The 120,187-nt window shown below is 40.1% G+C and overlaps 7 protein-coding genes and 1 pseudogene across 7 annotated transcripts; 6 read left to right on the top strand and 2 right to left on the bottom strand.

Moving 5' to 3' along the window:
• The first annotated feature begins 24,513 nt into the window (after nucleotides 1-24,513).
• On the top strand, nucleotides 24,514-26,516 carry LOC149283497 (parvalbumin beta-like). The gene is made up of 5 exons (XM_089497487.1): nucleotides 24,514-24,551; nucleotides 25,025-25,092; nucleotides 25,472-25,598; nucleotides 25,840-25,949; nucleotides 26,351-26,516. Exons 2-5 carry the CDS (start codon nucleotides 25,032-25,034, stop codon nucleotides 26,374-26,376), a joined length of 324 nt encoding a protein of 107 aa, XP_089353613.1. The 5' UTR covers nucleotides 24,514-24,551; nucleotides 25,025-25,031; the 3' UTR covers nucleotides 26,377-26,516.
• A 10,021-nt stretch (nucleotides 26,517-36,537) lies between these two features.
• On the top strand, nucleotides 36,538-38,936 carry LOC149283496 (parvalbumin, thymic CPV3-like). The gene is made up of 4 exons (XM_089497511.1): nucleotides 36,538-36,598; nucleotides 37,242-37,374; nucleotides 37,897-38,006; nucleotides 38,911-38,936. Exons 1-4 carry the CDS (start codon nucleotides 36,538-36,540, stop codon nucleotides 38,934-38,936), a joined length of 330 nt encoding a protein of 109 aa, XP_089353637.1.
• Nucleotides 38,937-43,940: 5,004 nt separating this feature from the next.
• Nucleotides 43,941-54,657, top strand: LOC149283495 (vacuolar fusion protein CCZ1 homolog). The gene is made up of 15 exons (XM_089497453.1): nucleotides 43,941-44,030; nucleotides 44,950-45,047; nucleotides 45,151-45,244; nucleotides 46,010-46,084; nucleotides 46,639-46,686; nucleotides 47,137-47,220; nucleotides 47,433-47,608; nucleotides 49,686-49,767; nucleotides 49,996-50,057; nucleotides 50,639-50,750; nucleotides 51,242-51,275; nucleotides 52,826-52,943; nucleotides 53,040-53,198; nucleotides 53,696-53,823; nucleotides 54,602-54,657. The coding sequence occupies exons 1-15, from the start codon at nucleotides 43,941-43,943 to the stop codon at nucleotides 54,655-54,657; spliced, it is 1,416 nt and encodes a 471-aa protein (XP_089353579.1).
• A 1,302-nt stretch (nucleotides 54,658-55,959) lies between these two features.
• Nucleotides 55,960-66,726, bottom strand: LOC149283494 (radial spoke head 10 homolog B-like). Its single transcript, XM_089497452.1, has 18 exons — nucleotides 66,488-66,726; nucleotides 66,321-66,396; nucleotides 65,517-65,585; nucleotides 64,541-64,714; nucleotides 64,072-64,157; nucleotides 63,309-63,429; nucleotides 62,785-62,961; nucleotides 62,330-62,471; nucleotides 61,235-61,359; nucleotides 60,546-60,735; nucleotides 59,936-60,044; nucleotides 59,048-59,127; nucleotides 58,816-58,964; nucleotides 58,267-58,374; nucleotides 57,937-58,086; nucleotides 57,269-57,365; nucleotides 56,303-56,483; nucleotides 55,960-56,176 (listed from the first exon to the last, which is right to left on the bottom strand). Exons 1-18 carry the CDS (start codon nucleotides 66,724-66,726, stop codon nucleotides 55,960-55,962), a joined length of 2,490 nt encoding a protein of 829 aa, XP_089353578.1.
• Nucleotides 66,727-67,683: 957 nt separating this feature from the next.
• Nucleotides 67,684-76,550, top strand: LOC149283493 (eukaryotic translation initiation factor 2-alpha kinase 1-like). The gene is made up of 15 exons (XM_089497451.1): nucleotides 67,684-67,786; nucleotides 70,040-70,195; nucleotides 70,493-70,629; nucleotides 71,172-71,209; nucleotides 71,326-71,425; nucleotides 71,764-71,844; nucleotides 72,116-72,215; nucleotides 72,708-72,765; nucleotides 73,435-73,810; nucleotides 74,286-74,394; nucleotides 74,661-74,767; nucleotides 74,937-75,057; nucleotides 75,366-75,445; nucleotides 76,050-76,283; nucleotides 76,380-76,550. Exons 1-15 carry the CDS (start codon nucleotides 67,684-67,686, stop codon nucleotides 76,548-76,550), a joined length of 1,971 nt encoding a protein of 656 aa, XP_089353577.1.
• Nucleotides 76,551-77,503: 953 nt separating this feature from the next.
• LOC149283492 (aminoacyl tRNA synthase complex-interacting multifunctional protein 2-like) lies at nucleotides 77,504-81,460 on the bottom strand. Its single transcript, XM_089497450.1, has 4 exons — nucleotides 81,344-81,460; nucleotides 79,477-79,680; nucleotides 78,795-79,026; nucleotides 77,504-77,892 (listed from the first exon to the last, which is right to left on the bottom strand). Exons 1-4 carry the CDS (start codon nucleotides 81,458-81,460, stop codon nucleotides 77,504-77,506), a joined length of 942 nt encoding a protein of 313 aa, XP_089353576.1.
• LOC149283491 (mismatch repair endonuclease PMS2-like) lies at nucleotides 81,459-92,765 on the top strand (annotated as a pseudogene).
• Nucleotides 92,766-95,990: 3,225 nt separating this feature from the next.
• LOC149283490 (ubiquitin carboxyl-terminal hydrolase 42-like) lies at nucleotides 95,991-105,692 on the top strand. The gene is made up of 14 exons (XM_089497449.1): nucleotides 95,991-96,210; nucleotides 97,238-97,447; nucleotides 99,206-99,316; nucleotides 100,559-100,661; nucleotides 100,805-100,872; nucleotides 101,002-101,072; nucleotides 101,554-101,636; nucleotides 101,901-102,012; nucleotides 102,296-102,436; nucleotides 102,676-102,776; nucleotides 102,863-102,992; nucleotides 103,553-104,197; nucleotides 104,493-104,578; nucleotides 104,669-105,692. Exons 1-14 carry the CDS (start codon nucleotides 95,991-95,993, stop codon nucleotides 105,690-105,692), a joined length of 3,105 nt encoding a protein of 1,034 aa, XP_089353575.1.
• Nucleotides 105,693-120,187: the final 14,495 nt, after the last annotated feature.

Here is a 120,187-nt window from a genome sequence, read left to right as displayed (position 1 = left end):
ACACATTATAGTTTTCTCTGTTGTGTAAGGCTCGTTGTGACTAAGTGGAGCAGCCTCCCAGCAACAGTGGTAGAGGTGTATGCAGTGAGGGAATTGAAACGTACATGGGAGAGGCATATGGCTATCCTGGATTTAAGGCCAAGGTCTATCCAGGAAGTAAAACTGTGACTCAGACTTAAATCAAATTAAAAAAAAAGTTGTATTGTAGTTTTAATTAGGGAATTTATTTATGATAAACGGTGACGGATGCCGATAGGTTGTGGACGTTTTATTCCGAGGGTCTAGCGGAGTTTTGCCACCTTTCGCCGCTGGCCTCGGCTTCCTTTGCGGTAAAATAGTCCCTTCGTTTTAATACATTTAGTTAAACCGCAACTTTTGTGAACTATAAAACTGTGCAAATCTATCAGCCACACTTTAACATATAAAACACCCGGCCCAACCAAGCCAACCTTTGTTCCTATATACACAGTAACAGTGTTATGTCAATACGGAATGTACTTATTGTGTACGCTTTACTAGAGTTTATTTGAACCCATTGCGTGAAAAATCATTTCAAGGTGAAGGGAGTTGGACAAAGAAAACAACGATCTGAGGACTAGCACACCCCGTGGCTTTTTTACTTAAACAACTAAAATCAAAGAAAATAACCTTAAAGGGCACGCTAACTAATCCATGTTCCCTAGAGATCGGTGGCACAAAACTAGAATGTGCATTCTGTACATTGTGAATGTTAAATATACGGATAGAATGGTGTCTTAACGCTGCCCGGGACAAAAGGACACCCTGTACCAGGCACTGAAGCAAATAAACATTGTTCAACTGGAAGTATTTAGGCCCAAAATGATCTATAAGCAGGGCAGGGATTGGTTATTTTCGTGGCTGGACTGGGGATGCCCAGGCAGCTCTGGCACTTTAAGGCCAGCAGGCACCACATGACGTATTTGTGGCTTGTGTTATCTAACCACGTGAATCGATCTGCCGATGGAGTGGTGGTATCTGTAGGTATGTGGTCCTGCCGGCCCAGTGTGCCAGATGACCGTGCCTGGCTGGTTTTTTGGGGGTTTTTTACCAAAAGTGGCACAACATATTGTTGAAAACTGCATTTTTTAACAAACATTCTGGAAATGATTGTTATACCCAAGAACATTGTACTCCTCATCCCTGAAGACACCTCCATTCCAATACCTTGCAGAGCAGGAAAGTGCAGGGTTAGGCACCAACATTGCTCACGGTGGACATTTACTGGGGTCTGTGGTGAACAATTTAATGTTCGAAGGACCTTCACAAACCTTGCCACAGACAGTGGTGTCTTCGAACGGACACTTTGCCTACCCCGGGGAAAGTGTGTGGATGAGTGGTGGTGAAGGAAGGCCAACACTGGCAACCAATGGAAATGAAGCAAATGCCAGCTCTTATTTAAAAATTAGGGGCCATTAGAAGGAGGAATTGTGTGTTTTGCTTGGAATTTCATATTTAGCAACTGAGCTCCCTAGACTAACATGTCCTTAGGTGGCATTGACACCCTGCCTGGATCCTTCTGTGTTCCTTTAATGGAGAACACTCACAACTGTAGACATATGTGAATGGTTATAGGATTCTGTTACCAATGTTAGCTTGCACTTGTCTGATATGATTGACGTTCTATAGATATACTCTGTAATTTTCCATCCAAGTAGGGTGACCTCACCAGTAACTTTTTTCGTTTTCAATGAATGTGTGTTCACAGAACTGGCTGGATACGCAGTGTGTCCCCCTGAAACTCTTTAAGAGGACCATTGTCTATACCATGAGAATAGCAATTTTAACCTCCCTTTCTCAAGATCTGTGTCATTACTCGCCTCTTAGTTTGTTACCCGTGTCCAGAAGAACACAAGTCAATACCAATACCTTGTATAAACCATTTAATTATGGATACTTTTTATGCATTGTAAAAAAAAAAATATGAATCATTTGACTAATCATTCAATTACTTGGGGTGTGAACACTGATTGTTTATCAAGCGCACTATCCTTATCACTGGATACTTTTTACGTCTCACCTTTTGCAGAAACATTCAGTTAGTTGGTGAAACTTGGAAGGTTGGACGGGAGAAGGTGAGATTGTATTTGGTACAAAGAGGAGGGCAATTGCTCTTGTCAGAGCAGGGCAGTTGGGGGAACTAACCCCGTTATCCTCTTGGGGTGCGGGTGAACACCTCTAACAGGCTGAAACATTGGCTAAAGCCACTGCAAAAAAAGCTCAACCTACTTCCTAATTTAAGATTGTTAAAAGGAATCTATCACCCGAACAGTAATTCAGAATATCTGGGAAAAGCACATAGATCACAAAACAGTCGATACATTGTGTTGCCAGATTTACGAGCAAATATCTAGATTTACAAGAAAAGGGATTTTAAATGCATTTGCTTTATCTGTGTTGAAAGAAGGGGCAACATATTAAACATCCTTTTTTCTCTTGATCTACCAATCCGCCTGTATTTCTGCTATAACAATAAGTACTTTTTTTCAGTGCTTTCAGTGTCCCGGGCATGGCCCAGGAAATCGTCAGTAACGGGAGTTGGCATGGCCACGCTAAGGCTGGTGCAAGGGATGCACTGCACCCAGGTGCCACGAGGGCCAGTCTTAGTATCAGGTGGGCCAGGCATCTGCATGGGGCGCCCTAACCAGAGGGGATACTTACTGAGGAGCAGGGCAGGTTGGATAGAGGGAAGAACCCAAAAATTAAGGGAGTATGAGGTCTGTCCCTTCAGACGTCTGCTTCAGCTCTCCCAGCATGTGTGCCAGCGATTGATTTTGAGTGCCAGGATATGACATAATATGACAACACTCACCCCTGGAGCCGCATGCACCGCAAGGGAGCACTAAAGCAGAGCTTTGAAGACACATACTTTGTGCTCCCACCACAGAAGGAAGGAAAAAGGAGAGGGAGAAAGGATTGAGATGGGGAGCAAAGGGGGTAGGTGATAGTAAGAAAGGGGAGCGTTGAAAAAATAAGGAAAAAGACAGCAAGAAAGGGGAGAGATAATGAAAAAGAAGAGAGATGGAGTGAAAGTGGGAGATAATAAGAGAGATAAAGAAAATAGGAGAGAAAAGGAGAAAGAAGAGAGATAAAGAAATAAGAGAGGGGTACTGAGAAAAGGGAGAGAGTGTGTATTTTGTAAACTGTGTGTGTATTGGGGCAAGTGTGTCTAAGGGCTAGTAAGCATTTGGCTGCTAGGGCAATTGTGAGCTAGTATGAACGTGTATGTGTATAGGAAGGCATTTGTAAGAGCAGTGTAAGTGTATACGTGTGTATTTTAATAGTCTATCCATGTTATCACTGCTTTGGGCCTAAAGGAACTAGAATGATTCAGTCTAAACGTTTAACCCGGGGACACTATCTAGTCTGGGTGTTTATGGAGCGGTTGGGCAGCGACCCACCGGGCATTTCTCCAGTGCCAGTCTGAGCCTCTTCCTAAGTATTACATATATTTATCTATTGAGAGCTATGTATAAAGTTCATACTCTACTACCACATTGTGTTTATGCCAGTCTGCGTTCCTTATTCCCCAGAACTGGAATATTTTGCATTAGGCGCTGCCCTATGAGTGTCCCTTTGTCCTGAAAGGATATAATGAGCTCTTCGTTGTAAAAATGCAAACTCTACACGTTGGTATTAAACTCCATGATGTCTTCATCAAAAGCTGCTCTCAATAAACTAAAAAAAAAACCACGGTGCTGCTTCTAAGTATAGCTTCCTTAAAACCCGTGAAAAGCTGGGTGTGAAATCACTCACGTTGTACTTTTTTATAAGTTGTGTTAACCTCTTAGTTACTGACCTAATTTTTTTGCCAATGTCATCTTGAAACTCATTGTTTTTGAAGGTGCTGTGCCACTTAGTTAAAACACCTGGCGTATTATTATTTCCTCTAATGGTTTAATCAAATATTCTTCTTATGGTTGGCTGCCTGAAGCCCCCCATCTCCTAGGGTTGTGAATACAGACATGGGCACAGTTGGCCCCAGTTAGATTTTTAAAGTGGATGGAGAGAATACAGGAGCGGTTGGAACTTGGGCGTAAATTGAGCTTGACCAAATGCTGCTCTCCTGTCAGGAGACTGCAGATCACAGATCTCCAGGGAATCAGGACTTCACCTGGAGACTATGGGTGAAACCTGGCAAGTTCGCAGGGATGGCTATTAGTATGGTGCTATTTTGGTAAATGGCCTGTAGGTACTTTTTAGAACTAGGTGCTGACGCCTCGCCACAGAAGAAAGTCCCTGTACATATAGAGGTTGTAATCTCAAACACCTTAGCATTCCAATAATGTGTTAAAGTTCCTCCACAGGCCATGCCAATGACTCTAGACTTCACATTTCATGTCTTTATTCACACTGAAATACAGCCATTAATATAGTTTTACCATAAAGCGTCATTTTCCACATTGTGCCATCTGATTTGATGAAAAAAGGAACACCATGTATCAATAATTCATTCAAGCTCTGTCGAGGCCAATTACAGCTTTATGACTCTGGACTTTATCGGCCATCCTAGTGAGAGCCAACATAAATTCAAGGTAAATATTTTGCTGTGGAGCACGACTGTTACATGGATGCAAAGGCTAAACAAAGTGCCGCTAATAAGACAGAGTCGATAGAAAGTCACATTTGGAGTTTGGAAGAGCACGGCTGATCTTTTGCTTGGCACACAGGCATTGAACAGGTGTCTGGAGGGAAGCCCAACAAGCTGACAGCTTCTAAATCAAACCTGCAAAGATCAGGATATCTTCTCGCTTTAGCAACAAGCTGGATGCACATCCGTATATCGATGTTTACACAAAATCCCAACAACTGAACAAGTGAGGACTGAGGGGAGGTCAGAGAACTCTCAGCCAAACATCCCTGTAATACAGTAGCCCAAAACACATTTGACACCCTACTCATGCAGTGACAGTAAGACTGCTCATAAGTGGGATAGCAAATATAACCCAGGCAAATACACCTCCAAATCCGAGGAACCAAGGAGCATCTGCCCTCTATGTAACCACATAAGGGCTTACCCCAGTTAGACGTTGGTGGGACAGGAGTGGGATTGGGAATGGACAGGGATTCAGTACCAGGGAGGTCTCTTCTTCACATGGAAAAAAAAACTTCCCATCAGAGCCTTGTTGCGCATCTGACCCTTCCTCTTGATCACCCCTTGATAGCTTGCATAGTGAACTGTTATTACAGCTACAGACCTTGCTTACCCTTCTAACATTGCACCGGCTTGGTGGATTATTGCCATGGCTGCTGACCATGGCTGGTACCTCTTAGTCTCTCCTGATATAGTTCTATGCTCACTTTTGATGGTGTCTGTAGATGAGTGTTTAATAATGCTTCTACTACCCACTTAATGTTAAGTGGAAGGGTTTTCCATCACCTTTACCCACCATACCTTTTGTAATGGTATTTCACTTTTTTTTAAACTCTTTTTATTAATTTTTTAACAAAGAACAAGAACATCGTAACAAAACGATACAGCTACTGTCTCAGAGACATCAAGGAACAGTACACAGTCCCAGATAAGGGAGACAAGTGATACAATAACATGAAAAGAAAAACAAAAACGAAAACAAGTCCCCCTACCCCACCCACCCCCCCAACAACCATTAAAACCCATGGCCATGGAAAAAAAAAACAAAAAAAACCATAAATATATGTATATACATGTTGTTCGTCAGTTGTCTAGTCAAACATAGTAACAACTTAGGCGCAAGGGGTAGCACCTCGAAGTAAGAGGGCAGAGAACCACGAGGTATCCTGAAAAGTATGTATAATTCGTGTCTTAAGGGGTTCGTTCAACGTTTTAATAAAGGTTTCCTATTTCGTAAAGAGGTATTTCACTTTTGATACGACAGTTAACAGGGGAACAGTTAAGGACTGGAGGGAGTTTATGGTTGGAGATGATAGGAATAAAATTGGTTAGGTTGCCCATGTTGGTTAAGTTTGGTGGTTGCAAGTGATAGGAATAGGGAGGAATATGTGAGGGGACCGAAGTAGAAGAGCAATCTCTTAAATTCTGGGATTTCTCTGTTTTCTTACACTTTCGATACACACAAAAGTAGGGTGTGGATGCTCTTAAATCTGTTCAAGTTATTGGTAACTTTAAAGTTATTCGACTTGATTTATTTTTCCCTGATTGTGGTAGAGCTTTTAAAACTGACAACGTTCTATAAATAAAATATTATAATTTCACAATACTAATATTTGAATTGTATTGGTATTTACCGTAAATTATAGCTCTACAGGCCACAAGATGGCAGCATATGTCTAAAGGACAAGAGCCGTATGACTCGCAGGCCCTGGGATTTCTCTGTTTTCTTACACTTTTGATACACACAAAAGTAGGGTGTGGTTTTGCCTAGAAGAGCGATGATACATTTTACAACAAAACCTTAAAACCAATAAAAAAAAATAGATAGCACATCTACCATTAAATATCTTACTGATAACTTGATCAGTGGCATTTAGGACCATTGATTGCCATGTTCCTCAAACCTTTTTCAAGTGAATACGCAAGATCAAGCAAGTTTCTTTAGGAGGTGGAAAGCTTGACTCTGGGAAGCCCAAGGTGTGTCTATGGAGCCCACAGATTAGGTCCTCCTGGGCGGTCACTGCATGTGTCATTAAGGGTATGGGGTACGCTTTAAAACACACCATGGTAGGGATGGTATCCACTACATGGACATGCAGACCTGTCTTCTACAATAGGAATGGAAGGGGCCACATATCCATTTTGGGAATGTAACCCCAGAAGAAGGTTGTGGACCTGGTGTCCTCTGGGGCCTTAAAGAGGCACAGTACACCATCATTTTTCTCCAAGTTAAAGTGGTATATTAATGGAACAGCCTCCCATCAGGAGTGGTAGATGTGTCTACAGTAAGGGAATTTAAATATACATGGGATAGACATAAAGCTATCCTGAATCTAAGACAAAGTCAAGGACCGATTAAAGACTCTACGTCAGGAAAAGGTGTCAGACTAGATGGAACCAACTGTTCTAATCTGCTGTCAAATTCTATGCTGCTGTGTTTCCATGATTCAGTTGTCTTTTCGAAGTCCCCGAGAGGCAATAGTACATTTAGGTATGCTCAGTGAAAAGTCATTTTTTTCTTCTTTTCACATTTTTAACGTAAAGTATAATCCCTGCACACACACATGGTGCATCAGACAATAATTCAACCAATGACTGCTCCATCTCCCCCCAAAACTTCCACTGTTTAAATGGGATTAAACAAAATAAAATACACTTTTGCCAATATGGACATGTCTTATGAAAAAGAAATACAGTTCTGCAAAATGGCCACGAGATGGCTTTAAAGCTAGAAGAAAGTAGAGCAGGATATGTAAGAATATACAGTTATTAAACGGCAATGACTTTTAATCAGAGGAGGATGTGCTAAAATTTGGTAGTGCTTAGTTGAGTGATTTGTGTGGATAAGGTCGTACATCTGTCAAAACATCACATAAACCCAAGCGTGTTTATTAAGGATTGCAACGCACTTGTACATAGAAAGGCTTTGAGAATTTGATTCATGGATTTGAAGTTAGAAGATGCAATGAGTGCTTTACTACCTGATAAAGATGGTGGCTCAAGCCTGACAAATTGCTAATACTGACTATAAACACTTACCACCCGTTTGCATCAAAGCAAATAAAGCCTGGCCATGTTTGCATGTAAGGTGCTGCATAAATATTAATATGGTTGTAGATCCAGAGGTTGTTATGACTTTTTAACCTTCTAGTTATAGACGTTTAATAGTAATGTGGTTTGTCTGGATTTATGCAAAACGAGTATCTTGCTAAAGTTGAAATATGCCATGTTCCTTTCTGATAACGGTACGATCACAGATTTTATTTGGGGAGCTATTCACTAAATGCCTAAATTCCTTGACCTGGGTCAGGGCACAAAGCAACTTGGCAAACTCTGTGGCTGCAGAGTTAAAAATAAAAGTATCGGTGCAACTTTGTGCTAATTAAAACGATCTCATATGCTAGAGCCCAGCAAGTAAAAAATACCCAAGTAAGCCAATATGGGCATATCTCAAAATTAAAATTCTTAACGCAATGTTTCAAAGCATCCTAGGAAATCAAGTTGACAAGGATTCTTTTATAGAGAGCCCATTAAATAATAAGTATGTATCTCTAGTTAAAGGGGAATTATGAAAATTTTATCTGAACTGGAAGAGGAGGGGTTAATGCTTAGTGAATAGCCAGTGCATACCCCCAGTACAAAATGGAACGTATTTTGATTCTCTTGATTCTGTCCATTGAAGATGTTCCGTACATAAAACTACATATGAGCAAATATACCAAAACCTGTTGATGAGAACTAGAAAAGTAGGAGAAACAAAGTGAACAAAGAACACTGGATTTTTGGGGCCTACAAACTCTTTATTTTAGGGACTTCTATGTTTGTTCATGAAATATGACCTATCCTGGGAGGATGTGTGGGTGTATATAAAAATGTCTAACAGAGCGAGATTGAATCAGGCGGTTTATTTCTGATGCTGTATTCAGTTTCATGGAAGTTCACTAAGAGTGCGGATTGTGGAATAACTTAAAGAGGCCTAAAGGTAATGAAGGAGTTAATAGAAGAGGTGCATAGTGGGCAAAACCCCCAAATCTCATGGAAAGATTCCTAGCTACATGCAGTGATGATACTTCATTTGGAGGAGGACGAAGAAGGGTCCAGACCTCCCTCTGGTTTTGGCCATGGAGGGACAGAAGGAGCTGCATATCTCCAAGGGAGAAGTTCAGCTCCAGAAAACAAAGGCTGTGTACACGGTGATCCACTGTCGGCTTGCTACGGCACTTTGGCGGCAAGATGACAGCTGTCACATACAGCACTAAAGGGTTTAGGGAAATATAATATACAGTATAATAAAAATTATGAATTTTTCAAAGTGTAAATCCTTTGGCAGTATCAATGAAAGATAAACGTGAGATGAATGGTGGCTCTGCTAAGCTTCAGAGAAAAGCCCCGCTAGGTGAGGAGTGTGCGGAGTTTCTGCATTTGGAGATCAAAAAGAATGTCCCTAAGGAGTTGGAACATCTAGGGCAGGGATGCATGGCCACAACCAGGCCACCACGTTTGACTATCCCAGCCTGGACACCAGCATCTGAAACAAATGGCACCCCAGGCGAGTTCTTTTAGACACGGATACACAACTGGGCAACCTTGATCTATGGCAAACATGGAGAGGTTCCAGGTATGGAACATAGTCGGCAGGGGATCAAGCCTTCGCCATGACTATTTTAAATGGTATGCTGTCCTATAATTGTTCATGGGCTTTTCACACACCTTCCAACATTTGACATGTCATAGAGGGACGTTTCCACCACACCACCGGTTCTGAGTTAATAATAAAGGAGGACATCAGGAGAGGCAAGGGGGAAGGTTGTATCCACCTAGATGGGGACATTTGGGAGATAATTCCTCATCTAGGGCCAGTCATAGGCCAAATGGCACCATAGACAACACCAACATTTTTTTCCATTTTAAATAACACAGTGTAAACACAAAATAATTGCCTTGCTGTTTTAGCTAAGCTTTATTATAACGTTCAGGGCAGTGATACACATATAGACAAAAGATGGACATCAGGGGAGAAAAGAGGGGCATTGGGATTTTCATCCTAAAAGGCTATCTGTCTCCTTAGAACAGGACAGTGCCCTGCACCCTAGGCAGCCCAGGAAGCTAAAACTAAAGCCGGCCTTAATATCATCCCATAATTTGCAGAAAAATAGAAATTAATTTACCTTAGATAATATTTAACCCCCCTCCCATGAGGGTAATATAGCAAAAGAAAGGGTTAAGTCCTCACCCAACAGTGCTGGTTGTCTATCAAGAAATGCAGGGACTCTACAGCCATTTATAACAACTCCCAAAAATAATTAGCACTTTGTTTAGGAGGGATGCATTTAAATATCACCTTCCCATCGACCTGGATCCAATCAAACGTTTTGTTGCCAAGCTTGGGGAAAGCCCTACCTTTGGGAGGCATTTGCCAACTTGGAATATCTTACGAGACAGTGTGTGCGTGTGTGTTGATTGCTGCCTGAGACTTTTAAACCCCTTTGATGTGTCCAGTAGCATTTAAGCCTGCTTGGCATTTGTTATGCAGGTGCCTTGGCTTCAAGAGGAGCTGTCGCCTGAACAGAGCATTATATTAATCAACAAATCACTCAAAACCGTATATATTGTGTAGTTAAGTACTAACTGAATCTGAAGTTAATACCAATAAAAGCTCAAACCAAATACTTCTCTTGTGGCTTGAGTAAAAGGACTTGGCTTCCATGTCTGGACTGTAACCCCCAAAGGCCTTCTGATGGTCGTCTAGTATAGATGTTTCCAAAGTAAATACTATTAGTAACCATACCTGCGAACTCTCCCGGTTTGACCCGGAGATTGCCGGGTGAGCGCTGCTCCTCCGGGTCAAGACCCGAAAATCCTCCGGGTCACAGGAGTGGGGTCTTGACACGCCCTGCTCCCTGCCCATTTTTCCTTAAAATGGGGGTGTTTCCCGCTGCCGTCAGTGGGAACTCCCCCTGCGTCAGCAGGAACACCCTCGGCGTCTGCGGGAACTCCCACTGATAGGGAGAAGAGCACTATTTAGCACAACTCAACAGCACAACTTCTTCTACTTACTTTCAGTCCCTATCATCTACAAACTTGTGGCTAGGCAAAATGTCCAGGTTTGACTTGACATCATCAACATTCCATAGCTAACCTTGGGGAAAATGAAGGGATCCCTCATTACCTAGCCAATGCTGATGAAAATATGATCCTACAAGAGATGAGTTTTTGGATCAGACACAGAAGTGGGCACCAACTCCCCATTGGGTTATATTTGGAATTTCAAACAAAGAGATATAAGAATAACTCAATCACAAACAGATGGCAACTTAATAGCCTGCCCTACGGTGCATCCTCACTCAGAAGCATCTCAGGTTTTAGCTCACCTTGTGCTAATAGAAAAGTGAGGCAAACTTTGCAACAAGGAACTAACAACCCCAGACAGTTTAGCCCCTCTGGGCTGTTTAAACAAAGACAAACCTTCATCCTGAGAGTAAATGGGCATATGCCATGGTAGGTTGATGTGGGAAAGCACCAAACCAAGCACCCCAATAAGACACCAGTCACAACCTCAATACCTGCCTGTCGGTCTCGTCAAACTTGTACTTGCACTTGCACTTTTTTTGTAACCTGTCCCCATAGCCCCCTAGTTAATAAAGTATAAGTTATCTGTGAGTATATACAGAACACACAAACTCTATATACTATATTACCTAAATAGTAGCAGTACAGTTTCTTTATAATTGTCATCAGCCGGTAATCAGTCAGAGTCTGGCCCTCCTATGATTAGGTTACAAGTTCCCATAAAAAGTCTTGGCTGTGCCTGCAACAACAACCTAACTCTAAAAGTGCCCATCTTTGGCTATTGGAGATACGTGGAGGTCTGTAAAGGCAGTAATTGTAATTATTGATGGGGTTGTTTGGACACAAGAGGATGATGGCATTTGATTTGGACCTTAAATTCCTGATTATAAGTAAATTAAAAAAAAACTATTTTATTTTTTTTAGCAGCGGAATTAGACTAGAAATATAGCTGATCTGTGTTCCACAGAGCAATTGCTGTGTTAAGAGTATTTAAGAATGCAAGACGCTGAAAAATAAAGCTTCACACCCATTAACCTTATTCAGCAGTACTGTCTCCACCACACAGCTATTTTTAACTGGTACGGAGGGCCATCTGGGGAAAGGCTAAAAGAGATGTAACTTTCTTTGCAAGGTCTCTTGATTACTCCCAGGGTTGATTTCTGCGACCCAAAGAAAGTTCTGAAACTTGTTTGTCAACCCCATATTTAACCCCTTAAGGACAATGGCCGGTCCCTAAACCCATTGAAAACAATGCATTTTGAGCCCGTACATGTACGGGCTTTGTCACGAAGGGCTTAAATCCATAAGCAAGGAATATAAAAAAAAAAATCTTGTCGTCTGCATCAAAAAAGTGACACAGAAATGGAGGACGGATTTATTTTTTTATTGAGTAAAAATAATACCTAAATCTACCAATTTAGATATGCATTGTACAGCACAGATATTATTAGATAGTCGGTAGCCAGATTTTCTGCTTAGAAGGTCAGTAACATCTTTATATAAAATTGTGCAGTGTGAGAAGTTCAAATAGGTAGCCCAGCATGTGAGCAGGTACCGAGAACGGTGGAGAAGCAGAAAGAAAAACACATGAATGGCAAGTTTGAAATGGAAGCCCATTGGGTTGAGTTGGATTGCCCTTCAATTTCAGAATCCCAGCAGCTTTTGCTTTAATGGCCAGTGATGTTACAATGGTGGCCATATGTGGGCAGAGCATGCCATGATGCCACAAGCCCATATACTAGGCAGACCGTATGCTTGCGTGTCCTGGAGACGGACCCTGGCTGGTTAAGAATTGTGTCTTTTCAAATAACCTGGACTTAAGTGTAAGCTTTACTGCATCTTTAACTGGCAAATGTCTACTGCAAAGAATAGTCATGTCCTTCAGGATTCGTTTTTCCCAGGGATCTTGAGATAAAGGGAAAATCTGGATTAAAGCTTCACCTGCTTAAAACTGTATGTGCAAATTCAATAGTTACATAACAGCTCTGTGAGTATTCTATAATAAGCAAAAAAAGCTGTATACAGACCTGGACTGGTCATCTCTCACACCGGGCACGGGACCAGCTACCAATATTGACTATATTTGAAGTGAGAACCATTTTGATTAGGACAGAAAAGTAGGATAAGCCAAGAGACACGGATTACCTGGTTTTTGAATAAAGGCTGGTAGCAAACATCGTACTGGAAGTAGAACAAACATGGTGCCCTAGAAAACCTGTAATTCCCCACTCGTTCCCTTTATCGATATCTCTTGTATTCAGCATGGTTGAACTAAAAAACAAAAAAGAAACTGGTTCCAAAGCAATCTCCCACCTTTTTGTTTTTATAGGAAATGCAGAGAAAGCGTGATACTAAGGTAGCGTCAGGAAACATTAGCCCTGTTGGGGGATCCTGATAAACCTCTGATGGAATTCATGAGACAATTGATCTCCCTCTTATTTGGCCAAACACGATGTACACAAGGTACATCGAGACATTATTCCTGGCAGTCTACCGCGGACAGCTAGTGATCTTTGTCTTCCACTGGCTATTGGTTCACCGATGATCTGTTCATTAATAAGACTAGAGATCACCCGTTCGGATTTGTAGAAAGGATTTTTCACTTAAAGCAGCGAAATGGTTCTTTACAGTAACAACAATAAAGATGTGGAATCTACTACCCAATGATGTTGTGTTATCATATAATAGATTTGTTTAGCAAAAAAGAATATACATAGGATTGGTTATCGTTTTTTGATCCAGTGAGAAGTCAGATGCCATTTTGTACATTGCTTTGAACATGTTTGTGCTCTCTTTATACGTCTTCTATGTAGTTCCTTTTGAAGAATGCTTGTGGAACGGCACTGAATAGTGCAGCAACCCATCTTCCACATGTTGTTTGGAACACTGCATTACTGGGCACCTTGACTCAACTTGCCCCGTGGACTAAATAGTGCCAGCTCCCCTCTGTTGAGTAACATGGTAGCTTTCAAGAGATGTGGTTATGACCTAAGAGACGCCAATGATATGACTTGACTTGAGGGCTAGCCAATTTCATTCTTTTAACATATGGGTAACAAATGCTTTGGAGAACCCTGCTGGAACTGAAGCAATAACTTACATCCTGCCAAAATCTTAACAGCTGAAAAGTAAAAGAACGGCTAAAATAAAAGTGCATGTTGGACCAGAATAGCTGCAGAGCACACTTGGCACCTGCTTGAAGCTAATGAAGGAAAGAGGCGGGCAGGGGGCTGCTGTGTGCAAATGACCCACCATTTTTAACTTTTTAAGGGTTAACTTTCGACTATTAGAGTTTTAACAGTAGATGGATATGAAAATATGAACAAGGCTGAGAAACATTTTGGGTCATGTTGTCAAACAGGATAAAACTGCGCGCTTCCAACTTATTCATTTATCCTTTTCTTAATTAAGAAAACCAGCAGCATGGATATATTCATCAATGACTTACGATTGGAATCCTACAAACAGTGGAGGTAGGAAGATATAAGGCTACACGCGAGCCTCTAGAACCAAAAATTAACTTGAAGTATGCAGTTCCTCTGAAACTCTAGTATTACTCTTATGGTGCCGTACAGCACGATGACAGCTCACACATAGGGCACATCCAAAAATAACACTTATTATCATTTTTATGTTGTAAGAAACAGGGTTATTATGTTATATACAGGTGTAAGAGTAGGTATCGGATATAATCTGGAATGATACTTTTCCACCTTCTATATAATTTCTCGTAAAATGACAGACCCGGAGTTGCCAGTAATCACGTTCATCCTACGTTAGCCAAATTTGGGTATTAATTTGTACGGAGACCCCCTTTTCCTTCTGTTCTCCTCTTCTCCAAACCATCTGCCCATTTCTGCCCATTTCTGTAATTAAGGCTAGCTCCCCCTAGAGGAAAGTCCACTTAAATCACCCACAGATGTAAAAGAAGCTCGAGCGAGGGGGATTTTCTAGACTCATATGGCTGAGCTACAACAGGGACAGAGGTTTTCAGTCAGCTGAGGTGCAGGATATCTGATCCAGCAAATCCAGACTGGAATTTCCTTAGTGGATGAAACGGTAGAGGACACGCTGAATTGTCAAATTCATTACTCAACTTAAAATAGTCCCAAATTAATCAGTAGAAAGGAATTTTTGTTGATGAGATCCGAAAAACATCAGCAGGAATGAAGACGAATAAGCCATGCAGCTGGCTTTTAGCATGCTAAGTTTTACTTTGTTGGAAAGTGAACAATAAGCTGAACTTGGAACCAATATTTGACGTTTGAGATGCCCTCAGGACCAGCGAACAAATCTTTAACTCTTTTAACACCAGATAGCATCACCACAAAAAGGAAGCACGAGAAACTGGAGTGAGAATAAGAACATTCATGTTTCCATCTTATTGGACTTATTGGACTTTGGTCCAACATGGCAATCTCTACCCTATCTAGTCAAAGCCAAAAATTAATAAAAAAGTATGTATATGTCTAGCACCCCTAAACCCGAGGACACCCACAAATATATATAGAACTTGGTAGACTAAGTTAGAATTTCAACACTGACCTAAAACCGGTCCTGACTTCAGTGGTGAATCGGTGGCATGGTTCAGGAGTTGTAATTGGAGAAAACAGTGTTGCCCCCATTCTAAATTAACAACCCAAAAAAGAAGATGAGGAAGGAAACATATCTCCTTTGCACCTATGTGCATATAAAACACTGCAAAAACGATATGTAGTGAAAGTGGTTATTTGTGGCGCTGCATCAAACCCTGGAGTCCGCAGTCAACACAGTGTAATTTCAGCCTGAAGGAACTCAATGGCCCAATATAAAAATGATATACCCGGAACGATCTTAGGCCTGGGGGTCATACTTAAGAGAAGTGATATCGATGTCACCTCCTTGTCAACATTAACCCATCAATCCGACTGAGAGTGCAGATGATAAAATAATTGTCTGGGAGTGCTTCACAGTAAAACCTTCTACGTGACAGCAAGATCATCTTGGACATAAAGAACAATTCAGAATTAAAATTATATATATATATATATATAATCTATATAAATGTAACTACTCAATATATTTTGTATCGCATTTTAACAAAGGAACTGAAGGAGCTTTGTGTATTGGACCATTATTGTGCTATCAAGCTGTATACACCAGACAATGGAGTCTCCTTTTATCTGTCCTCTTGTATTTCACCACCCACCCCAATTATAAAACTAATGACAGGGGTCATCTTTTACAACAGCCATCAAGCATTCTTGTCCATGATAATCTGGGAGTCATTACAATTTTTTGTCTATGCTAGTCTGGTCACCCTTTTAATTTTAGTCTAGCTGCTACTACTAGATACAGTCCTCTGATCTTTGATACAGTTATATAATATGCATCATTGTAAAAACATGAGTATCCAATAAAGATGAGGAACGAATCAAGAAAGTATTGCAGCTTTAAGAATTCATGTTTACCAAAATAACCTTGGGGAAACCCTCTATGGGGACACCCCAATGGACCATGCCAAGATACATCTCTGCCTTCAGCCTTGGCCTCTCAGTTTGCGAAATGTTTTACATAGACACTTGGATTGTTACCCATCCTAGTAGGTCACAAAGTTGGCATTTCCCGGCTCTCACCCTAAGCTTGAATCTCAGCAGCTTATAAATTAAAAGGCAATCCATTTTTATTATTCCATGATCTTGTATTTGTTGGCTCTCTTACTGGAGTATTACGTTACAAACCCATCTTCATCTGCTGGGCTCTTTTACTGTCGTTTCTCGATTGCGTTAATGTATTCGGACATATTTTTATGGGTGTTCTACCATTAGTAATGTACGTTACAACTTAACTGTTCTACCTACTCTGCTGAATTTAACAGTTTTAGAACTAAATGTAGATCACTCCTAATACTGCTGAATGTACAAACTCCATAGTGCTAGGTTTAGATGTCTTACTCTAAAAAAAGAACACTATTGAACTATCTTTAATGTAACAAAATGACAACGAGCTAAAATATTACTTTATCTGTAGCTACATATCAGTATAAGGAAAGGGGACATTGAGGGGCGGAATTAACATAATCATATGAGAATACATTTATTGAGATGATTTCCTGTATTTTCTTCTTATCACCTTATATAAAAAACTATCAATATATCACATAATAAGTCTTGTAAAACCACACCCCTAACCCCACCCCAAACCCCGCCCGTAACATCAAAGTTGCCCATTTAAAATGTTGGTTAGAATGTTTAAGGGGCCGTTATCTCTTAATAGAATTCTGACTCTTTTTGGGGTCAGGAAGTCATAAAATATTTTGACACGACTCACCGTCAACTCATTTTGATGATCTTCAGTTATGGTTATTTAAATTTAGCGATAAAGTCCAACAAAGGACCAATGGGACTAAAAGGAATGTGTATATTCTGGATAGTTGGGCATGTTAGGAGATGCGGTTTCCAACAGCTGCATTACCAATACAACCTTTTTCCTGATCCAAAAGCATTCAACAAGTTGAATCCGAGCGGCGTCTAATGAAAGGTTAAATTTACACTGACGATGATTTTTACAACTATTATGAAATAAGATAAGCCTTGGGACATGTGTTTCTTTTATGTTTTTGTTGGTAAACCATGGAATCCAGATTGCCAAATGAGCTGTAAATCAGATCCCAAAGTATTGTCACAGTTTGCTCAGTGCAAACAAAATTCTCCCTATGTATAGCTCATGCGAAGCCACTGTACGTATTATGTAGCTGGCGATATGCCAGCTTCTATAATAACATACAGCAATATCAGTCCGTTTTATTCCACCTAATGAGGCTATCAATGGTCAAAGAACCAAAATAGAACATAGAAAATGACGTAATCTCTTTGAAATGTAAACCTAACCTGTCTCTTTTTATTCCACATCCTACATTCTATATATATTGCATATATTAAATACATAATTTAAGGATGTTTATAGATTAGAATAAGGAATATAGTGTAGCGAACCATTGGGAAACGGTATTTCAACTTGTATTCTCCCATATTGCTATGTTACTCATTTTCGTTGATTGGTTCAAGCAGTCTTAGGACAGCAGGACAGCAAATATTAGATATTTGATAGTTAAAGTAAATATCTACAAAGCAGTTACACTGATTAATGAACACAAAACACTTTTAATAAATGTAATTATATCAAAACATTTTCGGGACACCTATCCTTCAAAGTGAACCTGACAATAATCAATAGAAACTAAGAATCTACCTATATGTCATATACCTAGCCCACTATACAACATGTTTATAAGATGAATTTGTTTTATTTTTCCAGACATATCCGCTTGAATGGGGAATTTCATTAATTCGCACTAGAAATATGTTAATTTTTGTAGTTCTCACTCGAGAATTTTTGTTTTTTTCTATCCTGAATGCTTCGTAATTGTTCACTAATGCTGTAAAACCTGAATAATTCACAGGCCTATTCACAGCTCATATACTCAAGGCTTAGACCAGCAGAATCATTTTGCCTCTCTGGGGAATGAACAGCTGTTCCACCGTAAAGTATAATCCTCTGTTTGTTCACGTGGGAAAGCAACAGGACAATTTCTTTTCAGCTCCAAGTTTTTTTTCGTTTTGGTACAAAAAAATAAATGTTACTGTGTTCTTAGGTTTCATGCAATGGAATTCAAAACATTAATCTGATAGAAGTATTGTGTTCTAGGTTGGACTCTGCCAAGTCCATTGTCCATCCGTGAGAAGTATCTGGGTCTGATCCAGAGCCTACTGCTGAAACCCTACTCCCTTACGTTTCTTTTTTCTCCACGAAGGGGCCAATTCCCACCCTTACACAAAGTCGCTCTCCCAGAAGACGGAGAGCTCCAGGTAGCACCCTTGCCTATGCTGAGCTTTGGAGAATCTCTTCCCATCAAATTCTATACCAGATAACCCATCAAAACCTAGCTTCACTGAAACCAATTGCTTCAAACACAAAACAACAATTTATTATATTTTTATTTTTTTTTGCCAAATTCCAATAATAAAAAAATAATAAAAAAATAACTACTCATAAATTCGATAAAGTAACATCGAACAACGTGATTTCATATGCACGTGATAGGTACAAAAAGCCAAAAGTACCTGTAGGGCACGCTGTGGTATTGATAATTGTATGCAGTATTTTCTCCTGGCATCAGTGAAGCAACCTGTAATGTTTATTACACAGCTTTTTCTGTCAGCTATTACCCGATTCCTGGTGGGCAGTCGCAGAATTCGCTGGAAGAAATTTCCCTCGTCCATCACAATGGCATGAGTATGCCATCCAACAATAGGGGTCAGAGCTGAGAATAGCTTCACATAGTATAAGAGCTTAATATAGTTTAATTAAAAAGTATCAGATAAATAAAAAGTGGGGTTTATTCACTAAAGGGAGAGTTGCAGGCACGGCTGGACTGGGGACCACGTGGCGGTATTGGCACTTTAAGGCCATTTTTATTCTCAGCATGCAGCCGGGCATTTCCTACCGGTGGATGCACACTGCGGCACCCAATCTGCCGCTGGAGATCAGATGTGCAAGGAGAGATGGCGGCATTTGCCCAGTGCGCTAAATGGCCAGTTTGAGCCTAATTACAGGAAATTTGGGGGTTTTAGCCCCCTTACATCATTATTCATTATGAAGAGCCAACAGTGGCAGGGTTCTCCATCAAGAAGGACTGAGCTGGTGCTGTATAATACACAATTTAATGCGTAAGAAGACTTTGAAGCGAAAGAAAGAAAGAAATAAAATGAAATAGTTGTAAAATACATACATGTATCAGAAAACAATTTTCCAAATCTGCTCCAATTATGAGTCATATGGAACTAAGCGTGCACACACTCATTTACACGCCACGAAAAAAATGTCTTTAAATCCATCAACTACACATTCTTGTTATGTTATTTATAGGCAAATGGCTGTTAAGTTGTAAGATCGTGTTGCATTTTACAACTTTCAAATCAAACTCTATGCACAGCTGTGCCTCCATTGGAAATTCGTCTTCCTCAGAGGTGGAAGGAAAGCAATTAAGCGGATCATCTAAATTACCAGGATATGTTGAGTGATGGCTTCGGGAATGAGGTGCTATGAGGAGTGATACTATGGTTACACCTAGACATTTAGAAACATATTATTATCTTCTGCTGACCAATGGATACATCGCCATGAGCGGTATTACAGAGAAGACTAAAATCCTTATTGTCTTGTATCGAAGGAGTAGCCCCGACAATGCACAGCACCTATAGCTAGGTGGTGGTGACAGAACTTGTCGGCAACAACCCGCGGTCACTACTATAAAACTGGATAAAGCCGTCGGCAAGATAACCATGTCCCCAAATGATTTACTGGCCTTTTTTCCTTTTTTGGGTATGTCATTTTGATTTCTATGGATTCACGCATTTAAGTTGTCTTCATTCATTCTCTGAACCCCACATTTTCCCCACTTTGGTACTATATAAATAAAATGTAATAAGAAGAAGAATTATAGCACACTTAAACCTGCAACAGTATCACCGTAGAACGTAGAATGCTTCTTTAAGGTCCACTTTGCATGGCCTTATACACCAGTAAAGTTAGCAGGTTGGCACATCACTTAACCATGAAACCCATTAATAAACTTGATGTTTATTTGAAAATTATCTTGACAGCTAAAATCTTTCACACGCTGGAAGTATGTGGTATTTCTGTTAGCACATGTTACCACATGCCGACTGTGTCTTACAATGCAAGAGCGTACACGGCTGACAAACTCCACACAGTTCCTGTTCCGTTAAATGGTCCTGGACTGTTCCTCTTATGATAAGAAGGCAGGAGTGGATGGGACCTGGGTGGGGAGTAGATGGGGCTAAATATGGCTTCCCTGTCTGGAACCCCAGGCAACCGGCACTTTCCCGGAAAGTACGGGTGAAATAGGACAAAGTCAATTTATAGTAACTGTATTAAGTGAGGGGGTCTACGGTGCATTATTACAATCCGGAGGGGTATGTCTCACGGTGCTAATTTTATCATCAGCCATATAAGAGAAGCCATAGATCCATCTTAAACAGCGAGAGACAATATTTACAGCGGTGGCAGTAAACTCTGGAACGCGGTCTCTGGATTTGGAGACATCAGGCTGTGTAGATGCTTTTAAGAGTTGTTCGGAATGCCATTCATCAGTACTTTTTACTTCAATAGGGGTAGAGCCATGGATTGTTCCTACTACCTTTTGGAGTCACAGAAGTGACCAGCGGTTCTCAACCTGTGGGTCGCGACCCCTTTAACAGGGGTCGCCTAAGACCATCGGAAAACACATATTTCACAATATATAATTACATAATTGTATGGTTGGGGGTCACCACAACATGAGGAACTGTATTAAAAGGTCGCGGCATTAGGATGGTTGAGAACCACTGCTTTATACGATACCACTAATGTGATTAGTTAATCTTATAAGGACGGAACTTGGCGGACTATATATTTTTTAAGCCTTCCTGCACATCTTTACATGTGGAATGGATACGCATACAGCGAATGGATGCAATGTATTATGAAAACTGGAAGCCAACTGGATTGTATTATTGATTTCAAAGTCCATGGTTTCCTAGCCTGTGAGTCTTTATCATACACAGCCCAACTCTTACAAAATGTGTACAGATCTACATTAAAAGAACCCTTTCAATGTTCAAAATCCTTTTACATAATGCAGCAAGTATACACAGGGGATATGAAAACTCGTTGCTAAAATGAAATCAGGGAGTGTCTTACAGCCAAGTTATATGATATCACCGCTACACGAGTTATGAATAACTGTGTCAAACTTCATTTCAGAGAAAGCTCTCAAAGTGTAAAAGCAGTGACCTGGAGTTAACAGACCACATGCATAAATTCTAAGTGTTGCGTCATTGCTCTGTTCTAGTTCCAAAAGAAACAACGTTTGCCACTATATTGGCACTTCCACACTCGTTACAATCGAATGGATCAATAGGCTCTGGCCATAAAAAGCCTGAAAATTATACTCAGAGCCGGCCTTAGGCGTTGTGGCGCCCTGTGCGGACTACTCCTCTGGCGCCCCCCCTCACTGCCCCTTCAAACTACCCGTCCTCTCTGCCCCTTCAAACTACCCCCCCATGCCCCTTCAAACTACCGCCCCTCAAACTACCCCTCCCCTCTGCCCCTTCAAACTGCACCCCCCCGTCCCTTCAAACTACACCCCCCCTGTCCCTTCAAACTACACCCCCCCTGTCCCTTCAAACTACACCCCCCCTCTGCCCCTTCAAACTACACCCCCCCTCTGCCCCTTCAAACTACACCCCCCCTGCCCCTTCAAACTACACCCCCCCCTCTGCCCCTTCAAACTACACCCCCCCTCTGCCCCTTCAAACTACCCCCCCTCTGCCCCTTCAAACTACACCCCCCCCACTTACCTTGTTGCCGGAGTCCTGCGGTGAGAGCGGGAGGCACAGCGACGGAGTCATGGAGAGTAAGGGGGCGCCGAGCGGTTGCCGAGAACTTCACGAGCAACCGCTCGGCGCCCCTGACCGGGACTTAGATTTAAGCATCGTTTTTTTTTTTAAACTTTATTTAACATGAATGATGTTAAATAAAGTTTTAAAAAAAAACACAAAAAAAACCCCCGATGCTTTAATCTAAGTCCCGGTCAGGCGCCCCTGCAACCATGGCGCCCTGTGCGGTCGCACAGGTCGCACACCCCTAAGGCCGGCCCTGATTATACTGAACAGTTGGTTTTGAGGTTTTTGGCCAATTTTTTTTTTCCATATCGTAATCTTGTGAATTTTAGCAATTATGTTTTTCTATTACTACTCCAGAAATACAACAAAAAGATAATCCTGCACTCATCAACTATGAGAGAGGACACTTTGCTGCCTATCATGGATTTAAAAAATATTTTAGGCCCAGTCTATGCAGTAACACTAGATGTGTCTAGAATATAATTTTCGGGAAAGGTCATGGCGTGAAGCGGTAACAAGGAAGACATGCAAATAGGGAATATTGATATTCTCTGTTTACTGCAACCTGTAACTATGTTTACGATGGTATACATCTCATGTTACCAAAGCATTTAGATTTTTCTTGGAAAGTCATAATAAAAAGATCTACTCTAAACCTCCAGGAATTAGATCTCTCTATATTAATGTTAATCTCAGTTCCCATGACATCATAACATCACAGAACTAACGCATGCAACAGACGCAGGAGTAAGAAGAGTTGGAAAACGTAGGAACCATACTGTGATAGAAGCACAAGCAGCTCAATTTTCATCATGTGTTCTGTAGCTGCAGTCCCTAATTTTTGCCGAAGCACCAAATATTGCTATTTTTCCCACAGGTTTTGAGTTGGGACTTTAACGCTGTACCATAAATAGATTAGAACGCTTGCAATAAACCGACATGTGACTCCTTGAAGGAGGATTATAGAGTCTATGCTCTTCCTGGAAGTAAGGCTCTATGACCTTTTTTGGATTTTTATGATTTATTATGGTTTCTTTGGGTTTGACGATGTTCGTTCTTCTACACAAACCACTCAGTTCACTACGATGACCTAAATCTGTTCTGGAAGTCTTTGTACCATGTACATCAAGCCAAGCGGTGTGATGTGACAGATGCAGATCCATCAGCAGAGAATTATTATTATTCCTTTCAACCAACTAATCATTGTGATAATTAACTTTAAAGAACACTAAATACAATCCATAATTATAAAAAAAAATAATGTGATCCAACACGTAGAAATAATTTTCCCCTGAAAGAATATCATGGGGTAAAGAAAACCGAACTGCTTTGGTCTGGATATATCCTGGAACTTGTGAAAGAATACATGAGAACATGTAACACAAGATTTGTAAGTGGGGGCTGAAGACAGCACATTCAGCTGGCTCACAGCTCTGCCTGTCAGAAACCGTTTAACCCTTTAACCAAAGCAGCTGCTCCATGGCTATTTGTTACCAAATGATGGAAAGAGTGCACTTGAAGCAAAACGTCATTAACCCTTCCCACGCCAATCCCAACTCAATGGGTTAGACTCGTCACTCTGTCTATCAAGGGAGTATATATATATATATATATATATATATATAAAGACAAATTGTATTAATTAACATTAGCACATGCATTTTTCTTATTATATAATGCGATGGCTTGGTAGCCCCATTAAAAATTTGAATGCATCGCTCACGTGTCCCGCGTGCAAATAAATTACAAGACAACTTATGAGTATTTTTGATAAAAGCCTACTATTCTACTTATTCAATTAACTGAAAGGTCTTAACATTTTTGACCATGATCGTGAAAATGATTTGTGTTTTAATAAAATAAAACATCCATTTCTTTTTAGCACTGGTCCTTTTGGTGTGGTATGGCAAATATTGCATCCCTAATCTGCCTCTCTAACTTTCATTTAATGGCCTGATCTTTTTGTAACCCACAAATAAGATTTTAAATGATGATGTAATACAGATGCTGCTATTTTGAATTTCATCCATGTACCTGTTTAAATATTCTCATTAAATGTAACATACAATGTTTATATGGATAGAAATAATTTAACAAACACTAATTTGTATCTTTCTGATAGCAGAGGTTCTTGTTTGCTTCTTAAAGTACAAGAAATCATATCCACTTGAGGTTTCTTTTGCACATCTAGTCTTATTGCGTTTGCAAATATCATGAGTATTCTCTTGGGATAAAAATAGTGCTAGATGATTAGTTAGGCAAGTTCATTTGACACCATTCCCTATCTGTGACGCTGGGACCTAAAATCTGTATATGGTATACATCTTAAGGTATATAAGTGGGGCTAGCCCTGAGGGAAGACACACAGCAACTTCTCCACTGCCAAGCAGATTCTCTCCTTGACCAGCCAAGAACACTACAAGGTAAGGAGAACAGACCCAAGGCAACAAGGAGTAGGGGGAACTCAATAAGGGACTGCAAGACAAGAAACCATGGAAGAGAAGGGAGCATCAGGGCAGAAGGATACTAAGAGATCAAAATGAAAGGAACATATAAAGAACATAACTAAAGACTTGTGACTGTTGGATTTAAGAGATGAAGAAGAGTCAACTTCATCAGATTTGAATTAAGACATGAAGTTTTATATATTTTTTTTAAATCACCTCCAGCATATCATTAGCCTCGGTTGCAAATAATTTAGCAGATTTTTAAAAAATTAGACTTAAATTGTTTTTTGGACTTTTTGGGGGATCCAATAGACTAGTTTTTTTAAGCATGTGGTGGAAATGGATGGTAAACTTGGGTAGTTTGCATATCTGCGAAACAAACTTGCAAACACAATATAAGCTGGCACCAAATGTCTAAAAACATGTTGTGTTTTTTTTTTTTTAAACAGCACAACCATGTCTATCACTGACATCCTCTCAGCAAAGGACATTGATGCTGCTCTGACCAGTGTACAGGGTAAGTAAAACTAACTTTTTTCTTGTTTTAATATAAACGCAAAACAAAATATCATACAAATTCAATATTAATATAAAAGCACATAAACCGCTTGTAAAAAAAATGTATCAAAAAAAATATACTGATTTTAACAAAAATCTGTAAAATGTGACATTTTCTTTCAAACTTTAATAAATTGATAGAAATAACTATATAACAAGTAAGCAATCTTTTTATCTAAGATTTCCAAAATATGACTTCAGAAATACTGTATCTTGCTAAATGGCTTGAGAAAATCTTGAGAAAGTATCCAATACGTGTGCTTGATGATTTTTCACTTCAGTTGACTTTTGCCATGGTTTTAAAAATGTAATCTTCTTTTTGTTTTAAATATTTACAGAATCATTTACATACAAGACCTTCTTCCAAAAGGTTGGATTGGCTGGAAAAACCCCCGACCAGGTCAAGAAAGTCTTTGAGATCCTTGACAGGGACAGGAGTGGATACATTGAGGAAGATGAGCTCCAGTAAGCACCTTTGAACTTTAAACATTATATTTAAATGGAAACCCAGGTTTGGACCCTATGGCCATATGTAACATACCTTCACTAGGTATTACTGGCATTAAATTTAAGCCCAGTCAAATTTATAATGGTCCCCTTGGTAATCCAACAATTTAACAGGGACACCACCCTATCACACATTTATGGATACTAGAGTTTCTAAGTTATAATAGAGTGCTTTACTTATATTTATTTTGTTTTCTAGGCTTTTCCTCCAGAACTTCAAGTCTGGTGCCAGAGCTCTGAGTGATGCTGAGACCAAGGCATTCTTGGCAGCTGGTGACTCCGATGGTGATGGCAAAATTGGAGTAGATGGTGAGCGCTCTTTACTTTGTTTATTCGTTATTTCAAGCTAAAAATCCAAATTGTAGTGCATCATTACTTGATATAATTGATACTCAAGAGCATCTAGTAGTAACCCTAGTTGGGATGGCAGGCAAAATATGCAGAGGGTGCTGTTTTTATACTAGGAATCTGCTCTGGCAGCAAGTTTTGCAGTCAGTCCTCGAACTACTTGAAGAGTAAACCATATATAGACCAAGAGCCAAGCCAGGAGAACTAGTACTGACCACAAGATGAACATGGAGGTTAACACTAAATTAAAACAGAAATAGTTAAATAAAACAAATCAATGGGATTTCATAAGCAAGAAGTATTAACAATCAACATTTCTAAACAGTAGTATTTAACATCACGTTCTCCATTTCTTTCTGCAGAGTTCCAGGCTCTGGTAAAGGCATAAACAGCCTAAGACCAAAGACAAGGATTGAACCCTCACCCAACCGACACCTCATCCACAGCTGGCACTTATTTGTGCATTTTTATACTGTCTCATGGCATTGGTAAAATTAATGTTAACGCTTTTTTGGGACTATTGAAAGATCTTACAATGTACAGATTTTCTGTTCATTCGGTGTTATGTCATAAGTATTTATGGATGGCGCTTAAAGATTTTGACCAATCACAATGTTGAAGTTGTGGCTGGAAGATGGAAAAACAAAAATAAAAATATCTTTAAATAAAAAAAAAATCTCATGGCATTTATGTTTATCCTTTAACACATTGTAGAACACTAATTCGGGTACAAAGTTAAATAAATGAATAGTATCACCTACTGATTTTAGGTAAACAACACAAAACAACTGAAAAACAATTCTTTAAAATTATTTAGTGTTTTTTCATAGAGTTTATAATATATGGGGTCTAACCTGCTAAAAAATATAAATAAAAGATAAAAAGGTGATAAATTGTGGATGAACTAAAATAAGCACTTAAAACTGTCAAGGTGTTATAATAATTGTGATTTACATATAAAAAGGGACAATATAAAAAAAGTTAACTATAATACAAAATAAATAAATAATAATAATAATAAACAATAAATGAATTGGTTATCAGCACTAATCACTACATTTCTGCAGAGAAATAATATAATTTTTAAAAATGCATGAATTTATTATAAGATTCATAACACAAACATTTCGGCCACCTTCCTTTAATAATCTTATATTCTGTAAAAAAGATAATATAATTTTCTGTAACCACATACTATATTTGACCTGTAGATGGGAATCAGAACTTTTGTGCAGGCTTAAATTTTTTTAACTACTACTTGTACCATTCTGTTTGGACATGTAAGAAGAATTGCTTTATTGCGAGGAGTCTCTCACATACTAAAGAATAATAGACAATACAGATAACAAAGGACAAAAACAACACTTTAGTTAAGTGAAAATTGATGAAGCATAGAGTTTTAATTTACAAGTTTTTGGTTTATCAGCAACAGTGAATTCTCGTTTACACAGGCTTTTTGCCAAGGATTTCTTTTACCCCAAACCCACAAATCTTGGTCTCTGGCTCTGCATGGGTTAAGGGCTGCCATGTGAACCCTGAACAGATCTTGAGCTTTAGGTTATGTTTCAATTACAGCCATGGCATGTTGCTGAGCTGTTCAGCATATGGACTGTGTGATCGCAATGCAAGAAATCTCGATGAAATATTACGCACTGCCAGGCGGACATACCAGAGATTTAATAGCAAGAGATCTACTCAAATCTACATTTTGCAGCAAACCGGTATGGCACCGTTATAGGGTCCTTCTAGCAGCGAAGGCAGAAGGGCATTCTTTGAAGCCTGGCACTACAAGATATACTCAAACTTACATCGGGAAAGGCTCCAGTAAAAGAAATTATGTAGGTTGAGCGTAACTACTATATTGTTTATGTAAATGGGTTATGTTCCTGATGTAAGGTCTGATGTCCAAAGAAGAGACAATGCAGAAACATTTACCGACTGGACCAAGAGATCCCCATTGTCATCTACTTTTCTGTATAATTATTTCCTGTTTCTGTGTCAGATTTACCCTTTGTTCTTGCTGGATAACCCAGTATGGACATTCTTGAGCTATGTGCCATTTTCTGGTGGTTTTTATTTGGTATAATGCATGTCTTCTGATATTTTTCTCTTTTTCTGCTCCATTAACCCCTTATCTCACATCTGCCCTCTTTTTGCCCCTTGTCCAGTTTAACAGTATATTTTACACTCTCCCCTGCAGACCTCATAAGGTCTGCAACACATTCCTTCATCTTTCCACTTCTTGCTTCATTTTTTTTTTACTTCTGTCGACTTTTTTCCTAATCCTAGCCCCCTACATATTTCAATCTCATTTCTAACTACAACCCCTCCTTCTACTGTGCTACCATACATGACCTATTTATCTCTCATTTAACCTCTGACACATCCTGCTGCACCATCCTTGGGGGTCCCACGACATGATAGAAAGGGCGGTGGTATAAGTTCCCTTCTCTCCACTAACTGCACCTTTCAGCAAACACAGAGTCTTCCCTGCCTTCCATTCCGTTCTTTTGCAGCTCATACAATCCATCTCTTCTCTCCACTCTCTTTTGACATTGGAGTGATTTATCGCTCACAGTTGTTTGACCATTTTTCTGCTCGATTCCCCTTCTTTTTTCTCTTCTGTCATTCCCTGCCTCATTCTGGGTGATTTCAACATTCAGCACAACATATCTAGCAACCCCTCCAGCTCCAAACTCCTCTCTCTATCCTCCTCTTTCGGTCTTTCCCAAAGGACTCATTTTGCCACACATGCTGAAGGACACTCACTTGATCAAGTTATCTCTCTCTCTTCCCTCTTTTTGACCACCATCTTTTAACCTTTTACCCTAAACTGCCACATAGCAAAGTAACATACAGTGCCCTCCCTAGTATTTATAGATAACTGCCAAATAATACCCTTCCCCTAGTCTCAGCTCCACGGGAATCTGTTCAACACACTTTCCCCATCTCTCAATGGCATTGCCCCAGTTGCCCAAAGCTATCCCCACTAACTAAGATGTCAACCATGGTATACAAATGACACTGCAATCTACTGAGAACTTTATTCACTACATATTTATGTTACACTCTTACAATTCTGCCCTCTCTTACTACAACTCTACTTCTCTACTCTCAAATCATCCATTTCTTCCAATTATGCTATTTTTCACCTTTAATTCCCTCCTCTGTCCATGTGCACCCACACCACAATCCTCCTTTACTGCCCAAGACCTTGCTGGCCACTTCAAAGACTAGATTGAAACTCTCAGACTGCTACTCTGCAACATCCATCTACACCAACCACCACTACCTAACCTACTTAACCACTCTACTTTTGTCCCCAAAAAAGTATCATCTTGACATTCTTCCTTATTCCGCTCACCCAACAACCTGTGCCCCTGACCCTATCCCATCACACCTTGCTAAACTCTCTCTCCCCCCTCCCTTTGTCTGTCACTTACCCACCAATTCAACCTTTCCCTCTCCTCTGAAGTTGTGTTACTTTCCTTAGATCTTACTTGTCTAACTGCTGCAATATCTCTACTCCCTTTTACCTCTATCTGTGTATAATCGCCTTCCTCCCCTCTAATTGCCTCCTTGGCCCTCTACATTCTGGTTTCAGACCCCTTCACTTTGCTGAAATGGCTCAGACAAAAGTATCCAATGACTTGCTGTTTGCCAAAGCCAAAGGTCACTTCTCTCTGCTAATATTTCTGGATCTCTCTGCAGCTTTTGATACTGTTGATCACTATCTTCTTGTTGACTTGCTTTCTTCCGTAGGTATGTGAGATGCAGCTCGCTCCTGTATTTTGTTATATCTATTAAATTATTATTCATCTGGGAAGACAACTTCACCTCTTCTACTCTCTGCTGGTGTCTCTCAATGACCAGTCTGAATCTCTCCAAACTTATCTCCCCTCCTACCATCTCCACCCCAAATGATTAAATTATCAATCTCATCCCTGTCATGTTTTCCAGAGACAGGGAGCCCTTGGTGCGAGATGGATGGACGGTCAGGCAAAGAAATATACGTCTCAAATTCAAAATGGAGTTTTCTTCAACCTCCAACCAGTTCCCCCTCACGTTGACCCCTTGGGTTTGAGTGGCTGTGGGACTTGCGGATGAGACACTTCTACTAGCAAACTAACAGCTAGATCACAGAAGGCCAATGGGGATAAAAGGTAGAAGAATTATATAGGGATGGGAATGAAATATAACGAGAGGTAATGGCAGATAGCTGGCAGGTGAGCACGTCCTGTGCCTATAGTCCGGATGACAGCACTAGCACAGGAATGGTGAATAACTTGTGTGTGAAGATGTTGGTTTAAATCCAGGCAACCCTCTTCCAATGGTGTAGTAGCCAGTTGTCCAATATATTTTAGTAGGCACTAAGGCAAAAGCATAGCCTGGAACATGATGAGCCTATGATGAACCGTCTGCCGAGGTGAAACATGTAAGGTGTTTTCTGTTTACCCACCTTTTGTAATGTCTTCAGATCAAACGGTGCAAGTGATTTACACCGGCAGCATCCGTTTTTGGGGGGTTTTTTGTACTTCCGGTGGGCTTTTTGGCTAGGATGCCATTCTCTTTTTCTTCATTTACTAACGGTTCAATTAAAGCCACGTTGGTTTTAATTTGTTTCTTTTGTATTTGTTACTATGTTTTATTAATGCTAGTTTGAAGGTATCGCCCTTATCTTCCTGCAAACAATTCATCCCAATCAATTGGCTGTTGAAGCCAGCCTTCCTAAAATCCTTACTAGCCTTGTGGCCGCACTCTGCACTGGAGAGCCTACTCAGCTGGCTACGTCTCATGTGTAGACTGCCATTTTTGTGCGTTCATATGAATCTCCAATGATGAGGAGGGTTCACAACAAAAGAAGCAAAAACGCAATAGAAAAATCTCTAAAATTTCATTAAGATTCATTCTCCAAAATGAGGGAAATGACCTACATAGAGTGAAATATAAAGAAAAGAGTGCGCTAAAACAAATAAAACATAACTTTATTATTATTAAAAGTTCTAATTCCCTCTTGCAAACTAAAAACAAGTGTAGTCACTAGTCATTAAACCCCTTACACTGGGTTTACCCTGGATGGCACTCTAAAGCCAATTCCTGCCTGGAACTTGTACAGTTTTGTGTTTGTCTTCCAGTGCCTGCCCATGCCGGTCGCCTGCCGCGGCTGCTCCTCCGTCTCCTTCTTTAATCCTTCTTTTAATTTTTCGTATACTGTGAAAATAAAGTCCCACACCAAGGAATGCTTGTCTGCATGTGCCTATATGCTACGTGCCTTTTTATGGCTTTTCCTCCATTTGATTCCTTTCTCCGAGGTGGCCAGTTCTTTGGTGTGTTTTTTAATATTGGGGGAAATTGAGTTGTGTACTGTGTGGCGGGATGCCATAGCATGCCGCTGGATGTTTGTATCCATTGGTGTTGTGCTGCTGTTGCTGGTAATCCTGGATTGCAAAAATCGAGTCTGGATCTTTATTCCTATACCATGAGATGATGCTGCTGTAAGTGACCCCACCTCTGAATTTTGTTTCCAAATCAACAAACGCCTCTGAATGTTATCCTAGTGATCTGAAAACATTTGTTGTCTGAAAACTAAAATAAAAATTTTATCCAAATGGCTTTTTCTTTCTGCATCTTTAAGAAACTGGCAAACATGTTGGGTTGAGCAAGCCAAGAACTAAGTCTCCCTAAACATATTACCCCTACTACCCCTCTTGCTGCATACCCAGCTTTATGTCCCAGATACCACCTCCCCCACCCTATCTCCACTTTCACCAGCAGTGACCCCAGGCAATACCTGCTCAGTAAGGCATAAGCTCCTCTCCACGTTCCCTGGGACACCCTCTGCAGGGGTGAATACGTGTGACATGATGTGCACAGAATGGCATTCCCAATGACTTATGGGTCTTGTTTGCATTTTGTTGAGTAAAATAGGAGCAAATCACATTTTATAATGTTTAGAATTTAATATAAATTCCATTTAAAGTGGCAAAACAAGTGGTAAAAAAAATAAAATAAAAAAAGTTGTGTTTTCACTAAAACAGGAATCAATTTTACATTAAAGCAGGAATTTACTGATCCACAGATCCCTGTGTCTCGAATGTATTTGAGAAGCCATAGCAGAACTCCCTGTATTTAATATCCTTGTACAAGACGATGCTGTGTAGGCATATAGTTACAAGAAAATCCAACACAATCTCCTTTCCCATTATGAGATTGCCCCCAGCAGGCGTATAGGGAAACAGGCTGAATGAATCACACATTTGGGGGTTTATTCACTAAACATTCAGGGAAAACTCACCAGCGTTGGTTCCTGATGCATTAGTTAAATTTTAATAAACAAAGCCAACTGTTTAATAAATAAAAGCCTTAAACTCTAAAGAGACTTACAAATTCCAATCATTTGACATGTGGCCCTTAAAATGTGGACCTTTTTGCTATTTACCTGTAAGCCCAAAACTTAACAGTGTCTTGTTGATCTATGTTACATCTATAAGAATGCAATTACTGCTTTAAAGTCATATGGATGATGTCAGAAATATATACACATGCAAAGCAAGTATTTACGTAGTATGGGTCAGAGCAACTGAGACATTAGAGTACCAGATAGAAATACCCCAAATCAAGTTAAAGACTTCTTCTGCCTGCTCCTGTAACACATCAGTCAATCAAGCTGGCTGGGAAACTTTTTCCCTTCTCCTTCCAGCAATATTTAGGCGTTTCATCAAATCAGCGTTTTTTTTTGCCCCATCTATGTATTGTTTGCCTCCATTGGTCACACTAATTATTTCATTCTGCTTAATTGTAGCCTAAGGGACGACGTGTTTCAGATGAGGAGTATATTTTATAAATAAATAATGCCGGTAACTCGAGATTCCAACTTGTCTCAATATACAATGACATCAACTTCATTCTGAAATTCAGGCTTCTTCGTATTTTGAAACGTATCTGTCTGTTAGGATCAGCATCGCTTTTGGCCAAGGAATTGAATTTCAAACATTGAGGATCTTCACAGTAAACATCCAGAGCATCTACCCCTATGTTCTATCTGCTTCAAGTTGGTGAACGAAGTGCCCAAGTGCTTTTTTTAATTTTTTTAATAGCTTTTTGAAAGCTGTTTTTATCATCTACTTTCCTCAAAAGTTTTGTAGCAAACTCCCAACACAAGGCTGTACATCAAACTTTGGACATGGAGTTCAGAAATGTTCCTGGAGGTCCACTATTCATCTAAGGCTATCATACCAGCCTCCTCTGACAATACAATGATATTGTAATTATGAGCATCACCAAATGTATAGACGCTGGGTGGGAGGTGTCATCGGGCAACTGCCCACCAGGTGCATTGGGTAATTGCCTGGTGGGCACTTGCCCGATAACAGGCCTATATGGACCTGGCCCAATTATTTTTGGGAGTCACTAAAGGAAGAAAATAGGACTGGTTATAACTGTATTTTCATCAGTAAATATAAGTCTTCAGTCCAAACTGGAGATTCCGATCTCACCAAGAACACAACTGATGTGGCAATCATATAACCAAACCTCTCATTTGTATTATGTTTATATATTTGCTGCCTCCTTTATTAGGGTGAGAACGTGCAATTATGAACACTATCATCTTCTCGCTTTAGTGAGGCCAATGGTCTTGAGCCTCTAAGTGTAAAGGAAATTCAAAACAAAACAAGTGGAGGATATTTTCATAAGTATTGAGTTATCACATTTAGTGATATTCACATTCTTGTTTAATAATTAAGGGGCCCTGGTTGGTATAGTCGTACTTTCATCTTTTCATACACCACAACTCATTTTTGCATGCAGTCAATAGAGTATTGTGTTGTAGGCTGACCAGCTCCCGGATGACCGCTCCCAGGAAACTTACCTGGGGCAAGTTGGCTGTGACAACCCATCTGTTTATACCCTATGTTTGGGCAAAAGAGGCTGGATTATTCCCTAAAACAGAAAGGGCTACCAGCGGCATTTAATGGTTAGTTTTGGAAGAATTGTATCTAATAAAAGTTATTCCTGTATCACACTGTATGCTAAAATTATGACTGGAAAGGGGAAGATATGACACACACACAGGGATTAGTGTTGAAAAGGAGTGGGAATAACACCTTATAGACGTGGTTAAACTACCAATGGCGTAGAACAAGCGGAGAATGGGCCAAAATGGACCCCACTCTGTACATCAAGCCACACGACTTGCCTGGAAATAAAGTCTTAAGTATCTGATACACATGCTTTTCTGGAAGAAATACCGATTGAGAAGTGGTTGAGCTCTGGCTTGGACGAGTTATGCCACGCCAGGCAAGCTTTCTCAGCCCAGTTCAGTCCCTTTTCGTCTTAACTAGTTATACTTTCCCAGTATTGTAAGAACCAAGCACAATGAGAAAAAAAAAACACATTCAAAATTCTATAGTTTTATATACATATGTATCTAACACACACATTTTCTAAAAACGCTTAAATTTGATCTAGTACCAGAAAAAAATGGCATATTTGAAACATTTCTCACCCCAGGTTACTGTCTTATTTATAAATGTAATAGCTATGAAATAATTCTAAATTCTTAGAATGTTTATTCACTGAACATAGTAAAGATCTGTCTGTTTATATATCTCTATGCAACTTTTATACCATTTTTGACACCTGTCTGAATTATTTATTCATATGTTGTACAGGTAGATGTATATGTTACATGTATTTGACATGCAGATATTTGTTACATACACGAAATAGTATTTATTATTTATAAATTGTCTGTTCCCTATTCAAACAAATGTCTGTATATTGGTGGAGTATGGGTGGCAATTATTTTATTACGGTTATAATATCTTACAATAAACAGATGAAAAAAGGATACAAATTAAAATATTAAAGCCAACCAACTGCTAAACACCCCCACTATTTATATGAATTGGACGAGTTGTTTTAATTGGGATAGGAGAACTTCCGGAGACATTTTCAAAAAAAAGTTTTAAGCTGAAAACAGAAATTAAAAAATTAACTATCTGGTACCATATACAATAGGGGCTCCTAAGTGGTGGGTTGAGGTAGTCAAATGATGGGAAATGTGACTGAATAATTAAAATATATATATAATCTAAATATATATATATAAGAGCTTTGTTGTCAGAATAAAGGTCTATTTATATTTTTATAAATTTATAGACAAATAAAATCCAGGTGATTGTATGTAATGGGAACCATTAACAATTACCAGGTAGATATAATAACTTGTGTCTCTCTAAGTCAACCTTTGGCTGGATGGCACAATAGAGAAGTGAGAGAATTATATCAGAGACACCTGTTTAAAAACAGCAAACCTGTGTTTTCAGGCATTTTTACAATCCAGATATAGTACTGGCCCATTTAAAGCGGATCTTATGTAAAATCCATACGGCAGTGCTGCTTTGTACTGTGCACTTTCTTGTTAACAGGAATTATTTATTGTTTTACATAGCACCATCAAATTCCATAGCGCTGTACAATGGGAATTCCCTCTTAAGTTAATTTGGCTCACCTTCTAAGAAAACCATCAATTGAGAAATGTTATAAAGCGCTACGTTAAGGTATATGTAGCAGTTATAAAAAGTAGAGGGTAGGGCAAGACATTTGAGCTGGTCATGAAATGATAAACTTGATCCCTGGCTGGGTAACCCAAGTAATGCTAATTGTCACACGGATGATCCTATATAAACTCAGCTTTTCCCTTCCCTTCACAGCTCTCGTACCTTACACATCCTCTTCTTACTCAGCACCACCAAAGGTAAGAATCTTCTGGGGTTTTCTTAGATGGAACTTACAAGACAAATCTGGTGGGGGTTTTTTAGATGGAGGGATAACATGGAACTTAGAAGACGAATCTGATGGGTTTTTTAAGAACTGAGAAGCACACCTGGGAAACTTATATTAGACAACGCTGCAATGCTTTAATAGACCATCATAAAAATTTTATTGTAGTGACTTGCACTTGGTGGCAACCAAAACCCTCTTTATTACAACCAGGGGGTAAACATATTCTGAATTCAGTCACTTTAAGTGGTAAAAGCACTATGCCTTTGTATAGAAAGACTTCATCAGCATAAGGGAACAGTATGTATAATAGTGTAGTTATGGGTTGAATCTTTTAATTGCTTTTAATTTTTTTTATCTGATGTCTCATTGAATGGTATTTTACAGATAATATATAGGTATTGCAACTGGTCTAAAACATCATATATATATATATATATATATATATGAATTATATATAACTGTAAGAATTACGGTATATGTAAGTATAGCAATTGTAATTTCTTATCCATAACCTAGTCATTAATCTTTTTATAAACTTTGAATTTAGGGATCGGGTACAGCACATGAAGCAATACACCTCAGTAGTGCTAATCGGGCAACAATTTAATGAATACTGGTCTATTTTCTGTTATCTGTAACTTACAGATAATAGAATGGCTCAGAGGAAAACATGTTATGAATCAGATGTACCTACTTTAGAATGCAAGTAACATTTTTATGTGTCCTGACAATGGCTTCTGCTTCTGTTAACAGTTCCAAAATGAGCATTACAGATATCCTAAATCCTTCTGATATTGCTGCTGCTCTGAAGGAGTGTGAAGGTAAAGAAAATGACTTCTACATCTATAAGACATCTTCAATAATTCTCCTTCAAACATCTTTATGACTGTTGTGGTGACGCAATAGATGTAATGTAGAAAAAGTGATTCCGTTGTGCTAAGAGGTCTTACTATAGCAACCAAATGAATGATCCAGTTACCTGAGCTATAATATTGGTTGCTATGGTGACAACAGCACTAATCCAACTTTGCACAAAAATAATTGTGTATTTTGTTATGTGTAATCCCGTTATAAAACATTGTTACAATTTATATTATGTTCTATTTTTTATGGGTAAGTGCAGAAAATAAGTGGACCTTCCACCCATTTTAATACCTTGGCTTTGATGTCCCTTATACATTAAAGCCAACATTAAATTAGAGTGTGTCTGCTACATTCTAACATTTTACTAGCGTGTGGCCACCCGTATCCCACAAACACTAAAGAATGGGAATAATCCACACTGTGTAATGGCACACGGGAGACTTTATGGTCTAGATAAGTAATTAAAACCTGTTGTTAACAGTCCTTTTCCAAACTATAGACCAACATAAACTGTATGACCCAAAAGTTTGCCCTCTTCTGCCAACACTTTAGAAAATGTATAGATTTCCGCTGACAGATATTTCTGTTTTTTCCATGCAGCTCCTGACACCTTTAACTACAAGAAATTTTTCCAAACTTGTGGGTTAGTGAAAAAGGCACCCCATGAAGTGAAAACTCTCTTCCAATTCGTAGATAATGACAGAAGTGGATTTGTTGAGGAGCAGGAGATGCTGTGAGTTACATCGTACTTTTGACAGAATGCTTTCCATCATAGTTAGGCTTATCACAGATTTTCGTGACACCCCCAAAGGGGTCAAACTGCTTCTACAACCTCTCTTTAAAGCAATACCTCCAGCACTTCTACAAAAACCAATGGAACAATAAAAGAACAGACTTATTGTATTTATAAAGCTTCAGGTGGTGATTGATGGGAAATATGGTAAAGTTTATATTCTATTAAGCGGGCGCAAATATTAAAAAAGTGCTGTCTCGCTTGGACAACACAAATATTGTGAAGAAATATTTTCAGCCTCTGTATCACATGACCGTTACGCATTCCCTTAAAAATCAAAATTAGGCAATTGATAATTATATACAAGAAGGTTTTATGCTCTCAACGGTACTAAGAATGCTTGTAATGTTATATTTCCCTAGAAATGTGCCAGATTCTGTAAAAATATATATTTTTTTTTAAAAAGGTTTTAAAAAATATTTTTTCTGGGAAAAAACACCAGTGTCTTCTGTATACCAACAGGAATTTTCTTCAGCGGTTTGATCCTTCCGCCAGACTCTTAACAACCGCAGAAGCAACTGAATTCATGGCTGCAGCTGACCGTGACCGAGATGGTAAAATCGGAGCCGATGGTAAGCGACTTAATACTGCAGAAAGATCAGGCTATGATGATCAACATGATCTAATGGTATGCTAATAAGGAACAGAACTCCTCAGGGAATACCTAAAGGAGAAGTCCCATTAAATATTATATTTATGTCATTTTGAAGAATAATGACAACGTAATAGGTTTTGATGTGGAAAGGCAATGTGTCCTGGCTATGAATGAATGGTCCACGTATAGCCTAAATATGCCCCACTGCCACAACAGAGCTGTGCCGCCTAGTAGCTGTTCGTAGCCAGGTTCTCCACGTCAGGGTCCAAATGTGATAGTAGCCAGATGAGGGGGTCAAAGCTGTAAGGATATAATGCTGTGGAATAGGGTCTCCCAATAGGCGTCCCCATAGAAAAAGACTGCATCAGGGTATAAGGAGGGAGCAGGGGAAATGATCTGTGCCAAATTTATACTTCCAAATCAAATTAAGACGGATTTAATTATATTATAAACTCATTCTCGATTATATTTTTAACTATTTAAAGCGGTTGTCACTTCCCCGTGTCATATATATTTTACAGTTCAGTAAACTAAAGAAACCAATATAATTAAGTTTAAAATAAGCAGATTAGAATAATATATTACATCTAACATGTGTAAACCATGGGGGCGGCCATCTTGACCTTTGGTTCTGAGGATCTCCATCATTATTCCTTCCCCTAAGCTTTTTTAGTGGATTGCGCTCATTCTGTTTGGTGTAAGGCAGTTATTTGGTGCAGCTTTTGTAAGTAATGTTAGACCAGGAAACTATATTCACTAAATCCTTACATTTAAATCATATAACTGCAAAACAATACCACTGATTTGAAAAGACAAGCTATAGGCAGCCAAGCTGAAGGTTGCGTACAACCTGCTAAAGCATCCTTTTTTTTTTTTTTTAGAGTTCCAAGCAATGGTTCATTCTTAGTCCCCGTGGTGGAAGCGGCCTTGAGAATTCTCACTGAAACAATGAATAAAGAAAATGGGACCACGTCCTTGACACATATACTCCTCTTAGAATTCATTCCTATCCGCAAAATGGAAAATGGTGAATGGGACAAATGGATTTGTATGCTTGCGAGGCCCTCTGTAAAAAAAAAAAAAAATACATTGTTTTATTTGGAACGCATTACCCAAAACTGTGTGAACTCGTGATCCAATAAAGAGAAATATACTAACCGAATGCATGTAAAGTTTGCCTGTCTCAGTATCACAATCATACCGCAGTATGTAGCGCAACTATTGGAAGCCGAAACCATCACGGGCATTTATACAACTAATTCTGATTCTCTCTCATCACAAACAATGAGAGAAAATCACGATCTAAAACACGCTGGACTTTCAACTAAAAAACTGAAATCCTTTCTTTAAAGATAGTTACTGAGTCAGCGAACACAACAGCCCCTACAGTAAATGTAATACTTTAGCTGAAGGATCTCTATGCTAAAGCTGGGCTCTTCTAGTTTATCAGATATGTGTTACAGTGAACTAGTGGTTCTAGCCTGAAATGAACATACATATTTCTATTTAATCAACCAGTCCAGATAGGGCAGCTGAGCACATAGCCTGGTCTCGCTCGCACCTGTTGAGACTTTTGCAGGAAATTCTGAGTGTTACACATTTCTTTGCTGCTACAGACAATGAAATTAGAGCTTAATCGTGCGTCACCCTGCGGGCAGTAACGGTATCCCCAGTCCTTATAACACCGGCAGAGGAAGAAGAGAGGAAGAAGATTCCAAGCTACAGGAAGCCGGAACCAAGGCCTCTTGGTCACGGCTCTAACCACATCCGCTAAAACAAGAGTCCCTTGCGAGGTTCCTTTTAATGTACGTGGTGTCCCCCTTGTATATGCGTAGGGGATTCTGCAGAACCCCACCATATGCATTTGGCCCTTTGTCCCCTGCTAACTACTTTCAGTGCAGGTGGGCTTGTCCTCTCAGCTCCAGAGCTGGCTCAGCTATTGAGACCCCCTGTTCACAGGCGGAAAGGGCTCATTGATTTCAGTAGAGGAGCTTTCCCATCACTGATTGGCTGCTTCAAGCAGCCAATTAATTATATCAATCCTTGGACCATGGTGGAGGGGATGGGAAGCTCTGTTTTTTTTTATTATTATCTTAACATTGAAAAATGCATATAAAAAGCACTTACAAAGTCTGTTTCTCTTTAACGTCCCGCTTTTAAGTGAATAAAGAATAATTTTTATGCTACACCATTTTACAAAAATATATAGATGTCACACTTGTTTATAAAAAAAATAAATAAAAAGGTTTAGTTTTTGACAAACCTCCTTAAATGGACTCACCATAATGCCAAATAAAGTAGATAGTTCATTGTTTGCAAACAATGTAGCCAGTTATAGCTTCATTGTATTTCTTTGATGGTCTGCATCAGCAATGGCGTCTTTCTCCGGCTGAAACCCAATTCCTCATCTCTACGTCGCAGAAACTTACACCACGGCACAAAGAGCCCCTGAATTATACACGACGCAGGGAATCCCTCGCAACAGCTGAGAAATCTCTAGATGGCCGTGTAAGGAAAGACGGTGTTATATAATGATGTCATAGAATTGTCAGCCAGGTTGCTGGTTACTGTTGCCCAATACTGTTTTAATAAAATCTAGGTTTTTTTCAAGCATTATGTTTTACCTTTTTTCAGTGCTTCAGAACCGTTGCTTTCAAACTGTGCTCCGTGGCATTAAAATGGTGAAACGAACATTTAAATAATTTAGCAAAGTACAGGAGGGAAGTTTATTTCAAAGGAGGAGAAATGTTGGGGCGAGAGGCTATTATCTAAATCTAGAGAATCAGAGGCTTAGATGTAATGTAACTTTATGGAGAGGGTGGTGGATGAACAGCCTCCCAGCAGGAGTGGTAGAGATTGGTACAGTAAGGGGATTTCATCTGAATCGGCCAAATCTATGACCAAGGACTGTAAGTTTGTCTTGTTATATCAGGAAAAACGGGCAGACTAGATGGGCCGAATAGTTCTTATCCGACCATCATGTTCCATGTTTAAAGGTGCGTGGAATAAATATATTTTTTAGCCCTGTAGTTAATTTAAGGTTCCAAATGTATCTACTTGTTTTTATTGTATTTTGCACATTGGGAAGCGGTCAGGAAATACGAGAGCCTCTGCTTTAGAGGAAGGAAGGAGCCGATGCTTCATCTCCCATCGTACCCGCTATTTATAGAAGATTTCAGGCAGACCCTCCCGCTGGGCTGGGCTCTTGATGTTTTCGATGGAATGATGTATGCTGCGTGCAGCCGAGCGATAGGCTTCTCACCGGCCAACTCCAGCACTGACCTGGACAATAACGCAGCTAGAGGACAATCTAATGAGACCCACTGTGATTAAAATGACCAACACATATCTGAAACCCACCACGGGGCGCCCACATGCATTTTTTTGCACGAGTTGGTGAGAAGAGACCTTCAGATATGAAGAGATATCCCAGCATACCAGGCCACGATACTCAGCAGCAATGGTGCCCCGCTCGGCCCTGAATGCTGTATAGCATAACTGTGAACATTTAGTGAGGCCTACTCACTAAACGGAGAGTTAAGGAAAGAGTTTGTTGATTTCAGCTCCTTGACTCAACATAATGAATGGCCAAGTGAGTGTGGCTGACCCTGTATAGTCAAATCCATGCCTCATCACATTGAATTATACATTATACAGGGCCAGCGCTGCCTTTCTTGCTGGACAAACTTGCTTGTGTTGGCCCTTCATAATGAATGATGAAGCGAGTTATAAGAACTCTATATTAATAACCCCCCATAGGGCAGATGTCACGTGTTCTAATTGCGTCCCTTTAGGTGTTAAAAGTAATATACGCCCCTCATTATACAGACAATCCTGTAAACCTTCTTCAAGGCCTTATTCCCGCATTCACGCTGCTCCTGCACAAATCTCACTTGATAAAAGAGGAAGTCCTTCACTTCATGAACATTTATTTTGCCGGTTAAACAATACAGCCAATAGGAACCTTTTCCGGATTCCCGTGGATTGTTCTATTTCATGACAGTGGGGGGAGATTGGAAAGAAAGCGCGTCTGAAGATCAGGACAGGGAGATGTAAATTACATTATATCCCCTAATGTCTAAAAATGGTCGGTTCGGATGACAACTTCTGCATGGAGGTTTTAACCATTCGTAAAAGTAGGGGTGTTCATGACGTCACAACCTTCGATTCCACTGGTTTTAACAAGACAACACCCCTCGGCATATGTCGCACTTGCAGGATGCTTCCTGGTTGATCCTGTGTGTTATGAAAATGTATTAAGAAGCAGAGTGTGGGTGATCAGGTGAGTGAGAGGGGTATAGACAGGGGTAGGAGGGCAGTTAGTACATTCTGGGGATTGATACAAAGCGGTATTTATAACATATATACATCGTTCATTCACAAAAGCCTGTATATGACATCACATAGAATGAATGCAGACTTTATGTACATGTATGTTTAAATTAACGTATAAATAAAGTTAAACAGGTGCTAAAGGGTTACATTTGGGGAGTGACATTAATGACATTATATATTCTTTACAGCGTAATATGCTGATCATGTACAAGTTGTGATGTAAAGGGTTGGGGTGGGTGTAATAAACGCAGATATTCAGTGGCGTCCCCTCTGTTACAGTCAGAATGAGGGCTCAGGTGTATTTCCATTTACACATTATTATTATTATTATTCTTTATAAAGCGCTAACATATTCCACAGCGCTGTACAATTTCAATATGGGGTTAGTAAGCACATAACATTTACGCATATACAGATACTACAACGCAGTGGAATATGATGGTGCTTATATTATAAAACAATAAATAATAATACCTGCCAACCATGGCTGTGATCTTGGCATCAATCCTTATGGCACTTTCAGACAACGTTCCTGGCAAGAATGCTGGGCTTACGAGCGCCCCGCACGTGAGCTTACAATCTAAAGCAGTTATGTATAAAGTGTGTAAAAGCCGTACAATAGTTAGGGATGTTAAAAAATGCCGTTACTATGTCACGGATTGGGATAAATCATTAAACTTTTGAAAATGATGCTTAATTTTTGACAAATTGCTGCTTCTAAAGCTTATAGGATGCTCTAATAATATATTATCTTTTATTTATATAGCGCCGTAACTTTCTTCAGCGCTTTCTTCAGCAATCTATGCGTTCAAAGGGTCTGATAAAACTAGAACTGACAGACTATGACTAACAATACACTAGCTAAAGAGATCTCGGCCCGCAAGCTTACAATCTATAGGATGCGGGAATATGCAGTGAGTGAGCCTGGCTTCGTATTAGCTGCTCTGACATCATGATTAAGTTAATTCTTCCAAAAGCAGCTGCTCAGACCTTGGAATCACGTGTAACAAGCGACTCTAAAACTGGTCCATTCAGCAGGATCATGCCGCTGGTTGCTATGGTGATAAGAATCCGCGAGGGGTGTGAAGATGCTACATCCCTTTAAATTACTTAAGTCTCTGCTACTTCTTTAAAATGCCGTAGATTTATGACACAAAACCTACATATTACAGCGCAATAAATAAACAAATGCCATGACATTTAAAGATTAAAGTGACCAACGTATATGTTTTTAAACCCACTATGGATGCAGCCTCCTTAGGATATGCGATTAGCCCGCGCGAGATGAAGAGAATGATTTCTGGTGTAAATTAATCCCTTTACAATGAAATATAATTATTATTAAATAATAATAATAACCCCCCCCCCAAGTGATTGTAAATTGTAATATTGTAGTAAATGTTAAGTTGTGTGAAGGTCACCTTTTTTAGTGTTTCGTTAGATTGTGTCATTTATGGGACAGAGGACTTTCTGACATACATCCGGACTCGCGGCGTTTAAAAGCTCAGACAGATTACTGTTGTTTTCCGCCAACTCCAGCTGAACCTCCGTGAATCTCCTTCGTGTCGTTTGCAGGATGGCCTTTGCGGTGCAGGAGAAGCAGTATGCTCCCTCCTTGCTAAGTTTCTTCATCTACAATCCAAAGTTTGGTCCGAGGGAAGGAGAAGTAAGTGAGAATTGTTACATCGTCCGGACAGGGGGTATAAGAGACTTTTGTTTCTTCGGCTTGTTCGTTGGTAACGTTGCTGCCTCACCGTTGTGGCGCATTTCCTTTATTCAAGCTGTCAGACCTGGATTTGAGGCGCTCATGTTGTCCCCTTTTCCCACAGCATTAGAAACATAATTCTAGGAACTGTTCAATTCCCAAATGTTTCCCAGAAGTAACTCTTTAATCAGGTGAAGTTTTGCCTCTTTCATAATTTATCTGGGAAAATGTAATTGTAATGTGACACAGAAGCAGGCACCGATAGGTTGTTGCCATAGACACTAAAATCTTCCTTTGGTTGAACTCCAACTAAACCTCTTAACATCGTATGCATGATTTATATAGAGACCCAGAATACGACCCATTAGGCTATTGCGTTAACGAGCAGGTTCTCCTGAGAAAGTAGAAACCAAGTAGTACGTCACACAATGGCCATCCCAGCCTAGTGCTTCCTACGGCACGCCGGGAAATGTTACTGAATTACGTGAATGTAATTGACTTTGCGTGATTGGTAATTGGTCTCATTCACGGAAACGTTTGGCCATTGACTGGATTCATGTGACAAGCTCTGAAACATTTCTATGAGTGACAAATATTTCTTTGTCCCACTTGTCCCCTCCGGCATGTTGAGGACCATTGTGACTTGTGGTCTAACCGTAACATGTTATTGGTTGGCGTGCTAATGCCTTGGGAATAAACTTGATGTGGAATTTAGAGGACATGAACGTTTTCTTTGTGCTGGGCACATTCTTCAAAGAATCACATCTTGTGCAGGGAGCAACATGTTGCATTATGGGTATTGTAGTTCCATAGCTGTCTGTCCATGACCTCCCACCAGAGTAGATCTACTAATTGTGTTTTTGTTCTCCATCCTTTCAAGGAAGAAAAAAAGATTCTCTTTTACCACCCGAGCGAAGCTGAAAAGAACGACAAGATTAAAAATGTCGGGTTGTGTGAAGCCATAGTGCAGTTTACCAGGTACAAAACCCACAAACACTATTTTAGGTTTGAAAGTACAATTTTTCGGTGTGAATTTTTTTATATTGATCCCATTTGCTTTTTTTTTTTTTCACCCCGCAAGGACCTTTAACCCAACACAGCCAGCAAAATCATTGCACACGCAGAAAAATAGGCAGTTTTTCTATGAACCAGAAGACAGTTTTTGGATGGTCATGGTAAGTAATGCTTTGCAGCGAACGCTTACAATAAATCTTATATTAAAAGCCATTATTTGTATGTGTGCTGTAAGCGTGTATATACGGCATTGTGCAGAATATACACCTACCGTAGGGGCTACAGGGGAAACCCACCGCCTATAGTTGATACTATACAGCAGGGACAGTTGCGAGAATTCGAGTATTCAGGAAAGTCTCGTTCTACACTCCATTCGACCTTTCGGGTCCCGAAACACCAGCTATAGACCATCATAGGTGCAATTTAAAAATTGGGTAGGAAGCGGTGCATCTAAATCGCTAAAATATGGTATATATTTTCTTTAACATTTGTGGGAACCAGAAGCATCAATGTTTATTATAAAAACACAAAAAACTCCCTTAACGACAGACACGTAAGGTGTGCATGAAGGTATACGTTTTCAGGGTTTTTTATATATTATATTGTGTTTCATTTTAAAATCGCTAAATTTTAATATGTAGGATTGGGAAAGTGCCAGATCTGCTCTAAGTAAAAAGATGTTATTTTTACTTTCAAAAGAAGTTTACAATATCTTTTCACTTATATTAGTGGTAAATAACTATGTTTCTGCATCCTTTGCATACATGTTGTCTGAAATGTATTCAATCCAAATGTTATTATCAAAAAAGGGAATCTGGGACAGCAGCATTAAAGGATAATGAACCTGCACCCTTTTCTTCTTTGCTCAGACCATTTTTTTTTGTTTTCTTTGATATTTTCATTACTTTTGTCATTAATGATTTTAGGTAGTAAAAAATCCTGCTGTGGAAAAGCAGAAGGATGGAAAAGTTGTCTTTGAATATCAAGAAGATGAGCTACTTGTGAGTAATTATATTATTACCATGCATACTAAAATACTATGATACGAATTCTTAAGATTCAATCATAATGGTAATAATAATGATTAATAATATTATTATTTGGAATATTAATTGTAAGCTTCGTAGCAGGGCTCTCTCCACCAAATGTATCGGTTTGGCTTAGTCTGTCAATTCTCGTCTTGTCTGACCCCTTGAATTTATGTATTGTATTAAACGCTGTGTAAACTGTTGGCGCTATATAAATAAAAGATAATAATAATAAATAATTAATAACACCTGGTGAAAACATTATTGTCTTCTCCTCTGTCCACATATTCTTCCAATTTGTCTGCTAAATCATTATTTTACAGTAAGCAGCGTATAATTTTTTTTATTTTTTTTTATTATTATGTTTGCCTACATAAATGTAGTTTATTTAAAATACCTTATTTTTTTCTCTCTTTGAGACACTGTTTTTTTTTTAATAATTTTAAAAACTAGGAAAATGTGTGTGTGTGTGTGTGTGTGTGCACATATATTTTTAACATATATATATATATATTTTTTGCTTTCAGGACAAAGTATATTCATCAGTGCTCCAGCAATGCTATAAAATGTATAAGGTAATTTATTGAGAATGTTACCCCACTTTAACGGACAATACTGTATGAAGGCCAGTGCTGACCCTCTGACAGTGACAGTTTTTTAGAACAGAATGTACACTTTGATACATCTGCTTATGGTTAAAAGTGGAAAGCGTTAGTGTTCATGTATGCGTTTCATACATTTGTGTTGTTTTGGGGCTGTGTGCTGAAAATGTTGTGAATTATTAAACTATATAAAATAAGGGATTTTTTTAATTCTTTTGACAACCAGATTTTTTGAAAATCTGTGACCTTCGTTAATTTGATTGATTAAACATTTTTAATGAATGATACAAATATGGAATCCATGTAACCTAAGAACACAATCTAAATATATCATTATATATATAGTTTACACATTCTATCCCAACATGTTCTGTGTTTTTGTAATTACATGTTTTGTACTCTCTTTGTTTATACCTATTATAGCTATTTAATGGCACATTCAACAGGTCGATGGAAGCTGGGGGTGTGACGCTGCTGAAGGAGAGACTGGAGAAATTCTTCCATCGGGTGAGTGCATGGATTTTTTTTATATTGGGACTTATTTATTAAACTGTGAATCTGCATGGTGGACACGATTTCGCTATCATACAGATGGTACCCTCTCGGTCATTCCGCTGCTGCTATATGTGTAGTGCCGCAGTTCTTCAGTCTTTAGGTAGCGGTTCTGCTTACTACTTTGTCTCGCACATCTTCACCTTTGTTACGTTCTCCTCTCGCAGTATCTACAGACATTACACCTGCAGTCTTGTGACCTCCTCGACGTGTTTGGTGGCATCAGCTTTTTTCCGTTAGATAAAATGACTTATCTGAAAATCCAGTCGTTTATCAATCGGGTGGAAGAACAGCTTAACCTCGTGAAGTATACGGCTTTCCTGTACAATGACCAGCTAATCTGGTAAGAGCCGCTGAGCCAAAGTATAAGAGACCTCCCCAGACAACCAAGATACAACAATTATAAAAAAAATATAAAAATGTGCTTCTACAGTTATTAACCCCTTAAGGACAATGGGCGGTCCCTAAACCCATTGAAAACAATGCATTTTGAGCCCTATCCCTAAGCCTCATACAATAACAGATAATGGCTAATAAAGGTCTATGGTAGGGTCTGTCGTTTTCCCAAGTCTTATATGTTACAGTTCTGTAATAAATTCATGTAATGGTGCTTATAAGTAGTTTCAATAAATGTGTGTATGTATATATATATATATATATTATCATGATATAAGATCAGGCCAGGGACTAAGGTAAATATTCACAAACTGAACAGACTAGATGAGCTGAATGGTTCTTATCTGCCGACACATTCTATGTCTATGATGCTAAAAGCTGTATAAATGACCGATTCTCTATAAAGTTATGTTTATTACACCCCCATAACTTGGTTCTCATGGCCTACACATAACGAGTCTACTAGTGAACTGAGCCGGGCCGTAGCAGCAGCAGATGTATCATTACAGTATAGAATGCCTGTTGCCCCTGGCCGTCCTACCTGATCTGAGCAGGGGTATCAGACTGTCATCGTACACTTTTCACCTTCCAAGGCGACGTGTCCTACTTCTGCAAGAGGAGAGATAGCAGTAATAATTTACAGCCTAGGTGTGAATTGGTGTGAAAGGCGAGACCAGGCTGGATGCATCAATTACCAGATGACTTTTCTGCAAAGTGTCTGGGTCATCATATATACGGAGATTGCTCACTAAGGCCACCTACCCAAACCCAGCATTGTGTAGCCATGTGTGTTAACACTTCGTTCTTTAATCAAAAGGACTTTGTGTAGGACGGATGATCTCAACTGCACCATGTGCCAAAAGTAAAATCAACAGTTATTGTTAAAGTACTAAATATGGAGCATTAACAAGGAACACGCCGTTTGTTTCCATGTTGAATGGAACCCTTCTCTTTATATAGAATAAGACGAGGGCAGCAATGTCAGTTATTTAGGTTATACAGAAAACAAGAAGCATACAATATTTTCTATTAAAAAAAGGTTGTTTTATGGATTCTAATGCATTTAGTTGCAAAAAGGTTGGAGCAATGCATCTAACTAGCCACGGGGTTATAGAAAATGTATAATCCAGGGCTGCATTAAAAACAGTGCTGCCCTGTATGATGTATTTTATTATAAACATGACCAATCTGGATTTCCTACCACTTTACCAAAGTTATGAAAACTCTTTAATAATTGCCGTCTATCTTTGTGGCGTTCTCTGAAATTGTCTGGGATTATTTGTTATGTTATGCCCTCCTTGATTTTGTTTTTCAGTTTATTTATTGGTTTGAAATTATGATGGTGACATCATGTCCTTCTGTCCCTGTCTGTCATGGCTGTCATCGCCAGCATCTCTTTTCTCCTAACATCTCCTGTTAGCACCCAGCACTGGCTTGACTTGGTTTCAGATTGTAGAAATCCTGCTTGGATTACATCACATGCCGTCTCATTGTGCCTTAAATAAGGTCTTTAACCAGTGACCTCGTTTGAAAGAATCCTTTGCGTTTGCTTAGAAAAGCATGATGTTTTCTTCAATAGAACGATGTAACGGACCATTCCTCATAGTCATCCCGACAGTTTGGAGTAACGAGCTGCCCTTCTTGTATCTTCCATAGTTAGATGCCCTGCTTTACTTGACCTTCAGCGCCCTGAAGGTCATTATGTAACTCATTGATACCGCTCCATGGTCTTATTGTCACCTGAGACAGAAAGATATTTAGCTCTCTATGATGCGGGAATCGGCTGCACCAGAAGGGTTTTATCTGCTAAACTGTGGACATGTGATTAAGAGTTTAATGTTCTGTGATTGCTTATGTAGGAAATAAGAAAATATCTCTCTCTCTGTAACTGAATAAACTGCTAAGGTTTCTAATTACCACCATTAATTCTGGTGAAAATTGCTTCCTTCGTGCAGGAGAAGTGAGTTTGAATCATCGTCTTCTAAATTACTTCTAATAAAGTATGCTTCCTCGCTCTCTTCTAGGAGTGGACTGGAACAAGAAGACATGCGGATTTTGTATAAATACCTCACTACATCTTTATTTCCTAGGCATCTGGAGCCTGAGGTATAGTGTGCACCATTATTTTGCTTTATTACTATGAACAAACTTAGAACCAGTGTGTGCATCACCATGGGATAAATTAGGCACGTGTGTGTAGCTTTTACTATTGGCCCGTCAACCACCCCATTTAAATTGTACAGCGCTGCATAGTTTGTATTATTATATTATGCAGAGATAATATTATTGTTATTATTAATATAATGCAAAAAGCCACCCTCTTTTATTTTGTAGCTAGCAGGAAGAGATTCCCCCATACGCCCAGAAATGCCTGGAAATTTACAGCACTACGGAAGGTACAATGAATATTTCTGCCTCGGAGATCTCTTTTCAGTGCTAGAAAACATGGCTGTGTCTGCTAAGTAGTGCTGCGCAGTTGCCCCCCGTTTTAGTTTAGGTGCACGCAGCCATTAAAACCCGAAAACACGGGTAATGAGTAAAGCCGTATAACAGATTACATATTTCTTGGTCTGTGCAAACGTAAAGTTCTGTATACGATGCCATATCCGCTGCTGTCATTGAGGGACGCGCATGCAGGATGTTGAGAGCGTATATTATATGAGGAATGGTAAACCATAAGTAAAGTTGACCTGTTTAAAAGGCCAGGGTTGAGCAAATACCTGCTTCAACACAGGTGGGTCTATCCTAGATTCTGAACATACGCAGTTAGCCGTTTCGTACATGGCTTTAAGTCACATTAGAACTGTAATCGGTGTTTATTGATTAAAATACTGGCATTTGTCCTCAGAGCTCCTATTGATGGATTTAGCAAAAGTTTTAAAACCCCCAAATGCAGTATTACTGTCTCTGCTCCTATAAGGACCCGGTGTAAAGATCGCTGTAACTAAAGTATGGCGCCCCTTTTTCTTTTCTTCAGGTTTCTCACTGGACCGTTAAACCTCAATGACCCGGAAGCAAAGTTTAGGTTTCCAAAAATATTTGTAAATACAGAAGACGCGTGCGAGGAACTCCATTTGATTGTTTACAAGGTGATGCCAGTGTCTTTAATGTGAGATACTTGGCCATACTATATATCCCAGTCTGTATATAATGCTGGTACGGTGGCCTCATACTGGCTATAGAGTTACTCCTGCTATTAAATGGTATATATGTGTATATGGACACTAAACATCTCACGTAGGTCAGCTGTTTAAAGTGGATCCATCACGTTCTCAGTATCTGGGGGAAATGAATTATAAAATACTGGCTCTGCCACGGGCTGCCAATAACCCGAGCACCGTTCAGTCTCTTCAACCAAATATGTCCAGTTACACTACATATATAAGATATATTCAGTATACGGGTATTTTTAATTAATCTAGTTGTGCTTAAAGCTGTGAAGGTGACATTTCCCATTTAATTAGAGTCATCTGGCATAGACATAAAGAAGGCAGCACAATGTCTGTATGGGGAAAACAAGTAAAGAGATGTAAAGGCAAAAATAAAGTGCAAATATTAACTTGTCTTCTGTTTGTTTTAGGCTATGAGTGCCTCTGTATGCTTCATGGTTGATGGTGAGTGACTTTAAATTTACCTTTGTCACCTTCAGCCCCATAGAACAAACGCGTCCACACATTGCCCAAAGATACAAAATGCCAGCTGCTCAAATCCTGGTGGGACCCTGCAGAAGCCCAAATGAAGGAAACAAGTGGTCGTCTACAGCTTTTTCTGTTCACCCTTAATTATGAGATATTTGGAGATATTTCCACAGAAGTATAATTTCCCTGGTTCCAATATATACCGTATTTTTCGCTCTATAAGACGCACCTGCTGATAAGACGCACCTAGATTTTAGAGGAGAAAAAAAAGGAAAAAATATTTTGAGCTAAAAAATGGGCTAAAATATTTATTACAATAACTGAATAAGCTATGAACACAGTAAGACACACACAGTAAGACACACACAGACACAGTAAGACACACACAGACACAGTAAGACACACACAGACACACACACAGTAAGACACACACACACACAGTAAGACACACACAGTAAGACCTCCCTCCCTAACCCCCCTTCTCAGTATCTCCCCTCTAACTCCCTAACCCCCCCTTCTCAGGATCTCCCCTCTAACTCCCTAACCCCCCCTTCTCAGGATCTCCCCTCTAACTCCCTAACCCCCCCTTCTCAGGATCTCCCCCCCCGCCCCGGTCACTTACCTTAAACTCCTGTGTTGGAAGCGTGAGGCGTTTGTCTCGGGTGCCGGCGCTTCACTGCTGAGCGCCGGCGTCTGACGTCATATGCCGGCGCCCAGCGTAAAGCGCCGGCACCCGAGACAAACGCTTCCAACACAGGAGTTGAAGCGCTGAGGCAGGCGGCAGTGGCGGCGGCCGCCGCCAGCAAAGGATTCCTGTATATCTGTCAGGCAGGGGGGCCCGAGAGTTGCCGAGCGGTTGTCTTCAGCAACCGCTCGGCACCCCTTGGGCCCCCCTGACTGGCAGAAATCCAGGACTCCTCTGCTGGCGGCTGCCGCCGCCGCCTGCCTCAGTTGCGACCCCGGATTTATCGGCGTATAACACGCAGGTAGGGTTTAAGCTCCGGATTTTAGTTAAAAAAGTGCGTGTTATACGCCGATAAATACGGTATATCGTTGCCCCCCCCCCCTGCCTGCATCTTCGCTCCATAAGACGCGGCTGATTTTTCATCCTACTTTGGGAGGAAAAAAACTGCGTCTTATGGAGCGAAAAATACGGTAACTGTTTTTCTATATTTTCATGCAAGAGCTTAAAGTTTGAGCTTTGACATCTTATCACATGGCTTTCCTGACACTCTCTGTAATTTGGTACTTAGGGCTTCTTCCTAGTTGGCTTTTATGGGCTTGCTTGCCTCTTTATGGGGAAACTTACAATAAGAATGGTGACTTATGTCTGTCAAACATGCCATTTAGACAAACTGTTCCCACCTCGCTGAGCCATGGCCAACCCTAGTCCTTCAAGAAGAACTCTTGAAGTCACTGTTGAAAGTCCATGGAGCTTCTCAGAGAAACCATCTGACTTTCTTCGGTAGAATTAAAACCTGCTGTGTCTTCTGACTAATATGTTTTATTTTTGTTCCTTTCTTTAGCATCCACACAGCTTACCCCTGATTTCTGTCGGAAATTAGACAGTCTTGTAGGACCTCAGCTTACAGTGTTGGCCTCGGATATCTGCGAACAGTACAACATCAATCGTAGGATATCAGGGTTAGTAAAGTTTCTGAAACTCTGACGCTTTTTTTATATCTCCTAGTATATAATGAAATATTGTTTTTTTTTCTCTGATACTAATTTCTGTTCTAGGTCTGAAAAGGAACCTCAGTTCAAATTTATTTATTTCAATCACATGAACCTAGCGGAAAAAAGTACAATTCATCTTAGGAAGACGCCGAGCGTATCTCTGACATCGGTCCAGCCGGAGCTCATGAAGATTCTTGGTGACATTAACAGTGATTTTACAAGGTGATTCTCTCTCAAAGACCCTGTGGAGGGACGCTCCAGACATCACTTTAATGCATATGGTAGCTGTATAGTCTCTTTATTAATACATCAGGTATTAATGGAAGCAATAGCTTTCCAGCTATTATGTGATTATGGCAATTATATATCCAGCGTTTATGCTGCATGTTGGCTTCTCTGATTTATAACGTAAGGGATGGAAATAAATGCAGACGTTTTTGATATTGATTACTTTTTATATTTTTTTTGTATTTTCCATTCTCGTGTTATCGTTACAGGAGGGGTTTAAGGTGTGTTTATTTTTCAGTTCCTGATCATTCGGTTATGTCTTCCATGCTTAGAAAAAAAGAGTGAAACTAAATCACTGTGTTTCTCCAGAGCTTTGGAAACCATGGAAACTACTAAAAAACAAAACTTTGGGGGTTCTCTTCCTTTTATTGTATATTGTGCAAGGTGTTTATATCCCTGTAGTGTTTTCCTTGACTATTCTCTCTTTTTAGGGTTCATGAAGACGAGGAGATCATCGTTAAGGCTATGAGCGACTACTGGATTGTTGGAAAAAAGTCTGACCAACGGGAACTCTACGTTATCTTAAACCAGAAGAACTCCAATCTAATTGAAGTAAATGGTGAGTTTCACTAAGTTTGTCTGCAATGTTCTTCAGATACTATTTGCAAACTGTTAGAGGGGATGGATCTTTTTTTGGAATTAGTGAGAACCCAGCATTGACATTGACTGCCAGACTGAAGATGTGGAACCTTGCATGTCCTCACCTAGGTGCCTTTAACGGTCAGGTTACATTCCAGGGTTTCTTATTTCTGTTCCATGTTAAACTTTGGAATCATTCCGAAGCCTCATCAATATTTATTCCGACTATTTCCTTTTTCTCTCTCACCAGGTTGTCTTAATAATTAAAATGTAAATGGTATCTGACTTCTTGACATTATTAGAACTGCTGCAGCTGGACCTTATTCACGTATCACAATGTACTAATCCCCCCCTCTGTAAAAAATTAAAAGTATAAGATGTCATTGTTGCCATAACATGCGCCGGTCTAGTTAAATTGTTTTGACAGCTTTAATACTGTTAAATGAGAGGCGTACAGAAGGTTTTCATTGTCTTCCTATATTATCACTTAAAAGGACAGTATAATGTCCCAGACAGCCTTAATATAAAAAAAAATCCATATTAAAGTACTTTGTGAGTACCTTAATATGTATTTTTTAAAAACAAAATACCTTAAGGAGAAGCTGCAGCTCCACAGTACAACATTTCTCGCTACTGATTGGCTGGAAAGTCCTCCCAATGAAATCAATGGAGGTGCTTTCTGCTCATGCACAGGGGTAAATGAAAAGGGGGAACCTTCCATGTTTAAAGATTACATTTTTTTTTTTCTTGTTTTACAGAAGAAATCAAGAAGCTTTGTGCCACACAATTCAATAACATCTTCTTCCTGGATTAACATGCGACTCGCTCTCTTACAAAATGGCCAGTAAAAGCCTTTTTTGTGTAATTTGGACAGAATATCAGTCATATTATTGACTGGAATGACTGTTGTCAGGCAATACTTGCCTTCTAAGAACTTTCTATCTCTAGGCTCCAGAAATCAGACCATTTTTAGATTTTAAATATTTACCTGAACTCATGAAAACCGCTTCAAATCTTGGAACCATTGTCATTTCATCTCTTTCATTGACGCTGAGATAAAAAATAAATACTCCACTAATCATTGTTATACTTTTCATTGTCCAGTCCTCTTCTTTTTTTGTAAAACAAAATTGTCTTACATGGCAACCGGTTGAAAGCAGGCATCTGATTGAAACCATAACTATAATTAGAATAGCGTTAAACGCCTATATTGTGTTAATACGGTATTTTGTGTGGATGTTATTAATAAGCAAATTATGTATCCCAGCATGCAACAGTGCACACCCTATTAAAGGACAGGAAAAAGCAAGTTTTATAGGAAAATGCTTAAAACATAAAATTGTGAGTCGTATCTCGCAAGGTTAGTGAACCTGCGTGAAAACTATATTATATGTATATATATATATATATATATATATATATATATATATATGTGTGTGTGTATATAGGGTCTTCATCAGGGGAAAAAGCATAACATAGGTACATTTTTGTGTTACTGTCTTTGTGCCTGTAGTTCCTTAACCACTTAATTCATGGCTTCTGTAGAATTCCATTACCCATTCCGTCAGACTTTCTCCCTCGTACGCAACTTCCAAAGCTCTCTGAATACCCATATGTTTCGAGAAGCGTACAACCCTTCTTCCCAACACTCTCAGCCATCATCCTAATCAAACTATCCAAACAACCAACAACCTCTACAGATCATCCAGACCCCATCAACTCATCCCCATCCAAGCCGTCCTCTCCTACTGTTTCACCCCCCCAACCGCCGAATAGATAGTAAGCTCACCAGAGCAGGGCCCTCTCCTCCTTTTGTACCCGTTTGTTATTGTGTGTGATTCTAAATTATCCCGCTGATTGCTACAGAATCTGCTGGCGCTTCATAAATAAATGTAATGTAGAGTATGTACTGTCACTGGAAGAGTCTACAGTTGTTTTCCAGGTTTCATTTGCTTTACTACGCAATAAAACTCTACCCATGAGCTCTACTCTGATAATAGATACCTGTTTTATCTCTATGTTAAATTACAGAATAAGTAGTTTGTATTCTATGCAAACGTGGGACTTTTATTAATGAACATACAACACACTTAAGACATACAAAGTGCTTCGCCTCTTATTTCTTTTTCTTTTTTCCTGTCCCGGATGCATGCTTTGTGCTGCCCGATTGGGGTGTGGGTGGCTCTTCTTTTGGGGTAACCGGAAGTTGCCCCTTCGTGTCCTCTTCTGCAGTGTCTTTGGCAGTATGTGCTGCTTCCATGACTGCAGCTGCTTTCTCCAGTTCTGCTTCTTCAATCCTCTTGGCTTCCTCTGCCTCCTTAATTGCTTTTAACCTATATATACATATAGACAGCATGAAAAATACAGAAGAGAAGGCAGGGGAGAAAAAAAAATACATAAAACAAGAACGTTCCTTTTCGAGGAAATGTTAGTCTCATGTGAAGTCCCCAGATTTTTACCTGGCTTCCTCTTCCTCTTTCGTCTTCTGTATCCGAAGAAGTTCTGCCTTTCGCTCCCTAACTTTTGGAACTTCTTCCTTAAGCTGCTGCGAGTACTCATAAGCCGGGAAGAATATTTTCATAAAAAATATATTCAATTGAGCAAACCATTTATCTGACCTATTTTCTGGCTCCAGATTTTCTACAGAAAAAAACCAAGACAACAACATTGACATATTAGTCATTGCTCAGAAAAAAATGTAATTGTGAATTAGCGATGGAACATTTATATATTACACATTTACAAACGTAGACATAATACTTTTATTATGTGGAATTAGCTGTAGCCGCCCAGGAGCATCTGGAGAGATATATTCCTAGGGAACTCTGTGGGTCTTGGTGCATTTTAATATTACTCCCAACTACCACAAATAAAATGCCAGTATTCTGTGTATTATAAATATATTATGGGCACAAAAACAGTACGCTGAGGCCGACCACTTTCACGATCACCAGATTTTTTGCAGTGCAAGAATGAGAGCATTATATATACAGCAAACTAAAGATGCAAGAGTAAGAACTTTCCGGAGTTCTTGTACATTTTGGCAGCCTTCTTCCTTGTCACAGTAGATAGATATCCATTAACATAAAAATTTACTAATTCACTTTGACTGATGATGCGCTAATACAATGTACAGGCCAAGTGTATTAATATTATTAGTATTAGTGATAATTAATAATAACTAACAGTAAGTATCAATATTAAAAGTAAGCTTATACTGCCCTCTGGTGTTCATTATAAGGCGCAGTAGAAATATAGTTTTTCAATCGTGTTATACAGAGCTGCATTAACTGTTACTATAGGCACCTAACATTTGTTTTCACATATTTATATACCTATAAAAACCTATACAAATAGGACTCTTAATAAAATGCAGGTTAATAACAAATCAGAATACTAACAATTTGACATAACATCCCTCTTACCTGTAGAACAAGCCAATGTAGATGGTGTGCAACTTATTTCTGTGAGCTGTAAGCTATTTTCATGAGAAAGAACCTCTGGCGTGCAAGCAGGCTTTATCTGAGGTTAAAAATAACAAAATTAACCACATTTCAAAATTCTCCTTTTAAGTACTATGGCAAGTAGTAGAAATTCTGGAATACTGAAATTCAAATTGACAGGTATAGACCGGGTATTAAAATCAGTCCTGGAACTTTAAAGGCCAGCAGCCTGTAAATAATTGTAACTTCACACTATGTTTTTACGCATGTGCAGCTGGCGTATGAGTATCCGGCCAAAACTACAATGGGGATGTGCTGAACGCCGGAGGTGAACATCAGAGGCAATTGCTACATGTCTGCTGCTTTAGTTTGTTCCAAAAAAGTAAAAGAGTAAAGAAGATCTCCTAAATGGTTAATGTTACAATTATCCTAGTTGGCCAAGTTTGGTCCCATAATTGAAAGTTGACAAATGTAGGTTCTTCCATAGCTTCTACTGGATCTCTGAACACATAAATGAATGGGGTGCAACAATTATGAAGATCAGGGGCAGGGTGTGGATTTGGGGAAAATGATCATGTTAAATCAGGAGTAACATTAAAATTAAGACTGTACTCGTATTACGTGGCAAATCAACCACAAATGTATCTAACCTGTTGGCGGTTCTCTGGTTGCTGTTCTGTAACACTTGCAATATACTCGTTTTGGGGACTCTCCTCCTCTTTGTTTAGTTCTAGTAGGTCGTCTGTGACAAATACCGAAGCACAGCCAAGCAGCGCCTCAAAGAACTCAAGAAATGTAAGCTAAAGAAATAAAAATAAGTGAAAAAATGCAAATTTGTAAATTCCTGTTTTGACCCTAAAGAAACATAACCTATGGTTCTAGAACTAATGTAATAAACACAAGAACCTGATCCCAGGGAATATATGAACAAAGGACAGCCATAGTAGCAATCTAAGTCCCTGCTGTGCATTAACCCTTACCTCCAGTTCTAGGTTGATTTCATTACTGTTGCGTACACTGGGGTCATCATGGGCTAAAATATCCACCATCTTAGTTACGGTCAAAGCGTTTTTAGTGATTTTCAAGTCCTGTGAAAGAATCAATAACCTATCATTAAAGGGAGTAGAGCATTTTGCCGTCAGTCTCACAGTTCTTCAAATCCATTTGTAAGCCCTGCATCTTAAGCTCTGGTTAGGAACCCAAAACAGGGGTGTGCTCTGCCCAGACTGTAAGGAGTTAATTAAGTTGCTTCCATGGCATAATCCAATCGGTGGTGAATTAAGTCAAGTTTTCATCAGTTAGCATGATTTTAATTGAATCCGCCAGGTATCAGGGAATCTTGTCAGGGTTCCATGAGTAACATCCAAGTTCATCTTGATACCCATGATTTGATTTCGTTATACCTCGTGAACTATTAACTTGGGGGAACATAGGCCACCAAAGAATTTAGGGAGGGGACGTTCAAAATAAAGCCCTTTCTTGAGATATAATCTATAAAAATATTTCAATACATTCTTAAGTATAATTACGTTCATCAGCCAGACGAAGTGCCTCATTTTCATGGTAGGTTCGTAGGGCGCAGAAGTGTTTGGCTGGCAATAGCTCTGGTAGATGTCCCAGCACCTATCAATGTAAAGCATTGCATGCGCGGTCTTTTGAGGTTCAGAAAAGAAGAACCCTAAAACAAATGAAAAAATTATTAAAAAAAATGTCCATTAATCCAATTATAATTTCCAAGAAGCAAATCCATGACAGGCTTACCTTGGACGTTTTTTGCGTGGGGCGATACATTCTCTTTGATGATTTTACAAAAGCAGTCAACAAGGGAGATGTTCTTCTCTCTGCAATATTTAAACATTTCATATCATCTGATGTAATTTAACCCTTTTCATTTAGGCAACACCTGACTTCCTTCAGATAAAGGGCAGCAGCCACTTGTGAAAAGTAAAAATGATTTCTGAATGTTGACTTATTTTGTAAGTATAACTTCCAATTTAATATTAAATATAAATAAAAAAATAAAATGTAACCTGTTCATTTGTTTGTTTGACTACTATTCTCGATTGGAAGGAGCATTAAGGAAAAGTTAATATTATCAGTAGCACTATAATAAAAGTATATAAAATAAATGGTAGTTTGCGTTTTAAATGATCATATGCCCGGTCCAGAGTCTCATGTGTGTTATTGTGATGAACTCGACTTTAGCAGAAGTTTGGTTGTTGAGAACTTATTTTTTTAGTTATGAGATCATTGTCCACCCGGGGCCTGGCTGGAAATGAACAGAGAAGCAGGTCACCCGATTATAATAATACAATAAAACATACATTTAATTTAGTAAGAACCTTCACAGCTTTTAGCACAAGTTAATTCATTTACTTAAACTACCCAAAGAATGTGCTTCTTGTTGTCAATCATTCATAGTTATGGCGATCCAGTTTAAAGTGGATCTTGTGAAAACTTTGGTTGGTGCAGCCTGTGGCAGATATTTGGAACTTTTTAATGTAGGGTTTGCATAGCTGCTTTGATAATCAAAAAAGGGGACACACAACAGCCTCATCTAATTTCTCCTTCTTCTCACTACAAAATAATAATATTTACAAAAATTTGAAGCCAACGGATATAAAATAACTGCTGGGCACATGTACTTACGGCGATTCTTCGTGGCAGATATGATACGCCAAATAGACGATGTTGGTCAAAAATGTCCTCAGTAATAATGCTGCGTGCGGAGAATGAACTTCTAGTCTCTCTGCATTCCCTGCGGAAACCATGAAGATAAATCAATGCTGGCCGTATAAATTAAACACAACTACAACACAAAAGTGTGCATATTTAATTGATTAAAATGATTAAAGACTACTAAATCTTGCACTGTGATGATGTCATAATGTTTATTTAATAACAATCCTGATTTAAGGGGACCCTCCGGGCCATCATATACACTTTAATATATGTGATAGCGGCATGGTACAAATGCGGGGGGGGGGATTCTGCGCTATCCAATAAAAAAAATGCACATTAAACTCACAGAGTACTTTAATATCTGTTCTTCTACAGTGGGGTGTCCGGGCCATTATATTGTCCCGCTGATGGCTATTGCCATTAATTAGAAATGGTCACTAAGTGTAGGAATAAGGTCAGCAGCTCGGCGCACCAGTCCCTACATACTCAACCCACCATTCTCCGACTGCGAGTGTGTGTTTGTTTCTAGTAAACATGGCTAGGTGCACCAGAAGCATTTTATTAATTGTTTACTAACCACTAAGAAGACGATCCATTTCTGAAAGTGTTAAATTGTAGTGATGGAACCTGCAGTCCTTAAGAAATCTCCAGAATTGCAGTTTTGTCATCAGAAGGGCGTTATCAACGGCGTTCTTATTTCCCAAGCTGCTGTAGAAGCCATAAATCTTCCTGAGCTCCGTGATGTTCCGAAGAACAGCAAATTCAACCTGAGACATTGCAAAGAAACTGAATATGTTGTAAACGGCATCTACACGTTCATGCAGCATATAACAAGCCAACATCATTAAGTTAAATACTGATCCAATATAACATGCACTCTTTAGCCGCAGGTTATTCCTTTTATTCGGCCATCACTGAAAATGAGTAAAGTCATAAAAGCTTCCAGGAGCTCAAGTCTCTTCTTCAGATTCCATTTTTTTCTGTGTTGGACTGATAAAAATGTGTCATCTTTGACTAGAACAGCCACATATTAACCAATCAACTGCCATTTAAATTAAGGTCAGCATTAAATTAATTATCAGCAAGTACTATCTCGTTACTGGAAAACCATGCAACAAATGTAAGAAAATTAAAAGTGGAACTTCGCGACAAAAGAATCTTCCAAAATGCAGAAGACTTTTCCACTTTTATCACCGCGGACAATAAGTATGGTATATAAAAAAAGTTACAATGATTTTATTCTTTTTTTCCGTTGGGTAGACGCACCTGTTTTAGTTCTTCCATCTGTTTGTCTTCTGGAAAGGTGTCCAGTAGCGAAGATATTTCAAGTTCCATGTACGACCCCGATAAGCTTGGGATACCTGAATTAACTCTTGACGTATTTAATTTATCTGCCAATTAAACAGAACATTTTATTCTTTCGTATAATACAATAATAAACTGTGCATTTTTGACTGTACTTTGTTACCTTTTAACATAAAGAGAACAACCTATAATAGTAGAATAGAGAATTTAGAATTAGGACATTACTTACTTTGTAAGGTGCCAAGGTCACAAAACTGGTAACCATCTGGCTTGACGAACAATGTGATTACCTATTGGTTTCCACCATGTCAGGGTTCGACCAACCCCAGGCGCCAGTCCACCAAGGCGACTAGAACCCACTTCCTGGTGCCCATCATGAATACGGTGTAGTGTGTGCCGTGAGGTGCCCAGGGTGGTCACACAATGCACGCTACGTGACCCCGCTGGGTGCGTCAGGTCAGTCGCTGCTCCGCGCACCCGCAGGAAAGCATAGTGTGCCGGATTCATGATGGCGGAAGATAGGCAGCGGCGTGGCAGGTGAGAGGGGAGTGGTGTATGTGTGAGCGTTTCTTCCCTAGTGATCTCCGTACCTAATAAATTGTAAGCCCACAAGAACAGGGTCTTCTTCTCCTTCTGTACCAGTAAGCCTTAATGGTATTGCCAATTTTGTATTTTGCCAGTTTTTGACTCCTTTCTATTGTTACAGAATATCTCTACATTAATATATTGCCATATAAAAGCTGGAAGGGGAGGACCAGCAGTGACCAAGAAGAATTTGGACAGGAGTAGCTGGATGGTTGTACACGGTGGTTGGATTTACCAAAACGAAGGCAGTTGGGAAGTCACGGAAATTCCTGGTCTTTAAATCCTAGACTGTGGTCGTGAGAGGAACATACTCAAGTATTCTGTTCTTCACAAGAACACCCAACATAATTGTAATTATTTGTTATGCATATGGTGTGTGTACGCAGTGTGGCGATGAAGTCCATGTGAAATGAGAATAAATTAACCTAAAACAAGTCTGTTATCAGGACTCTTAAAGCTTGGTTTTCTTACCTGAACCAGCTGGACTCTGGGTGCGAATTCCACTCAAATCCGGAGTATTTACTCGGTCATATTTAAAATTTGGATACTCTGCTATATGATCTTCCACAAATTCCCCAATATAGATTTTTCCATTTTTAAACGTAAACTTGCCCTGGAAAGGAATAAAAGCCACAAAGGTCCATGTGCACGGTATCAAAAACGTGAGAAGCAGAAGCTCCGGTGACTTTAGAGGACAATACAGAAAACCTTTATATAGATACATGTAAATAGACATAATATTTATTATATATAAATGCATATAATTATATATTAATTATTTATTAATTTGATGTCCTGATGAAAGTCTAATAAACAGACTGAAACGTTGATTAGGAAACTGCAGTTTCTGGAGTGATTATTTAAAGAAGTCCCTGGAGTGCCGGTAACTATTTTTGGATGTTATATAATATTTAATCAGTACGTACCATTCCATGCTTTTTATTATAATTCCACTCTCCATCATACATCGCCCCATTCGCGTAGTAAAACTGTCCATGTCCGTGGCGCTTGCCATTCACAAAGTTTCCAGTGTATTCGTTTCTCAGCGAGTACTGGGAACCTGGAACTCTTTTTAGGAACCAAGTGTGGGTCCCTTGACCATTCTGCACGATAAGACACATAGATGACACGTTCAGTTCATACGGTTAATTATGCGGTACCATGGCTGGTATGATATGGATAACTCCTAGAAGGCGCATTTCACGGTTCCGAAGAGATCAGGGGCCATTAGTTATTAGGACCTTGTCCTGGAACCAGCTTATGCTGAGATTAATAGTATAATGTGGGACCTGAGACACCAGCAAAGCGTGGACCTGCTGGGGGCAAGAGATCTGTACCAAGAGAGGCACATAGTTTGCTGTTTAATACAAATGAATACAAAGTATCTTTTAGCGAGTCCTCATCCACTTTTAGAATTCTGATGATTCTGAAATATTGTTAAAATGAATACCTGTATCCCGTGCACCCACTGCCCTGTGTACTCTTCATTGGAAATCAGCCATCTCATCCTCCCTTCTCCATGGAACACGTTATTTTTCCAATGTCCTTCATAAATATTGCCAGACTTAAAGCTGTCGCAGACGTAAAATAGACATTATTAGTCTTTTGTACAGCATGGAAACGGGTATGAGTAATGATCCATACAGGTGATGTTCCACACAAAAAAACTAATGAAGTATGTTAATCGAGTGAACCTTAGCAGATCTGTCATTTTATTCTTTGCTCTTATAGTTCAATCAAAAACAAGGCAGACACTTTTCAGTTTTTATGGAAACATTGGCTTTTAATGTAACTAAATTCATTTATTAAACCTACTTATACCCTATGCATTTTACCCTATGGGAGCTGTGATGTGGGAGCTGGTCCTAATTTCAGAATTATTCCTGGCCACAATATGTAAAAGTGTGGCTGCTCACAGTGTAGAGCAACTAGAGAGAAGGCTACGTGAAAGTAAAAGGGTAACAGGAGGGAGAGGGGGGGGCGAGTGAGAGAGAGGCTAAGGAAGTTACATAGAGTGTGTAGTGTGAGTGTGTATTTGTAAGCATGTGTGTGTTAGCATGAGAGTGTCTATGTGACTGTGTATGTGTTAGCATGAGTGTCCTCTTGTTTCTACCTCCCCTCGTGCCAGAAGGTGCCCTCCACTGTCCTCTTTTTGAGAGATTTAGACATTCCAGGAGCTAAATAACATAGTTTGTCGAGGATACAGTACGTACCGCTGGACTCCCCAGCCATCCTTGTTGCCATTTATCCAGTCTCCTTCATACCAGGAAGTTCTTTCTGAATTATAGTAAATGGTTCCCTGGAGCAATAAAACCAACAAAATGATGATGTTCTCTGAAACGGATCCTTACATTTCTTAACCAGTTTATATGATTTTGTTTTTATGACACAAAAATCTCAAATAATCGATTTATTTTCTACTAAAATATTACAACCCCCCCCCCCCCCAAAAAGCATTGTGGTGGAGTACAGGCTAAATGGGTGCCAGATGTTAAAAGGGCCCCAAAAGAACTGCACACCGATCACATGCCTTCAAGTCAATCCAGCCCTGCTATCTGTAACAAGTAGATTGTCTAAAGAGTGAGAAGCGGAGCAGAAAACAATGAAAAAGTAGTTATTGTGTTGACACGATCTCTTACATCAGTGAATGATCTTTAGCTCTGCTGACTATTTATGATTTACCTTCCCATGCCGTACGCCTTTACACCACTGTCCCGCGTAGGAAACTTGTTGGTTACTTGAAATGAAGATGCCAGCGCCATGTCTGATTGCCTTGTACACTTCCCCTTCGTAGCGGCTGCCATTAGGCCACACGTAGACGCCACGTCCCATTGGGAAATTCATGTGAAATTCTCCCTGTGCAAGATTAAAAATGGCGGATTGATCAGGGCAGTTTCACCAAGTCCTCATCAAAGCTCCTGGACGGTAATCTAAGGGGAGGTCAGGCTTTGAGGACCACTTGGACCATTCTGGGATTGGCTGACACGGCACGCAAAATCACAACACATGAATGCATAATAATCAAAGCAGAATTCAGGTTAAGGTTGCCGTGGTTGTACACCAGCTATCTCATTGAGGTTTATTCACTAAAGCAGGTTTCAGCTCACCATCTTCATTAATAATTACAATAAGTCAGCCTTGGTGAGCTTCTCCTGTAGGGTGAGCTCTATGTAATGTACAGTTCATTGATTTAACTATGCACTACGCAGGGCCACCTCTGATCTTCCTGCGTGACAAACACGCCAGGGTTAACCCTTCAGGATAAATAGGGAAGATAGTGGGGTAAAAAAAAACAACTTTGCGGAAAACTCATCATCAAACTCGCATTTTAGTGGATAATTCCCATTTTTGCAGAGCATGTTTATGGCAAGACTTCGGGTGTGACAGAATACACCGGATAAATGAGGAAATTCCGATACGTTCTACATGCAGTCATATGATAAAAAAGGCTCTTTTATCAAAAGTGATTCTGGGGCAAATGGTTAAATGAAAATGTAATCACTATGGAAACTATAACATTATCATGGAAGGATCAGGCAGTGATGTAGGAACAGTTGGCATTAGTGATTGCATAACAGTTGTTATTTAATGCGTTTGATTGAAAGTGAAGCAAAAAAATATTATTATTATTATTATTATTGAGAATAAAAATCATTACCTCGTAAATCAAGCCGTCGGCCCATGTGTACGTTCCTTTACCGTGCATAAACCCCTGTGAGAAGGTGCCCTATGAAGACATTATTATTCAGGTATCTCAAATGATAGCAATCACTACATGCTGGGTTAAATTACAGGCGCGAATCCTATACATCAATTCAACCAACGTGCTCGTATTTAGCGTCTAAAATATATTAGAAATGAAAGGTATTTGTATATGTTGGGAGTCTGCGTCTCCTGTCCTCGTTAGACAGATTAGATTGTAAGCTCCCAAGAGCAGGGCCCTCTTCTCCTTTTGCCTCAGTTTATTATTGCGTGTGATTTTAAATTTATCCTACCGACTCTGATTGTAAAGCGCAACGGGATCTGCTGGCGCTATATAAATAAATGTAATGTAAATAAGACGCTATGGATAAAACAGCATGTGATAGATAGGTAGATTATATATAATAGATAATAGATGGATATATGATAGATAATATATGATAGATAGATGATATATATTAGATAGATAGATAATATATAGATAGATGATATATAATAGATGACAGATAGATAGATAGATAGATAGATAGATAGATAGATAGATAGATAGATAGATAGATAGATAGATAATAGCTATAGAGATGATAGATAGATAGATAGATAGATAGATAGATAGATAGATAATAGCTATAGAGATGATAGATAGATAGATAGATAGATAGATAGATAGATAGATAGATAGATAGATTTATAATAGCTAATAGATAGATAGATAATAGATATATAATAGATAGATAATAGATATATAATAGATACTCACTCTGTAAGTATTTCCATCTTTGAAATGTGCCGCACCATACCCTTCATACACACCGTGTACCATATCCCCTTCATATCTACAGAAAATAATATGTAATAATAATAATATATAAGTCATTTATCGCATCTCTGCCCGTAATGATAAACGAGTTACATAGCATACATTACTTTTCAACAAAAAGCTGCGCGAGAACCGACTCCTCCTCGTAGATTTCGGAAGCTGGGAGGCTGGCGAGAGAATCCTCCTGCTTTGCGGGTTCCTCCGGGGCCACAGATTTAAGGGATGGGTAAGACAGATCTTCAGTAGGAGTCCCACTCACAGAGGATATCCTGGAGCTGGCATCTTCAGGGCTTTCCGGGGTTAACTTATCTGCCTTTTTACTTTCTTTTTTCTTAGGCCTGCCCATCGTCAAAAACTTTATCTACTAAATCTGTCAAAAATGTCAAAAATGCAGTCACGCTTCCTAGAAAAAAAATGACAAAATACATAAAGTTCATTCAACGCAGAAACATAGAATTTGACAGCAGAGAAGCATCGTTCAGCCATCTAGTCGTCATATTTTTCCTGATAAAGACAAAATAGCTTCATGCCTGTCCCATGTATGTTTAAATTCCTTCACTTTATTAGCCTTTACCACTTCTGCTGTTCCACTTAAGTACCATCTTCTAAGTAAATTAAAACTAAAGTAAGGTATAGATGTAATTAATCAACTAATGTAGTAAGTTTACAAAATCGTATACCGTACAATAAGTCGATTTAGCGTCCCGGAAAAGAAAGTGTAACCTTGACAACCGATGGTCACATGAGAGGCATCCTGCAGGAGGCTCCGTGGAACGGCATATTGTGGTTGGCCCGACCGATATGTTAGTTTATTGGATCGCTAAGCACGTTTACATCCGTCGTCATGATCACCAAACCTCCATGAAAATAAAAGCCATGGGAGTAATTTATTAAAAAGTGATCATTTCGGTGCAAACCTGCTGTATTTTCTATTATATTTAATGTTTTGGCCGCGTTCTTCCGGTATGCACTAGTTGAACTACATTTCCCATAATGCTCCACCACAAGATGCCCGCTTAAGTCATGGGAGATGTTGTCCTCTAGCGATTGGTCGGCTGCTGTGTAGGAGTTCCGATGTCTGCCTTTCTGTCCCATTCCGTCTCTACTCGTTGGTGTAGCTGTAGAAGTTACTAGTGCGTTCTGGTGCGGTCTCCGGGGGGTCTTCTGTACCCGAGACCCCCGCTTATCTGTAGTGTTGTAATGAGCCTCCGGTGACAGCGATGAGTGTTGGTGTCACACCCACGTGTGTTATTGTCACCACCTTTCGTTACCCGTGTGCGTGAAGCTCGTACCGTGCCCAGACATGTCTGGGGTCACCGACACCCCAAATGTCAATAAGGTGGTGAAGAAATCAGATGTGAATCCGGAATTTGAGTTTCCAAAAGAGGCCGAATTGGGATTCGATGGTAAGTGTGGGGGGCAGAGTCTGATGTAATGGTAACACATACCCACGGTGCGTGGGTGACCTGCGGACAGCTGTGATCCCGTGTGCCCCGACCCCACTGACACTCATACTCCTGATGGACGTGTCAGTGTGTATGTGTGTATATATATGTATATATATATATATATATATATATATATATATATATATATATGTGTGTGTGCAGTGCCAGGTTATTATAATTAAAGACATTTTAAAATAAACTTTATGTCTGTCCCATGTATGTTTAAATTCCCTTACAGTGCTTACTGCCGGGAGGCTGTTCCATTCATCCACCACCCAATCAGTTAGTTATAAATGCAATTTTATAAATGAGACCCTTAATTGTTTATTTCTGGCAATGCTGCGTTAAGTGCATATGGTATTAAACGTATTCATTGTAAAAGACAGAGTAACTTTTATTCTGTGATCCACAGTAACAATATTTCAGCATTTAAGGAAATATTATCTTCTTTGCCCAAGCCGGGATATGGCTTTCATAAAAACACTACTCCGGGTGTTTGGTTATGATTATTATTATTTATTGTTTTATACAGCGCCATCAGATTCCGCAGCGTAGTACAAAGGTTAGACAGGACATAACGATTAGTATAAAACATAACAGGATGACATACAGAAACAGGATAGAGTGTACAGCGCTGTGGAATATGATGGCGCTATATAAATCAGTAAATAATAATTATATGTAGTGCTAATCTTGTTTGGTTATAATGGCGATTTCATGTTTAAACATGATTTTTGGAGAAAACTTAGTCCAGTAGTATTTTTAATCTTGAGCCAAGTGTAATAGATGTTTGGTGCTGTTCTTATTAGTTAGTAAATGGTGTTATAATATGGCGTTCATCCCGTCCTATCTTATCTGCAGTCATCTTTGTAAATATGAACAGTTGATTGAACGATCACTGTTAGAATCACAGCGCTTCCCGCCAGACCGGCTCGCGATCTAACGTGGTAGAACTTGACCTTCTGGATGCTTCTGCTTGTCTCCTTCGCTCTCCATGAGACTCGTCCAGTCAAGCTTTATTGGTTGAACCGATTTAGATTGTAAGCTTCGAAGGTCTCTTCCTCAGGCATATTATACTTGAGAGATCTTCCTCTCCGGCAGGGAAATGATTTCCCTAAAATAACATGGCGTTCATGGGGCATATTATCATATTACTCAATTATTCGGGTATAGAGTAACTTAACTCTTTAAATGCCAAAGAGCCGCATAGAGCATTACCCATGTTAGTTTTTAAGTTAGCTTTTCTTGCATATATATATATATATATATATATATATAATGTGTATGTATATGTATGTATGTGTCTAGTTTGAATTCTTCAGGGCTTCAGAGAAGGTCCCTCGCAGTGTAAACCGTTCTCGTTTGCTGTGTCGAGTTAAGTAAAGGTTCTTGTTCAGGATGGATCATTGAACGTCTGGGTACATAACCATGATCCCATCCCATTCTCTTATCTCCGCTCCTGGCATGGGTCCGATGGTACGTGGCACGTCCCGCTGGTTCGTGGCAAACACCCTGATTAGCAGCTGCTGTGGGTGGGACACGAGACCGCCGCACGTATTAACGCAGTGTGAGGTCAGCTCAGCGCCTTTTTTTCTCTCTCTCTGAAACATGCAGTCTGTTGATAGCTGATATCAGCAAAACATTAGGTGTGTCCAAAGTGTTTACCCGGCCAGGAAAGGGGGTTTAAAGGCTGGGTTCTTCCAATGGCTTGACCACAACTCCCATCACCCGATTCTTTAACGCCTTTAATACTTAATGATACATATCATGTCCTATTTTATTTATTGTGTGCCATGTGTGTTAGGAAATGTAATTGTCTTGGTATGAACACACGCTGTGCCAGTTGAGTCGGATGCGGACGTTTTGCGAAGAAGGGTCTCATGCGTTGAATAGATCGCTCCGGCGGGCGTTGGATAGACCGCTCCGGCGGGCGTTGGATAGACCGCTCCGGCGGGCGTTGGATAGACCGCTCCGGCGGGCGTTGGATAGACCGCTCCGGCGGGCGTTGGATAGACCGCTCCGGCGGGCGTTGGATAGACCGCTCCGGCGCGCGTTGCATAGACCGCTCCGCCGCGTGTTGCATAGACCGCTCCGGCGCGCGTTGCATAGACCGCTCCGGCGCGCGTTGCATAGACCGCTCCGGCGCGCGTTGCATAGACCGCTCCGCCGCGCGTTGCATAGATTTCTCAGGTGTCTTGTTTCTTTCTGCAGAGTCCGATTCTCCGTCCGACCTGAAGATGATTAAAGGCACAAGACGGTTTCCAAATGTGACTACGGTGCCCAGTCAGCTGCTGCTCGTGTCGCTGGTTGAACACCTCTGCTACGTCCATGAGCAGAACCCCCATCACTCCAAGTATCTGTTTAAGTGTCAGTACGGTTGTGGATTTCTCTGGGGTGTATCAGGTCTATCGTTTAAATATTCCAGCAAAAGCAATCAGATCGGTCTGGAGTCTGGGAGACACTGAACTGAACCTTTAGCACCAGAGCCATGATACTTGATTAACTGTTTGTGGGGGCTGCAGGGATTTGCATTTACTGGGGGGGCCCCCCATCCATCTCTTTTGAGATATACAATGGCTGTCCTACTGTACCTGTTCTTGCATAGGAGGGATGATGAGTGGGGTCTTAGTGATCTAAGGTCATCTTTGGATATTCTCTTTCTAGTGCTGTGTCAAACCTTCACCAAGATGGGCCTGTTGACACCCTTCGCCTTCAGTGATGAGTTCAGCACGGTGAGGCTCCAGCACAGCACGGCCATCACCGAACTGCTCAAAGCTGCTAAACGGCACATGTATAAAGAGGTAGGTCATCCCCGGATGGTCTGTGTGTTTGCACCATTTATTTCTCTGGGATCAGTCACGGTTATATAGTAGCGGTGTTCCTCGGTGAAAGTAACATAGTGACTGGAGCGATGGTCAGTTAATGGAGACACTGGCATGCTCCATTCTGCGTCATTGATGTTTACTCGGGAGGCAGGTTTAGGGCAGATGCGGAAACACCATCTTAAAGACAAAACGTGATGTCCGCACCCAGCGTATGTATATGTGTGTATTGAGGCAAATTACATTATTAATCAATGGATTCCAGAAGGGGTTTGGGTATTCATCGATGATATTTCTGACGCTCCATTCACTTACAAACATGTTAAATACAGCAGAATGGCAGCACTTTGCTGTGCGTCATGGGATTTATCGCTCAATGTGACTAATCACTATTTCTGAAAAAAAGGAAAAACAAATATTTTAAACACAATGTCTGCCAAGTCCAGAGTATTTGAAGAAAGTGGTGTGTTTTACATTTTTTTTAATAAACTAATAAAATACTTTTATTATCCTTTCTCCAGGAAATCACCAATGGGGAGTTGAACGTACAGTTAGCCAGGTACGTGCCACCGCTGCAGATCCTCTTTGTAACTTTAGATTTCTTTGTAATATTTTAATGCGGAAACCAGCAGTTCACTATTTCCTGCCTAATATTCCCAAATATCTTCCGTACAGAGCGAAGAATATGCTGTTTGAAGCCCAGACCTCTCGGTACTTGAGTGAGTTTGAGGAGATCGCTCAGCTCGGAAAAGGAGCTTATGGGAATGTGTACAAGGTGAAGAATTAGAGTGCATTCTGTCGCATACGCTTTTAAAAAAAACTTTATTTAAAATTCAAACTTTTTCAAAACTTTTTTCAAACTTAAAACATTTATGCAAACCTTAGTTATGTGAAGGCTTATATGCCTTCTCTCGCTCTCTCGCTCTCAGTAAGGGCTCCGGCCGTGGCCCGTACTCGTCTGAACCTCGCATTCAGCGGCACGTTAATGGGCACTGCTGGCTCCTGTACTGTCAGAGAAAGAAGGCAGGAGGTGATCAGCGGTATGGTAAGTGATACACTTATGTTACAATATGTCCAAGTTCAAATAACCATAATAATTTCCTGCTTTTGTAGGTCAGGAACAAGCTAGACGGCCAGTTCTATGCCATTAAGAAAATACTCATTAAAAAAGTGTCCCGGAGTGACTGCAAGAAGGTAGGTGTCCTGTGTGCTTCACAATATTACACTTATGATTGTTCTACCTTGGAATGTGAAGCTCCGAGAAGTTGATACACACCGACTGCCCTGATGGTCATAATACAGTCCCTATGCAAAACCATGGTGCTTCTATCTTCTTGTTTTTAGTACAGTACACATATTGGCGCTATCTACCAATATGAACACGGTTTTCAATATTTTTAGACATTTCAAACACATAAGAGACCCTCACCAGTAGCTGTGGTTATCTTTGATCTTTCTTTAACAGGTACTACGTGAAGTTAAAGTGTTGGCTGGGCTCCAGCACCCTAATATCGTGGGATACCACACAGCATGGATGGAACACGTCCAGCCACCTCACTCAAAATGTATGAACATTCATGATTACATTGTGCCTCTCATCTTGCTTTCACTTTGGGTTTTTTTGGGGGGGGGGGGTTGAGGAGGATGATATCTTTGTGTTCTGGAGGAGTAGTTTGTTAATTAAGGCATAAAACTTAAGTAAATCAGAGTCTGTGACTTGGGTCTTCTCATTTTGCACGAGGTCTTACTGGGTCTTTGGCTAGAAGCAGCTGGCAACGCTCTGGTCCACCTGAACTTTTCAAAGTTAGACAAAGACCTGACAAATGGTCATATTTTGCAAATTTTAGTTTTTTTCTGTGCGTCACATCTAAAGTGATAGACCCCCTGTGGAAGCTTTATTACAGATGTTCTTTGCTCCCTAATCCTTTGGCAGCTTACTCCAGAACTGAATGTTACATGGATATGAGGCCCTGAGTGTTGAGTGGGAATGACTCCTTCCTTATTTTTTAGATAAAATGTACCAATTTGTGTATTCTTTATTTCTATTATATTGGCAGGCAAACCACTTGCTCAGCTACAGGCGATCAAGGGATCATCAAGTCACACATCATCCAAGTAAGTTGATTCACTCGGAACCAATTATTCATTTTAAAGGCTCATTGATGAATCTATGAAGACCCAACCCCAGCGAGCAGGAAAAACCGAGCCGACCCAGCGCAGTGCGTGTTAGAACCACTGAAGCATTAAGCTAGGAAGCTCACCGAGGTTGGTTCTTCATAATGCATAGTGGTGTTTGGTCCCCGGAGCCTCGTAGTCACAACAAAGCCATTATTTTCCTTTAAGCAATATTGAGGAGGAATTGTAGCCGGCACCACTTCTAGTATAAAGACATGAATGGAACATTTTTCATAGTTTTCCATATTTGTTATTCTGTGTAATTGCTTTGGAGATTTTGAGCTTTCCCTGGATAAATGTTTCATCCGGGTTCTGTGTTTCAGTATTGTATCAATTTCATGGCCTTCGCTCCCCCATCCTTATAAAGTCTGTCTGAGCCAATCAACATCAATCAGCAATAGGGGGTAACATTGCATAGTGGGGGGGGGGGGGCGCAATCATGCAGATCCTGAGAACATATAGTTAATATAGTTGTTTCCATGGTGTATGCAATAAGGTGGGTTTCAATAAATGTATATTGCTTGTATTACTCTGTAAACTGAATAGGTCAGGAATAAAATTTAAAAAAAAAAAAGGCAATTTCAGAAAGTGATTTCTTTTCTTTTGCAGAAATAACAATGGGATACAGAGTGTGGAAAGCAGTGGGTCGTTTATCACGTTTGCTGAGTCGGCTGAAAGCAATTCCTCTCCAGAGCCGGCCTCAGAAAGCAGTATTTCTATGTCGTCTGTGGGTAAACCGATCAGCCCCACCGAAAAGGGGGCAAACAGCCACGCGTTACCCGACCTGCGGAAGCAAAGGAAGCAAGACACCAACGCAAACAACGGATCGACGACAAGTGTTTGCAATAAACGCCCCCCGGCCCAGGACCTCTGCTGGAGAGATAAGTGTCCCTTTTATTCAGATGATGATGATGATGACACGAGTGATTCCTCCTGCGATGAAGAATGCCCTCAGAAGGAACTGTGTTTGCATCGGCATTTTGAAGTAAGAAAGGGTGTTTGTGTAAACATTTCTATACATTTTAGACAGTGAATAATAAAATCCAAAAAACATTTTTTATAGTTGATTAGCTATGGAATAATAATAATAGTAACATAGGTAATGAGTTAAGGAATTGCACAGATTTATTTTTTTTATTTTTTTTGCACATAAACAATTTAAGGAGCTTAATTTGGGAGTGTTGTAGGAAGTGTAAATGTTAAATCGTACCTATTAAATGGAAGAGATGGAGGTTATCTTTATCCCTAAAAGTCCCAGAATTTACCGCCATCCTCGGATCTGCCAAGGGATCGGGCATACCTCTCGGGCGCTAGGAGGCGATATCTAGTTGCCATGGTGACCTGATGCAATATATAGTATTGGGCTTATGGTTTCCTTGATATCCCTAAACCCGCCGCAGTTTGGGAAGATCATTGCCGGACCTGCTGTGTTTCACGCCGCTCTCTGTGCTCTCTTCTAGATCCAGTATCATTTAATGCTTCACATCCAGATGAAGCTGTGTGAGAAGTCTCTAAGGGACTGGATTGCAGAGAGAAATAATGGCTACAGGGAGAGGAGTGATGCTTCCAGTAAGTTCATTTCTGTGTTTCTTATAAAACGTATTTCATATATATATATATATATATATATATATATATATATATATATATATATATATATATATATATATATATATATATATATATATATATATATATATATATATATGAAACAAAAAAATAGCTCATAGGAGAGTTCTGATTTCAGAAGCTTGAAGCTGATCTGTCACTTTTTCACATTGTGGAAGCGACCTTAACCTCTCGGCGTCTGCTCTTCCTCTCTAACACGTCTGCAGGTTGTTACGATTTTGTGGATGTGGGACGCACGATGAGAATGTTCTATCAGCTCCTGGAAGGGGTTCAGTACATCCATTCCATGGGTATCCTGCACAGAGATCTCAAAGTACGTGGCTTAGCTCTATGTAGCCCAATGTTCTTCTATGACGTTAAGTAGCACTATCCTTTTCCACCTGTCTTTCTCTCCATCTCATATAACTTGTCTTGTCCCTGAACCTGTCTTGTTTTGTGTCATGTGGCAGTGACATTGTGGAACATTTTTCTGTCCTGTGCAGCCCAGAAACGTCTTCTTACATGGACCAGATCTCCATGTCCGCATTGGGGATTTCGGACTTGCCTGTGGTGATATCATACGACACTCAAGAGACCGCTGGTCACAGAAGGATGGGACCAATGGTGAGTATGAATGTCTCATTTTGGTGTCTTCACAGGCTGTTTATAGGGTCCCTCAAAGGACTATTAAAAAAAAAAAAAGACACTTTGTAGTCTGTATATTAATTGCTGAGTGCATCTCTGGCCAATGTATTATTCCCAAAATCCCACTTATGTTGAACCTCTGCTCCCCTGCACGAGTAAAGGGATTTAAAAGGGGTCCGTGTTAATGCTGTTGTGGACGCTGGTCTCCTTTTGGCCACATTGGAAAACGGTAAGCATTGCCGTTTTGAATTTCCAAAAATGTAATGGATTTTCTGTAATCCTTTTAGATCCAACACACACACTGGGAGTGGGCACTTGGCTGTATGCTGCGCCTGAACAGTTACAGGGATCACACTATGACTTCAAGGTAATGACTTCAGCGTGAATAGTTTTGGGAAAATATTGCATGAAGTTATAAATAAATAAAGACAAGTTTACTTATTAAGAGTAAAGTCCTCCCAAAATAAAAAAGGTCCGCACACTCGTTACCTTCAGAGTTTCAAGAAGGAAGCTTAAGTTGCCCATCGCAGATCACTTCACGTCTCTGTGCCTCTGGGCAGAATTGGTCACCGACACTCCAGCTGGGTCCATTATTCACAGCGCTAGTGGCCAACAGTGTCCATAAAAGGCTACTGGATCCTCACTGTCCAAGCTGAAGACCCAATGGAGCTCTTTGGATGCTTCCAGTGCTTGTGCTGTTGGTAATAGTGTTCTAATTTGGACCACTGTTATAAGGATACAGACCTCCTCAGTATTCTGTATAGAACTGAAGAAATAAGTCTAAGGCCTGTTTGTACAGTATGGATGGTTACAGAAGGTGGAAACTGTATCTAAGAGGGTTGTGTATAAAGATGTTGGTGCATTGGGGAAACAATTCGCTCCTATGCGTGGTTTTTAAAAATATGTATGCAAACATTAACAGGCTAAAGGCTTGTAAGGTTGTAACTTATCGATACTTTCTGCTTCTGCAGTCTGACATGTACAGCGTTGGCATCATATTCTTTGAGATCTTCCACCCGTTTGGGACAGAAATGGAAAGGGTTGAAGTTCTCACAGCTTTAAGGGATGGTATTTTCCCTCAATCATTTGAAGAACATTGGGCAACACAAAGTAACTACATCAGATTACTGACCAGCACAGACTGTGCAAAACGCCCGGCCGCATCCCAGTTACTGGAAAGCGAGCTCTTTTATCGCAGAGAAAATGTAAGTATTGTGCGGTGCGTTTGATGAACCAGGCACTGGGGAGAGTGGTCATTGATTCAGATTCAGAGCACTGAAATGTATACCCTGTCTACACAGGTGATTCAGGATCTTCAAAAAAAGGTGCTTGATCTAGAAGAAGAAAACGAGAGACTGAAGAAAATGTTGCGTGAACAGTCTGCACCCAGGCAGGAAGATGGCGTAATAGCTGCTGGAAATAAGACTGCGGATGCACGAACATTTGCCGACAGTTTCTTTACCTCTGTATAATGTAACTCGGATTAATAAATTCTATTTATATAAAATGTGTACACGTTTGTACCTGTTTGGGGGAAGCGGGTTCTACATGGTAGATAAGGAGTCACCCAGCCTGGACTGACTATTGGGCACTGGAGCCAAATGCCCTGCGAGCTGGTACCTCGTAGCGCCATACCGCTGTTGGACACTCGGCTGATTCCACTGTTTTGCGTGTAGCCAGAGCCATGTCGTTTATCAGCTGCTGGCTGAAAGTGCCAGAACCTTGTTTTATTCCCGCTCTGTTCGGTATATTGAAATAGAAACTGGTTATGTAAATGTTAATTGGAAAGCAGTGTTTACATTATTGTTCGCTAAGGTAATACTAGCCATGGTCGATGATGGATTTCCTTAACACTGGAAAGCTTCTTACTGGAGGAGAATAAATGCTTTGGCGAATGGAGATGTGATGTCAGAACTAATGAATAAAAGTTTTTTTTAAGTTATCGAAGGTTCAAATGAGTAAACTACCTGATCATTTCATATTACCTCTGTGTCTGCTTCTGAAAATACTGCTATCCCTTTTGTCTTTATTGGCAGGGTTTATTCTCATAATACCTTTTTAATCAAGATCCTGTCTTCATGTTTGAATTATCTGTGCTAACCTTCCCATTCATTCATTCCAGACAATGGGTGTGTGTTTTATAGGCAGGTTCTAATAGTAAGCTCAGATTCTACAAAATGTTATTTTAGACAATTCCACAGAAAATACATGTCTCCCGAAGGCGCAAAACTTTATTACGTTTATAACATTCCAAAGCCAATAGCTTGGTTAGACGTTTTTAAACCGGTTTACTCTCTCTGAATGGAATATAGGCTTAGTTACCACAGATGTTCAGGTGCGATGCACATGCAGATGAGTCCAGATCAGAGTTTCTTGGTTACCGGCGCTCTCTTTTCATACCGTATCTCCTCTGAAGCCTGCTATATTATTTCTTTAGCAGTCTGAAAACAGCCTTAAAGGATGTGAGGTTCTCACAAGAATTCATCCACTTCTGTACACTGGGTGGGATGGCAGTGGAGTTGTCAGACTGCTGGATGGCACACCAGCTTACAATATCTGCTACGCTCAGTTCATTGCCTACAAGCCACGGAGACTTAGCAAGAGATGAGCTCATGGCTCGCAGCACGGCAGCTTTTTCCTTACTGCTTCCTTCTCGGAGCTGGAAGATGGCGGTGTCCACCCAGCTGTCGACCAGCGTGGCAGTGACGGCATTAAATGAATATCCCAGGAGTGAGAACAGAAACCTAGCGATATTCCCTTCACCTTCAATTGGACACATATTTTGTATGCTGAACTTCATCTGTGGTTTGGGCACTAAAAAAAACAACAAAAAACCAAGAATGTAAATAAAATAATCACACAATTGACAATTGTAGATACGTTGTTCCCATCTTGGCCTATGTGAGTAGGAGATTATACTATTATATTAAAGGGGATTTGGTTGCTCCTTCACAGAAATACCAGTCCGTCCTGATTTAAAAGGAACAAATACTTACGGGATGGAGAACGCTAGCTACCTGACTGCACCCAATAAAATAGTTCAGTAAATTAAGTAAAGCTGTGCCTGCTTGTGACAATCGTAACTTATGCAGAACCTTGTTGTGGAATACAAACCGTTTTCTCACCACTGGTATCAGTTTAGTTTTCACCATATTTTGCCCATGGTATCTGTCATACTATAGCAGAGCCCCTCCTTTGGAAGTCCATACAGGCATGAAGGGTAGAGAGTTATTTACTAAACAGTGAGCTTTAGATCACAAACTTATTTTCTTTAAGTATCATATCATGCAGAACCAACACTGGTGACTTTCTTCTTTAGAAGGGTCAAGTTGGAGTTTCATAATGCTTAGAAAATGCAGTTAAGATCAACTTCCATCTCACAGGAGATCGACAATTACGACGATAGCTGTTAAAGGGTTTGTTTTTTTTTTTGCTTGGCCCCAAATACAAAACATTGTCCACTCTTATCTGTCAATACAAAAGTTTTCCTAAGTGGAAATAGCAAACCCTTTCTTCCTCTTTGTATGCTTTACATATTTGCTGTTAAAGCCAAGGTCGCTTTAACTTGATCAAGATATTAAAACAGTTTATGTGATATCAATTGGGGGGCGGCTGAAATAAGATTTTTACTACTAAGAATGATAGTATATCCGAGGGATGATATGGTTAACAAAAATGTATTTGTCCCAGCCTTTCGATCACATTAGGTTCCTTACCATCTTTCCAGATGAGAGTAAAGCCAAGCTGGTACTCCTGTCGAGACTTCTTATTGACCTGATCTCCAAAGCATTTCAATAAAGGCTCTGGGATGTTGGTGACAGATGAGTGAGTGTGCACCACCGACAGCACCTGGTAACGTTCACACAGCAGACTGTGGAGAATCAGCAGCGACAGCGGCGGCAGAGAAGGATTGACATTGATAACAATATCCCGGAGCGCTCCGTAGTCCTGCATAGAAAGCAGATCATTAATGTTTTATCAGTTCTGTTTAGATATTAACCTTCATATTACCTTCAGAACAACTAGAGATACTATCTTCCCAAAAGAACTTTTTCCTCCTCAAATATAAATTAAAATATTATACAAAACAAGTTTGACATACACACCAAAACCAGACAGTCGCTTCATAGCATTACAGAGGAAAAATCTACATATCAGTCTGATCCTGTGGCATATTTCCCTTTACAAGGGAACCAACAACCCCACACTTACGTTGCAGCCTTCATGGGCTTCATCAGCGGTATCCCTTCTAAGCACAAGACAATAAGGAGGTCCATGTCTGGACTCAAACCTTTTCACTTGGGGTATTTACAATACCGTGTTTTATTCAGAAGACTGCCATCTGATTTTTATTTCAGACATTTAACAGCCACCGTGAACAGGTGTTGTTCTTTGTACCTTTCCAAGAACAGAGTCCAGATCTGCAATGCTGGAGGCTGGCGCTGCCTTCTCATCCGCCTGGATGATGTCCGTCACATCGAGGTCTGCATCTGGCGTCTGGATCATTTTAGAGAGTCCATCGACGGCAGCTTTCAGCTCGTAGAGTCTCTTTAAAATGTCTTCTTGTCGGGATTCGAGTGCCTTGAGTGCTGGGTCACACTCCTAATGATAACAAGATGCATTTTATTTTAAATTGATCAGTAGTCTTTAGAGAACCATCAAAAGCTTGCTGTTCAAAGGTTACTTTAGGGAGGGTTAATAATCTTTGATGCTGGGCTGCATGTGCCAATTAGTCTCTGTTGTGTGATGCTTTATTTTGAGTTATATTACAATTCAATACAAGGTCTCCTTATAGCTAAAAGATCACCTCAATAATACCCGAGCTGCACAGCAGAAATACTCCATTTGGTGGTTATTGGATGCGACTGGCAGAAAAAAGCAAACATTTTAACAAAGACCCAGGATAATCGTGGCTTTTATATGTATGTGGCCTTTCACCTTTTGTGTGACCATTTCCGTCTCAATAAATAGATTTTTTACTTAAACATGTTTCTATTTTGTTCCATTGTTGTGTATTTGTAAATCAATTATATGTTTACCAACAAACTTCATTTGCTGAGACCTCCTGAAAAATTGTAGCTATTTGCATATGAAGTCAGAATATTTAAGCTACAAGTAAGAATGAATACATATTTTTTTTTTAGTTTAAGTTCCTACATATTATAATTTTGTTTCTAATCAGCCTACTATACGACATAGATACACACCTTGTGCTCTTCCGCTGTGTTAGGTCACCATTCCCAATGCCCCTTAGCCCACCACTGTCCCACCTTTGATCCAGGCTATACCAGTATGGATTAGAGCAAATTACAAAGATGCTGATGGTCTTTAGAATATATCCCTGCAACCATGAGCGTTATACCCGAGTTGACCATTCCATTCATTATTATTATTACTATTGTGATTCTCTTTTATTCATTGCTAAAATATTCTACAGCCCTGTACAGTTTAAAGTTAGGGGGATTAACATATATACATACAGATAAAACAGCGTCCATGATCTGGCCTTCTTTAATGATGGCATTTTCTGGGCTAGAATGGTGAATTTATGTACATAAAATTACTAAAGCCCAATTATAATGGCTTCTCTTATAACCTCATATCCTGGCGGTATGATCGCACTGCGCTTCAATAATAAAGTCAGGATCAAAGCGCATTCTAGGTTTCCACAATGGTATTTGGCCCAAAGGCACAATACTTGCTAACAAGTCAGTAAAAATTACCTTTAATGTACCATTTTATTTGACAGATATATCTGCGAAACCTTTATATTATTACGAGGTACATCCGTCAAACGGCCCGGGGAATTTAAATATGATGTCCGCATTCCGCGCTGTTTTGGAGATTTTTGACATTTATAAGACGGGCTCTCTGTACCTTTTGTTTCTGCATTTAAATCACTTTTACTGTCCTACATTCACAATTCCATTACAAAGTGAAAACAACAAACCACTTTCGTACAGGGCTGCTGCATATGATGGCGCTATATAAAGCAATAATAATAATAAAGAGCAATTCTGGAGCATTCACCATGGGAACTCTGACCACTTGCTCTAGATTTAACAATCTGCTCCCTGTAAACGTGACCAAATCCTTGTTACTAACCCATATAATGTGTAAATGACGATAAGTCTGCAATTCTACTGACGTTTACCGGGTATTTACTGAAAACGGCTGAACGGATTTGAGGATTCTCTTACACAGTGGCATAAATAGGCTATGACAGGAGCAGGCCTCTGGTCCCAGCTGAAGCCTCGGTTTATACCTGCTCATCCTGGCGTCCTGAGGGGGACTGATGCAGATTGGGCACCCGGTACATACAGGTAGGTAGATCCACCTGTACATCGCCGCCACCGTACGGCTGCATCTTGTACATGGGCATGTCTGCGGCGGACTCGCTGCTGGATCGGCTAAGCACGCTGCACAGTCAGAACGGACACCGGTCCTCTGAGATTACGTCACCCAGGGGCTCTTGCGTTCCACGCCTCGCTGTGAAAGTACAGCGGGGTTCACTGAGTTTCAGGTTTGCGGTAAAGGCTAAATTGCGCGGCGGCCATTTTTATTTCTGGCAATAGCTCCCATAGCCTTCTCTTTGAGAGACACAACACCATAACAGCCATAACATGGGCCAGTCCAGTACTCTGTGATTATAAATGCCTTAATTAATCATAGGTTGCACTGTATAACGTTCCTTAACGTAACATTTGCAAAGTAATGTGGTTCAAATAGATTCCACTCATTTACCGCATTCTGCTGCCCTCAACAAACATGGCCGCCAGGCGCTTCCGCTTTGTTTGAAGCGGGTGCCTTCCCTAGACCCACCGCTAGCTGAGGTTTGGAGGGGATTATTGAGCTGCTATTGGCTGGAAAATGCGATGAGGAAGCGGGTTGGAGTGAGAGTGACTGCGTGGGTATGAGGGGGTGAGAGGAATACAAACCGCTTCGCCATCCCTACTGCAGCTTATGTACTCTCAATGAGCCATGGAGGAAGCATGGTGAGTCATGCCATGTATCGGTACTGCTTCACACAATAATCATACATGTGCAGTGTACACGGGTAATCTTACTTTCTTGGTTAATTGCACTTAGGGCTCCAAGAGCTTGCACTCTAACAGCAGCATCTGCAGCAGAAGTCCCTATAAAGGCTCCTAATTGTGTTCTAATAAAAGCGGGAGGTTGGGCTCTGTGCTTATTACACATTCGCAGGAATTTGGTACGTTGGAATACAAAAGCCTAACATTCTGGAACCAGGAACAGTTCCATGTCAACCCAACATTCTATCGTACGCGGATAACTTTTTAAACTTTGTACAAGAATCACCTTTTTGTATAAATCCCCTCTGCAGGTTACTTTTCCCAAAACAGCTTCTTCTAAACTCAAAACGAGAAGACTTATACTGCACAATTTCTTTCCTCCACAAGGAAAAAATCCAGAGCCCACTTTACAGACCTAAATGTGCCTAAAGAATGGATCTTATTTGTAATTAAAATTATTTTTCTTAAGTGCCATACTTGATTAAATATAGTTATCAGCAGGTCACAAAGTAACAGTAAAGCCTGCCAGCTACACCTCTAGCCACCTTAAGAAGCGTCCTTCTGTGTTGATGATTGATTCTTGGGTTGATTATTTCCTGGTCCGCATATCCTATTTCGACACCATCATCTTTTTAATGATCAAGAATACCTTTAAACCCAAATGTGACCAGTGCCGACATTTATCCCAAGAGCCCCAATGATCAGCTATCCTGAATCTAAGACGAGACCGTGGACTGATGATCAAGAATACCATCAAACCCAACTGACCCTGTGTTTTCCTTTTTATGTAGCACCGAACCTGCCAAAGCTATTAAACCCATTGATCGAAAGTCTGTTCATCAAATTTGTTCTGGACAAGTGGTATTGAGTCTAGCAACTGCGGTAAAGGAGCTGCTGGAGAACAGCATCGATGCAGGGGCCACAAGCATTGGTGAGTACCAAAGAACAGGAGGGAAGGTTATATCAAAGGGGGAAAGTTAAAACAAGAGATCAAAATCTAAAACCAGAGGGCCAGAGGTTTAGCCTCCCATCAGGAGTGGTAAAGACTAATACAGTAAGGGAATTAAAACATATGTGGCATAGGCATAAAGATATCCTGAATTTAAGAAGAGACTGATGACAGATAAAAAAAACGCAGACTAGATGGGACGACCGCTTCTTATGTGCCTTTCTATGCCTTTACGTAAAGGCTAAGTGATTACACAAAATACTTTGACACCTTTGAGTTTGAGGTGTCTTAGGGCTTTATTCACTAAAAGAAGAGTTGATAGAGTCTGCAGGAGAGTTGGGTTTCATCTCATTTCATTTTATGAAAGACCAACTCTAGTGAGCTTCTGCTGCCGTTAATTTAACGAGATTTCTTGAAAGTCTCGTTCAGTATGGAATAATGTATTATAAAACCAAGTTTTTCCGGCATTCCCTACCAACCACCTCTCTCTTTAGTGAATAATGCCCTTTGATATGCTGGTATAATCTGTCCACAAGCCTAGATGACTCTACCTTGGCCTGTACATTAGAAGATCCATCCCATTCATAATAGAGATTACTTATGGCAGCATCTCTGATCAGGTTTGCTCCATTAAATGTAACATTTTTATACATACTTCAGGTTTTAAGGTTTTTTTTTCTTGTTTCATTCGTTTAGACATAAAACTTAAGGAGTATGGCGCTGAACTGATTGAAGTTTCCGATAATGGGTCTGGAGTAAATGAACAGAATTTTGAAGGCTTAAGTAAGTTAAGAAGTTCTTATAACTTTATGTTGTCAGGTTAGAAGAAGCATTGCCAACATTTAGGGGCAGAATATCTAAATATCATTATATACTTACGCACTGCTACCAAATATATAGGTTACATGTTACCTTATATCTGCACTTGGCATACACATCTAAAATAAAGTATATATATTTATACACCTAAGATTTGCTAGTGATTTGTGTAGGACGTTGTATATACAGAGTAAGTTACACATGAAGTTTAAAGGTATGTAATTATAGAGACGCTCGCTCCGCTGTACGTACCTGTACTTGCCGTTAAATACCGTGCGTTCTTCAGAGATCATGTTTTTGTTCCCTTAGCACTGAAGCATCACACATCCAAGTTAAGTGATTTTTCTGACCTTCTTAGTGTGGAAACATTTGGTTTTCGAGGAGAAGCTTTAAGTTCTTTGTGTGCGTTAAGGTACGGCATGATTTTTTAAACAGTTATTTACGCATTATCATTATTGTCATCATCAGCTCATTAGGATCTGCTAAAGTCTCCCAGCAAGATATGTACACTTAGACAGGCCTTTGGAATTATGTTGTCTCATTTTCATGCAAACTCCACAGGTCCGGAATAATAATTTTCTATAAAACATCTTGTATATGAGCTCCCACACTACAGTTATATGAATAAAGGCAGCGTTATCATATCAGTGTCTCTGTCACTCAGGATTTCAGTTTTTGCTTCTTCTTTTTCATAGCGATCTCTCTATTTGCACCTGCCACAAAACGGCTCATGTAGGAACTCGTTTGGTTTTTGATCAAAAATGGGAAGATTGTCCAGAAATCTCAATTTCCACGGCAACAAGGAACAACAGTTACCGTACAACAACTGTTTTACACACCCTTCCTGTCCGGCACAAGGAATTTCAGAGGAACATTAAAAAGGTATTAAATGCCTGAATTTATTTATTTCTGTCAAAAGTGTTCTGTTTTAATGTGATTTTCCTTTACAGATAAAAGCAGAGCCACCCTATAGAAAGCGTGTTAACTATTAATATCTTTGATATCCTGGAGAGCTATTATAATGGGGTTGTTGCCTAATATAAAACATGATATGCACATATATACATATGATAAATAAGGAGTGGAATATTTGTTTATTTTCCAGGAATTTGGCAAAATGGTTCAGGTGTTGCAGGCATACTGCATAATCTCAACGGGAGTTCGCATCAACTGCACCAATCAAATTGGGCAAGGAAAAAAGAAACCTGGTGATGTGTTCCAGCGGCAGCATCGGCAGTATAAAGGAGAACATAGGAGCTGTGTTTGGGCAGAAGCAGGTAACGTGCTGACGCGTGTATTTAAATAGCTGATATTGCCATTGTATGATGCTTGTAGACGTTCCCCCCCCCTCTCTCTCTCCCCCCCCCCCCCTCTCTCTCTTTCCCCCCTCCTCTCTCTCTTCCCCCTCCCTCTCTCTCTTCCCCCTCCCTCTCTCTCTTCCCCCTCCCTCTCTCTCTTCCCCCTCTCTCTCTCTTCTCCCTCTCTCTCTCTTCTCCCTCTCTCTCTCTTCTCCCTCCCTCTCTCTCTCTTCTCTCTCTCTCTCTCTCTCTCTCTCCCCCCCCCCCCCCCTCTCCTCTCTCTCTCTCTCTCTTCCCTCTCTCTCTCTCTCTCTCTCTCTTCCCCTCTCTCTCTCTCTCTCTCTCTTCCCTCTCTCTCTCTCTCTCTCTTCCCTCTCTCTCTCTCTTCCCCCTCTCTCTTTCCCCCTCTCTCTCTCTCTCCTCTCTCCCCCCCCTCTCTCTCTCTGCCCCCCCTCTCTCTCTCTCTCCCCCCCCCCCTCTCTCTCTCTCTCTCTCTCCCTCTTCCCTCTTGCCCTATTCCATATGTTTATACTCTGATCTCGAACCTCCTGCTGAACCTGAACATTTTTCTGGATAAATAGCTAATTTTGTTCCCACCTTCAATTAACAGTTGCAGAGTCTGATGCCGTTTGTCCAACTGCCTCCTAGTGAAACGGTCTGCGAGGACTATGGACTGACTTGTACAGACAGTCTAGACAGTTTCTATAAGTAAGCATGAAGTTACATATTTACATTGTCATTTCTTACATGTTGTGTCGCAACTTTGTACCTTTCGCTTGTGTTTCAACATACGTGCATCTGACCTCTTCAGTGGCCTTCAAGCTCTTAGTTCTAATTTTGTATGTTCTTAGATCTTTTTAACCTGTATGCATAAATACCACTAGATACAATGACTAAAGTCTTGGCTTATTAAATCTAAATTTATGTGAAAATAAATCAAAAGCTAGTAAAGAATGCCTTTAATGTTGTCTGAATCTCTACTTCTAGAGGATGTGTTAACTGTTCAACTCTTTTATTTTTTTTATAGTTATAGTTATGCCTGCTTTTTTTTCTATCACATGCAAGGTTTAGCTATGAACCTATTTGGGCCATCGGCTCAAAACCCTGTGAAACTGGTAACATCAGTTGGCATGGCTACCTGTAAAGCCCATAGGGCCTCTATAATAAGAGCGTCCAGAAAGGCCAGTGGTTTAGGCTTCCATTACTATATGACATAAACACTATGCTCGGGTATAGGGGATTGGTAACTTTTGGTGTCGTATTCAGTAAATAACATTTAGAAAATGAAACCTTTTGCAATGACTGTCCCTTTTAAGAAGCAGTGTAATGCATTTCAGCATTTCAGGATTTATATCTAGTTGTGACCATGGAGTGGGAAGGAGCTCTACGGACAGACAGTTTTTTTTCATTAATCAACGGCCGTGTGATCCCGCAAAGGTAAAGCCTTCTAAAACAAGTTTGCTTATATGGGAAGATAAGTTTAGTTTTACTGATATTAATATGCAAACATTACAGCATTATGCATAAGAATAAGGTTCACTTATTTTTTCTCTGTAGGTTTCCAAGGTTGTGAATGAGGTGTACCATACTTACAATCGGCATCAGTACCCATTTGTGGTGCTTAGCATCTGCGTGAATTCAGGTGAGGGAGATTTTTATCTGCAAATACACCCTAGCAGTATCATTCACGTTGCTGTATTTTTAGCAGTTCTCGGTGCCATGTTCGTATATCGATGTTAAACTAGCATTCGTACCTCAATGATTTCAATGGGAGCTCAGGTCCTGTTGTCTTAATCGGGGCTGGCACGGCCCTTTGGGCTTCCTGGGGGAAGTAGTTAAATAAGAATGGAATTCATTTAGGCTTTCCATATAAATCTCAAATATTCTCCTTGTTCAGGTCAGCTGATTTATCCCAGTAAAGGCATGGTCCCATCAAAACTACTAAATTACCGTAATAGAGATGTTGCAATACAGAAATAAAATACAGTCTGTTATCAATTCTAGAATATCTTAGTGTTAAAGCATTTATTTTGTAATTCTAATATGTATTTTATGTTGTTTACAGATTGCATTGATATAAACGTCACGCCAGACAAGAGGCAGATTTTGCTACAAGAAGAGAAACTGTTACTGGCGATTCTAAAGACGTCCTTGGTGGCGATGTTCAGCAGTAAAGTGAATAAATTGGGCATGAATCAGACCCTACACCTTGCCACAGGTACGCCGCAGAATGGGAATCCTAATGAGCAGAGGAATGAAAATTAATCTCAAAGATTATAGATTATTTATGACACTGTTTAGCAGCTGGAATGTTCCTGCCAATCGGACACTTTAATTGATTGCGGTTTTGAAAAGATCACATGCATGCATAAGTCTGTTTTAACCAAATTGTACTCCCAAAATGCCTGCACTCCAAATGTTGGATCTAAGTCTTGGAAGTTACTTTCCTAGAAGAATTTATAGATCAAAGTGAGCCTGGTGCAAAAAAGTGTATGGCAAGGGAACACGATTTTTTTGTTGCAAAGTGTAGATATAACATTTTTATTTACGATTTTAACTGTTTAAAAGAGGCTGTAGAGCATGTGTTTAGAGCATATAGCTTGCAGTTTGAATGCGATGTACGGATGGGTCGCACTGAGATTAGATTTTCATCCCAATCATCATCTTTCTTCCACCCCTCAGGTAACGTCATTAAATTAGGTACACAAGGTTCGGAGTCCTTCACCTCGGGACAATCAATGACATTTGATAAAAAATCTCTTGCTGTGTCTAAGTTGAGAGAGGCTTTCTCCCTGCATCAAAAGACTCAAACCAGCACCCAGACAACAAAACCTGACAAAGGACAAAGCTCATCGCCTTCCCAAAAGAAACTACAGGCATTCTTTAGTAATTCCTCCAAGGATCAAAGTATTGTATCCAAAAACATTCTCAGCACGAGTGAGAATAAGAGAGAATCGGGGACTCCGGATTGCTCTGAAAAAGAATTTCCATTGGAAAGTGATTGTGATTCTGGGAGAGGAACCATTTCCGCTCCAGACTGTGGGCCGGACCGCAATACCCCGGAGTTCCTCGGTCACCACAGCAGTGAAAGTTTATCCAGCTCCCAGGAGTCCTTAGCGAATTGTGATAAAGGACACGGCAAAGTGTGTTCACCAGCAGCTCGCAGTCAACTTCAAAACCTTAAATCTGAGTTTGAACCAGAGTTAGAAGAGCCAAAAGAGGCATCCGAGATATTAGAGCAGCGGGATTACGACTCTGCTCCAGATTCTAAACGCGCAAAAACAAGGGTGGATTCAAATCATTATCGTGAATTACCGTCACCGGTAGATACGGTGGACGCTCCGGTAAATATTGCTAAGAGGACTGCACCGCTGCGTTTCTCAATGGGTCAGCTTGCTAAGAGAATAGAAAAGCTTAAAAGCCAGCAGAGACTGAAAGAGGAGTCTGAGAGATACCGCAGGTTCAGGGCGAAGATCAGCCCTGGGGAAAATCAAGCCGCGGAAGCCGAATTAAGTAAAGAGATAAGGTATCTTTTTTTTTTTTAGCTGTTTATTAAGGAGTAACTTAGCTGACTCTTGGTTTTGCTTTATGTCCGCTTACTTTTCTTGGCCATTTCCGTTCCATTTGTTTTTTTTAACAGCTTCAGTCCTTTTTATTCATAGAAACACAGAATTTGATGATGGTACATAAGAACCATTCGGTCCATCTAGTCTGCCCATATTCCTGATGTAGACATTCAAACCTTAATCAGTATTTGCTCATGTCTTAAATTCAAGATAGCTTTATGCCTATCCTATGCATTGAAATCCCCCTACATTATTAGCATGTGTCACTTCTGCTGGGAGGCTTTTCCATTTATCTACGACCATCTCAGTAAAGGAAAACTTCCTTACATTATATGTAAACCTTTGACTCTCTAGTTTTAGATTATGGCCTCTTATCTTCCATTGATATAAACTTCTCTCCTGTACTTTAAATCCCTTTAAGTATTTAAATGTTTCTATAGCATCCCCTCACTTTTTTCCCTCCTAGCTATACATATTAAGATCCCTCAGTCCAGATCATTTTTATATAGAAAGCCATTTTGTATTATAGTCAGGGGCGTACCTAGAGTATTTGGCACCGGGGGCGGATCCTGTATGTGGATCCGCCCCCCCCACAGACACACTTTAAAACTGCATAGTTTCTACTGTTATATACCTGCGCAGACACTGAAGGTGGTACAGCATTACTGTTATCATTATATACTGAGGCAGACATTGACGGTGGTACAGCATAACACCTATCACTATATACTGAGGCAGACATTGACGGTTGTACAGCATAACACCTATCACTATATACTGAGGCACACATTGACGGTGGTACAGCGTAATCCCTATCACTATACATTGAGCCAGACATTGACAATAGTGCAGCATAACGCCAATCACTATATACAAAGCCAAACATTGATGTGGTGTAGGCCTACCACTTCATTGTCTGGCTTAGGGATGCACCGAAACGAATTCTGGACTGAAACCGAAAATGCTGCATTTACCTGGCCGAAACCGACTATGACCCCCCCCACCATAAAAAAAATCTAACGCTTTTATTTAAAGTAAGTAACGCACCAAAATAGGACAAAACAATTAAATAACAATATATATATATATATGATTAACAGCAATCACATTCCTATCATGCCCAGGCATACCCAGATTCCAGGATGTACTCGCAGACTTGGCATGAAAGAAGTATGATTGCCCTATCTACCCCTTCTCACTCCCTTCTCCCTATCTACCCCCTATCCCCCGTCTCACTCCCTTCTCCCTATCTACCCCCTCCTAACTATCTACTCTCTCCCTCTTTGAAGTTCACTTACCTTTCAGGAGTCCTGCCGTGGGGGTGCAAGGCCTCTGTCTCCCAGCTCTGCCACTGTATGGAACAGTATAGAGTGATGGGAGTTATGATGTACTTTAGAGCATAATTATATAATCAAAAAAAACATTGGAAATGGTACAGCATAACACCCATCACTCTCACACACTTACCAGTCCACACATATACCAGTCCACACATATACCAGTCCACACATATACCAGTCCACAATTATATTCTAATCCGCACACATACCAATCCGCACACATACCAATCCGCACACACACTAATCCACTCTCACTATCACTCTCACGGCCTACACATCACCCCTGGCGGTGGGCGCGGCTTCAGTGTTGTGCGCCGGGATCTGACAACAAACCCCGGCGCACAGCAGCTGTTGCCGCGCGGATCGCAAGGGAGCGGTATCGGAGGTCTTTAACAGACCTCCGGCTCCCTTGAGTAATTTTAAGCCGGGTTCAAGGGAGATCCTTGAACCGGCTTAAAATCACTCAAGGGAGCCAGGGGTCTGTAAAAAAAACCTCAGATAACGCTCCCTTGTGAGCCTGCTCCTCCGGCGGCGGACATTACTGTCCGTCTCTGGAGGGGTGCCGGCAAGTTGGCACCCCCCTGATGAGCGGCACCCGGTGCGGACCGCCGCCCCCCGTTAGGTACGCTACTGATTATAGTAATCCTTTTTGGTCTGATCTTATCACGGTAATAAAACCAATGAGGTCTCATAGGGTTTTAGGGCTGATCCTTGGTTTTCTAGGCAAATCTGAATAGATGCATTTAAGAATATATTGGAACTCCTGATGTCTAAGCGGTGTTTATAAAAGTATTTTATTTTTAACATGCTTCATTATTTGTATATATATCAGGAGTAATAAATACCTCTCGTAAATGATTTCCATGGCAGAATGGTTGAAGCACATTACTAAAAATACTTTCATTTCCATTTAAATGCTTTTATTTTGTCCTAAAGTACTGCCCTTCCAATGTGTGTCTCACAGAGTTACTAATTGTTTTTCTGCTTACCTAGTAAGGAGATGTTTGCAAAAATGGAGATTATTGGACAGTTCAATTTGGGATTTATAATAACAAAGCTAGACACCGACCTTTTCATAATTGACCAACATGCGACAGATGAAAAATACAACTTTGAGATGCTGCAGCAGAATACGGTTTTACAAGGACAGAGGCTCATAGCGTGAGTAGCCTCTCATTCAGTTCTTTTTACGAGCCAACAATTTTGTGTTGGGTATCAGGAGACAGTGTTTACCTCCCTGATTTGCTTGTTTCTAAATGAGAGATGCAAAGGCAGTTTCGTTGGTGTATCCGGCAAGCAGGCTAATGGGCCATTAAACCAAACGGGGCAGAGCAGCTTTGTAGAGTTTCAGAGCAAACTGAACGGACCGATTGATATTTATACTCGCTTTATAAACTGACGTAGCGCTCATGTAGGCATTAACACTGCTTTTAACTAATGTTCCTCTTTCGATGTTCTCTGCTTCACCAAACATCTCGTTTTATTTCTATTTTTGTTATTTCAGGCCCCAGAAATTAAGCTTAACAGCTGCAGATGAGACAGTGCTGATCGATAACATCGAAATATTCAAGAAGAATGGATTTGATTTTATTTTTGATGAAAATGGTAAGCACGTGTAGATTCTACTTTCCTGATCATTACTCTAGGATGTTTCAGTTTTCAGAACTAAAAAGACTACGTAGTTTGGGTTACTTATCCTATTATGGAATACAGATATGGTGTTTAATTACCTTAGGTTAGGTTAATAAAACAAAGACTTCCAATGACTTTTAGTCATGTGTTGGCTATAGTTACAAGACTACGTTTTAATAAGTTTATGCTCATGCTCTAAGCACGTGGGACTAGAAGCCATCGTAAAAAACGTTACTGAAAATTCCTTACGTTTTAGCAGTTTGACATTACAGACTCTCCGGTAGTGAATAATGATGTACGCAAGTAAACATGACAAAATACATGTACCCATCCGCGAAGGACAATGATATTCCAACACTGCTTCCCTGTATTCCAGCGCCCGTCATGGAACGCGTCAAGTTAGTGTCTCTGCCCACAAGCAAGAACTGGACCTTTGGGCAGCAGGACATAGAGGAACTGATCTTCATGCTAAGCGACTGTCCTGGGGTGATGTGTAGGCCGTCCAGAGTACAGCAGATGTTTGCCTCTAGAGCCTGCAGGAAGTCTGTGAGTATGGCATGGAGATCTACTCAGTCCTTATTAACGATCGTTTATAATCGTCCAACATGTTGCATCAATAATCAGCGTGGGGAGGATTTTTCATATATTTATTACACCCCACAACAGTTTTACTTTAAAAGTAAAAGGAACGTATATGTATGTAATATGACTATATTGTCTATACAGCGTGTGAACTGTGATGCATCATACTTCTGCAAAACCTAAAAAATTATATAAATCTAATAAATCTTAGAAAAATCCACCTTAAGGCTGCATAAAATATGGCCGCGTAAGACCCCCATTCACCAGTTTTTACCCCAGTGTACACATATATTTGTGATAATGCAACCATTTTCAATGTACAGGTAATGATTGGAACAGCATTAAACATAAATGAAATGAAGAAACTTGTGGCCCACATGGGAGAGATAGAACATCCTTGGAATTGCCCCCACGGACGCCCCACCATGAGGCACATTGCCAGCCTAGACATGATTTCCCAGGACTGATCGCAAGCTCCGGATATTTTCTGCGGCTCTTGTTATGTCCAAGGGGCTGGAGGGGCTCTCGCTATCTTGCCGTCTCGGATATTGCGCTCTATTTTAAGTCTTCCCTAAAGGACTTTTCTTCATAGTTTTTACACTAGCGTTCGTTTTAATCCAAATTAATGCAATTTGGGAGACATACGTTTAAAGCGCTGCTTCTCTGCTGTTTTATAAAATGTTTATATACGTTAAATATTTTTATTGTAAGTTCAGAATTCTTATAATAAAAGTTATGTTTTTATATATTTTTTGAATAAACGTGTGCTTATTTACCTTGAATACTAATTATGTGGATATCTGGTAATGTAGTCTTTTTTTTTTTTTCCAGACCGTCCCAATAAAGCAAATCTGAATATTGGGCGTAATGTGAGTTGTTTCCATAGCAACAGCGTGGCATTAATGTTTTTAACTGTTGTTCAAACACACTGTTGGTGCCAAGAAGTTAAAACCACGGCTTTCCCTTAAAACGTTTTAAAATATTCCTTTAACCTCATAAGTGCCAGACAACCTAACAGTAGTTGTATTGCTTTAATGTTTTCCATTTATCCCTTTGGCCGCCACATAGAACTTGACTGCCGATAAGAAGCATTCGGTCCACCCGGTCTGCTCTTTTTTCCTGTAACCACTCGATTTCTCATTTTCGGTGCAGAATAAACATGTCTCGGTCATGACATTATGTGAGTTTTTGTTTTTATTATCCGTACTTCGTCCTCCATGACGCCTGAGAATGACGTCAGCCCCGTTTACACTTCCCCGAAAGCTGGACAGCAGCAGCCAGTGGCGTATACGGCTAGACACGCCCCTTACTGACACCGCCTCGTTTTCGCGGTAACCCGGATATAGGGGGTGTGCCGAGGACGTCATTGTTCAGGCGATTTTCCCCCGGCAGTAGGAGGGGATGGAGAGAGCCGGAGACCCGAGGCGGCATTGATTGTGGTGATTATGTACAGGTATAGCATGTGCTCCGTGGTGGGCGGGCAGCCGGGCCCTGGTTGAAGCCTGTGAGAGGGCTGCCTGGGTTACCTGAGCCGTGGGTCCGCTGTACCAGGCCTTTACCGGCTCCTTAGGCCCTGCTGGGGTGCGGATACGCGCCGTTGTTGCTTTTGTGACCAGCGTTTAACACGCCGTCAGGCAGACTACCCTCCCCTTGGCACGGGGTCCCGAAGTACCGCATGGCATAGTAGAGCATTACAGGGTGGCACCGGCAGCAGCGCCACAGAACGCGTGACTGGGGGCAGTGGTGGGCACGTGGAGGAGGGGCTATGTCCTGGGCGGGCTCCTGTAAGAAAGGGTCTGGGGGATGCCTATTGCGGGGGCTCCATGATGTGTTGATGTGGGGTCACGTCCCTGATGCTGGGAGGGGGAGGTGTAAATGCCCTGACAAAGAGCGGGCTCCCCCTGTATGAATGAGTTTAGGTGCCGGCCGGAGAGCCCATGCTGCTTCCTTTCCCTGTGATTATGGTTTCGCTTTGCTGATCTCATGCCTCCATGTTAAATTGTATATAAGCGCAGACAGCGGTGTGTTTATGCTCATTATGCGCATCCTGTTACCGTATCCACAGGTTATGTTTGCATGTCCTTTAAGAGCTTTCGCCTAGACCATCGCCCCGGTATATATTCTTTCATTTCCTGTTATAGACTGTGGTATTTTCAACACTTTTTCATTGTTCATAAAGATTTTAGCGCTGGGTGCCTTCGCTGCATGACTCCCGTAACACTTAGAATGTAGAATTTGATGGCAGATAAGACCTGTTCTGCCCATTTAGTCCTGCTGTAAGGACTTGGACCTTAATCGGCCGTTGTTCTCGTCTCAGATTCACATTCACTTTACGCCTACCCCATGCATCTTTAAATTCCCTCACTGTATTAACCTCTACCGCTTCTGCTGGGAGGCTGTACCACTTTTCTACCATCTTAGCCATCTAGTAGGCTGGCTAAGCATCATAGGAGCCATAGTTCACAAATATATTTAAAGATATGGGATAAATAAAATGTTTCCTTGGTGTTATGTCCTAGTGTAATGTCTGTGGAAAGTCACCTTTTGGCTCTTTCCCTGTCACCGTTGGACCAACCTGGCACATTAGTTTGGAAAATGTAGCGTATTGTTTTTTTGTTTTTTTAAAAAAATATTTTTATTTAAAGTGTTTTTCAATACTGTCATTTAGTCATTATGTTGGTGGCATTTAAGCCGTACAATCCCCTCAAAAGTTTGGGGTCACGTAACTGTTTTCATGGAAAACAAGGACATGTCTGGTTGTAACATAATTACGAAAGGGTTTCTAACCATCAATTAGCCTTCTAACTTAAACTTATATTCACGAACACTGCGTTCCATTGGAACAAAGGAGTGATAAAGGTCATCTGTACACCTATGAAGATATTCCATTAAAAATCAGCTGTTTCCAGCTACAATACTCGTTTACAGCATTAACCCCGCCTGTGTTTTTTGATCCACTTGATGTTATTTTAATGGCCAAACTTTGCTTTTCTTTCAAAAAAACAATAACATTTTTAAGTGACCCCAAACTTTTGAACAGCAGTGTGTCTTCTAGAGATTGCAAGTAACAGGAGGCTGGCACGTTTTGTTTTAGAAACTATAAGTTTATTACGCAATAGAAGCAACATTATTTACTGAGATCATACAAGTAGCTGAACACGTTATAAAAGGAAACAGCAGTACGTTCTGTGTAGCGGAAGCGATATTACTGTAATTACGATACTATATAACCCCGTTACACAAGCGTCTTGGATTTGTTTTAAAATGGCATACAGAATAAAATATTGTTTTGTGTATTGGAAAGTGAATTAGTTCTGTGCTCCGGTGGAGGATTTTTATATTAGATGGAGTGTTATAAATCCTGCTGTTATGGGGCAGTAGTACATTTACGCTTAAATGAATTAAAACCTGAAATAGCGTTAAAGGAGGCTATTTTTCAGTGATCATCTTTACATATGCTTATAATTCCCAAGCACGATGTAAAGATAAAGGAGAACACGGAAGCTGCTGGGGGGCTCTGCCGGTGCTTCTCTGTGTAATATTATCCTTTGGGAAAGATTGGAAAGCTTCCTTATTTAAATAAAGGGGAGGGGCTTGGGGCATAATTACTGTAACAATCATTATATTCTGTGCCATTGTAACTACTCTGTAGCAGTGCTGATTTTCTTTTCTTATTTTTGCAGTGAGAAATCATGACTATAATAGACAAAGTATCCTCGGCTCAAGCAGCGTGCCAGGATCAAGTGTGCACTTCCGTCACGCCGTCGTCTGCCGACATGGATGCGGGTTCAGGAATACGAGGTGTAGTTTCAGGCTTGGATAAAACCTCGCTTGGACCTGTTCCTGGTGCTGCCGTCTACTCAAATGCGTCTGTTCCCGATGAGGCTATACACGTGGAGGAGACAGAGCCACGTAAGACATTATTTCTATCTCTACAAAAAGTGCTTCTGGCTCTGTACATAAGATTTTATCCTAAAATAAATCCTTATGTCTAAAGCTGGGTGCCATCCAACTATTGTCCACTTTGACATATATACTCGTATAGTGCGGTGACATTTATAGGGTTTTGTTTGGCGGAATAGACGTGTCCATATGCCCTAGAGGCCAGTAGACCGCTGGTTGGACAGTGATGACCTGCAAAAGTTTAACACTTAACATTTGTGAAAAATATACATATTTACAGTATATCTAATAAAAAAAAATAAATACATTGAATTCCTTTGTTGGAAACATTTTGAAATATCCCAGACTGAGCTATCCAGGCTTATGGGAAGTACAATTGCATTTGAACATTTGAATTGTTTAATACCAAGTAAATATATATTTGTTCACAGTCCAGGTGAGTCCAGAATTCAACCAGTCATTTTTCCCCTTCTAAAATTTGAACCCATATAATCTCTGCCTTATATTTATTTCCCAGGGGCTATTTCTCTTTGAACTCATTCAGTGCCAGACTTGGAAATTTAGGGTCACCGTTGTAGGCAGAGATGTTGTACAGCGCTGTGCAATATGATGGCGCTATAATAACAACTTTGGATCACAATCCCTTCTCAAACTCCATACTGAGCTGCTATATGGTAATGCTAATGAAGTCCTTTCCTCCATAGACTTTCATGAGGATCTGGCTGGATGATTAAGACCAGACCATTCTATTGTTTGCCACAAAGCACTATGATAATGAGATCTTTGTCTAATAGATTGTTGTAAATTACCAGAACGCATACACGTGACAAAATGTGATTGTCCGAAATCTGTAATGTGACAACTAGAATTGTCAAAAAAAGTGAGCACGATAGGACACGTATGTAACTTGTTCTTCTGCATTCCGTTTTATTCTAGATCTAGAACTTTTGATTTTTACGAATTGAACATGGGAATTGGTGAAGTAAAGATGTCTCCTTGTCCTGTTAACACTGCAAGCTCTCTGTCTCCTTTTCAGCCATGACAGTGCCCGGGGATGGCATTGATCCACCAGAGAAGATTCTTTTTCCCACAGAGAAGCTGTCTCTGAAATGGCATCGAGTGCAGAAAGCTGGAGCCGGTCTCCAAAACCTTGGAAATACCTGCTTTGCAAACTCTGTTCTGCAATGCTTGACATACACGGCCCCTCTGACCAACTACTTGCTTAGCCGTGAACACGTAAAAGCATGTGAGTATTGTATCTTTTCGTAGTTCCTACCCATGAGCAGGTTAAGTAAGCTTAGGTAAGTGTAGTTCTTCTCTTTGAGTGCCAGAGGGGAGTGTGACACGTTGCTTTGAAAATCAGTGGGCCCTGTCTGTGGCCCCAAGACTTAGAGTCTCTGATTCAGGTGTAATCAGCAATAGAGAACACGTTCTACCACAAATCCACTTTATAGAACTAAATAAAACTTCAGTGGTAAATCCCAATGCAGATGCTGTCTTCAAACGGGAGCGATATCCCTGGCGTTTTTTTTGGCCCTGTAGCCTACCCGTAACAGCAATAATCTTTTAAATAAATCCCCCCCCTGCCCCGCACACTTCTCCCACACACCCCAGTGAGAAGCAGAAAGAAAGATCAACAGCGAGGGAAATTGGAGGAAAATGTTTTTTTCTTTTTCAATTCAATTTCTACTCTGATCTCCCGTTTCCTTTAATGTTTCTAGCTGTAATGCTATGCAGCACTGGCTTCAAGCAAGATTGCAACATATTGCTAAACTTTTTCCACTATAATCCCTGCCAGTGTCCGCAAATTTGCCCTGCTGTGATGTGACTGTAAGTCCTTCCTTAAAATTGGGAGCGTGAGCAATGGCTCTGGAGAGCAAACACTCACTTATTATCTTGCTCTTCAACACCTTGAAGGTATTTTGGATTTTGTTTGACCCTGGACTCACGGAGCAGCCCAGGAATTGGATGATACAGCCACCATTTTTGGCAGGTATATATTTTGTGCACCTCAATGTCCAGCAGCTATCACCACAGATAAGGAATACCTAGAGATTTCCATATTCGCTGCCCTTTTGTAGAACGCGGTGATTTCCAGGACTGTTCCAAATTCTCACTAAACCCACCCAAGTAGCTATTACGTTATAAATTGTCAGTATTAAACCTGGCATGTGTTACAAGGACATGAAAAGTCACGTTTTTTTGTTTTGTCTTTTTTAAGAGCCTTTTCTCTGTTTGTTAGTTAGATATTGTGTTGATCTATTTTAAATATTATGTTAGATGTGTAGATATGCTGAAACATAATGTTAACATATATGATTAAAAATACATTTTCTTTAAATAAATTTAAATAAATAACAAAAAAACCAACAGATTTTAGTTTCTAGTAGCTGAGCTAGTATTGATTTTGTAAATTTGTTATGATAAGGATGGCTGATACTGAACAGCCCATAATGTATAAATGTTTTAATAGAGTGGCTCCCCCTTTTTGGGGGGGATTCCTGCACTTTACCTATAGAATATATATATATAGTGTTTGCCTTACAAACATTGTGTACAGAGATAAATTAGTCAGTGGAAGTATCGGTTTACTGCTATGAAGGCCATGATACTTCATATTGTTCATTTGTTGATTTCCATAAGCATGGCTAAAATACACCTGTGGGCTATGGGTTTTATTTTGCCATTGTGCCTGGTCTGTTTCTAACAGGTATGGTATGATGGGTTTCATTTAAACCACAGATGGGGGAATATTTGCTTCTAGTTGACTAAAGGTCACAAAAGTATGTTCTTGTATTGCACTGTAATAAAAGCCTCCAATAAATGCTCTTAAAGGCACCAGCCGACTAGCAGTGACTTTTCCCGTTAACTTTCTGGGTAATATTAAGTACAAATATGGTTTGGAGGATACTTGAACTTATGGCAGAGACCAGTTAATGTGCTCTGTCTTGGTATTTGAGTGTTAATAATAAATGCTGATCTTTGTTGTAACTCTCTCTCCTAGGTTGTGATCAGGATTTCTGTATGATGTGTGTGATGCAATCTCATGTCTCACAAGCTTTGTCTAATCCCGGTGGTGTCATCAAACCGACTTGTGTCATCAACGACCTTAGAAGTGAGTAAACATGACAAACCTTGTGTTATAGACCGGAAAAGTATTCGCCACTTGTGCATCTTCTTTTTTTTTTTTTTTGTGTGTGTGCAACGGAGGGATAGAGCTCTGTACCAGAAGTTTAAGATGAATATATTGTTGGCATTAGTAATAGAAATGCTGGCATGCCTAGCAGACACTAGCCAATATTGTAACAATTCATACCTACGGGTGCTTGGGAACAGCTCCAAACTTCACTCTCTCTAATCCCGACACTTTACCAAGAGCACTCCTGCTGCTGTTCTATACACGTTATCTCGATAATAGCCAACGTGCCAGTTTTTGAACCGTTCATTCGACAACAGCTGGAGCGCCGGCTTCCCTACACTTGATGATTGGAATTGTGCACAAAAAATTGTGGCCTTAATAGGTTTGTAGCAGATTCTACTTTACTTTGTAGCTTATATATGTTTCTAACTTTGTATATTTTATTTGCAGTTTTACAGATTAGAAATTGTAATTTCAAATTCAGTACTTGGTCTCTGTCAGCAAAGCGATTCAAGTGGATCTATCACTTTCCCCACCAAATACTATGTTTTACAGTAAAAGAGAGAATTTGGGACAGGAGATATTAAGTATTGAGAGCTTGTCGCCTTTTCTGGTTTATATTCCAATGGAAAATTGGTTATGATTAAAGCTGTGAAGGCGGCAGGTCCCCTTTAAAGCATGCCAGTCACACACAACATTAAATGTGACAATTGCTTGATGTTAAACAATTCATGCAGATTCTTCTGCTCTGTTGCTTAACACCAAATGGTAAGATTAGTGAAAAGATTTGAGCTCTCATTTCCTGACTTCAGAGGTTTCCCAGCATGTCATCAGACCAAACACGAGTGGACACTCATTTCACAACATTTAACTTAATTGGCATGGGATATATGTTTAAGGATCAATGACTGCCTAATTACAATAACAAAGGAGGATGCCGTCGTCCTCAGTCATGTGATATTTCCACCGACTTTCCCTGCTCAAGCAGCGCGATGAGCTGATTATTTTGGGGCAAGTCCGTTCCTCCCTAAACTTTCATTAGATAATGTCCAGATGGGTAATTAAGACAGTCATTCTATTTCTTACCACAGACGAATATGATAGTCAGGGTGTTTGTCTTTTAGCTTGGGCTAAGATAACAAAGCTAGAATACATACAAATAGCTAATATGCAGCTGTCGAAAAAAACATAACTGTTATTTTATCTGTGTCTTTTTAGGGATTGCAAAACACTTCCGTTATGGAAATCAGGAGGATGCACATGAATTTCTTCGCTTTACGGTGGAAGAGCTTCAAAAATCCTGTCTCAAAGATAATTACAGGTAAATGTGCCTTGGATTGAAAAACTTATTCTAAAACCATTCTGACTGAGGTGCTGTCAGCGGCGACACAAATTGGTCCTTGAACTTTGCCATCTTTGCATCCCTTGTGGTAGACCATTGTTTTTAATGTTCTCCTTTCCTAGGTTTGATCGTCGAACCCAAGCCACGACTCTTATCCATCAAATATTTGGCGGTTATCTTCGTTCTAGGGGTAAGAGTTTTTTGTTTTTTTTCTTATGATTGCTATACGCTCTAGCATAATAGTATGTATATGTTCTTATGTATTTTGTAAATGGGAACGTACCACACGTTAAACCGATCTAATATTGTTCTCTTGCAGTGAAATGCCTAAACTGTAAAGCGGTCTCTGACACTTATGAGCAATACCTGGATATCACGTTGGAGATAAAGGTGAGAGCGCTAAAAGAAAAATTAGCGCATGTGAAGATTATTTTGGGTCAGGAGAGGTAGAAGTAGCCAGTTAAATGTATGAAAATGAGTACAGTGGGTTCTGTCTGAGTTTTTTTCTGAAGGATCTCGCATTGCATGGGATGTATAAATCCTGTGAATAAGATTAGCGTAGTTACAAAGTGTTCAGGAGAGATGTAGATTATCAGCGGGAGGGAGGTGTATGGCAATATATGAAACAAGCAATGGGTTGTAGAGAGGATCAGGATACAGGTAGACGGTGATTAAATATTAGAAAACCAATGGAACTATAAGTCTGTAATGTTTCCGAATGGCTTTTAAAAGACCTGAAATAAATATGTAGTTTTGCTATACACTATATGTGGCCACTCCATCTTTAAATGAAGGAATACTTACAGTCTGCAAACAATGTATTTGTGTTATTTTAGGTTGTTTAATATGTACCATTTTTCTATTTTTTTAGTCTGCGCATAGTATTAAGCAAGCTTTGGAGCAGTTCGTCAAACCTGAACAACTGGAGGGCGAGAACGCTTATAGGTGCAGCAAGTGAGTCCCAGGGCTAAAAGCGATGTGTGTTTTGTCTGCATGTGCCCAGTGTTTTCTTTAGTCGACTTTATGTAAGCTTGGGTTTAGTACCTCAACCACCAAGTATGTTTTTAAATGTTAACCTGGAAATCAGCACTTCTATCACTTGGATCTTTTTGTTTTGCCCGTTCCTTATTTTAAGTCTATGTTCATTTTGAGTTCCTATAGATTAAAGCTCTTTGGCAGATAGGCATTGTTGAGGGAATTTGATGCTTTGTCTTACAGGTGTAAACAAATGGTAACCGCATGTAAAAGATTCACCATCCACCGGACATCGAATGTGCTGACGCTATCGTTGAAACGGTTTGCTAGCTTCACAGGAGGCAAACTTTCTAAAGTAAGTGTGCGACTAGAAATTCTTTGATCATCGTTATGTAACTTACTATTTTTTATATATATATATATATATATATATATATATATATATATATATATAATATATATTTGTGTGTGTAAAATATACATACATGGATTTCTCTGCAAATTCACATTTGCTACAGAAAACAAATTGTAAATTACACTTTCTCTCATTGTTATTAAAACATTTTAGTAAACATTTTTTTTGAACTGTTATTAGGTCTGACAAGATAATGCTAACATATCACTTTCCCCAAATACAGGAAATAAAATATCCAGAATATTTTGACATCCGTCCATACACCTCCAATCCCAACGGCGAACCAATTATTTATGATCTGTATGGTGTCCTCGTTCATTCTGGTTTTAGTTGCCACAGTGGACATTATTTCAGTTACGTTAAGGTAAGAAAGGACAAAAGCACTTTTTGCGCATACGGCATTAAACGTACATGTAAGGACTTACATTCCATATTTTGCACCCTTTTTTTTTTTTTTTTTTTTTTTTTTTTTGCGTCTAATCTATTAGTAAAAAAAAAATATATATTTTTTTTTTAAAGGGGGATTTCGTATATATTGCGGTTCTCTCCTGTAGCCCCCTTTATATTGTGACCCACTTCTGTATTCCCTTTTTTTCCTTTCAGGCCAGCAATGACCAGTGGTATCTAATGAATGACTCCATTGTATCCAGCACAGACATCCGTACAGTGCTGAATCAGCAGGCATACCTTCTGTTTTATATCAGGTAATGATCTGACTATATCCTGCCCTATTAAAAAAACAAAAAAAGAGCAAAAATGCATTCTTTTCCCCATCTTTATTCAATTAAAGGTCCCAGGACACACGCAATGGGACATCACCTTACACCCTCCATCCTGCTGGTCCAAGCTCTCCACAGCCCAGTAGCAGCCAGCGAGCCGGTAACAGCAAGCCATTTGTCGGTCCCTCACATGTGGTAAAGGTGAGGATTTGTGTTGATCCTTCTAAAGTACAATGCAGCCCCCTTTTCAGCCTTTCAAAGCATGGTGTGTAAAGTTATAGTTTGTTTTATATTCACCTTCGGTTTTAAACTGGAATCTGAGCATTACAGCAACATTTAATAATGTATAAAGAAACATTCATCTGTGCCAGGGTCTTTGCCCTTGTCTGAGCACTCCCCATGTCTTAGGTCCTGCTAATCTTTTGCAAGGTCTTTAAGCAGTCGCAGCGTATACAAATCTGTGCTTTCCTACTCTGTTGGCTATTACTCCGCAGCCATGAGAGCTTTCAAGATTTTATTTTTCAATATTGTCTGGCTTTCCCCAGAGGTAGATCTTAACTGTATTAAGTTAGAATGTGCAAGAGTCTTCCATTAAACTGATGGTCCTCTACCCCTTTTATGTTCTTGGATGTCTTCTTGTGGCATGTACATGTGGTATGGAGCCACTGAGATACCTTTTTTAATAGTATTTTAGAAACGCAGGATCAACTTTAGCATCTGGCTTTTCACAAGTTTTAATATGAAATGTATGTATTTTGCAGAACACAAAACATGTCAATGGAGATCATTTACAAAAAATAATTGTGAACAGCAATGCCACTGTAAAAAGGTCATCTTTAACTAGTGCAACAGTTAACCGACCATCTGTCAGTCTATCTGCAAAGAAACAAAAGATCACAATAAATATAAACAAACTCTCTAATCATCAAACTAAATTACACAAGACAGACTTTGGAAACAAGTCCATCTCTTCGTCCCCTGCTACCAAGCAGATCCCAGCACACTCTACCTCAAGAGTTTGTACTCCCCTGGCTCATAAGCAGGTACCTCAGAACACCTGTTCTGCACCAATAGTAAATGGCAAGTCCAGTGGAGGTTTGCGGACACTTGTACCTTATGGGGAAGAATCTTCTGAGGAGTCTGAAGAAGAGTTAAAGGGATCAAAAGAGGCGCCTTTAAATGGGATTATTGAACAAAATGGACCTTCCCTGTCTAATAACACATCTTCCCCTGATGGAAAAGACGTTACTATTGCCCAGACAAAAGAGATGTCTATATGTGCAGCTGCTCAGAATGGTGTCCACAGCCCGAGTGCCAATGGCATTGCAAACGGACTTTCAAACTACAGTAAAGAAACTCTTCACTGCTCTAATGGTCCTTCCAAAGCCGACGACCTAGATTATCATGTAAGTGATGGTTTGGGTATGTTGGTAATAGGGCAGAATTACTTTATATCGTCTTAGCAAATGCATGGGACAAGCAGATGGCAAATGCTTCATAAAGTTTTTATTAAGATCAGGGACCTTAGACCCTTTGCCTTATTGAGTTTGAAAATAGGCAACTAGAGAGCTTCAATACTTTGACCTCTCCTTATCCACAAGCAGGAAAGTGTTAACTGTTGTACAGTGCTGCAGTATATGGTGGCGCTATATAAGTAATCACTAGAAGGCTACTCAGCCCGGCATGTTTTTTTTTCTTCAGGGTGACTCCGTTTTACCGGTGATTGAGAAATCGCTTAATTCAACAACCTCCTCGAACAAACCAGAGAACCAGTCACCAGAGGAAAAGTAATTACAAATTAATTTTATCAATTTACTTGTATTACTTGTATTACTTGTATTACATACCATTATTTATGTTTTTTTTCTTCATTACAGCAGATTGCAAGATTTAGGAGATAACGCTGTCAACAAAAATACTGCAGCTCAAAGTGATAAACCTCCGTGTGTTGACAGGACTGCAACGCTGCGGTCTTCCCGAGAGGAGGGAAAGGCTCACGGTAACGTAAATGGAACAGTTGCTGTCATTGAAGCCACAGTCACCAACAGCCATGATTGGGTGTCTTCCACTAAACATCTGTTGCCTGATCTTCAAGAGAGATGTCCGGTTTTAAAAAATGGACATTATTCTGCAAATCTGGATGAAGAGGCTTTTCCAAGCACCAAGCACATCAAAAGGGGGAATCATCCAAGAAGTGAAAGGTGCCGCTCAGACAGCAGCGAGCGAGAAAAGTCTAAAAGTAACGGCCATGGTCGTAGCCGGGAACGAAAATGTTACAGTAGGGAGAGAAAGTATGACCGCAGCCGACAATCTCACGGCTTTGACCATAGACACCGTGACAACTACAGAAGTCAGTACTCTCATAAAGACTACGACAGACGCAATCATTATGGAAGAAGGTCAAGGAGCCCAGCAAGGACAGGCTATTCTAGAAAATATGACCATCCGAAGAGGGCTCGTTCTCGCAGCCATGAAAGGAACCATCAGGATAGAAAACTGAGATGTGACAACTACCAAAATCCTGATTATTCCAGTAGTTTTAGAAATGCCAGAGAGAGGCCTTATGAAGAGCGAGACAGTAGAGATCACAGGAGCTGGTGGAGTCATCATAGTAGAGAGAAAGGACACGAGCACTTGTATGACGATAGGCATAACCGATATTACATTCCATCTGTACCTCGGCGCTCTGATGGTTCTTATGAGAGAACCAAAATCTCAGAGGATCACTATCACCACCATTATGAGGACACTTATTACAGAAGGCGGCAACACGAGGACTTAAAATCGAGACCAAAACCTTTTGAACAACAGAATGGAAGAAAGCGTAGGTCCTCTGACATCGAAGACAACTGTAACGTGGAGTTTGGCGTTAAGCGCAAAGTCATGCGCATTACAGCGTAAGCGGTTACAGAGTAAGTATTGTAACTTTAACAATTTCTTGTCTGAATTATTTAAAACTTCCTGACTGACAAAAGTCTGTACTGCAAGGCTATGCTTAATGTAAACATAGATGCTTTAACCTTGTGTTTTTAGGGTCACCTGAAAGTTTGATCCCACTTGTCTAATGGGCTTGCTCCAGTTCACTGGCCCTGTATAGTTATGTTACATAGTTAAATTGTTGAGATGATATGCAAGAACTCCATTTTTATTTATTTTTTTATCAAAAAGAAACCTAAAATATATTTGTAATATTTAATCACACATTATTGAAGAAATTTTGCATAAATAACAAGGCAAATGCCAGTTGAGGTACAGTAAGACACAAGACCTCACCTGTTACCTGAATTGGAATTCTGGTGAAAACAGGGCTACATGCAGCCAGCCAGGAGATTGACTCCATTTTATACCAATTAATAGTTTGGAATTTTATCTTAAACCAGTCAGTTTTAGCTTCTTCCAATTCCAGTCTAAGTGGATCAGGCATCCACATTTTTCTTCCCCCAGCTGTGTTTACAAAAAAACAAAAACTCTCCATTCATTAAACCGCAACTCCAGCAGTTCTGATCGTTTGAACCATACGTTTTAGGTAACTTCGGTAACATGTTTTTAAGACTTAGTTTTTGGGTTTTTTTTCCAAGAAATCCCCGTATATTTTATGGGTCATCTTTGTCCTCCGTGAAGAAAAGCCCCACAGGGATGCAAAAAAGGCATGCTTATAGAAACATGCATGGACTGAAAAAGTTGATGGTTCTGTAAATATTAACGTTTTACCTATTTTTAAAGATTTGTGAGTGCGTGATTTCTTTGGATATATATATATTTATAATCCTATTTTTTTTTTTTTTTTTTTTTTTATGTATTTTTAGGTCCTTGAAAATGTAATCCTTTCTGCATTGGTAAAATCTTGAAGCATCCTTCCTAATCCAGCAAGTCATCGATTCTTAACTACATTTAGTATTTGTGAAGAGTAGAACAGTAAGGTGAAATGGTTTCTACAGGGTGTGTCTGTAGCACCGTGCCATACATCGACAAATAACACTACATCTCGTTTGCGTTATGGCTGCATTATATGGGGAAGGAAGTATGTATTTTTATTTTTTTAATATTTTTTTTTTTAATAGCTTTTTTTTAAATTTAGGATTGGGGATAACATTAACAAGATTTACTGCTGTCAGATGTTCCGGGTGGCCTATATGTACAGGTTATCTTCCTAATGCTAAAATATTGATAATTAGCAGTTAAATATGCATATATATATTTAATATATAATTGAAATTAGATTTATTCAGAGGCTATTTCCCAGTAATCGGGCCACATGTAGGTGGCAAAAAAAGGGCAGCGCTAATGTTGGTGTTCAGGTGTCATGGTCATCTGGTCACGAAGCGACTGTTTATGAAATCCACACTTGTTCTTCTGTGTTTAATGGGATTCATGGCCGGAATAATCTGTTTTATGGTAGTTGACGTTAACTATTTGCCTCTTGCCAGTCATGGTTTAGTCAGCAGGATTTACAAGCTTTTGCAAATTTCTTTACCTACAAAGAATCATCTGCAATCATGGTGGAAGGATGGAAAACAAACGCCTACAAATTGGACAAATCTTGGTGCTTTTTGGTGAAATACAGTACAAGACTTTACCACAAGTATTTTTCACATTTTTTATGCTCTTTTTCTCTCTACAAATCTCGACTGTATGCGGGGAATCTTTTAAATATGATGTGGATAATACTCTTGGACACATCATAACAAGTGCTGCTTTCTTAAGTCTCAGGACGATCTATGTATTTCACATTGTCTCTTTATTTCCATGTTTGCAAGTTGGATTGGGGACAAAAATCCACAAATTCATGTAAGTGATTCAGTATAAATGCTTGAATTTTTTTTATTTTTTGTGCAAACAAGAACCCCCCCCCCCAAATTGGATCACGAATGTCGGTTAACATTTTTTGTGATTTTTGTTAATTTTTATTTATTTGTAGACTCCATATACCCTGGATAACCTGTTTGCTGCCGAAAGACTTTTTTTTTATTTTTTTTTTTTTTATTATATACAACCTCTTAATGCTAGTAAAATCATACTGTGACTTATTTAAATTTGGAATTCTATAAAAACTAATTTCTATTGGTTTGTTTTTTTTTTACCATTCCTGCATCAGGAGATGGCAAAAAAAATCTGTATGTAGTACAATTTTTCATTTGCATAATCTTTTTGTTTATGCGTGTCCTTGAAAGTGTCAAGTTTTTTATTTCTAAAATAAAAAAAAAATATATAAAAAAAAAATATACAAGTTGAGGAAATAAACCCTCACTGATGTAGCATGTCAATTTTGGTACATAAACGACAAAAAAACAAAACACTTGTGTTTTTATTTAGTCTATTTACTCGGTATTAGCATTTTTATTTGATTGTATTTGGCAAAGAGCACAATTAATGCAGTTTATATTGCATTATATCCCAATGTAAAAGTACTTAAAGGTTAATTTGATGGCTTAATGGTGTCCCCTCCGACACGTATATTCACAGCCTCTTGACTCTGCGCTGGCCTGGTTAATAGAGCCTGGGGGCAGAATTAGAAACATATATATTAGTGTATATGTACACACACACGTGTGTGTGTGTGTGTATGTGTGTATATATATATATATATATATATATATATATATATATATATATATATATATACACACACACACACCCATACACTTTAAACAGGGGCATCCCTGAAATAATTACAAGGTGCGTCACAAAAATCCCCTTTTTTATTACAGGTACTTGTGTTTGGTGCCGCAGCCATTCACCAAACATGGAGAGTTGGCGGACCAAACTAGAAGTAGGGAGAAAAACATGAAATTGGTAGCATTTTGTAAAATGTTTATTAATAATGTATCTTGCATATTGGTTTAATAGAGGCAACGTTATGCATAGTCTGCGATATATCTAGTGCTTTCAGCGGCTTTTTGTTGCTTCTTCAGAATAAGCTGTGTAAGCGACCTCTGTATTTCCAGCTGAATGTTGCTCCCCGAGAGACCTTTATACTGGCCTTTTAGCCAAAACTTAAACATGGCCTAGCGCCATTCAACAAAGGAGGCGTCTCAACCTAAGGCAAAAGGTTTACATACATTGTGTATGCAAGCAGCCTTCCAATAAGCTTTGGGCCGCTGCTTCACGTCATTTTAGCGGTTGTTTCAATAAGGTATGATAGTTGGAGATTGTGATGAAGGGTCAGGCCTTAATTAAGATGGCTGCTGCTATGTCTACCAATATCACTGTAAAAATGCATGCAATGCGATTGCTTGATAGAATTGGAGAGCCCTGGCTTTGCATTTGCATCTGGTGCCCCAAGACCTTGCGGGGTCCTAAATAATCAGATGCATCTGAAGAATTAAACTCTCTTGTCTGTGAAAATGAGGAGCAATTAAGAGCAGGGGGGTGTCTAGAACAATCTAGAAGCGGGCAACCCAACACTTGTGTACGCATGCCTGAAAAATGTTTGGAAAAGTCCACTTTTGGAGTTTGAGTAATAGATGTTGAAGTTAGAGGCCTTCTACTTAGATTATTGGCTCAGCAACCGCACAAAGTAGTAGCGCCACTAAGAAAATTTAAATGTTTTCTTTTCCCTAACTAAAAATAAGAAAAGTTGGATTTCATTTGAATGTAAGGGTTAAAATTATTGAAAATGTAAAATCCACCAAAGTGATAGATTATCCTGACCTATGACAGGAAAAGCTGAGCAGCACAAAATGGCCGTTGTCTTAAGAGCTGCAAATATGAATAGTGGGCGGAGCTAAGGAACTGGCGTACAATAAACAGGGCTCTACCTCGTAATATGCGAATAAGATATTGGTCAGCTCTCTGGGAACACAGTATAAAAGAACGAAGTGTCCACGCAGCAGCGTCATCGACGTGATTACAGTTTTGTTCACGGCTGGATATGGCCAGCAGATGACAAATGCGTCATTCTAGTCAGTCAGGCTTCATACTACTACAAAGGCCCCTGAGGACTCACTTTTTTTTTATGGTGTGTGAGGAAGTTTGTTCTTTGGGCTCTTACCCCCTTTGAAGACACTTCAACAGACTTCTGGCCATAGAGACGAGAGGCTTTGCATAGCCCTCCGGGCTAAGGGGGACGATAGATAAGGATTTTCGCTCTATCGTGGCTCTTATGAGCTACCTCTCGCTTCTTCACTTGACAACGAAGCACTGCACATTGACATTGGCCTTCAACAAAACAGACTAAAGGGATCCCATAAAAAGTCTACGTGAAGACCTGGGCTGACCGCAAACATTGGCCGGTATGTTCCTTTCCTAACATACATATTTCTCAGGTATTAAATTCAAGGTTTGCAAATGAAATGTCCATTCAAAGGGTTAAAAGTTTTATAATATTTACAATGGTGGAGCAGTAAGACGCTCCCAGTAATGTAAGGGTTAATGTGCCGTTAGCACGTATCTCCTGGAAATGCCAGATTCAAAATTGTGAGTTCTTCAAAGCTACGCTGTGGAAATCTACTGTGTGACAGGAGTGCTTCTGGGCCTTCAGCCGCCATCAGCAGAATAATACACAGGCACATCTGCAGATACATGAAGTAAATAATAACGGGGTCCGTACTGAGATATACCGCGGGGGTCGGCCGAGCTGCACTGGGGCCCGCAGCTTACCGCTGTAGTGCTCTTACAGAAACTCGGAAACTCTTATCTCCCTCCCCGGTTCCTGCTTCGCCTCGCAGAGTGCGCGGGCGCCACAGCGGTAACCTGCAGGCCTGTGTCCGAGGCGGTCGGGCCGCATTGACATCTGCAGATGAGGTAAATCTGGAGATGAGGTAAGGGGGTTCAGGAGGGTGAATGACTGAGCGACTGAATGAATGTATACGTGCTGAGGGGGTCCTGAATTATAAAAGTAAGCACTATAGTAATGTAACGTTATAATGAAACTGCTTCACAACACTCTTCTCTAATGGGGACCCCTACCTTCGTGGAGCCCTAAGTTGCTGCTCAGTTGGCTCATATTGTAGCACAGACTCTATGCATTTTAAAGCTCCTTTTTTCAATATGTGCTTTGGTGACAGATGAGCCTGTGAAATCCAGTGTGTGTGTTCTACCTTTTTTCTACATAGCCCCAGCATTTCAGGTATTGGGGTGTGTGTTCAGGAAGTGTTAGTAGTGTCGTTGTGACCACCAACCCATCATACCCAAAGAACAACAGTGTTGTGAGGTGGACACATGGAAGCTGCAATGGCACAGAACACTGAAGACCTTGGGCAGTCAGAAAGGATCTCCCCTAGCAGCACATGACACACTAAGTGGGAAAGAGTGTCCAAAAATCAATGCTGTCCTGCATTGACACATGGCAGGTATTCTTTTCCCTTGACATATAGTCTTTAGTCAAAGATGATGCCTTTTATTGGGGCATAGAAAAAAGATGCAGTCATGTAAGCATACAGAACCTTAAAGATCTTTTCTTTAAATGTAATGTGAAATATTTGTTCTAAACTCTTAGTATGAGACCCAGATAACTTTTCATACATTGGACTATGCATATATGTTTAAACTAGATAGGGGAGAATTTTAGGTTGGTTTTGAAATGTAAACATTGAAATGTTTGGGAAAATTTCACCAGCCATAACGGCTGCTCAAATCTTCCAGCCAGAAGACTTTTAAAGGAATAGTCAAGAGATTCTCGTTAGCAGGCCCGTATGTCATCCACTTCATTTCATACAGAGAGCTAGTTTGTGATTAAGCAGATACACCCATTTTATGTGTTGATTTTATTTATTAAAAAAAAAAGACAAAATCCCATTGTCTTGTTCTGATTTTTATCATATTATTTTTGGCTCTTTCCAAGCAAACATTCTGTTTATGTAATTATTTAATTTAATTGTAATTAATGTGGTGCAGAGAGACTTGGAAGTCTTCTGGCATTCCTGCAGGATTGCGAGGTGAAATTTGCAAGCAAAAGTCAGAGGCAACCTGCAAAATTTTGCTTGCCAACTCTTGACGCTTGCATGCTGCTGAAACCTTCGGGGTCTTTTTTTACCAACTATTTGGACAGAGGCTGCCAAGTCTAAAATGCAAACACTACATGGAAGCGCCAGGGCTTTTCAGATATTCTGGCCCAGTATAAGAATTTTTGCAGGAGAAAGAAACCTCTCTGATAACTTCCCAGAGAGGTCCAACGTGCGGCCCTCGTGACCGGCCAAACGGGTGGGCTGGCAGACCAACGTTCACGTGGTGCCGCCGCGAGGTGAGTTGGTAAGACCGCCATGTGTGCACGCTGGCCGCTTTACTTTTTATTAGGAGGCCGGCTTGCACACGCCGTGCTTTTGAGTTCTCGTTTTGTGGCAACACTTTTGTGTAGCCTTGAAGCTTCAGAAAACTCTTGCTTGCAGGCCTTCAAAAGCCCCTGATACGTTCCATACATTGAATGTTCAGGTTCTGAAAGACATAAAGAGTTTGTTTGAGGCAGCTCTTGATATGTCATAGTTGCACCAATTGTTTGCAGCGTTTTTCCAGCCTCAACTGAAACTGCTGCTGAAATTCTTAGAAAACCAAGAAATCACCAAGAGTTTCATGTAACGGAATGAAATATTGCGCTGCTGGACGGGGATTTGTGACACTTCTGTTCCTGATCAATGTAATCAGTTTACATAGAGAGACAGTTACTGACTGCACAGACATGGGCGGATTACCTATAGATTTTTATTTACTGAAATATCATTGCCAAAGCTGAATCAAATCCTCGTACCTTTTCCTTGTTGCAGCATTTTTACTTTTTTTTTAAATATAATGGAAATAATTCTAATGAACACTTTAGTGAATGGCCATAGATTGCTTAGCCCACCACTACGTCAAAGTACCTCAATTTGGTGGGTCCTAACCTAGTGTTATTGCTTACCATGGAGCTATTTTAACTTAACACGTACGTTTTACATACTGCTCACCAACGCACATAACAGCAATACGTAGCTTCCCTTCGCTGACAATCGGTGAATTAATCAAGGTGGTTCCATTAAAATATCTGATTAAAAAATTCACCTCTGGGGTCTACATAAAGCCTTACGGTATTTCACATCAGAGGGTGATGAGCATCATGTAAGATATACACGTGTCACGTTAAAAAAGATGGAAAAAATATACACCTAACATCTAACATGTAAAATTTGAGGATTTAGTCACAATGTATGGCCAGCTATTAATTATTCTGTGAATGAAACATATTATCTTAATATTATCTTTTTTTTAATATAATATTATACATATCTATAATATATCTATAAACATTTTTTTATATATATATATATTTTTTTAAATGTATTAGTTAAATCCATCACTATGCCAAAGCACCCACTCCCCAACACAGGTGCCTCAATATTGGTGCCTGAGGGGAGGTAAAAGTTGCAGGACAGCTTAGGGAGATGGGGCAGAAATGCCCGCATTTTTTAAATTTCCTCATAAAACAAGCAGCATTTCACTTAGAACCGCGGCTCGATTACATTCCCAGCACCTGCTTCCAAACGTCTTCTACCCCACTGGGTTCCGCACTTACCCAGTTGTCATCCGCCGATACGTTATTTATGGAAGCTGTACAGTCTTAGCCGCCCTGCAGAGTTTTTCACATAGACCAACTCTGCCAGGCAAGGAACTGGGAGGCTTCGTTTTTTAGGAGAACAGAAAAGATGTCATGGTAAGCAATACAGCTAGGTTAGGGCTGTCCGAATTGGGTACTTTGGCATAGTGAGGGTGAAAAGGTATTAAAATATGTATTATATGTGTACTTAAATAAACCTCATGGTACTTACCTCTTAATACATATTTAGCTAATCCCCTACTATCCCCTACTATCATCAATATGTCTTTAAATTATCTTAATTTGTGTAGAAATTTAAATAAACCTCAGGGTACTTACCTCTTAATACATATTTATCTAATTCCCTACTATCATCAATATGTCTTTAACTTATCTTAACTTGTGTAGATACTTAAATAAACCTAAGGCTACTTACCTCTTAATACATATTTATCTAATGCCCTACTATCCCCTACTATAAGCAAGTCCTTAATCAATAACATTTAAATAAAATTCCTAAAAGTTCTATGCCCCTTCTTCTATGTACTATGTGATGTCCCACGTTGTTCTATAACTTCAACTCAGGATGCGGGACATCCTAACCTAAAAAAAAAGACAAAACTGAACTATTAACCATTAAGTAAATGTAACAAACTCATTTCAAACCATTTAAAAACAACAACATTTCAACATAGGAGTATCGTGTGGAGAGAGGAGGAGAGAGAGAGCGGCTGTAGATTCTCTGCGTAGCATTCTGGGCGTTGCGGGCTGGAGATCGGCGGACAGGGTGGGTGGTGGCGGCAGGTTGGTGATCTGGCTGAGTGTTGTCACATCTCAAAGGGCTGCAGCTTGAGCTGATTAGATGGCCCACTTTTTGCTGGTAAAAGAAAATCCATTGAAGAGTTGTTGCTCAGTAGAGCCAAGAGGTGTCTTCATGGCCTCTGATGACGATATGGCTCTTCCTTCTACCACTTGCTGCGTTGGACTGTCCAGTGATGACTGTGAAAAAAATAAAACTTGATGTTAGTTTTATACAGGAAATAATGAAGTGTGCAGAGCATCCAGATCATTATTAGGTTCCTAAACATGTAAGCAGAGCGAGAAACACCAGGTTACAGACATACGTCCTTTCACTGCTCTGCCTCGTTACATTTCTGTCCTGTCTGTCCTGGTTTCACAGCCAGTCCCTGAGGCAATTTAATGACACCGCAACAACTAATAAAACCCAAATTGTCCTCCTAGGCCTTAGTGTGTATCCCCCTAGACATTATGTGAATTGGACGAATATGCTATCGTTCTAACACACTCCCTATTATCTGTTGTATGTTTCTGTTTGGTTTCTTACTGTGAGCGACACAGGGGCATCTAATGTCCCAGCCTCCAGCTCTTCCCAGTCAATAGACTGGAAAAAGAGATGAGATCTGATGTGTCCGGTGGCCCCCAACCGCCTGGATGGGTTCTTACACAGCAGCTGTAAAGAGAATGAAGGAGAGTGAATAACAGAGTCACTGCATGTATATGTGCAACATCAGAACACAAGGAATGCTATTATATGGGAACATACATTTAAACAGTTCCAAAAATAAAATAATTAGGGCTGAAACAACTAATCGATAATGAAAATCGTTGTCAACGATTTTCATTATCGATTAATCGAATCGATTTTTATCGATTATAAAAAGAGGTTTTTTTCAGAGCAAATGCTCTGAAAAACTACTCTCCTTATATAATCCGATCTCAAACAGAGATCGGATTAGAACACTAGAATCCAGATCCCCCGCAACACTGCAGGGGACCTGGAATCCCCCTCACTGTTGGCCGGTCTCTCACTTCCGTCTCTCTCCCCCTCCCATACACCCCTTTGACTCCTCCCTCCTCCCATACACCGCTCTGTCTCTCTCCCGACTCCGTTACTGACAGGCACTTTCACTGTAGCTTCATAGAAGCCTCAGCGTAAGTGAAGGGCAGTAACGGAGGCTGTCTGTGCGATGCAGACCCCCACCGGCTGACACAGAGAGGATTATCCTCTGCAGGAGACCTCGATTCTGTTTTATGTCCCCCTGATATGCCTAATATTGATATGCCTTATACCCCCTATATGCCCTGAAATTCATAATACCCCCCATACACCACTATAACTCACCCATACACCACTCTGGCTCCTCCCCCTCACATACACCACTCTGGCCCCTCCCCCTCCCATACACCACTCTGGCTCCTCCCCCTCCCATACACCACTCTGGCTCCTCCCCCTCCCATACGCCACTCTCCCTCTCTACCCGGCTCCCTGGTGAACCTCCGTTGCTGTAGGAGGCAGAGTGGAGTATGGGGAGGGGGGAGGAGGCAGAGTGGATTATGGGAGGGGGGAGGAGGCAGAGTGGAGTATGGGAGGGGGGAGGAGGCAGAGTGGTGTATGGGGGGGGAGGAGCCAGAGTGGTGTATGGGAGGGGGAGGAGCCAGAGTTGTGTATGTGAGGGGGAGGAGCCAGAGTGGTGTATGGGTGAGTTATAGTGGTGTATGGGGGGTATTATGAATTTCAGGGCATATAGGGGGTATAAGGCATATCAATATTAGGCATATCAGGGGGACATAAAACATATCTGGGGGTAAAAGGTATATCAGGGGGCTCAGTGGCATATAGGGGGTATAAGGCATATCGATATTAGGCATATCAGGGGGGCATAAAACATATCTGGGGGTAAAAGGTATATCGGGGGCTCAGTTGCATATCACTGGCATATAAGGAGTATAAGGCATATCAGGGGCACAGTGGCATATCAGGGGGCACAGTGGAATCTGGCATATAAGAGGTATAAGGCATATGTGGGGGCAGAGTGGCAAGCTGGGGGTCAGATGTGCATAACCGGGGGCAGTTTGGTAAATAAAAAAAAATGTAAACGGCTTTTTTCTCATAGTTTTTATTAAAAATGAAAAATAGTTAACATATGAATTAATATTTACTAATAACTTTGTATTAAAACCGAGTTTGAGAAACACAGTGTTTGGGTTCTTGTAGCTTTTATTATTATGTCAGTAAAATAAGGTGAATAGAGAGAGGACATTGCGATAAAGAGATGAAAGTGTACATTATAGATTGCATTTTTTTTTTATCCGATTAATCGAAAAAATTAACTAATCGGCCAACTAATCGATTATTAAAATAATCGTTAGTTGCAGCCCTAAAAATAATCATATTCAAAGCAGTGAAAAAGTGAAACAAATTATTAAGTGAAACAAATATACCAATAATTGAATTACTACAATTTGTCTTTTCTTGCATTAGTCTTTCCCCTCCATCCTCCATTAAGCTTAATGTAGCTGCTATATGGTGATGCTACCGATGAGCAGATGTCAGGGTCAGGGCCCAAATATACAAGAGAATACTTGCCAAAGGGTCCATTTTCAAATGTAAAGGAAATAAGAACAGGGTACTTTGTAATAAGATAAAATGTTTGAGCTTTTTAAGGCTGCTATGCGGCAGTAACTCTTACTAAACATTCTTAACTGTGTAATTCTGTGTAGTTTTGTAAAATCATTCTATGTAACGCATTATATGACATCATTCAACAGAGTCTGATTATACCCACCTTTATCAGTACATCTTTGGTGGCTGGACTCAGATACTCGGGATAGAATGGTGTATCCTGCAGCGTTGATGTGACCACGAGCGCCCGCGTGTCTCCGCAGTAGAAGGGTTCTTCTCCGGTGGACATTTCGTACAAGATGACTCCGAATGACCACCAGTCCACTGCGGCGTTATACTTTTCTCCTTGGTAGATCTGCCAAATACCAGAAAGTCACCAAAATAATCACCAAAACAAAATACTAATTATGAATATCTAAGGGTTTTCAAATAATTTAAAAAAGAGGTTCAATATAAAGTCTCTAGAAAATGTGAATTGTTTTAACAATGTTGATAAATATATCACCATAATCCAAGCTATCCACTTACTAGGCTTCACCCGTATAACTATAGGATACTGGAGGACATTAATTACAAATGTAGTTACTGTAACAAGGCCTGTGACATCCCTGAAAGTTGGTGACATTATTAGATTTCATCCATTATCTGTTTCTCACCTCCGGTGCGATAAAGCCAACTGTTCCGGCATGTCCTCTCGCTGTCCTTTGTCCGATGATGCCCTCCAGCGCCAGCCCGAAATCGGCGATCTTCAGATGGCCCTCGCTAGTCAACAGGATGTTTTCAGGCTTGAGGTCTCTGCAAAGAGTGAAAGTTTGAGTTTAGTTTATTTTAATCAGAAACCCATAACTAAACATCGGTTCAATAAGATGTGTCCTACCCGGGCTGTGGAGCTGCATATCTCACTCTTGCTTCAGTTTCCCTTTCCTGGATTTCCTTTTGCTCTGTTCTGATCTTCCATTCCTTGCTTCTGCTTCAGCTCTGTTTCCTTTATAAGGTGCGCCCCTCCCGTGTGTTCTGTTTATCTCAGTCTACAGTCTAAAGGTATGTCTCAGTGCTATGTGTTTGGATTTCATGTTTGGTTTGTTTCGTACCTTTGTCAGCAGGGATTAGCGTTAGGACCCACCGCCATTGGAGTACTTTGGCGTAGTGGTGGGCTAAGCATACTATGGCCAGAAGATGTGACGGAATCTCCAATAGTTATCAAACAGTCCTAGGCTAGTTTCTGTATTTATGTGTGTCAGTCTGTCCTGTATCCCCGGCAGCGGGGTGTCCTGTCCTGTATCCCCGGCAGCGGGGTGCCCTGTCTTGTTCTCTGTTGTGCCCTGTGTTATGTATAACTTGTCTGGTTATGTTTATTCCTTGTCTTGTTCATTGTTGTGCTCAGTAACATGTATATCTTGTCTGGTTATGTTTCGTGCCTGGTCTCCCTGTCTCTTGCTTGTTATGTGTCTGCTATATTTCCCTGCTTAGCTTCCATTCTCCCAGCCTGCAGCATCCCGCACATGAGTCTTGTGAGATGTCTCATGCCTGTTCCTGGGGTACTCAACACCCAGGTGAGTGCGGTCACCCCGCAACCAGGCCCTGTCCAACTCCACTACTGCACTGTGACTCCTGCACACAATCTTTGGGCGCGCTGGGTCAATGCAGTCATCAGCATGGACCCAGTCCGTGACAGATGGCCCATTGGAAGGGATATATTTGAAGCCAGGAAGACCGTATACTGGAGATCCTAAGTTTCGCTGCTGGCAGCTGACTGTCTCAGTTATCTTACATCGGTTGTTTAAGTGTATCCTTTCTACCTCCTAAATACGATGCCTCAACAAATAAAACTGCATAGATTTGTGCCATATGTTTAGCTCTTTAACGACCAATGACGGGCCGGGCACATCACAGAAAAAACATAACGTTAAGGATCACATGCGTGGCACGTTATAGGGTTAAGCGAGCGTGGAAAGTGAGCAGTGATCCCTTTGTATCGGCCCAAATAGGGCATGGGTGCTGGAAATTAAGTTTTAATAGGCTACTTGTTTGTACTAATTGCCCTATAACTTGCAATTAATAAATAAAAACACTGATTATTTCGAAGCGCAGAACAAATATTAGAATCTATTTAACAAGTTTTGTTACTAAATCAAAATATAGTTTGTGTGGGTAAACTAAATGAGAAGGAAGAAAATGACAGCTAAACACAAACACCACAGAAACATTTAGTTAAAAAATGTAAAAAACAGCCCAATCTTCAAGGAGTTTGATCATAAATACATGTTATTGCTAGATAGAAGAGCAAAAGCAATTTTCTAATGTGGAAAGAAGGTATGCTTACCGATGTATAATTCCTCTCTCGTGGAGGTATTGCATCCCGCACACCATCTCCGCAGCAAAGAATCTGACAATTATCAGAACATTTATCAGACACAAGTATTGAAAAAATGCAGCGTTAAAGAGTTAACATTTTAATTTATAATGGCTCAGTAGTACAGTAACATCTTCATTAGTCTACTTTTCATGTGCTAATTCTATGGCAATCCTCTGCTGTAAAAATCATGTTTTCTTACGTTGTGGTGCAGAGATCTAGCCTTCCGTTCTTCTCCAGATAGGAAAACAAGTCTCCTCCGCTCACGTACTCCATAACAAAATACAGATGGTCCTGCGTAACAAGTCAGTTATAGTTAGATAGCCGTCTAAAATGCCTTCTTTTCCAACAACCTCATTATCGAATATTGATTGATTGATGTATTTTTTTTGTCTATAACATTGTCAATGTTTCCAAACAAAACTAAGAAAAAAATATAAGTAAAAGCATTTAGTGTTACAAAAATCTATCACAAATTGTGGTATTGTGTTTTCTTATTAACCCTAGTATATATTATTATATATTCCAGTAATATATTATTCTAGTGAGTTAAATACCATATGAAAGGTAACATAAATAAAAAACGAAAGATGTATCAGATGAATGTAGAAAAGAGACCAGAGCGAGTGGAGGCCAAGGAAAGCATTAGGCGCTGAGATCAAGCAGATCATATTGTAACGGAAGACAGGGAGACGGAGGAGAGACAGTCCTGTTGGTACCTTGGTCTGGAAGGTGCCATAGGCCTGTGTTAGGAAGGCGCTTCCGGTGGCAACCTCAAGGACCCTCCGTTCAACAAAAATGCCCTCAAGGCGTTGCAGCATGGCTCTCTTTCTCACAACTTTTACTGCCAGCTGTTTGTTGGTCTTCAGGTCTGATGCCAGAAAGACCTGGAAGAGACAAAGTATGCATATAAAGGAGTCTGTAGGTTACTAGGTCAATCCTTTATAATTGCAAACAACCTTTGGAGAGAATGTGAATTTTGCATTTTGATGATAATGCTGGTGGACCAAAGAGCATTCCATCGTAATGATGTTACATACTGCGAAGGTGCAGAGGTAGATTAGGCAGTCATTGTTGGTGCCGAATGATATGGCAGAGATATTTATGGAAAAAAT

This window comes from Sceloporus occidentalis, unplaced genomic scaffold (genome assembly GCF_023333645.1).
Source record: "Sceloporus occidentalis isolate IW3139 unplaced genomic scaffold, rSceOcc1.0.p SCAF_103, whole genome shotgun sequence".
NCBI lineage: Eukaryota > Metazoa > Chordata > Lepidosauria > Squamata > Phrynosomatidae > Sceloporus > Sceloporus occidentalis.
This window is presented reverse-complemented; position numbering and strand designations above follow the sequence as displayed.

What these genes read in the sequence shown, in the direction of transcription:
- LOC149283493 (XM_089497451.1), top strand. Translation starts at nt 67,684, where the DNA reads ATGTCTGGGGTCACCGACACCCCAAATGTCAATAAGGTGGTGAAGAAA. An exon ending in TTGAACGTACAGTTAGCCAG is followed by an intron (nt 71,210 to 71,325) that starts GTACGTGCCACC and finishes TCTTCCGTACAG; the next exon opens with AGCGAAGAATATGCTGTTTG. An exon ending in GGAGAGGAGTGATGCTTCCA is followed by an intron (nt 74,395 to 74,660) that starts GTAAGTTCATTT and finishes ACACGTCTGCAG; the next exon opens with GTTGTTACGATTTTGTGGAT.
- LOC149283496 (XM_089497511.1), top strand. Translation starts at nt 36,538, where the DNA reads ATGAGCATTACAGATATCCTAAATCCTTCTGATATTGCTGCTGCTCTG. An exon ending in TGCTCTGAAGGAGTGTGAAG is followed by an intron (nt 36,599 to 37,241) that starts GTAAAGAAAATG and finishes TTTTCCATGCAG; the next exon opens with CTCCTGACACCTTTAACTAC. An exon ending in GTTGAGGAGCAGGAGATGCT is followed by an intron (nt 37,375 to 37,896) that starts GTGAGTTACATC and finishes GTATACCAACAG; the next exon opens with GAATTTTCTTCAGCGGTTTG.
- LOC149283495 (XM_089497453.1), top strand. Translation starts at nt 43,941, where the DNA reads ATGGCCTTTGCGGTGCAGGAGAAGCAGTATGCTCCCTCCTTGCTAAGT. An exon ending in ATCAAGAAGATGAGCTACTT is followed by an intron (nt 46,085 to 46,638) that starts GTGAGTAATTAT and finishes TTTTGCTTTCAG; the next exon opens with GACAAAGTATATTCATCAGT. An exon ending in CAATCTAATTGAAGTAAATG is followed by an intron (nt 53,824 to 54,601) that starts GTGAGTTTCACT and finishes CTTGTTTTACAG; the next exon opens with AAGAAATCAAGAAGCTTTGT.
- LOC149283497 (XM_089497487.1), top strand. Translation starts at nt 25,032, where the DNA reads ATGTCTATCACTGACATCCTCTCAGCAAAGGACATTGATGCTGCTCTG. An exon ending in ATTGAGGAAGATGAGCTCCA is followed by an intron (nt 25,599 to 25,839) that starts GTAAGCACCTTT and finishes TTTGTTTTCTAG; the next exon opens with GCTTTTCCTCCAGAACTTCA. An exon ending in TGGCAAAATTGGAGTAGATG is followed by an intron (nt 25,950 to 26,350) that starts GTGAGCGCTCTT and finishes TTCTTTCTGCAG; the next exon opens with AGTTCCAGGCTCTGGTAAAG.
- LOC149283492 (XM_089497450.1), bottom strand. Translation starts at nt 81,460, where the DNA reads ATGCCCATGTACAAGATGCAGCCGTACGGTGGCGGCGATGTACAGGTG. An exon ending in CAGGACGCCAGGATGAGCAG is followed by an intron (nt 79,681 to 81,343) that starts GTATAAACCGAG and finishes TGTTATCATTAG; the next exon opens with GAGTGTGACCCAGCACTCAA. An exon ending in TACTCTCATCTGGAAAGATG is followed by an intron (nt 77,893 to 78,794) that starts GTAAGGAACCTA and finishes TGTTTTTTTTAG; the next exon opens with TGCCCAAACCACAGATGAAG.
- LOC149283494 (XM_089497452.1), bottom strand. Translation starts at nt 66,726, where the DNA reads ATGGGCAGGCCTAAGAAAAAAGAAAGTAAAAAGGCAGATAAGTTAACC. An exon ending in AAGATGGAAATACTTACAGA is followed by an intron (nt 65,586 to 66,320) that starts GTGAGTATCTAT and finishes ATGTCTTCATAG; the next exon opens with GGCACCTTCTCACAGGGGTT. An exon ending in CCACGCAAAAAACGTCCAAG is followed by an intron (nt 58,965 to 59,047) that starts GTAAGCCTGTCA and finishes CATTTGTTTTAG; the next exon opens with GGTTCTTCTTTTCTGAACCT.
- LOC149283490 (XM_089497449.1), top strand. Translation starts at nt 95,991, where the DNA reads ATGACTATAATAGACAAAGTATCCTCGGCTCAAGCAGCGTGCCAGGAT. An exon ending in TGTCTCAAAGATAATTACAG is followed by an intron (nt 100,662 to 100,804) that starts GTAAATGTGCCT and finishes CTCCTTTCCTAG; the next exon opens with GTTTGATCGTCGAACCCAAG. An exon ending in AACGCTTATAGGTGCAGCAA is followed by an intron (nt 101,637 to 101,900) that starts GTGAGTCCCAGG and finishes TTTGTCTTACAG; the next exon opens with GTGTAAACAAATGGTAACCG.